This window comes from Apium graveolens, chromosome 6 (assembly GCF_009905375.1).
Source record: "Apium graveolens cultivar Ventura chromosome 6, ASM990537v1, whole genome shotgun sequence".
Classification (NCBI taxonomy): domain Eukaryota; kingdom Viridiplantae; phylum Streptophyta; class Magnoliopsida; order Apiales; family Apiaceae; genus Apium; species Apium graveolens.
Genome location: NC_133652.1, coordinates 12,070,958 through 12,215,136, shown reverse-complemented (window position 1 = coordinate 12,215,136; position 144,179 = coordinate 12,070,958). Strand labels below are relative to the sequence as shown.

General features: G+C 35.1%; 10 protein-coding genes, 1 long non-coding RNA gene and 2 pseudogenes across 19 annotated transcripts; 5 read left to right on the top strand and 8 right to left on the bottom strand.

Annotated features, from left to right (window-relative positions):
* Nucleotides 1-17,528: 17,528 nt before the first annotated feature.
* Nucleotides 17,529-21,368, bottom strand: LOC141668039 (transmembrane emp24 domain-containing protein p24delta9-like). Its single transcript, XM_074474722.1, has 4 exons — nt 20,906-21,368; nt 20,013-20,222; nt 18,874-18,950; nt 17,529-17,859 (listed from the first exon to the last, which is right to left on the bottom strand). The coding sequence occupies exons 1-4, from the start codon at nt 21,146-21,148 to the stop codon at nt 17,715-17,717; spliced, it is 675 nt and encodes a 224-aa protein (XP_074330823.1). The 5' UTR covers nt 21,149-21,368; the 3' UTR covers nt 17,529-17,714.
* Nucleotides 21,369-50,370: 29,002 nt separating this feature from the next.
* Nucleotides 50,371-51,543, top strand: LOC141664594 (uncharacterized). Its single transcript, XM_074470552.1, has one exon. The coding sequence runs from the start codon at nt 50,371-50,373 to the stop codon at nt 51,541-51,543; it is 1,173 nt and encodes a 390-aa protein (XP_074326653.1).
* Nucleotides 51,544-67,778: 16,235 nt separating this feature from the next.
* LOC141667319 (uncharacterized) lies at nt 67,779-71,225 on the top strand. Its single transcript, XR_012552568.1, has 4 exons — nt 67,779-67,936; nt 68,061-68,138; nt 68,917-69,076; nt 70,483-71,225. It is a non-coding gene; the product is annotated as an uncharacterized LOC141667319 (long non-coding RNA).
* Nucleotides 71,226-74,469: 3,244 nt separating this feature from the next.
* LOC141664593 (uncharacterized) lies at nt 74,470-75,474 on the bottom strand. Its single transcript, XM_074470551.1, has 3 exons — nt 75,179-75,474; nt 74,971-75,067; nt 74,470-74,826 (listed from the first exon to the last, which is right to left on the bottom strand). The coding sequence occupies exons 1-3, from the start codon at nt 75,472-75,474 to the stop codon at nt 74,470-74,472; spliced, it is 750 nt and encodes a 249-aa protein (XP_074326652.1).
* A 9,719-nt stretch (nt 75,475-85,193) lies between these two features.
* Nucleotides 85,194-88,102, bottom strand: LOC141666818 (uncharacterized). Its single transcript, XM_074473026.1, has 3 exons — nt 88,026-88,102; nt 86,362-86,885; nt 85,194-86,220 (listed from the first exon to the last, which is right to left on the bottom strand). The coding sequence occupies exons 2-3, from the start codon at nt 86,833-86,835 to the stop codon at nt 85,696-85,698; spliced, it is 999 nt and encodes a 332-aa protein (XP_074329127.1). The 5' UTR covers nt 86,836-86,885; nt 88,026-88,102; the 3' UTR covers nt 85,194-85,695.
* A 540-nt stretch (nt 88,103-88,642) lies between these two features.
* Nucleotides 88,643-93,294, top strand: LOC141666819 (transmembrane emp24 domain-containing protein p24delta9-like). 8 transcript variants are annotated; one of them, XR_012552367.1, is made up of 8 exons: nt 88,643-89,058; nt 89,760-89,959; nt 90,469-90,540; nt 90,852-91,016; nt 91,269-91,333; nt 91,512-91,668; nt 92,201-92,281; nt 92,806-93,291. XR_012552367.1 is itself a non-coding variant. In XM_074473027.1 (5 exons), the coding sequence occupies exons 1-4, from the start codon at nt 88,858-88,860 to the stop codon at nt 91,324-91,326; spliced, it is 531 nt and encodes a 176-aa protein (XP_074329128.1). In that variant the 5' UTR covers nt 88,644-88,857; the 3' UTR covers nt 91,327-91,333; nt 91,512-93,292. The 8 variants fall into 8 exon arrangements, 2 of the variants coding, with proteins under 2 accessions (XP_074329128.1, XP_074329129.1); XR_012552368.1 differs by having other exon boundaries at nt 91,946-93,294; XR_012552366.1 differs by having other exon boundaries at nt 91,512-92,281; nt 92,806-93,293.
* Nucleotides 91,440-92,916, top strand: LOC141664592 (uncharacterized). The gene is made up of 4 exons (XM_074470549.1): nt 91,440-91,459; nt 91,512-91,668; nt 92,201-92,281; nt 92,806-92,916. Exons 1-4 carry the CDS (start codon nt 91,440-91,442, stop codon nt 92,914-92,916), a joined length of 369 nt encoding a protein of 122 aa, XP_074326650.1.
* Nucleotides 93,295-94,120: 826 nt separating the features above from the next.
* On the bottom strand, nt 94,121-96,159 carry LOC141664591 (TATA box-binding protein-associated factor RNA polymerase I subunit B-like). Its single transcript, XM_074470548.1, has 4 exons — nt 95,968-96,159; nt 95,595-95,751; nt 95,327-95,460; nt 94,121-94,573 (listed from the first exon to the last, which is right to left on the bottom strand). Exons 1-4 carry the CDS (start codon nt 96,157-96,159, stop codon nt 94,121-94,123), a joined length of 936 nt encoding a protein of 311 aa, XP_074326649.1.
* A 215-nt stretch (nt 96,160-96,374) lies between these two features.
* LOC141667728 (F-box/LRR-repeat protein At1g67190-like) lies at nt 96,375-98,258 on the bottom strand. Its single transcript, XM_074474333.1, has 2 exons — nt 98,095-98,258; nt 96,375-97,833 (listed from the first exon to the last, which is right to left on the bottom strand). The coding sequence occupies exon 2, from the start codon at nt 97,816-97,818 to the stop codon at nt 96,496-96,498; it is 1,323 nt and encodes a 440-aa protein (XP_074330434.1). The 5' UTR covers nt 97,819-97,833; nt 98,095-98,258; the 3' UTR covers nt 96,375-96,495.
* A 2,639-nt stretch (nt 98,259-100,897) lies between these two features.
* Nucleotides 100,898-100,959, bottom strand: LOC141669826 (small nucleolar RNA snoR60; annotated as a pseudogene).
* A 26,375-nt stretch (nt 100,960-127,334) lies between these two features.
* Nucleotides 127,335-130,933, bottom strand: LOC141663807 (uncharacterized). 2 transcript variants are annotated; one of them, XM_074469632.1, is made up of 3 exons: nt 130,714-130,933; nt 129,430-130,436; nt 127,335-128,919 (listed from the first exon to the last, which is right to left on the bottom strand). In XM_074469632.1, the coding sequence occupies exons 2-3, from the start codon at nt 130,421-130,423 to the stop codon at nt 128,285-128,287; spliced, it is 1,629 nt and encodes a 542-aa protein (XP_074325733.1). In that variant the 5' UTR covers nt 130,424-130,436; nt 130,714-130,933; the 3' UTR covers nt 127,335-128,284. The 2 variants fall into 2 exon arrangements, with proteins under 2 accessions (XP_074325733.1, XP_074325734.1); XM_074469633.1 differs by lacking the exon at nt 130,714-130,933 and adding an exon at nt 130,594-130,662.
* LOC141664589 (F-box/LRR-repeat protein At1g67190-like) lies at nt 127,487-128,257 on the bottom strand. Its single transcript, XM_074470547.1, has 2 exons — nt 127,688-128,257; nt 127,487-127,636 (listed from the first exon to the last, which is right to left on the bottom strand). The coding sequence occupies exons 1-2, from the start codon at nt 128,255-128,257 to the stop codon at nt 127,487-127,489; spliced, it is 720 nt and encodes a 239-aa protein (XP_074326648.1).
* A 13,240-nt stretch (nt 130,934-144,173) lies between the features above and the next one.
* LOC141669825 (small nucleolar RNA snoR60) overlaps nt 144,174-144,179 on the top strand; it is a 62-nt pseudogene continuing 56 nt past the window's right edge.

The following is a 144,179-nucleotide window of genomic DNA, read 5'->3' as shown; positions in this document are numbered from 1 at the left end:
AACAATGAGGGGATTATATAATCTTTTAAAAAATTACTTGTAGGAGGAGATAAAACATGAGATGTGATAACTTAAAGATTATAATCCTTTGGATAACTCTTCACTAATTTTTTACAAAACAAACATGGCATTGAAAAATTTAAAGGATTATAATCATATCCCCTATTTAATACTATTAAACAAACATGGCCAAAGTAAAAAAAAATAAAAAATGCTGCTGCTTCTTGAAAAAAGACTTGAAATGCCACAACTGCAATCCCAAACTAATAAGCAAATTACAGCAAATTGAACCATCTCGGTTTGGTAGCCTTGTTAAGTTCTTGCATCTCTTCTTCCCTGCAACATTTGTAGAGAGCACATCAAAGAATGTCTCTAAGCCTAGCAAAGGTTTATATAAAATCGCGAAAAATAACTGTTTTAATCCCAAGTTGCAGACAATGCATGTTGATTTTTTTTGATTTTTTTTTTGCTAAGCAATGCATGTTGATTTTACCCAAACGAAGTTTTTAATCCTTTTTTTTGCTAAGTAACGATTACTTGAGATGAGATGAAGGGTGTTGACAGCAGTAGTATTTCACTACCTTTTTTAAACATTAATGTAGATAATAAAGTATAACAATGATAGAGAGCCCAGTTTGTTTGCAGAGGTTATTGAGGTGGATTTTCCATGAATTTTAGCCTCAAATACAAATAAATTATAGGCATTCCTATACAAGACTCCGAAATCCAACAATTTTCTAAAATGTAATTCTCTGATTGTAGATGTATATCTTGTGCGCTAAAAGCAGGGATCATTACAACAAGTTGTTCTTCATCTCTTAACCATGGTTGTCATGGTGCTTGACTAGTCGCGACTAGTTGAGCAGTCAAGATTGAGAAGTGATTGGACTTGTCGACGGGAGAAAATTGGATACCAGGTCATTGACTGGTTTATATTGTTGACCTAAACCTAGTCAAAACCCGGTTCAAATCCAGTTAAACAGATGATTCAGCCCTAATTTCTGCTCCAATGAGAGAAATGACACAAACCAACCCTAACACTGTGCTCCAGAATTTAAAAATGGAGAGAATGGAGAGAAAAGAAGAGAAAAAAATAATTTTAATTTTTTTTTCCTAAACGTGCTCCCGAGGTTTTTTGACGAGAGAAGAGAAGTGATCAGGAGAGAAAATTTTCTATAATTTTTTCCCAAAACTTTCTTCCCAAAAATGAGAAGATTTGAAAAGATACTCTCACATAAACTGGGATCATTACAACAAGGTGTTCTTCATCTCTTAACATAAACGTTTGGTTTATTTTTCATTTTGTACTGTTTGACTGTACACATCTATAGCATCAAAGCACCTCTCTAAAACTTAAACAAGCGCCATTCAAGTTTTTTCTGCCAAGGGTTAAGCGATGAGAACAAAGAAACCTGCATTCTTGCATACTAGCCTATATAACAAGCTAATTATAATATTTGTAATTTTATTATTTTATAAAATATAAATTATAATAATTATATATTATTAAGATTAATAAAATAAAAATATTTATATATTATTTTGTATGTATTATATTACTGAAAGATTCGAAATTTACATAGTTAAAATCTTAAAAAGTCCTCCTACAATTTTCTATGTAAATTATTTTATTTTGTTATATTATAATTTGAATTACTAAAACTAATTTTGGAACTGTTTGATGGAGCATAAAAGAGGTAAAAAAAGTTGAGTGCGATTAGAAATTATGTTAGAATAATAATCATAGAGTTTGTAGTTATATTGAATATATCTATAACCCGTGTGATACACGGGTTGATTATAATATTTGTAATTTTAATGGTTTATAAAAAATAAATTATAAATATAATAATTATATATTATTCATATTAATGAAGTTAAAATATTTACTTATTATTTTGTATGAATTATATTACTGGATGATTCAAAATTTAGATAATTAAAATCTTAAAAAATTATCCTATAATTTTGTATGTAAATTATATTATTTTGTTATATTATAATTTGAATTACTAAAATTAATTTTGGAAGTGTTTGATTTCCTACAAAAGAGGTGATAAAGAAGTTGAGTGCGAATAGAAATTATGTTGAAAAATAATTTATAGCATTTGTAGTTGTATTGGATACATGATTTGATTTCTTAAATTTAATTATACTACTTATTTAAAATTTATTTTGGAAGGTGTTAACATATTTTTTAAAAAGACGTTAACCAACCGATTAAATGAAACCATTTTTAACTTATAATAGTATAATATTGTGCTTATTGTGCCGAGGGTTAATAACAAGATCCAACCAAACTATGTCCCCGCCACTTATTGCGCTTTCTACCACAGCAATACGACAAAAAAATGTTAAAAATAACAATTTTTGTGTGTAAAATGCTAAAAATAATCATTTTGGTAGTGTAGTGCTGAAAATACCAGTCCGGATACGCATTCACCATTTGAGTATCCTATTTTGTACTAGATACCCATTTGTCCTGTTTTTTTAATTTAATGTGTATCTCAATGGTAATACCCAAACTAGAAATGCGTATTTTTAGTAATTTACCCAATTCTCAAATGTGTATTAAACTTATCCAATTAAGAAATACGTAATCAAAATGATATTTTCAACATATTTTTTGAAAAAAGGTATTTTGAGCAATTTCAACTCCAAAAATGGATATTTTTAACCATCGTCCAGCAATGACTTTGTAGTTATGTACAAATTAAATTCAGAAAATCATCCCATCCCCCCCCCACACCTGACTTCCAATCAAAATCAAGAGTCAACGTCACGTGCTGGTTCTGATCAATCCGCTAAAAGCAAACCATGTAGTCTCCAGCTTCAACGGGTTATATGTAGTGATAGCTATTTCAAGACATAGATATCACCTGCATCCATAACACATACCCACACATTCTGCACAATAATCATACATGAAGTTTACACAAGCCATATTTTAGCCATCACCCTGTATCTTTTACATTGTTGTCCGAGTGAATTGGTTCAATAATCAATACAGGTAGGCATGTTTATGAGGTTTAGGAAATGTGTTTATCAGCGCTCTCATTCATATTACGTATGTTAACACTTTTAACTCGACCACAAGAACAGGCTTCTCAATGAGGAAGGCGCAATTTAAGCGGAGCTCTCAAAAAACATCTCCACTCCCATTGAGACATCCCTACAAAAAATTTAAATCATTCACATCTGCAAGAGTACTAGACTGGAAATAAACTTTCATTAAAACCAATTAAACTATTGGTCCGAAACAATAAGACACTTGAGAAACACAGTAATTGATTAGTACCGCTAAATACAACTTGAACAACAAGAGCAGATATACTAATTAGTTTTGCAGTTGGTAACAATAAACAGAAGTCAGCAACCAAAAGTAAATCCCCATCAAGACAGCTTCTACAATCAACAAACTCAACGAGCACGAACACCTTATGCAGCTCCCCCAAATTCAGTAACCACAACCATGTAGCTAAGAAAGCAAAGGACGCCAGAAGCAAAGGCAGACCGAAAACTTGACTTCCACAAATGTATAACCAACATAACCAATGTCTGTATATGCAACTTAAGACATAAACTGCACGGAACCTCAGGAGTAGCATGCAAGACTATAAAGCACACGACAGCCAGCTAAAAACTACAAAAAACCCAAGTTGCAGTTCTCTCAGGATATTCCATCACAAGGTCCTCAGCCACTAGTTCTGCAACCATGATACAACAACCATGAAGACAGGTCAATAAATCAGTAATGAGCTCTTTTGGAGGCAAAACTTGTATAAAAGCCAAGACATGAGCAACAAGAAGCAATGTGATGAACGCATTTACAAGCTTCGAGGACTCAATGGGAATCAGATGGTTTTTATTGGAAATATTTTCCCTGCCTCTCTATTCCTTTTCCACTGGAATATATATACTCATCTTACAAGCTGTAGTTACCTAGAATAGGTCTAACAAACTACTAGCAGATTACTATTCTCCAGCTATACATATGAAGATACAGATGCTAATTTACATAATAATAGGAGAGAATCATGCTGATACATATTTACATATTCTAATACACCCCCTCAGTTGAAGCGGGAGGAGAACGAATGCTGAGACTGGAACGGAAGTCGTCAAATAAAGGTTTCGGCAGGCCTTTAGTAAAGATATCTGCATATTGATACTATGAAGGCACGTGAAGAACTCGAACCTGACCGAGAGCAACCTTTTCACGAACAAAGTGTATATCCATCTCAATGTGCTTGGTTCGTTGGTGATGGACAGGATTTCCCGAGAGGTATATAGCACTCACGTTGTCACAATATACAACTGTGGCTTTCTTGATGGGGCAGTGGAGCTCAAGTAGTAAGTTCCGAAGCCAACAAGACTCGGCCACGACGTTTGCTACACCGCGGTACTCGGCCTCCGCGCTTGAGCGTGATAAAGTAGCTTGTCGTTTAGCAGACCATGATATAAGATTGTCACCTAAATAGACACAGTATCCAGAAGTAGATCGTCTTGTGTCAGGGCAACCACCCCAATCAGCGTCACTATAAGCAATAAGGCTGGTGACAGACGACGAAGAGAGATGGAGGCCAAGATCTTTCGTACCTTGAATGTAACGGATGATCCTTTTCAGAGCAGCATAGTGGGAGGTGCGAGGGTCATGCATATAGAGACACACTTGCTGAACTGCGTAAGATATGTCTGGCCGAGTAAATGTGAGGTATTGTAATGCTCCGGCTAGAGAACGATACAGAGTGGGATCGTCAAATTGTTCACCGGAGTTAGCACTTAATTTAGATTTAGTATCAACTGGGGTTTGAGCCGGTTTGCAATTAGTCATTTTGGCTCGAGCAATGATGTCAGAGGCATACTTGGATTGATGGAGGAACAACCCATTTGAATGACGAATTGCAGAAACACCGAGGAAGTAGTTCAGGGGCCCGAGATCTGTCATGGGGAATTCAGACCGAAGAGAAGCTATGATGGTGTCCCGTAGGGCTGGAGATGACGCAGTGAGAATAATGTCATCGACGTAGAGTAAAATGTAAGCAGTGTCGGCACCATTTATGTATATGAAGAGAGAATTGTCGCATGTATTGTGGATAAACCCGATGGTGGAGATGAACTCATCAAACCTTTTATACCAATCTCGCGGGATTGTCTTAATCCATAAATAGATTTTCTGAGAAGACAGACATAGTCAGGGTGCTGTCGATCTCGGAACCCCGGAGGCTGCTGCATATTTACAGTTTCAGAGAGGTTCCCATGAAGAAAAGCATTTTTAACATCAAGTTGGTGAATGACCCAGTTCTTGGATACAGCAATGCTCAACACCGTACGAATTGTAGTTGGTTTGACTACACGACTGAAGGTTTCACCACAGTCGATGCCCACCTGTTGAGACCTGCCATCGACAACAAGACGAGCTTTGTGTCGCTCTAAATCACCATTAGATTTAAACTTATGTTTGAACAGCCAAATACAACGTGTTATATTAGTATTGGGGGGCGAGGAACCAGGACCCATGTCTTATTGTTAATAAGAGCATCAAATTCATCTGTCATGGCGTGTTTCCAGTTTTGATCTTGAAGAGCAGCGATTGGGTTTTTAGGTAGAGGAGAAATATGAGTGGTGACTGAGAGGTCGAAAATAGGTTTTGGTTTAAATATACCGTGTCTTGCACGAGTGGTCATTTGTGGTGAGGGGGGAGCAGGTGGTGTGGTTACGGTGGATGAAAGGGATGGTGGTGTATGGATTGGTGTTGTCGTGGTGGCTGGTGGTTGGGAGGGAGGAGTGTTTTGTGTTGGAGATGTCGAGGGGACAGTGGAAGGATAGTGGGGAGGTGGTGGTGGGATGTCAGTGGTGGTGGTTTGATTACGTATGACGTGGGTCATATAGGGGGATGGATCACTGTCGAGAAATGAGTATGAGGACACCGGTGACGGAGTGTTACTGGCAAAAGGAAAAATGATTTCATTAAAAATAACATGACGCGCCGTGATGATTTTACGCGAGGACATGTCGAGACATAGAAACCCCAGATGATTGGCTGGATAGCCCAGAAACACACAAGGAGTGGAGCGGGCGTCTAATTTGTGAATGGTGGAAGGGGCGAGATGAGGATAGCATAAGCATCCGAAAGTTTTGAGAGAAATGTAGTTGGGATAACGGAGATAAAGTGAAGATGCAGGGGAGACAAATTGATTTGATTTGCTCGGAAGGATGTTGTGTAAATATGTGGCCATAGATGCCACATGGAGGGGGTAGACGTGCATGAAGGAGCAAGGTGCGGACCATATTGTTTATAGTCCATATTTTACGCTCGGCTTTTCCGTTTTGGGGAGATGTGTGAGGACAGGAGAAGCGGAAACTCATGCCGCTGTGTTTGAAGTAATTGTGGAATTGGGAGTTATCATATTCACGACCATTATCACATTGAAGATTTTTAATGGGTTTGTGAAATTGTGTTTGAATAAAGGTGTGAAAAGTAGTGAATATATTAAAAACATCAGATTTGTGTTTAATTCGAAATGTCCACAAAAAATTTGAAAAATCATCAAGAAATAACACATAAAATCGGTGGCCCATAGAACTGACAACTGGTGATGTCCACAAATCACTGTGCATGATATCAAAAGGATAGAGGGTATTATTATTTGATAATGAGAAGGGCAACTTATTGTGTTTACCTAATTGACATGAATGACAGAATTGTTTAGAAACGGAATTACAAGAAATAAAATTATTATTGCGGAGAAGACTAATCACAGCCGGTCCAGGATGACCCAAGCGATTATGCCAGGTTGAAGCAGAAATAGTGCTGAGAGCTTTTGTCGTGGAAGAGTTGGTGTTGGTTGAGTGGAGTAAGGGGTAGAGGTCTCCCGAACTAGTACGTCTCAAAAGTGGCATTCTCGTCTGCATGTCCTTCACAGTAAAACCAAAACGGTCAAATTCAACAGAGACATTGTTATCAGTGGTGAGTTGACGAACAAATACAAGATTTTTAATTAAATGTGGGGCATGAAGGACGTTTTTAAGAAGAAGTGGTGGTAGGAGTGGGGTTAGACGCTTTGTTCCAAGACCAATAATTGGAATTTCAGAACCATTTCCAGCAAGAACTTTTCCATGATTACTCAAATTAGAATAAGATGATAGGTTACCTGAATTTGATGTTATATGAGAAGATGCTCCAGTATCCAAATACCAGTTCTCATCAGGTTGTTGCAACGTCATTGTTTGCATTGCAGCAACTATATCAGTGGGAGTTTGAGCCAGGAAGGCTTGAGGGCGAGGACCTAATATGCCTAGACCACGACCAGGGGTTTGAGATGCCCAACCAGTTGTCGGGTAGGGACAGGGGGGAGGCTGCCATGGTGGTTGCTGCTGCCAAGGAGATGCTGCAACCCACGGCCAAGACATGGGGGAAGAGACCTGTTTGTGCTGCGAAACGGAGGGAGATTTCGTGACATCAAAGGGACGATTATGATATGAATTTCTGTTACCATTACCTTTACCACGAAAATTCTTGCCTTTATTGTTATTACCACTGTTACCTCTGCCATTGGAGCGGTATGAAGCATGATTGTGGGGTCTAGTCTGAGATGGCTCATGAACATCGGTCGTCGCAGTAAACAGTGCAGAATCAGTTGTTGAAGATTTGTTGCGACGAGTTTCTTCAAGAGTGATCATAGATCTGGCCTTGTAGAATGATGGGAGAGGGTCGAGTTGCTGAATAATTGTGGCGGGCTGTCATAGCCACTGGAGAGGCCTGTTACGAGGCGAAGAACAAGACGGTCCTCGGAGACAGGTGCTACGACGTTGTCTAATTGGTCGGCCAGCATATTTAAAGATTGGCAATAGGACGACGCGTTGTGGAAGTTATCCATGTGAATCTGAGAAAATTGTTGCTCAAGGTAGACGACTCTAGAGCTTTTGTTGTCGTTAAAGATGTCTTTGAGTCGTTCCCATGTCAGTTAAGCGGTGGCACCGGGTTTGAGAATTGTGTGAAGGAGATCGAGAGAGATGGTGCTATAGATCCATTGTTTAACAATCGCATCAAGACGCGCCCAATTAGCATCTTTGGTGATAACGCTGTCTTTGGGGGGGATAATATGGTCTGCAACTTCAAAGGAGGTGGCGACATTAAGGAACAACTCGGCCCAAGATGCGTAGTGTACATTTTCCATTTCAAGAGTGATTGGTATGTGGTTTTTGATGTTGGAAACGGAGAAGGCTGGGTGGAATGTGGATGTGTCAGAAGTTTTGTCGCCAGTCATGGTGCAGAGGGAGATAGAACACGAGAGGAGGAAGAAGAAGAGAAGAAGAGAAGAGGTAGCAGAAGGGTGAAGAAAAAGAGAGGATCTTAATGCTCTGATACCATATTGGAAATATTTTCCCTGTGTTGAGTAACCAGCTCATCTAAAACCTTAAGGTGTTAGAGGAAGACCCCAATAGGATCATATATTTAACACTCCCTCTCACTCGAGAGCCCATTTATGGGTCGAAGAGTGGAACACCGGCGCCCATCTTTGGGGCATTAATTGCCTTTAGTGTCCACAATAAATTGTGAGAATGTTGGGGGTGGCTGGGAATCGAACCTTAGTCCTCCCGCCAGCTTAAGCTCTGATACCATGTTGAGTAATCAGTTCATCTAAAACCTTAAGGTGTTAGAGGAAGGCCCCAATAGGATCATATATTTAACAGTTTTGTCTAGCCCATTTAGACGCCAGAAAGAAACAGGCGGTGACTGATAAGTAAAACATGAAAGACATAAATGCTCTCATTTTAGACCTCTTGAAATTACAATCAGGGAAAGGTTTATAATTTATACAGTCAGGGAATGATTTGCTTACTAAGCTGGGCAAATAGAAAAGGAAGGGGAAGCAACATATAAGCAGTGTTCCAGAAATCGCTAGGCATGTCAGGGTGGTGAGGGTACCTTCGAGTGATTAATCGGAAAGTAGAGATTAATCGGACCAATTAATCGGAACATTAATCGGACCAATTAATCGGAACATTAATCGGAAGAATATAAATATTATTTTTAACTTTTATAATTATATAATGATCAACATATCAAATATTTGTTTGAAAAAAGAAATTAGAATGATATTAAACAATATCTACACATTTGACATGCGTTATGTACTAATTATTGAGTTCACAATATTAACTATATTTTAATTTACACTTTTAAATTAATTATAATATATTATTTTTATATTTTAAGTGAGAAAATAATTATATTAGATTACTTGTTACTTAATATCAATACTTTATATTATAAATTGACATGATCCTGTGTGAAATTGTGAAATTAATGATTTTAAATTATAAAAACGTAAAAAAATATCTATATGATATAAGTGTGCAGTGGATAGTAGACTGGGGGTCAGGGTCCTGCTGCAGCTGCTTACCTAGCCCGGTCTCAATAATTGCGCCTCGTGTTATCTTAAAAAAAATATAACTGATATTATAATTACGCCTCGGGCCTATTTTTTTTAAAAAAAATAACTTAATTTTTTTTAATGTGTACTAGTTAGTAACCTGTCAGTAACCCGTACCAAGTATAACCCGAAATTAAAAATAATAGTATCATATTATTATTTCCATAAAACTGAAATTCATATAATCTGTGTAAAATACAGATCTAAATATAATATATAAAATATTGTTAAATTATGTAGTTAAAAAAATCGAAGTTAAGTGTAATTCTAAAATTTCACCGTATAATTCTAATTATGCATACACCTAATTATTTACTTATATAAATCTAACATGTTAACTTACTAGTACAGTTATTTTAAAGTAAACCGACGCTACAAATAAAAATTGAAGGAAAACAAAATTTACAGAAAGTAGAAGTTAATTTTTGTCGGTTGAGATTTTACTACATAAAATTTTAAAAATAGTTGTACAATTTTTTAGTGAGTACCAAGATTTATAACCTAAACATGGTTTCCTTATTAGTATAGATAGTTGATAACCCGTGCTTAAATGCGGTTTATCTTGGTTCACGTAGTTTGCAGGCTATTACGTGAACCCGTAGGGTTTACCCAGTGCGCACCCGAAGGGTAGCGGCTGCGGGTTACCTACTAAAAAAAAAAAAAAAATGAATTAAAATTAATATATTAATATCAATATTAAATTGATACTTGCAAAAAATAGTTGTGTAGTTAAAAAGAATCGAATCCGTTATGAAATTTTCCACTGTAATTCTAGTTTTGCATTGTTTTACTTGATATAGAAATCTAACATATTAGTTTTATTTTGTAAAACGAATTGTATCTCTATCTTATGAACCAAATATCTGTTATTTAGATAATTTAATATTAATTAATATAATTTGATAATTATTTTATAATTAGCCTTTTCAATATAGTTTATTTAATATTACAATTATCGATAAAAATTAATTTACAAATTAAAATTAAATAGATGTTATTCAACTTAATTTAATATTACTTAATATAATCTAAATACAGACCATAAATTTTGTTACTGTCAAAATATATTTTTTAATTTAAAGTAAATAAACGTTGTGATGGACAGTAATAAATACAATCGTTAAATCAATAATTTTCAGTTTAAAAGTTAATAAATGATACTAAAGTTATTTGCTATTACTTAATTATTTTTAAAGTTGTACTATAGAAAATAAAACCGAGAATAGAAGTCAATTCATGTTAATAGTTTACTTTGTAGTTCGTAGTTTTTCAAACTAAAAGTAAATATATGTTATCTTACTTAATTTAACGTAACTTAATAAATTTTTAATATAATTTATAAATAAATAAAGTTTACAGAAAATATAAGTCAACTCGTGTTAGTTGTTTACTTAGTAGTTTGTAGTTTTTCTAAAATTAAAGATAAATTTAAGTTATTTTACTTAATTTAACCTAACTTAATAAATTTTTAATATAATTTACAAATCGTTTAAAAAATATTTTTATTTTATAAAGTAAATAGATAATTGGATGAATACTAACTAAAAATAAAATTAAATTTACAAAAAATAAAAGTCGATTTATGTTAAAAACAAAGTTTATTAATAATAGAAGTCAACTTATGTCATGTAAGTAAAAATTTGGTATTTTGGTAGTTAAATATTTTTAGCACCAAATTATAGATAATTGATATTTGTAGAGAATTAATCATAATCCGTTCAAAACATGAATTAAAATTAATATATTAATATCAATATTAAATTGGTACTTGCAAAAAATAATTATGTGGTTAAAAATAATCGAATCAGTTATGAAATTTTCCATTATAATTCTAGTTTTACATTGTTTTACTTAATATAGAAATCTAACATATTAGTTTTATTTTTGTGAAACAAATTGTATCTCTATTTTATAAGCCAAGTATATGTTTTTAGATAATTTAATATTAATTAATATAATTTGACAATTATCTTATAATTAGTTTTTTCAATATGTGAAAATAAAATTTATAAAGAATATAAGACGATTTGTGTTAAAAACAAAGTTTATTGAGAATAAAAGGTAACTTATATAAGGTAAGTACCAAATTTGGTACTTTGGTACTTTTAACACCAAATTATACATTGTTTCGTTTATTAATAAAGAGTATAGATTTAACGTAACTGAATAAATTTTAAATATATTTTATAAATACATAAATTTTACAGAGAATATAAGTCAATTCGTGTTAATAATTTATTTTGTAGTTTGCAAAGAAAATAAAATTTACAAAGAATGGAAGTCGATTTGTGTTAAAAACAAAGTTTATAAAAAATTGATTTCAACTTATATCTAGTAAGTATCAAAATTTGGTACTTTGGTATTTTTGTACCAAATTATATATAATTTCACTTATTAATAAAGAGTATAAATTTATGAGTAAGAGAAATTTTAATCGATTGTAATAAGTTGTATCAGACTAAGTGCCCGTTTGGAAAATCTTAAAATAAGTAACTTATGACTTAAAATGATTAAGTGCGAAATAAGTGATAAGTTGATAAATACTTATAAATTCTATAAGTATTTGGATAAATTTACTTATAAGTCAGAATTTTTTTTACTTAAATGAATTAAAACAAATAATCATTAAATATAATTATCTTAGTTCATGAATCTTAAATTATAAAATATTTAAAAAATTATATTTTAAAATCAAAACTTTAGAAAAAAGTGAAAAAATGAAAATAAGTTGGAAAAAAGTACGTCACTGCCAACTTTCAACTTATCAGCTTATAAGTTGTAAATTCAGCTTATAACTGTTAAGGGCTTCGGTAGCCAAACAGTATGGCTTATAAGCCGGTAGCCAAACAGGCCCTAAAATAGAGTTCATTGATGCCATATTCATGTTTAGCTAGCGTGTTTATTTATTAATCGGGCGTTCAAATATTCAAATTATTATATTTTTGCAAGAGCGAGATATGGACGACTGCTTACATACTCGTTGTCCTATCTTTTTGGCGTCCAAATTACTGTTATAAATTAGAAAGATTAGAAAAAATAAAAAAATAAAGTTTATATTTTGGTATTGTTGTTACATACATCAATAATAACTTTTTGCCGAAAAACAGTTAAAAAATTGTTTGGTAAAATTTAAAAACTGTTTTTCGAAATAGTGTTTTTGGCCCATGATTTTAGAAAAAACTGTTTTTCAGCTGCCGGAAGCAGATGCTGATTTTACCATCAAATCTTACCAAAAACATCATTATTTTATTTTTTTTGCATCAAAACATGTACGTATCAAAATTTATTACCAAACTGTAAACTGATTTTTACCGGAACACTTTTTTCAGTTACATTTTTTATAATGGGACAACAATTTTTAACACTAATCCTAAACAAAGCCTGAAACTGTTTGTTTCCACATCCTAAAGAATTAAGATTTGTATTATTAGAAAATTCTCAAAGCCTTCTACATTAACATAATTTATTACCAACAAAAGTAAAAATTCGTGTGGACTGAGAGATGTATATAACTCAAATCAAATAAGCTGCTGCTTCTTGAAAAAAGGGTTTTTTCCACCACCACTAAATAAATGGCTTATTCTTGTAAGTACTTATCGATAAATATTTGTCGACTCAATTTATAAGTCAAATTTACAACTTGCTGATAAGTTGAATGTTAGTAACGATGTATTTTTTCTCAACTTATTTTGATTTTTCACTTTTTTATTAATTTTAGTTTTGAAATTTATGTTTTTAAATATTAAGTTAATTTAAAAGTCATGAATTAAGATAATCATATTTAAAAATTATTTATTTAGTTCATTTAAGTTAAAAAAATTTTTTGACTTATAATTAAAATTAACCATAAGTATTATCTATTTATTACTTTTAAGTCACTTATTAATTTTAAGTTATAAGTTACTTATTTTAAAATTTCTCAAACTGACATAAAGACTTAAATGCCACAACTGCAATCCCAAACTAATTACAGGTGACAGCAAATTGAACCATCTCGGTTTGAAGTTGGTAGCCTTGTTAAGTTCTTGCATCTCTTCTTCCCTGCAACATTTGTAGAGAGCACGTCAAAGAATGTCACTTATCCTAGCAAAGGTTTAGATATAAATATGTCCCTTTTGGCGAAAAATAACTGTTTTAATCTCAAGTTGCAGACAATGCATGTTGATTTTACCCAAATGAAGTTTTTCCTCCAGTCTCTAGTTGTCTTGTTGATGACTTGCCCATACGGAATGTCTTGGAAAATTGGCATTGTGTCAACAGACCTCAAGATCTTCAAACACTTCAATCATGTATGCTGGATGAACCACAATCTTCAGTAACTGCAGGATTGCCTATATAACCAATAAACAGTGGAGTAGAACTGCTATTTTGTCTACTCAGGGAGCTATAATATTGTTAGCCTGACTTGTATTTATCTTAAGTAAGTTGTGAGAGCTCACTAATCAAATGGAGCGGAATAACCATATACTTTGGAGTATGACAGTGGCATTTGAATATTGCTTTTTAATAATAATAAAAAAGTGCACAAGACACAAGTACAGTGAGGATGAAGCGATGACAGTTCATAGTCGCAACATTATTAATGTGATATAAGTTCATCTTTACCTTTGCCAGAAATGAAAACATCTCCTGATCTCCTCGTGAATGGATGTAACAGTTTGCGCAATTTCTCCACCTCTGTTTACATGGCCTAATAACAAATAAGAGGAAAAGATGTTTAAGTAAAATCCTACTTGTGCATTCAAACTAATGCCAAGCTATTTTCTGAGTATATTAAGGCAATTTGACAAATTCAGTTGTCAATTAATCAAGATCAGTACATATAAAGATATTACAACAGAACCGTATAAACGAATAGAATCATGCACAGAACTGTTGGCCGGAGTATTGATCTGTTATTACTACTATATTCAGTCTAATGTTTGGTCGGAGTGCATTCTGAAAGTTAATTCCTAAGACACTAAATAAATACAACTAAGTATCGTTTACCTAGAAATTTAACGTACTAAAAGTTGTGTACTCTGATCAAACAATTGCTTGAGGCTAAGACCTTTTTTTTTGCTAACTAGAGATGACTTGAGAATGAAGGGTGCTGACTGCTGAGCAGTAGTACTTGCATAATTTCACTCTTTTAAATTTGAAACATAAGTGTAGAAAAAAAAGTATAACAGTGATAGAAAGGCCACTTTGTTTGCAGGGGTTATTGAGGTGGATTTCCCATGAATTTTAGCCCCAGCCACAAACTAAATTATAGGCATTCCTATACAAGTCTCCAAAATCCAACGATGAACCATTTTTTTAAAATGTAATTCTCTGATGGTAGATGTATTGCTTGTGCCTAAAGCGGGGATCATTAGAATAACAAGTTGTTCATCTCTTAACATGAAGTTACTTATCATTTTGTATTGTTTGACACTACATATCTACTAGTATCTACGCATAAACTCAACTCGCTAAAACTTGAACTAGTAGCATTCAAGTATTTATCTGCTACAGGTTACGCGATGAGAACAAAGAAACCTACATTTTTACATATACATATCTAACATGGGGGAGAAGTTCCATAGAGGGAAGGTGAATTAATAATAAGATCCAACTCTGTACCAATCACTTATTTTGCTTTCTACCATAGCAATAACTTTGTATCCATGTATAAATTAAGAATCAGAATATCATCCCATTCTTCACCTTTTATGAGTTACAAGCGATCACAATCTAATAAGAATTTTTTAGAAAGATAGCAAACAAATATTGAGAGATGGCTTACATCAAGAGACGGTGCCAACATTAGACAGTCACTGGTGGTTGCACCTGACTTCCAACCGAAATCAAGAGTCAATGTCTAGTGCTGGTTCTGATCAATCCCCTAAAAGCAAACCATGTAGTCTCCAGCTTCTACTGCCTGAAAACTGTACTGACTATTCTGCCATGAAACATGTAGCGATGGCTATTTCCAAACGGAGACATCACCTGCATCCAATAACACATACCCAGACATTCCACACAATAATCATACATTAAGTTTACATAAACCATACTTTAGCTGCCTTTGTTTGCATATAAATGAGTAACTACATAGAACGACGAAATGAAAGGCAAAGTAGCAACTAATTGCCCTGCTTATCCTTTTTGGCTGGTAAAACCAATCCTCTTCATAACCACATCCATTGACTCTGGAGCACCTATATTTACTACTAATCGATTTAATAGATACAATTATAAATGGAACTGAAATCACAGCCCGATAATATTTATCTTGATTCATTGTTAATAACTGATACAAACAAGAACCAATTATTTTGAAACAAGAAATCGTGTGATAACTGATAAGTCATCAAATACTACTATCACCCTGCATCTTTAAAATTATTGTCCAGAGTAAATTGGTTCAAATTCAACACAGTAAGGCAGATTCATGAGATCCTTTCTTAACATTTTAAATCAACCACATCTGCAAGAGTACTAGACTGAAAATAAGCATTCATTACAACCAATAAAACTATAGGTCTGAATCAATCAGACACTTGAAGAACACAGTAATTGATTAGTACCGCTAAATACAACTTGAACAACAAGAGCACAATTATTAATTAGTTTTGCAGTTGGTAATTATAAACAAAAGTCAGCAACCAAAAGAACATCCTCATCAAGACAGATTCTACAATCAACAAACTCAACGAACACGAACACCTTATGCAGCTCCCCCAAACTCAGTAACCATAACCATGTAGCTAACAAAGCAAGCCACACCAGCAATCAAGGCAGACAGAAAATCAAGCTTTGACAAATAAATAACCAGCATACCAAGTGTCTGCAAATACAACTTATGACAGAAACTGCGCGAAACCTCAGGAGTAGCATGTAAGACTACGAAGCACAAGAAAGCAAGGAAGAAGCTACAAAAAACCCAAGTTTCAATTCTCTTAGGATATTTCAACACAAAGTCCTCAGCCACTACTCCTGGAACAATGATACAAAAACCAATGACCCAAGTGTCCCCCATACCATGAAGATAGGTCAAGAAATTAGTAATGGCTTGTTTTCGCGGAAAAACGTGGATAAAAACCAGGACATGAGCACCAAGAAGCAATGTGATGAACACATCTACAGGCGTCCTGGAATCAATTACAGGGTTTTGAGTAGCCCATTTAGACAACAGAAAGAAACAGGTGGTTACTGATAAGTAAAACATGAAAAACATAAAAACTCTCATTTTAGACATCTTGAAATTACACAATCAGGGGAATGTTTATTAATATTGTTATTGTTATTACAATCAGGGGGTTTGTTTGTTTACTAAGCTGCACAAATAAAGAAATGAAGGGGAAGCTATAAATAAGTGTGCAGTGGATAGTAGGGTTCAGGGAATCAGGGTCCTGGCGTTAATCCTGTCCTAGCTAACCCGACAATATTGAGCCCGGTCTCAACTATCGGGCCTCTGGGCTTATCTTAAAATAAGTAATTTGTGTCCATTTTGAATGTCCTGACCGCTTTTTTTTGATATTTGAGTTGCCATTAGAAATATTTATGCATAGGATTGGAAAATAGAAAGACAGTATGGAATGTTTGAATTAGTATGAAATATTTTAGCCCAACTAAGACTGCGTTTGTTTGTAACTTTCAGTTTTGTAATTTACCCCTGAAAGATGTTTTCTTTAAGAAAATATTTTTAAGAAAAATATTATTTTATAGCCCAAAGAAGTTTATATTTGTACTCAATTTGGTATGACCATGGTTGCTTTAAAATAAATAGGAATACCATTATAACTGGAACTAAAACACAGCCCTCGGTTTCTATGTTGATTAGTAATAGTTATTATCTGATCAAGTGAAACCAATCTGCACCATACAAATTATTGATTCCATGACAATACAAGAACTAATCATTTTGAGACAAGAGCACTTGTAACTGTTTGTTAAATACGATCTCCACTGCATCTTTGGAATCATAGTCCGAGTAGATTGGTTAGGTTCAATCATCAATACAGTTGGTTCAAGAAGACTTCAGAGTGTAATTTTATGAGCTTAAAGCACATTCTTGCCATGGTGCTTATTTGTGCTTCGACACATTCTTAAAAGCATATGATGTGATAATTCAACACAGCAAGCCAAAAGTTCTCATTCAACGTCGAACAATAATTCAGACTAAAAACTCAATTTGTTTGTAAAGTCTCCAAGTCTTGTACTTTTACATAATGTACATAAACAAATGACGTGAACTACAGCGTGGTTTACTATTAAATAGTGTAGACGACTAGGAATATATGACCCAAGTTAAATAAGCTTCTTCTTCTCGAAAAATGACTTCAGATGCCATAACTGCATACCCGAAACTGATAAGCAAATCATGAGTGACAGCAAACTAAGCCATCCCATTTTAGAGTTTGTAGCCTTGTTGAGTTCTTGCATCTCTTCTTCCCTGAAACAATTAGAGAGCAATTGTCAAAGAGTGTCCTCAGGCACCATAAGGGTTAAATGTCAACATGCATTATGTCCTTTTCTCACTGACAATGCATTTTGATTTACCAAAATAAAATTTTGACTTCTAGTCTCTACATGTCAATTCATGTAGATTTGTAGATGACTGCCCATATACCATAGAATGTATTCACTTTATTGTTGGAAAATCAGCTATCATGTCAACAGAACTCAAGAACTCCAAACATTGTATTGTGAACGATTTATGCTGGTCGATACCCAGCAGTACCCTTTTGCTATCATATCAGTTTGTTAACAGATAAATTTCATGCGTAATTAGCTGGAAATCCAGGAAAACATCAACTTTCTTGAATAATGCTAGGATCAAGTACATATACCATATGTAATATGCAGGGGAAATATAACTATAATTTTAGCTACTCAGAGCAATAATCATATTAGCCTGACTTGTATATTAATTAGAAGACTGGCTTATGGGCCTAAGATAGAAGTTCCGCGTATATATATTTTAATTCTCTTTGGTGAGATGAAAAACTAAAATTCGTGGGAGTTTAGTTCGGGTTACCAAAAAATGACTTCTATCAGACATACCACAGAACTTAAGTTTCAGTGGGATTAGGAAGCTGCTATATTTGGACAATAACTTCAATTCTTTCAATGATCGGTCATCTTGATTGATAAAAATTTGGTTCATCAGGTAAAAGCTGCTCGTTCTCATTGAACAGAAGAGTTATTTGTGAGTTTTATTATATTCAAGCCCTTGGAGTGGTTAAATTTAAATATTTTTGGGGGTCCCAGGATGTTCAATAATCAAATGATTTGGAATATCATATTACTTTGAAGTGTACTGGTGGTCTTTGCATGTGCTACAAAAAGTGGAAGGATATTCTAAAACAACAAAGAAGTGAAGACAAGTACTATAAAGATGAGTTGATTAAACAAACGTTCATAGTTACGACATTCTTATTGGGATATACATGGTTGATCACATTACCTTTCGCGAAGATAAAACATCTCCTCGTGAATGGATGTAACAGTTTCGTACAATTTCTTCACCTCTATTCCCATGGCCTGGTAACAAATAAGAGAGCAAATTGTAACTAAATTATCCATACTTGTGTATGGTATAAAGACTATTTGAAAATCTAGTAATCTTAAATTGAAAGCAATATATTAGTAGTTAATCAAAAAAGAGATAGCAGTACTTTAAGATCTCAACATTGGACCGCATAAACCAATAGAATCATGCACATAACTGCTGGCTGATGTGTGGATCTATTACTTTTCTTAATCTTATGTCAGGAAGCGAATTTGTGTTCTACAAGTACAAATTATGTCCCAAGTTGCGAAACAGATACTACTACTGTATCACATACCATTTACATAGCACTTGGACATAATAGCAATGTGTTTCCTGGTCAAACAATTCCTAGAGGCAAGGGTTTTAAGCAGTAAAAATTGTATATTTACCTACCCTCGTTAAACATATATGTTAGGAATTAAGTATTAACAACAAAAAATGCCAGTTTGTACCCGGAACAATTAACGGCGGTTATGCTAAAATTCCCATCAAATTTTAACCCCGGATACATAACTAAACTATAGGTATTCCTATCTTAAGCTCCATGATCCAACTACTATCTAAAATATGACTCTACAATTGTAGATAGAAATAAGCTATTAAAAGTCAGGTAATGCACTGCAGGGTTTATTTGGACAAGTTCTAGTTTGTCCTTCAAAATATAACATTTAATTTATGTTTCATATTGCACTGCTTGACGGTATCTACGCATAATCTCAAACTCGCTAAAACTAAAAAAAGTGACATTAAACTGCTACAAGTTGAGAGAAAAGAACAAAAAACATATACATAGATAATATCTCTCCAAAAGGAAGCAAATTAATGATTTCAAGAAGATTCGGCTACAACTAGCAAGTGCCATAATTTACAAAACCAAAACTCTGTTCCAACCACTTCTACGCTTTTTATGGTGACAATAACTTTGATCCATTTATTAATTAACAATCAATCATTTTTTCTCCTTCAGTACCATACTTCCAAGTGATCACAAGTTCACAATCAAATAAAAGTTGTCCAAAATGAACTTAAACAAACAATAAGAGACGGCTTACATCAATAGACCCTTTCTTGGCAACATTAGACCAGTCCTTGGTGGCCACACCTGACTTCCAATCAAAATCAATAGTCAATGTTGCGGGAGGGGTCTGATCAACAACCCAAAAGCAAGCCATGTAGTCTCCAGCTTCTACTGCCTGAAAACTGAACTGACCATTCTGCACATGATCCGCATAGTGATAGCTATTACCAGACGTAGCTGTCACCTGCATTCAATAACACATACCTAAACATCCCACACAATAATCATACACAAACTCCAAATAAACCATCAATTAGCTGTCTTTCTTTGATTCCAACTAGATGAATAGCAAAACCAATAAAACAACTATTTTTGCTGCTGCTTGATCTAATAAACACAATAATAACCATAATTCATATCCCTATATAATCTTTGCTTATTTAATTAATATCTGATCAAACGAAACCAACACACACAGCTAAAGTTCTTGATTTTCTTAACTTAAGAACAAAAAAACACACAATCCACATAAAAATCCAATCTTAAATATAAATCCCAAACAATATTTTACAAACACAAAAACCCAAAAAAGGGAAGATAAAACCGTAATTCTTAAAACAACCCCTAAATAATCTTTGCTTATTCATTGCTAATATCTGATCAAATAAAACCAATTTACACAGCTGAAGTTCTTGATCTTCTTGCTATAATGACAAAAAAAACACAATTCACCTAAAAATCCAATCTTGAATATAAATCCCAAACAAAAATCCACAAACACCCAAAAAAGGGAAGATAAAAAGCTGGGTAAAAACACAAAATCCACATAAAAATCCAATCTTGAACACAAATCCCAAACAAAAATTCACAAAAACAAAAACCCAAAAAAGGGAAGATAAAAAGGAGGGTAAAAAGTTGAAAAATTACCCTGACAGTAAGTTTATGAGAGTCAGGCAAAGGCTGATGAGGCTGTTCAGTAGAAGAAGGATGAAAATGATGGGGTTCGTTAGGATTAACAATTCTGTAACTTCCAACAGTCATTGAATTTGATTTAATGTCTTCAGATATGCATTTAGTGTTGCCAGATTCAAGATCAAATCTAACTGATTCTGTAAGTGATGTAAAAAGCCCATGAATTGTAGCAACAAATATCAAGAATTTTAGCAACATGGTGTTTGAATTTGATGGAATTACAAAGGTGAAAGCTTTGTGTGTGCAAGTGGTGTGTGTATAATGTAATATGTATGATGAATTTGTGAAGACAGGGAGAGGGGATTTAGGGGGTAAAAGACTTGTGAAGTTTACGAGGAGGAAGAATAGGCTTTGGAGGATGGCTAAACCTAAGTTTGTCAAAGGGAGTGTTTAAGTTAGACAAACTGATCGACAAATTCGTTTTTTGAAATTCCATTAATTTTATAATTTTTTATAAATGTGTTAGTAGTATTATTATTTTGTTTTAAATCAATACAAAAACCCCAACTAACTACGTTTACTATTTTTTTAAATTTGTGTTTCAATATGGATCAATATTTTCATTTTGTTTAAACCCGGGTGAACCCTATATACTATTTTCTTTTATCACAAGTCATTTAACCTATTAACAAATTATATTTTAATTTTAATTTTATTTTAGAACAATTCTATAGTATAAGTTTTTTGGCACATGTGAATATTATATAATCCATTATACATATTTAATTTTGTTTATATTTACTTAATTATACTGTAAATATTAAACTATTAATAATTATATTATATATTAAATATAAATTTAGAGTATGATGAAAATACAGGTGTTCGGACCAAATTATCAACAAAATTTTTAATATTTTATATTTAATATAATTAAGCATAGTTAGTATACTTTTATTTTTTATTTTATCACGCATCAACATGTTTAATTTTGTTTAAGTCTAGATAAATGAATAAGCGTGATTGTCTCGATGTTTTAATTTGGTATACAATAATATAGATAAATAAAATATTTAAATGTTTTAACTAAATTAGGTTTATAAAATAATTATATAATAACGTCATTAAAAAGGACTTTTAATTAGATTACATTTATTAAATAGTTATATTATAACACTTTTAAAGATAATGTAAGGAGTCGTATATTATGTGCATTGCAGGTAGGGGTGTGCATTCGGTTAACCGAAACCAAATTTTTTTCGGTTAATCAAAACCGAAATATGTCAAATATACCTATCGAAAACCGAACCGATTTTAATTCGGTTAGAAACTGAACCGATATAATTTTTTCGGTTAATACCCGAAAACCGACTTCGAAAACCGAAATTTATTTGAACTATAGAAAAATGATAAAAATAGATATAATTTTTTAGCCAGTATTTTAGAATAAAAAAAAATTATATACCATACAACATGAATGATACATAAAACACATGCTATACAAAGAATAAATGGCGAGTACTTGTACATGACATGCAGAGAGTTAACGATCTCCGGTAAACTTACATAATAAGCATTCCGGAATAAAAATTACCTGTCAATAACTATTTACACCAATTAATTTTTATTTATTTTAATATTAACATGAGCTTAAAATACATGAAATACATAACCTGCATATACATTCGGTATTAAAAAGTTTCTACGATGTGATTATAAATATAACATATATTAAAGGTATAAATATATATATTAATATTTATTATAATAATATATTATTATTCATTATTATATTATTTCGGTTATTTATTCGATTATTTAGTTAACCGCGGTTAATAACCAAATAACCGAATTATAAAAAATGTGCTACCGAAAACCGAACCGAATTACATATTTTAGTTAACCGAACCGAAATTATTTCGGTTATTCGGTTCGGTTTTCGGTTAACCGAATCGAATGCACACCCCTAATTGCAGGTGAGGAAGGACTGCGCTTTTAGATGTGAGAGAATTGGGACAAATATTATATCAATTATAATATATTTATCTTAATTGATTTTAATATTTTAATGAAAAATAATAAAATAGGGGTAACTTCGTAATTTCAACGAGTACTGACCGACCAACTACCAAACTTTTAATGTTTCGTCTATTATAATATAGTATAGATAGATAGGGGGTTGTTCAAATAAAAATTGCCTTAAAATAAAAATTAAAAACTAAGGTCCAGCCCACCTCATTTTAGTACTATCCACCCACCTCATTCTCAATTCACTTTAAACAACCCCGACTCTTCCCCCAAAACTCCACAGTTCAACTTACCTCATTACCCCACCTTATCACGGTAATCACCTCTACCACCATCATCAGCCCCCGTTATCAGCCCCCTTTACCACTGTCATCCATATTCGTTCCTCTCCATTTACCGCATATATTCCTTCATTCATATTTTCTAAAATTTTCTTCTTTTTTATGAGTTTTTTCTTTTTCACACCTCTCTACACATGATAATCATTGTATTAATAGTTAAAATTAGTGATTTCTGTTTGATATTATGGTTATTACAGTCATGATGATGAAGGTGAGATATGTGGTGGTGTTATAATGATTGTATTTAACGATCAATATAAATACCATATGTGCTATATTCCGGCAATAAATCACTAATTATACTTACAAAAATCACTAAAATTTAGCTAATCTATTATATATCTAATACAGCAACATGGGGGTTCGCTGAGCAAATTTAATCATAAATACAGTACTTAATATCCATACATGATTTGTTTTAACCATTAATGCTCATTCATTATTATATAATTAATACCAATTCATTCATGTAATTTTTATTACCTCAATTAAAACATCATTAATATGCAACTCATTCATTATTATATATTTAATACGAATTTATTCATGTAATTTTTATTAACTCAATTAAAACATCATTAATATGCAAGTCATTAAAAATAATTTCTTCATAAAATTTACATACTCAATTAAAAAAAATTAGTATAAAAAAATTAAATGATAACCCTTGCATAAGAATTCATATAATACATAATTGACTTACTAATATTGATTAGTTGTTGCATACTTAGTATATAAATTTATTTATAACTAATTATTATAAAGATACATGCATGCATCATATAATACATAAGCTATCTCATAAGTGACTTACTAATATCGATTAATTATTGCATACTTAATATATATATATATATATATATATATATTTATAACTAATTATTATATAAATACATGCACGCATACATGTATCTATATATACATACATACATATATCCATACAAACATATGTACGTATGTAAGTACATGTGTATATATATAACAATTTAGTTAGAGATATTATATTTTCAGAGCAGGTTCTTAATTATCAGAGCAAAACAATAAAAATATTATATTACCCTGAGTTTGTTTTTCTATTTGGCATGTACGAGTCATGTCTTATCCTTTTTATTTGCTTCGAAAATTAAAAACCTAATATTCAAATGAAATTTCTCTTTTAGTTAATGATTCAATTTTTTTGTCTACAAAAAATAAAATTGTACTTATTTTTAACGTAAGTTAAATTCTAAAGACGAGAATACATAAATTATTAATTATCAAATTAATAATATAAATAAGTAAATTTTAAATATAAAGTAAAAATAATTATTAATAGTAATAGTAATAATTTTAAATTTTATTTAAAAAAAAAAAATATTTAATTTGAATAGCAGGTCTATAAAACATATATATTAAAAATTCTAATAATAATAATAGTAATAATAGTAATAATAATAATAATTATTATTATTATTAATATTATTATTATAAAAAAACAAACAATATTAATACATGAGAAACTTGAGTACAAAATCATGTTATTTATAAAAAAAAAGTGGTAGTACATTTAAATTATAATAAAATTTATTTTTACAAAATATTTTTGGTCGTCGTTAATCTTAATGACAAAAAATATATATATAGATAAAAAGATATGCGAAAATCGTACAAAATCTTACTATTAAAATAAAATTTATTTATTTATATTAATTGGTCAAACTTGAGTAAAGAATATTTCGTCTCTCTTCACCACAGCACAGCGCCCATTCGATTCGCACCCCAATTATACCCAATTATGACATCCCTCCTCTTCCACTTCACACCCACCTTTAATCACACAGTTGACTTGGCATATACCATATTTATCACATTATAGTCTACTATAAATATTTGCGAATTAAATATTAAAAACAAATCAACTAGAGAAACTTATATATTAAATATGATTATGTGCATCGCAACCATTTATACCTCTAACTGAATAAATATTTATATTTAATCATGTCATACTATAAGTGTTATATTCTTATATTTACACAAAAAAAGTAAATTCAGGACTTTCATATATATATATATATATATATATATATATATAGACACACACACATATATATGTATATAATATATAATATATATATATATATATATTCTTATATTTACACAAAAAAAATAAATTCAGGACTTTCATATATATATATAGACACACACACATATATATGTATATATAATATATACATATATATATATATTCTTATATTTACACAAAAAAATTAAATTCAGGACTTTCATATATATATAGACACATACACACATATATGTATATATAATATATATATATGTAGATCTATGTGTTAATTTATGCAAAAAAACATTTAACTTATGGTCTTCATAATTCATAAAATATATGATTATGTTGGTTTACATTGGTATTTTACGGCGTCATCATGGCGTGAACGAATAATATTAACTAAAATAAATAATCTTGGTAAAGTTTACATATGAAATACAACCAAGAAGCGCCTAGTAGGTCGAAAGATGTGAATTTATTAATATTTTTTGAAAGAGGGGAAAGAGTTACTAAGGTCGGAAATTAAAATTGAAGAATACTAAAATTCAAATAACAATTATAAAATAAAATTTTATGTGAACAAACAACTATATCGTGCAGTAGTTTAGGCAATTACTAAAATTTCTAAAAAACTTCCATAGATCGTCCTTAACGGTGGAAAACAAGAAATGCCACTGGTCTCTACGTCAATTGTAGATAAACACTATTGCACTAATGTCATTACAATAAAAATCTACTCATATACACAAATAAATCCATCAACATTCAGAGGGGGATAACATGAAATATTATCATAAAATATAACTAAAATAATATCGATTCGTCCAATCTAGAGCATGCCCGTGCATTGCACGGGCTATAGAGCTAGTTTAACTAATAATATAAAAGGAACAGAGAGAGATATTGAACACTTATGTGGGTTATGGTTTTATTAAGCCCAAATAAATAAATGAAAAAAAATACAGGAAAATGTTCGAGAGCAAATAAAAAAATCAAAAAGGGGGAGACAAAGTGTTGCTGTGAGTATGGTATTCATACTGATATACTCTTCAATCACTAAATCGTATGATGACAATCACTAAACTGTACATAATAATCACCAAATTACACATATTAATCACTATATTGTACATATAAATCATTATTTACATGGTCTGGTAAACCCTGGACTAAATTAGGGTTTAGGCTCTAGGCCCTAAACCCTACACCCTAAATAAATGGAATATTTATCAACTAACTTCTTATTATTAGAAATAACTAAAAAAATTTAAAACCTATTTAAGGAATTGGCGAACCCTAAAAACTTAACATTTACTAAATAAAGTTCCAATTTAAATTTTAGATAATAATTTCTAGATCTTGAATCACTAATTATGCTTACGAGAATCACTAAAATTAAAACAGTTCTGAAATTATAGTAATTCCGGTTTAGTGATTCTGTTAAGTATAAATAGTGATTATCGTCACTTCTCTTCTCTCTCTCTCTCTCTCTCTCTCTCTCTCTCTCTCTCTCGCATGAAAGTCAGCCGCCCTAACTTCATCTAACCCTAGCCGCCTACCTTCTTTTTCACCCTTTCGACCCATCTCTATCTCCATATTCATCTTCATCTTCTCCTTTTATTCACTTTTTCTTATCAAGATTTGTTTTACAAAACTCGAAAAATTCATTACAGTTCTTCACTTTAGTTTTTAGATCTACTAAGGTAGGAGCTTGGATTTTATAATAAAATTCATTTTTTGGATTCAAAATCTCTGATCTAACTACATATTACAATTTGGTGTTATTCCGAGATTTTAGAATTTTGGGTTTTTTTTCGTATTGTTATGTTTAAGTTATTATTTGTGTGTCTGATTGTCTCGTTTTATGCGATGTGTTGGTTGTGTTGAAAATGAATTGGATGGTGTATTGGGAGATCTGGATATCTCGCATCAACAACACTTTCGGCAGATTTATAACTGGTGTCCGGCAGGTAGATAACTGAGGTGCGTTTGGAACGGTGGTGAAAATCACATGTGCTCATCTCTCACAAAAAATATTTGTTCATAACATGAGTTCTCTAAACTCAGTTATTGCAACCGAGTCCTCTGAATATTGCAATATCAATCGAATTAATGTTAGGGTCAATTATGAAGCTACTGTTTTCGGGGGAGATGCGTGCTGGATTGACCGGGAAACCATTACCTTCATTTTTAATTTTCAGAATATTTGTATTCAGTTTTGTTAAGCAATCCGGGAATAAAACGGCTAATTATTTAGCTATATTTGTTTTTCAACTTGGTTACATGATCAGTTGGGGGTTTGTCCCGATTGAATCTCTTTCAACTCATTAATGAAATCTGCTTTAAATTTGGCAAAAAAAATAGAGATTATCGTCGGAATATAGAAAATATGGTATGCAAATTGATCGTTGGAAGATGGAGAAAAATATAGTGAAGTTAGATTTTAAAAAGGGTTTGTCGATTAATGAAAAAATTAAATTAAAAATAGGAATAAAATTATTTACGCAAGATGCAAAGTACACATAGGGTACAGATGGAGTCACTTGAAATTGGAGGGAGGACTGAGGAGAGAATGAGTGGATAAATTTGTGTGGTGGAGATTCAATCCAATCTATAAAATTAGTGGTTGTCATTGATTTCTAATATTTAGAATAAGGGTGGTTTCTATTTGACCATATCCCTATATATATATATAGGGTGACAATCCATGAAGGGGTCTTTTAGATAGAAGATCGTAGAGAACCATTATTTAAAAAAAATATAAATACATAATTTATTTCATTTTTCATCATCTATATTTACAAATTTTAATTACCAAATTAAAAAAGAAGTTGCATAATTTTTTTATTTAAAAATTCTTTGAAATTTGGTAAAATAGTTTAAAGTGGTTATGTAGTAGAATCACAGTAAATTCACACTTATCTAAATTATTCCACAATATAATCAAATTTAAAATCAATTATTTTTTTCAAATTTTAGATGTTAAACATTTTATTATATTAAAATATAATTATTATTTTACATTAGCAACGAATTTGATAAAATTCTATAATAAAATTAAGGGTTCTCTACGGTTTTTTATATAAGAGGGTTATATCTTGAAGAAAGACATATAGGGGGCTGTTCAAATGGAAACGGTCTTATAATAGAAACTAGAAACTGGTCTGATCCATTTAAATTACACGGCCCAACTCATTGCATCAGACCAATTACATATAAAAAATTACACATACGCTAATACACACAACAATATTGTAATATATAATAGATGATGTCAAAGATTACTGGAGCTAATAATATCATCAACATCTATGATCTGAGTATATCAGAAGATCAGAAGAGTTGAAGGCAGCAGGCAAGAGCAGAATATCAAAGGATGGAAGATTTCTGAATATAAAAGTTGGCTCTTTATCAAGATACAGGATAGGGATGTTAGCTAGTTATCCTAAGCCAGATTTGCTGAAAATAATAGAGGCTCTAACTGACACCCCTATCCTAGAAGAATCGGAAATACTTGTGCAAATTAAGAACATAATTGAGAAAGAATCAGACAGCTCAGTCTTTACTTGATTATTGTAAACGGTCAAATATTCATTGTACAAGTGTTGTATCAGCTTTTGTATTGTTTTATTTTCATTCTTTAACCTGGGGTTAGTCTTGTTAACAGACATGAATTTGTGATAAGCAATCTTCTCACAAATTGGGGGAGATTGTTGTGCAAGACATGCCTGTATCATAACAAGACTAAGTCATATTGACAATCCTAAGATTAGTTGTATTTTAACCTTAATCTGTAATTTATACTTGTAACACTTAATGTCTGTAAAATGTAAATGGAGCAGACTGGAGCATTTTTCTCTAAACAGTGTCAAGCCTAAGAATTCTATCTGTAAGAAGATCAAGAAGGTCATGCCTCAGAAGAATTATGAAGAAGCTTGGAGTTGAATAATTCTGTTTGGTGAAAACATTCTAAGTCAAGATCTCTACAAGTCACATAATTAGTGTTATAAAGAAGTCATTCGAGAACTCAGAAAGACCTATCGAGAACTCAGGAATTGTCTATCGAGAACTCAGGAAATGCTATTGGAGATATCGATAAGTCAGATACCTATTCGAGAACTCAGAGATATCGACAAGTGTACATTCATTAGAGAACTCTGAGTTATCGATAAGCCAAAGTCCATTAGAGAACTTTGAGTTACCGATAAACCAAAATTCACTAGAGAACTCAGAGTTGTCGATAAGTCAAGTCAACAATGAAGTTTCAGAGATATCGACAAGCCAACATGCCTATCGAGATGTCGAGTTCTCTACAACTTAATTGGAGATCTCGAAGTGAAGAAATTTCTCTAAGTACAGAATTGCAGAACAGTTTAATATCCAAGGTTGCAAATCAACAAATAATTCACAAAGCTGGATTGACAAGTCTACAAAAAGCAGCTTGAGAGATGTGCAAGATCAATGATAGATTAACTGATAGAGGAGATTAAATTAATCACGAGATGCTAAAGATATGCTAAGCCAGAAATGAAAGATTTGCTTTTCTGTAAATAGAAATGACAAGTGACAGTTTAGAAAAGCTAATAGCATGTTTATTATCCATTATGTAAACCAACAGTTAACTGAGTTATAAAGTTAACACCGGTCATCTAGTTAAGAAGGACAATCAAGATAGAAAATCTAGTAATTCTCTCTCAAGAAAGAAGTTAAGTTCTAAAACAAGAACTTAGAGATTTTGTAGCAAAACACTGCTTGATTTTTAATATAAAATTAAGTGAGTTTTGAAGATCTTTGTTCTACATATTTGCATTGTTATTTATGTTTAACATCTACTCCACAAAATCATTGATAACAATCAACTGCTAAACTCAGAGCAAAACCAAAAAGTAAACATTTAAGCTAAAACACATTCACCCCCCCCGTGTTGTATTCATATCTAACAAGTGGTATCAGAGCAAAATCTGAAAGTAAACAGATTAGATCTTGGAAAAATGAATACACAGAAAATCAGTAGTATCAAGGTTCCTCCCTTTGATAAGGCCAATTACACTTTATGGAAAAAGAAAATGTTGTTGTTTATAAGAATGGCCAATCATATTTACATTGGTATCCTCAAGAATGGGCCCTTCACTCCTGTAGTTAGAGTTGAGGAAACCACAGATGGAAATATGGTTATTCCAACTCATTATGCTCCCAAGGATCCTTCTGAGTATACTGAACCTGAAAGAGAGAAAGTTTCCCTAGACAGTGCTTCGCAACTTATACTAATTGAGTCACTTGACAATGTAATGTATAATAACATTGTCAACTGTGACACTACTAAACAGATCTGGGAAAAGATTGAAATACTTTCTGAAGGAACTGAGGAGGTTAGGTCAAATCAAAGAAGGATATTGATTTCTCAGTATGAGGGTTTTATGGCTAAACCAAATGAGGGTATTACTGATGTGTTTTAAAGGTTTAATAAGCTGATAAATGACTTGTAGCTTCATGATAAATTTTATGATGTCGAAGAAGTGAATTTGAAGTTCTTGCTTACTCTCCCTGATCACTTGGAACAGAAAATCTCTGCAATCAGAGAAGGAAGGGATCTGAGTAGAATCACACTGGAAGTGCTCTATGGGGTTCTGAAAACTTATAAACTTGAAATGATTCAAAAGAAGTCATTAAGGGTTGGTCAAGGATATGTAATGGATGGCTCAAGTGCACTGATTGTGAATGATGGCCAGACTTCTAATGATGAGCAAAGATCCCCAACTCCAGCAATTTCTACAAGTGAGAAAAGAGTCAATGACACTGAAGAGCAAGTCATACTGGAATTAAATGAAGAAGATGAGTTCTACACTCTTGATGAGCTTGATGAGCTAGACAAATCAATGGCTTACTTGGCTAGAAAATTCTCTAATATTAGAGTAAAGAAACCAAGATTTTTCAAGAGCAAAGGACAGTCCTTCAACAAAGACAGCAACTGGAAAGGAAAAGGGAAGTACACTCTTGATAGCAAAACTGGCTACAAAACTGGATCTGTTGATAGATAAAAAATAAGGTGCTTTAACAGTGATGAGTTGGGCCATTTTTCTACAGAATGTAGGAAACCCAAGAAGGCAAAGAAAGATAAAGCCTATCTTGAATTGGAATCAACGTATGATGCTCTTCTAAAGAAACAACAAGGGAAAGCTTATATTGCTGAGGGCAAGAGCTGGGATGATTCAGATAATGATGAAGATGAAGAAGTTGGAAACTATGCATTCATGGCCTTGGAGCAAGGAGATTCTTCATCATCTAAATCACAGCTACCAACTCTTACCACAACTGATTTAAATGTGAGTCAATATAAGGAAACTGTTGAAAAGATGAGCACAGAAATGTTCCACATTCATACAAGCATGATTGCTGCAAATGAGGAAGTTAACAGATTGAAGAAGATCAATGAAAAACATGAGAGTGAAAAACAAGAGGCTGAATTGCTGAGCTTGATGAGCTAGACAAATCAATGGCTTACTTGGATAGAAAATTCTCTAATATTAGAGTAAAGAAACCAAGATTTTTCAAGAGTAAATGACAGTCCTTCAACAAAGATAGCAGCTGGAAAGGAAAAGGGAAGTACACTCTTGATAGCAAAACTGGCTACAAAACTGGATCTGTTGATAGATAAAAAATAAGGTGCTTTAACAGTGATGAGTTGGGCCATTTTTCTACAGAATGTAGGAAACACAAGAAGGCAAAGAAAGATAAAGCCTATCTTGAATTGGAATCAATGTATGATGCTCTTCTAAAGAAGCAATAAGGGAAAGCTTATATTGCTGAGGGCAAGAGCTGGGATGATTCAGATAATGATGAAGATGAAGAAATTGGAAACTATGCATTCATGGCCTTGGAGCAAGGAGATTCTTCATCATCTAAATCACAGCTACCAACTCTTACCACAACTGATTTAAATGTGAGTCAATATAAGGAAACTGTTGAAAAGATGAGCACAGAAATGTTCCACATTCATACAAGCATGATTGCTGTAAATGAGGAAGTTAACAGATTGAAGCAGATCAATGAAAAACATGAGAGTGAAAAAAAAGAGGTTGAATTGTTGCTGGTTGAGCTTGATGCTGCTAAAGAAGAAATTGCATACTTAAAGAATAAATTAAAGTGTGCAAGTGAAATTGAAGCAGTGTTGAGAGAAAGGCTGGAGAAGAATGAAGTGAAGCTGAAATCCTTCAAAAATGCTTCTGAGTTGATTGGCCAATATCATGAAAAGAACAAGCCTTGTGCAAACATTGCCATTGGTCTTGACTATGAGGGTTTGAACAACAAAAAGAAGTCTGTCAGTGACAAAGGAAAATCAACTAAAGCTGAGAATGTTCCAATAATGTTGAAGAAAGTTGAATCACCTTTGTTCAAGGCATGTGAGGTGAACTTCAGTGAAGAAGAGTTGATCATCAAACAGGAGATAGCTAATGAGGACAAGCAAAAGAAAAATGATGAGACAATTCAGTCTTCCATCCCTGTTGAAACACCAAAAGCCAATCAAGAAACTAAGGAGCTTTTGAAGGAGATTAAAGCTGAAGAGGTCAAAAAGAAAAAGAAGAATAGAAATGGAAAGATTGGGATAAACAAAAGCAATAACTTTTCTTATGTTGCAGATGCTCCTAGAAAGAGGTGTGAGAAATGTGGATCAATGAATCACCTAACTCATCTTTGTAAAAAGGTTGTTAGAAATCCACCTGAAGTAGTTTGCAAGTACAAAGAAGCCAAGGCTAATGATCCCTATTCATTCTGTGACAAGTTTGACTACATTCCCTGCAACATAAAAGTGATGAAGAGTTGCCACAAATTGAGAAATGATCTCATAAAATCAAAAATTGGTTCTATATCTGAAAGGGAAAAAGCTCAACAGTCTATGAATTCCATTTTATCTGAAAATTCTCATTCTACTTCTGCAAAATCAGTTAACAAGAAGAAAGTACCCAACACAGCTTGGATAGCTAAACACAGTTAATCCTCATTGTGTGCAGGGCAAAGGAAAGAAGGTCATATGGATCATTGATAGTGGATGTTCCAGGCATATGACAGGTGATAAGGCCCTGCTATCACAATTTGAGGAGATGGTTGACCCTTTGGTGACCTTTGGAGACAACAGCAAAGGATTCACAATGGGATATGGCAAGATTGTTTCTGGAAATGTTGTCATTGAAATGTAGCACTAGTTGCTGGATTAGAAGTAAATATTCTAAGTGTTAGTCAATTTGCAGACAGAGGTTTTCAAGTTGTTTTCAACAAAGAAGATTGTGTTTTTATTAGCAAAAAGACTGGTGAAATTGCTCTTAAAGGAGTAAGAAAGGGAAGCTTGTTTGTTACAGACTTAGACTCAATAAATAAGGAAGGAGTGTGTTATTTCTACACCAAGGCATCAGAAGAGCAAAGCAAACTGTGGCATAAAAAGCTATCTCACTTGAATTTCAAAGCAATCAACACCCTAGTCAAGAAGGAGCTTGTGAGAGACATGCCCATCTGGAATTTGCTCAACTGGAAGTTTGTGAAGCTTGTCAGAAAGGAAAAATGAAAAGATCAAGTCACAAGTCAAAATCTGTGAATTCTATAAGTGCACATCTGCAACTTATTCACATGGACTTGTTTGGGCCAGTAAATGTCTTGTCCATTTGAAGGAACGAATATGCCCTTGTCATGGTTGATGATTTTTCAAGATACATTTGGGTTGAGTTCATGTACTCTAAAGATGAAACTCCAAACATTATAATTGAGCACATCAAGAAAATTGAGAAGCAAGCTGAAGGAAAAGTTAGTGTGAAAAGGTTGAGGAGTGATAATGGAACAAAATTCAGAAACTCAACATTAAGTGAATTCTGCAAAAGCAAAGGCATTGTTCAAGAATTTTCAGCAGCTAAAACACTTCAACAGAATGGAGTAGTTGAGAGGAAAAATAGAACATTAATTGAAGCTGCTAGAACTTTGCTACAAGATGCTCAGTTTCCAACTAGTTTTTGGGAAGGGGCTGTTAATACTGCATGCTACACTCAAAACAGATATCTCATCAACAAAGCTCATGGAAAATCACCTTACTCGATCATGTCTAACAGAAAGCCTACAGTGAAACATCTACATGTGTTTGGAAGCAAGTGTTATATTCTAAAAGATAACTCTGAATATGTGGGAAAATTTGACTCTAAAGCTTTTGAAGCAATTTTTCTGGGATATTCATTGGAAAGAACAACCTACAAAGTTTATGTGATTGATCAAAAGAAAATTATGGAAAGCACAGATGTGACTTTTGATGATGACAAGTGTCCAGGCTTAAAATGCCTTGATGTAAATGATGCTGAAGCCCTTGTATTTGAGAATCTAACCATTGATAGTGATTCTGATGAGGAAGATAAAGTTGTGGCACAGCAAATGACAAATGAAGAGACCTCTGAACAAAATTCATAGGAATAAAAGCTCTCTTCAGCACCTGAATTTGATGGCACAAACTCAAGGGGAGAAGGAGAGAATGGCAATGACAGTCATGGTAATACTGAAGAAAATGATGAAGGCACTAGTTAACAGACACACACCAGAAAGTGGGACAGGAGTCATACAGTAGAAGCTATTATTGGTGATCCCTCAGCTGGTGTGAGAACTAGAAGTGCAACTGCTAATGAATGCCTACATGCATGTTTTCTATCTCAATAAGAGCCCAAGAAAACTGAAGAAGCCCTATTGGATCCTGACTGGATATGTGCCATGCAGGAGGAGCTGGATCAGTTTGAGAGAAACAATGTCTGGAAATTAGTCCCTCCACCAAAGAACAGAAGCATAATTGGAACTAAGTGGGTGTACAGGAACAAAATGGATGAAAATGGAATTGTTACTAGAAACAAAGCAAGGCTGGTTGCTAAAGGCTACTCACAAGAAGAGGGAATTGACTATGATGAGACTTTTGCTCCTGTTGCAAGACTAGAAGCAATAAGAATTTTTCTGGCATTTGCTGCACACTCAAATTTTAAGGTGTATCAAATGGATGTCAAGAGTGCTTTTCTCAATGGTGAACTAGAAGAAGAAGTTTATGTGCAACAGCCACCTGGCTTTGAAGATCCAGAATTTCCTAACTTTGTTTACAAATTACTTAAGGCTCTATATGGATTGAAACAGGCACCCAGAGCCTGGTATGACACACTGTCAGAATTTCTACTCAAACATGGTTTTACCAGAGGTACTATTAATAAGACTCTCTTCTACAAGAAGCATGGTGCAGATATGATCCTAGTTCAAATCTATGTGGATGATATAATCTTTGGATCTACAAATAAAAAGCTTTGTCAAAGATTCTCTAGGCTAATGCAGAGTGAGTATGAAATGAGCATGATGGGAGAATTGAGTTACTTCCTTGGCCTTCAAGTTAGTCAAAGAAGTGATGGTATTTTCATCAGCCAAACCAAATATATGAATGACTTATTGAAGAAATTTGGTATGGTGGATAGCTCACCAGCATCTACACCAATGTCTACTGCAACCAAGTTGGGTGAAGAGAAGAAAGGCAAGAGTGTGGATATTTCAAGCTATAGAGGGATGATTGGATCATTGCTGTATTTGACTGCTAGTAGACCAGACATCATGTTTGCTACTTGTCTATGTGCCAGATTTCAATCCAATCCAAAGGAATCACATTTGATGGTTGTCAAAAGGATTTTCAGATACTTAAAGGAAACTCCAAACTTGGGACTATGGTATCCTAAGGGAACTGGTTTTGAAGCTGTTGGATACACAGATGCAGATTTTGCTGGATGCAGGGTTGATAGGAAAAGTACTAGTGGAAGCTGTCAATTTCTTGGTCAAAGACTTGTGTCCTGGTATAGTAAGAAACAGCAATTTGTGTCAACCTCCATAACTGAGGCTGAATATATAGTTGCTGGAAGTTGTTGTGCTCAGGTGCTTTGGATTAGAAATCAGCTAATGGACTATGGTCTAGTGTTACACAAAATTCCTATTATGTGTGACAATACTAGTGCCATATCTATAGTAGCTATTCCAGTTAATCATTCTAGAACAAAGCACATTGATGTTAGGTACCATTTTATCAGGGAACATGCTGCAAATGGTACCATTGAGCTCATTTTTGTTCCAACAGAGAAATAATTAGCTGACATTTTTACTAAACCTTTGGATGAAGCAACCTTCACTAGACTTGTGAGTGAAATTGGAATGCTCAATTCTTCATCCTAAGGCAAGAACTCAGCTAATGTCTTGCAGCAGATTAATTTCTAATAAATCAACCTAGTTTGATTTAATTGGAAATTAACTGAAATATGAATTATAAATATTTCAGAATCTCTGTATATTTATTTTTCTTAAAAATTCAAAAATTAACTTAGAATATTTCAAAATTCTAAGTAAACTGCTCAGTTGTTAATTTACATCTTAAATGTGTAAAATTAACACAAGGCAGAATTACAGTACTCAAAGGTATAGAGAACTGAGTTCTCGATAAGTCAAAATGACTTATCGACAAGTCATTTTAGAGTTCTCGAGTGAGTCCTCGACAAGTCTATTTATAGACTTCTCGAATGACTTCTCGATAAGCTCTATTATGACTTATCGATAAGATCATGTAGAGTTCTCTAATAGTGTTAATTCACAGAATTCTCGACAAGGATATTTTGAGACTTATCAATAACTCAGAACTAAAATAATTTAATTCAATGAATTATTTTAGACAAATACTTTTGGAAAATTTATTCTGATTTTAATTTGATTTAATTCAAATAAATAAGAATTATTTCAGTCCTTTTTGGACAAACTGAGCATTTATCAGAGTTCTCGATTAGTCATTTGACTTCTCGAATGTACCTTTTTCATATTCAAAATTACTTCTCGATAAGTTTAATATCAAACGTTTATTTGACTTCTCGATAAGTATTTGACTTCTTCTATAAATACCCAGACTTCTCGATACATACACTGTACTTACACTTTCTCGAGATCTCAAGTGACCTAGCTTTCAGACAAAAGGCGATTTCTCTCTTGTTTTTGCTCCTTTCTCAAAACTTTTTCTTACCCACTACTTCTAAACACTAAAATGGCACAAAACATTGTTAGAGCTATCATTCCAGAGAAGGGAACTAACTTTATTGCTTTTCTTGATGCTAACCAAGCCCCTGATAGTTTCAAGGGGTTTGTGAAGTTTCTTTCTGAATCTTATATTACAGGTACTTTAACTGCAAGTCCTGTGCTGTATTTGGACGTTCTTCATGAATTTTGGACAATCAGCTATAACTAGGACAGTTGTTCTAGAGAATGTCACTTCTATGGTGGTCACATGCACAATTGGAGGCCAGGAAATTGAATTTTCAGCTGCTGATGTGAATACAGCCCTGGGATTGCCAACTGAGAATTATGGAGAGATGTCAACTGCAGATGAGCTGAGTGAATTCACGGACTTCATCAACTATAGTGGCTCAATCAACTTGGCAAGCCTGAATAGGACAAACCTTAGGAAGGAATGGTCCTTTGTGTTTGATTCTGTAGTGAGGGCTTTCACTTGCAGAAAAACTGGCTTTGACAACATCTCAAGTATGGTGTAGAAGCTGGTGTTCTCAATAGCTCACAACAGGCATCTGAATGTTGGGGATCTAATTATGGAGGAGCTGGCCACCAGACTTACTATGCCTTTGAAGAATAGAGGTAAAGAAATCTTTTTGCCAAGGTTTATTATGTCTACTTTAGATCATAAAGTAAATGACATACATTTGTTAGCTGGTATTGATAGTAGTAGAATTGGAAATTGTAAGCAAGTGTCCAAAATAATATTTGGCTTACTTACTTCAAAGAATAAGGTGAGTGTAAGTCTTAGAATCACTTCATTTATGTTGAAAAGATTCAGGACTTATCCTTACCCTATGCCAGACATGAGGGCTCCTAAATTTGCTAGTTCAGCTATGGTTCCTGAGCCTGTGAAAGCACAAACACAGACACACCAACAGGGACCTTCCAAAGCTGCAGTTTCTTCTTCTAAACCACTAGATGTTAGCAAACCAACCACTTTAGTCTCTCAAAAGACTGAAGTGAGTAAAAAGAAGAGAAAGGAACCCACCCTTGCTGTTGTTAATGAGAGTGAAACAATTCAAACTGAACCAGAGTCACCCTTGGTCAAGAAACTAAAAAAGAGTAAGTTACCTGAGTTGACCACTCAAAACACCTCCGTGTCCTCCCAAAAGGGCACAGTTGAACAAATGGGGAGTAAACAGTTACTAGATGTATCCTCTCAACAGGGTGTATCTATTGAAAAGAGCATTCACCTCAGTGCATCCTGTACTGAGTCAACACAACCTGCACATAGAGTGTGTGGTAGAAGAAATAAGGATGGCACACACAGTGAGGGTACATCACTTGAAGCTCCCGCATCCATTCAGGGGGAGCTGCCAACACTCACAACTGAGCAAACTTCTCTAATCTCTCAAATTTCTTCATCATATAGAGCACTTGAATCTGATTCTCAAGTGCATCAACACTCAAGTGACATGGTTCATGAAACTGTGCTCACCATCCAGAACCAACATCTAGATGGTGAGAGGCTACTAGCTGAGGTAGACCTTGATGACACCATCACAAATATGGGGGTTTCATCAGTTTTTACTGAAGACCCCATGGTCATTCTTGCACCTTCATGTGCACAATCATCTTCACAGATGAATAGGTTTGAGGGTAGTACTCTTGAGGGAGAGCTATCTAAATCCTCTCCAATTCAATTGGAGGTTCCTCTAGAAGGAACAACTCCCCTCAAAACCCTAGCTGAAATTGCCTTGACAGTTGAAGCTAGGAGTACAATTGCCAATGACCCTAATATGGAAGAGGCAAGTCCATCACATTTATGTGACAGTGCTCTGCAAGGTGCATAAAGGTTTGAGGCCGGTGTACATGACAATAACCCAGTCAAATCCTCTCCAATTCCAATGGAGGTTCCTACTATATGTGGTGAACAACACACTGTCTCAACCATAGAGCAATCTGTGAGTCAAACTGTGACCCCAGTCATAGATGCTAATGTACTCATTTTTTCTGGTGAAATGAGTATGATTAGCCCTATATGGTCTTCCTCTAATCATATGATCACAGATTACCTCTTCTCAACCACCTCTTATTTCTGTAGGTCAAACAACATCTGAGCCTTTCATGTGAGGATAAGAGAAAAGATTGAGTGAAAAACACAGAATAAGAGAGGCAGGATCCTTCCTGGCAAAAGAAGAGGTATATGAATGTATGGATTAATAATCCTTGTGAAGGAACTCTGACTCTCAAAAGTCATGAGACTAGTGTAGTGAGATTTTCTGAGACTACTTATTCAAAAGAACAGAGAGCTTAGGACTTTTATCACTAAAAGACCTTTTCTGCAGATCTAAGTGATACTTTTATTTTTTAAAAAACTTATCACCATGAATCTCAATGAAGCTTGAAGCTGCAGACATTGCTCCAAATGGACAATGACAGCAGCTTGAACAATATGCATTTAGCTGGATCTTTCTCCCTGGAGATAATGTCAAAAAGGGGGAGAATATATCTAAATGCCAAAACAGCTAATGGATGTTGAATAAATCTAAATGCAACTCAACAAAAGAAGACCTGATGGGAAGATTAGTTTTGGTTTCTGCATTTGGATAAAGTTTTGACATCATCAATCAGAACTTGTGCATAATTTCATAATGAACAAGTTGGGGGAGATTGTAATATATAATAGATGATGTCAAAGATTACTGGAGCTAATAATATCATCAACATCTATGATCTGAGTATATCAGAAGATCAGAAGAGTTGAAGGCAGCAGGCAAGAGCAGAATATCAAAGGATGGAAGATTTCTGAATATAAAAGTTGGCTCTTTATCAAGATACAGGATAGGGATGTTAGCTAGTTATCCTAAGCCAGATTTGCTGAAAATATTAGAGGCTCTAACTGACACCCCCATCCTAGAAGAATTGGAAATACTTGTGCAAATTATGAACATAATTGAGAAAGAATCAGACAGCTCAGTCTTTACTTGATTATTTTAAACTGTCAAATATTCATTGTACAAGGGTTGTATCAGCTTTTGTATTGTTTTATTTTCATTCTTTAACTTGGGGTTAGTCTTGTTAACAGGCATGAATTTGTGATAAGCAATCTTCTCACAAATTGGGGGAGATTGTTGTGCAAGACATGCCTGTATCATAACAAGACTAAGTCATATTGACAACCCTAAGATTAGTTGTATTGTAACCTTAATCTGTAATTTATACTTGTAACATTTACTATCTGTAAAATGTAAATGGAGCAGACTGGAGCATTTTTCTCTAAACAGTGTCAAGCCTAAGATTTCTATCCGGAAGAAGATCAAGAAAGTCATGCCTCATAAGAATTATGAAGAAGCTTGGAGTTGAATAATTCTATTTGTTGAAAAATATTCTAAGTCAAGATCTCTACAAGTCACAGAATTAGTGTTATAAAGAAGTCATTCGAGAACTCAGAAAGACCTATCGAGAACTCAGGAATTGTTTATCGAGAACTCAGGAAATGCTATTGGAGATATCGATAAGTCAGATACCTATTCGAGAACTCAAAGATATCGACAAGTGTACATTCATTAGAGAACTCTGAGTTATCGATAAGCCAAAGTCCATTAGAGAACTATGAGTTATCGATAAACCAAAATTCACTAGAGAACTCAGAGTTGTCGATAAGTCAAGTCAACAATGAAGTTTCAGAGATATCGACAAGCCAACATGCCTATCGAGATGTCGAGTTCTCTACAGCTTAATTGGAGATCTCGAAGTGAAGAGATTTCTCTAAGTAGAGAATTACAGAACAGTTTAATATCCAAGATTGCAAATCAACAAACAATTCACATAGCTGGATTGACAAGTCTACAAAAAGCAGCTTGAGAGATGTGCAAGATCAATGACAAAGATTAACTGATAGAGGAGATTAAAGTAATCACGGGATGCTAAAGATATGCTAAGCCAGAAATGGAAGATTTGTTTTTCTTTAAATAGAAATGACAAGTGACAGTTTAGAAAATCTAATAGCATGTTTATTATCCACTGTGTAAACCAACAGTTAACTGAGTTATAAAGTTAACACTGGTCCTCTAGTTAAGAAGGACAATCAAGATAGAAAATCTAGTAATTCTCTCTCAAGAAAGAAGCTAAGTTCTAAAACAAGAACTTAGAGATTTTGTAGCAAAACACTGCTTGATTTTTAATATAAAATTAAGTGAGTTTTAAAGATCTTTATTCTACATATTTGCATTGTTATTTATGTTTAACATCTACTCCACAAAATCATTGATAACAATCAACTGCTAAACTCAAAGCAAAACCAAAAAGTAAATATTTAAGCTAAAACACATTCACCCCCCCTCTGTGTTGTATTCATATCTAACAATTACACCTCACACTACAGACTCATACTCCATTTTTAATCGCCATCTTCATCTTCCATTACACTAAACCCCAATCAACCTCACCATTTCAAATCTATCTCCGCCATCATCTCCGATCTACCTTCGTCCGCCACCATGATTTAACACCAAAATTTTCGATCCATCTTTAATCACTGTTTGTATTACAGAAATCACTAACTTGTATAATATGAAATGATAAAGAAGATCGGAGTTGTATGCACAAGCCACAAAGGTGTTGGTGAGTGAAGTTTTGAACGATTACTGTAAAAAAGGAGGGGGATATATGAAATATAAAACCATTGACAATTACCAACAACAACCACCAATTTTCAACAAACTCACCAGATCTGAAATTTGAACATGAAATATGAATACAAATATCAAATTTTATGAAATAAATCACCAGATCTACATTTTAATCACTAAATCGGATGATGACAATCACTGATTTGTATAAAATAAATCACTAACTTGTATTATAAAGATTACCATATAGTATATATAAGGTACACGAGTCAACAACCATAATCTTAAACAAATATCACTAACTATGATTATTAATACAATAATTACTATGTGTGAGGAGAGATGATGAAAAAAAGGAGAGGTGGGAAAGAGAGAGGTAATCAAAAAAGAAAGTTCAGATAAAATAAAGAGAAAAGATGGGGATATTAGAGGGAATCGTTAGGGGTGGCGATGAACAAAAAGGGTGATGGCGGTGGCGATGATGGCGGTAGTAGTGTGAAAGTGGCGGTAGCGGGTAGGTAGGTTTAACGGTGAGAGTTTGAGATTTGGGGCTGAGTCGGGGTTATAGTAAAGTGAAAGTGAGGTGGGTGTATAGTATTAATAGGGAGGTTTTTATTTTAAGGGCAGTTTCTATTTGACTAAAATCCTATATATATATATAAATGAGCTTTGTTTATTTTAATTTCCAATACAAAATTGATTTATGGAACACTAAGATATATTGTTAGGAACAGTAGTACTAGATTCAAACCAATAGTCACAACAAGTTTACTTCACATATATTCATAACAAGCCAAATCTAAATATATAAGATTTATATTCACCGAAAAATTACTCAAACACTCTACCAATATTCATAACAAGTCTATCTAATATTTTTTCATTATAAACCAAAGCTGAATATACAAAACTTATAATCATAAAAAATTATGTGAACATAACTACCTCCAACTCCAAGTCAAGACAATGCTCAATTTATCGAATGAGAAAAACACGACCATTTACAATTGGTATCAGATTAGTTTGGTTTTTCAGATCTTCCTCAGTCAGAACTTCATCTTCTTTTTGCGGTGTCCACATAACTCTGACAGATTTTATATCTTCTTTCGGAACACGTTCAAGTGTCTGCAACACAGCAAAGGAATTGACGTACTCTCCTTCCATTTCCCTTCTCACCGGAATCTGGTGTTTACCACTAGCAAGCACACATATTGTAGCAAATGTATATTCATTGTCAATGCCTCTCTTAGCATTAACCATACCAGCCTTTTTATATTTTACGCCGTCTACATTCTCAAATGTCTTGTCATCTTTGACAAATTTGTCGAATTTGTCTAGAACTTGTCGAAAATCCTTGCCTAAGCGCTCCATGGTGTCATACTTTTCGAATAGATAGGAGTAATAATTGGAAGAAGAATTATCGTGTTGAGTAAGAGCTCTCACCGTCTCTTTTAATACGTAGTTGAGACCTTCTAAGGTGGATGTATCTGCAACTTCAGCTATTTTGTTAAGCTTCCTTTGCAACATTCTTTGCTTGTCCAAAACTCCGATCTTTGATCAAGCAAGGCAAAGAAAGAAAAATGGACATATAAAATGAGTTAATACATTCGAAATCCTAGCTATATGTCATTTTTTTATCATATGACATTTGACTTTTTTGTACAGTATTTTGACCGAATAGTTATATAGTATATTGCCTTTTAGGATAGTAATCCCTAACAATTGCCTTTTAGGATAGTAATCCCTAACAATCGTGTGCTAGATAAGACATATCTAGCATACTGTTCCAGAACCCTTGGATCAATATTTTAAGGATCCAAGGAATTTTTTTTAGCCTTCCGCGGATATTTCCCCGATATTTTCTGTCAAAAGGGGAAAAGGTCTTCCACGGAAAATATTCGCGGAAGGCTAAAAAAAATTTCTTTAAATTTGGACCCTTAGACATATAAATCCAACACTCCTGGAATAGTATGTTAGATAAAGTTTAACTAACACACGATTGCCTAGAACAGTACCCTATTTTTTAAGAAAAATCTATGACTAATAGGGAGTAGTTTTAATCGAACCTGAAAAATGAGCATAGTTCCATTAGGATCGGCCAAATCCTCTGTTGCCACATAACTAATACACAAAATTATTGGAAAAATGCACAAATTACTTTTATAAGTACGTTAATTTCTTTGTGAAAAAAGCAATGACTGTGACAATAGCAAGGACATGAATTGTCGTGATTTCTCCCTTGTTTGTAGCCTTCTTTCTGAATGTCACAATAAATGCACTATGTACAATTGGTATCACAGGTACAAGTCTTGTTAGCGCTCGACTCATAGAAATAAGAATGACCATCATCATCATCCGTAGATGAAGTAGATGAATATGATGAGCCGCCCATACTCCCGTATGAAGAAGCCAGTGCAGAATTTGAGGTGTATAATAAGGCGGCCATAGTTATAAAACTAAAGGCTATCCCATATGATAATAAGGATACCAAGATTCTATGAACAACATTACGACGATGACCAGGTACAAAAACCAACACTATCAATAACATTACGACGATGACACGGGGTACTGTTTGTACAAGAACCAACACTATCAATAACATTATGACGATGACACGGGGTTGTACAAGAACCAACATTAGGATTCGTCTCAGCCGAAAAAAGATCATCTACATGAGAATAATAATTAAATTTAAGAAAATCTTTTTCGTGTTGTCGTAAACTACAATGGGTAGTGAGGATTGCATGGGAATGGGACGTACTTAGCAGCCTCGAAGAAAAATGATAAAAATGATTATACTTAAGGGATGAGGAGGGGATAATTAAAGATACTAATTATTGTTTAGGAGAAGAGGGTAAGGCCAAAACCTTGGAATGATACTTCCACCCCATAATGGTACCTGCTGCTGAGTTGATAATTGTGGCCATCATGACTATTGCGATCACAACGATTAACGATGATAATCCTCTTAATTAGTCTGTAATTATTCACTTGTGTGTGCCCTCAGATTTGCGTATTAAGGCCTAGGGTTGGCTTTGAGAATCCATAAACCATACTCAAAATTGAATTATAGTAAATTGTTAATCCTTTTAAAATATTTTTTAATGATTTAAAATTTAATTATTCTCTATTTAAAAGACTATAACTTTATTAAATTATTTTTATATAATATATTCATGAAGCAAATTTGATCATGTTGGATAGCAAATTTATATCGGTATTTTTTTTTGAAAGATTGTAATTTTAATAAAGTAACATTATTCATAACAATTATAAAATTCATTTAATTGATTATATCTATTGTTTAGAAATAATAAAAAAACAAATTCTAAACTTAAATTCTATATTGTTGTTGTGAGAATTCGAAATTTGAACTTTTGATATATAACCTAGAAAAACTAATTTTAATATTTTTATCAAGATGATTCGAACCATGAATTGTTAATAAAACAAATTAAATGTCAAATATTTCTTATTATGAATTTAACGGCTCTTATTTATGTAACAAAATTTTAATAGCTGGTATTGTTTTAATGGTTGAACCAAATGACAAATAATTATATCATATTTTATTTATTATGGTAGAGCTCTAGTATAGATGACTAATACTATTATGAAATAAAAAAACTACAACTATAAATTTCAAAAGAACTATTGGTTTTCTATTTGAAATAGATTTTGGGTCTATATATCTTTCATTGGACCGGTTTAGGCGCGGGAGAGGCTAGCATCCATGTCACGAATGTCCCCTTGAAATCGAATATCGAATATATCTTAAATTTAGTGTTCACCGCAAATCCAACATGAGAATTTGGGACAGAAAGCAGCGGCAAATTCCGAGCTCAATTTTTCAAGAGTACCCCGTGTTTAATTTGCAAATGTTACGTGTCCATATTCAAAAAAAAATTTGGTCATTTTTACTAATTTTCCAATTTTTTTTATATTTAAGTTCTAAAAATTAGTATTTTAACAATTTATTTTCTAATTTATAATCATATAAGTATAAATGTAACCAAATATAAGATAAATTATGAAAGATTTATTAGTATTACAGGACACTTAAATTTTTTAACAGAAAGATTTTATAAAATATACATATTTATATCATAAAATTTTAATAAAAAGTCGATAATTTTTTATTCCGTGGGACACGTGTCTCCGCTGATTCCAACATAAATCACACGTGTCTCCGCTGATTCCAACATAAATCCGCCCTTAATAGTAAGCCGTGAGCCACTCCGCGTGAAAAAGTGTGATTATAGTTGAGTAGTATTAAAATAAGCTGTGATTTACGAAGAGTATCTCCAACGGATTTCTAACTCACTCTTTATAAATAATATATATTATTGATAATTTGTAGTGACTTAACATGTCCTCATCTTCGACAATATTTTTTAAATTGTCTTCTTAATCAATTTTTTATTATTAAAAATATCTTGAATTCAAAAAAAAGAAAAGCAAGTAGATTGATAAAAATAGTATAGTTTTCTCCCCAAAAATTAAAGCGGATTTCATTAATAATTTGAAATAGATTCAATTGAGATAAACCTCCAACCGATCATGTAATCAGTTTAAAAAATAAGTAGAGCTAAATAATTAGCCGTTTTATTTCCGAATTACTTAACAAACTGAATACAAATATTCTAAAAATTATAAATGAAGGTAATGATTTCTTGGGCAATCCAGCATGCATCCCTCCTGAAAAAAGTAGTTCACAATTGACAATCACATTACTTCCATTGATAGTGCAATATTCAGAGAGGTCATTTGCAATAACTAAGTTTAGAGGTATCATATTATGAACAAATATTTTTTGTAAGAGGTGAGCAGATGTGATTTTCACCACTGTTCCAAGCACGCCTCAGTTATTTACCGGCCGGATACCGGCTATAAACATGCTGAAAGTGTTGCTGATGCGAGATATTTAGATCTCCCGATACACCATCCAATTCATTTTTTTCACAACAATCACATCGCACAAAATGAGACACATCGCACAAAATGAGACACGTCGCATAAAACGAGACAATCACACATACAAATAATAATTTAAACATAACAAAACGAAAACACCCAAAATTCAAGTATCTCAGAATAATACCAAATTATAATATGATGTTAAATCAAAGATTTTGAATCCAAAAACTAACCTTTATTATAAAATTGGAGCTATTACCTGAGTAGATCTGAAAACTAAAGTGAAAACTTCTAATGAATTTTTCGAGTTTTGTAGAATAAATCTCAATTTTATTGAAGAAAAGTAAATGAAAGGAAGAGATGGAGATGAAGATGGAGATGAAGATGGAAATGGGTGAAAAGGGTAAAATAATGATAGGACGGTTAGGGTTAGAGGGAGGTGAAGCTGCCGAATCTCATACGAGAAAGAATAGAAAGCAATCAAATCTATCGTATCGAAAAAAAAATGGTTAAAAATATATAATAAAATAATAATTAAAAGTGAAATTTAACTCATAAAAATTGAGGAGAGATGAGAGTAGTTAAAAGGGGATTTAAAAAGTCTATAAAGAAATATTTTAATTTTCCTTTCACAATTTTTTGAGTTAAAAATTTGAATATAAAGAATATAAAGAGTGTGTCGTAGATGCTTTATAATAATTCTTGGCGGCTTCTTCGTTGGTTTTTTAGTTTTTGCACATTTATTCAATGTCTTGTTCATTTTGACACCCCGCGACTAATTTTGATCACGCAGGATTAACACAATCAAGGGTTTTCCATTCTGCAAATGTACGACTTATTTTTAGTATAAAATTTTCTTTCTAGCAACAGGACTAACCGTTGTCAAATGAAACCTCACTCAACTCTGCTCGCACATTTGTGAAGACATAAAGTACGGTAACATAATTCTTGTTGGTATTGCATCTAAACTAACAAAGTTTTGAGGTTGCAATTAGAGGAGAATTAACAAGTTATGTAATATACTTTCTCTAGAGCATTAACTTTTGCACGTATTCTAATGGAGTATATATTAAAATTTATATTTGTGAACACTATTTTTTTTGAATAATTTTGTGTACAAAAATTTAAGATTTTTGTAAAAAGATTAGTTTTAGAAACATTATGTAGGAGTATGTTAATTTTTATACGGTGTAAGAAGTTAATTGTGAGAATAGGACGGTGGAGTATTTGGTTCAATGTGCAAATGGAAGTTGAATTTTTTTAGTAGTACTTGTTCCAACCAAGACTCGTCACTTGTGAAATTCTACTAGCTATTTAAGCACATAAGAACTTATTTCAAGTTCAAACCGATAATGATCTATCTCTGATATCTTGAGATTGAGATTTTAGAACTAATAATTGCTTAAAAGGATATAGAGCTAAGTCAATACTACAAAAATAAGAGCTTGGAAATGGGCTTTAATTTATTATAAACATAAAAGACAAATCAATACATTATATATGAACACTCTTGATCCACTCAACGACCTCTAAATAAGTTTTCAAGTGAGCGTTTAATATATTGAAGTATGCAGAAAGTCGGTGATAAAATGTTCAATCCTCTCATGAGTTTGGTACATTTTTATTGGTGGAGTTGTTGTAAATGAAGGAGGTCCATCAATATTTATGATTATAAGACCAATCAAAATGCACCAAACTCGTGGGATTTAGTGTTTATTGTGTGCCGTTGGACACACATTAGAAAACCCGATTACAATATAACATAAATTAAAGAACTTATAATATAAGTTTAAGTAAGAGGATGCATAGATTGAAATTTCGATTACTGTCAAAAGTTTCCGAAACATGGTAAATTGAATCCTATGAAAAGAAGTTAAGCAAATTAGTCAATGAAACCAAAGTGAGACTAAAATAACGGTAGACTAAACACAGATGAGGACTTTTACTAGCACAAAGCTTATGCATGGGGAGTAATGTCAATGCAAATGACACATAAAAAGAGAAGGCATCGGCTTGGTAGTTTGGGGGTTTGAAACGAACAAGGCAAGTCATAACTTTGCACGAATGGGTTGTTAAACCCCATGAAACTAAGGAACATATCATGGATAAGAGCCCAGTTTTCACACACTCACTCATGCACTGGTGTTAGTGCCAAACGTTCCAGTTTTGACCAATGCGGTATTAGTGCTGCCTGCCATAGTTCTCAGTCTCACTTCTCAACTATCTATAAATAGATACCAAGTACCAACAACTCTGCTCAAATTTAGTAGTCGAGTCACTGTTTTTATGTATACTCGAAATTAAATGAGAAACTGAGGATACATATGTTCTTGTTTTCTAAAAGGATCATGTTGGGCCACAACCCAAGTAGTAAAGAACCCACCTAAAAAGACCCATTTAAGAAGTATATAAGGATTTATAAACACACATGTAAACGAATCTAGATATTAATACTTCATCAACAATAGCGTTAGAAGGAGGTTTAACCCCCTCCTAGAAACAATAAAAACAATGATAAATAATCAACAAAGCACAAGCAAAAATCAAAACACTAAAGAGATAGTTACAGTCAAGCAAATGCAGAAGAACAAAACTCCATTAACTCCAAAAAATTTATTCCTAGAAGTAGAAGGAACAAACAATGACAATCCTCTGCAACCCGAAATACACAAATCTGAAGATAAGCGAACTCGAGTCCTTACTCCACAAGGTAAACAGGTCCTCGCCAGTGATGCACGTCTCCATCTGGAAAAAATAAAATGCCAAAAAGACAAGGACGCTGTTAAACTCAAACTGGATGTTGTGGAGATAGAGACCGACGATGAGTTATGCCGTTTAGATGCTGAAAGTAGAGTTTTACTCGAGAAGCTAAGGCAAAAACGAGAGATAGCTCGTCTCCAAAGGGAGCTCCTGGAGGTCTCCGAAGGACATGTTTCCTCCGAGTACCAAACAGAAGATTATGAACCATCATGGAGATCTTCTATGGTAAGTGAATACACGAGGACGGAGGCCTCTACAGGGTCATTAACATCACGGAGGCGTAGATGAAGATACGAAGAAGATGACGTTGTAGATGATGATGACAATATAGAAGGTAGAGGTGTAACAAACCTAATCGAGGATGATGTGATTTTAGTTCGAGATTTCATAAGAACACACTCAAACGAGATGGAAACTTCCTCAGAAAGTCCTCTATCTCGAAGAATTGAGAGGGCTAGAATAAATAGGGATCTTAAAGTCCCCCCAATAGAGCAGTTCGAGGGATCCACGGACCCCGCGGACTTCATCCACCTCTTTGATGGACGAATGGCCTTCCATTGACATTATGATACAGCTAAATGTCAATATTTTTTAACATGTTTGAAAGGACCAGCTCTTATGTGGTACAATAATCTACCACCAAGGTCAATAGAATCATGGACCACTTTGAAAACTAAGTTCAAATCCAGGTTTTCTACAAACAAGAAGGGGCGAAAAATGACAGCATCACTTGTAAATATCCGCCAAAGATTAAATGAAAGTCTCAGAGAATATATCAATCGGTTTCGAGCTGAAACTATTCAAATTCCTGATTTGATAGAATATTTGACCCTAACATATCTCGTAGCAGGAGTTGACAGGAGTAGACACAATCTACTTCTCGAAGAATTCTTCGAAAAAAGCCCTGTCACTCTCCAAACAACTATTAACTTATTTGAGCATAGGTTAACACTCCAAGAAGTGGTAGGAAACATAGAAGCAACAAGGTCCCCAGGTCGAAGGAACAGTAGGTCGACCGAACGGTCATCACAATGGGATTATCGCAAAGGAGGTCGTAGGAGTGAGAAAGAACCATATAGGGCGGCACATGCCACGGATAAGCTGGAAGAAAAACCTGTAAAAAGCTCAGAGGACTTTTCAAAAACACGGATATCACCAGTAAAGCAGAGGTCATGGCCTCCCAGGCCTCGCGAAGAGCGAGACTTCACAAAGCTCAGCATCGATAAAACTCATATATTAGCCATTCTCAAAGCTTCCCCAGGGTACATACCACCGCGACCAATGAACCCAAACAGACCTCCGAGCAACAAATTCTGTGACTATCATGAAGACACAGGGCATACAACAAAAAGATGCTACCAATTAAAATATTTGATAGAAGACGAGGTTCAAAACGGAGAGCTCGCACACTTCGTAGCTAAAGAAGACTCATCACTTCACCAACAGTATGACCAAGACAGAGTTATTGACTTCATATCAGGAGGTCAATCAGCAGGAGGAAATTCTAACAGGTCAAGAAAGTCATATGCACGAGAGATATTCAGAGTTGAATCCAAAAAACCAAAGCGAAATCCTTCCCCCATCATCTTCTTTTCAGATGAAGATTACGGGGATAGAGTAATAGAGGATCACCAGGATGCGTTGGTAATTACCACCAAAATAGGAACAAATACAGTGCAAAAGATCATTGTCGATAATGGCAGTTCTGTAGACATTCTCTATCATAGTGCCTTCAAAAGAATGGATATTGGGGATAGGAAGTTAAAGGATGCCCTGGATGCACCCTTATATGGATTTACAGGAAATGAAGTAAAGGTGGTTGGAATGATTGACCTACCTGTACTCTTCGGATCTCCCCCTTGCCAAACATGGTTAAATTCCACGTCATAAATGCAATCTCCAGCTATAATGCGATCATTGGCAGAACTACTATGGGGCCATTGAAAACAATAATTTTAGTCCCCCATCTAAGGATGAAATTTATCATAGACTCCGGGGTCAGCGAGATGAGTGGAGATCAAAAAACATCAAGACAATGCTGCATAAGCTCGACAATTCCAAAGAAAACTCCTCAAGAAGAGACTTCGGTCAATCAAGTCATCGAAGTAGATCCCAAATACATCACTGAGTCCCCAAAGCCCCCCACTTATGAAGCCGTTGAACCAGTAGAGGAAATACCACTTGATGATGCATAGCAAGACAGAACAATAAAGATAGGCACAAAAATTTCACCCGAACTTCGGACAACTCTCATACACCTCTTCAAGCAGTTCAAAGACAACTTCGCACGGGCCCCAAAAGAGATGCCTGAGATCCCAACAAGTATAGCTCTACATCGTCTAAACTTAAAAACGGGAGGTAAAGCGATAAAACAAAAAAGAAGAATCTTCTCAAAAGAAAAGCAAGAAGCAGTTGAAAAAGAAGTAGATAAGTTGCTCGAAGCAGGGTTCATCAAGCCCGTACAGTTCCCCAGGTGGATAGCGAACACTGTTTTAGTGAAAAAAGTAATGGCAAGTGGCGCATGTGCATTGACTACTCCGACCTTAACAAAGCTTGCCCAAAAGACTTCTATCCGCTAACAAATATTGACCAACTTATTGATGCAACAGCAGGCAATGAAATGTTATCATTTATGGACGCCTTCTCCGGATACAATCAAATAAAATTAGCAGAAGAAGATCAGGATGATACTGCGTTTATCACCCACAAGGGCGCCTTCGCTTACAAAGTAGTCCCTTTCGGCCTTCTAAACGCAGGGGCCACCTTTCAGAGTACAATGGACATAATTTTCAAAACACAGATCGGAAGAAACGTCCAGGTTTATGTGGATGACATTGTGACCATGTCACCCACAGCATCAGAACATGTGAATGATTTAAGAGAAATATTTGAAAGGGTAAGAAGTCACAGCATGAGGTTGAATCCAGCAAAATGCTCATTCGCTCTCAGTGGAGGTCGATCCCTAGGCTATCTTCTAACCCAAAAAGGTATTGAAGCTGATCCCAACCAAATATCAGCCATTCAAAGCATGGCGTCTCCAAAATGCATCAAGGAACTCCAAGTCCTCGTAGGCTCCATCGCAGCTCTAAGACGTTTCATACCTCAGTCATCAAAGAAATGCCTCCCAATGTATGAAGCAATTAAGCAAGCATCAAAAAGCATCCTCTTCAAATGGACGAAAGAATGCGAGGAAAGCCTACAACAAATAAAACAATTCCTCACCTCACCACCCATAATGGCAAAACCAAAACCATGTGAACCATTGATACTATATCTATCTGCGGCCGATTCAACGGTAGCAGCAGTACTCATCAAGGAAGAAAGTTCCGACCAAAAACATGTATATTACGCAAGCCACATACTAAAAGATACAGAAACTCGCTATTCAAACATCGAGAAGCTCGCATACGCACTTATAATGGCAAGCAGGAAATTAAGACAGTGCTTCCAAGGACGGCTGATAATAGTCATAAAAAATCAACCATTACGAAGAATTTTGCATCAGACAGATATTTCAGGAAGATTAGCATCGTGGACGGTTGAGCTAAGTCATTTCAATCTCGAGTTTCAGCCAAGAACATCTATGAGGTCTCAAGCCTTAGCTGACTTCATCACAGAGTGCACTTTCTCAAATCTTAAACCAGGAGAAGTAATCCCCACAACTGAAAGCAAATCATGGATACTCTTCACAGATGGGTCATCCACCTCACAAGCAGGGGGTGTAGGAATGGTCCTCACTAGCCCCGAAGGCTTCGTGGTCAAGTAAGTTGTGAAGTTCAAATTCCCTGCCACCAACAATGAAGCTGAATACGAAGGTTTAATAGATGGTCTAAAACTAGCCCTCAAACTAGAAGCAAGCGTCATCGACATATTTAGTGATTCACAACTGGTAGTCAAACAAGTCCGTGGGGAGTTCAAATCAATTAATGACATAATGTCCACATACATGCAAATCACCATTAGATTCCTACAAAGGTTCACCTCATGGACCATTAATAATATTGATAGGTCAGCAAACCAATGGGCAGACACCCATTCTAAGATGGCTACTTCAAACATCCACCAGGTCACGGACCCCACATACTTCACAGAGTTGATACACCCGTCAATCGAAGTCCACGAAGTCAACTGCATATCAATTAAAGAAGACTGGAGAATTCCAATAATCAAGTACATTCAAGGCAGTATCACAGAAAGTGACAGTCAACAGCTGAGGAAAATAGAAATGAAAGCCAAACAGTACTGTCTCATTGACAACAAGCTATTCAGACGAGCTTTAGTCGAACCATTGCTTAGATGTATTAACAAGAAGGAGTCACAAATTGTAATGGAAGAAGTACATTCGGGCATATATGGAGTCCACCTTGCAGGAAAGAACATGGCCTTAAAGATTATAAGACATGGCATTTTTTGGCCCACCATGCGCCAGGATTGCGAAAAGTACACAATAGAATGTAAACCCTGCCAATTATATTGCTCGAAGAACCACAAGCCTTCTGTGACCTTTAATCCTACCACTACGCCTTGCCCATTCTACATGTGGGGCATAGACCTAGTGGGACCACTTCCAAAGAGTTTCAAACAGTGCCAATACATCATTGTAGCAGTAGACTACTTCACCAAATTGATGGAAGCAAAGCCCCTCGCCTGAATCAGAGAGCTGAATGCAATACATTTCTTAATGGAAAACATAGTATTTCGATTCGGAGTACCAAGAATCATGATCACAGATAACGACACCCAGTTCACGTCGCAAGGTGGAAGAACGCTCTCGAAGAGCTCGAGGTCCAGCATCTCAAAGCATCAGTGGCATATCCACAGGCCAATGGACAGGTTGAAATCACTAACAAAGCAGTTCTACAAGGCCTCAAGAAGAGACTGATGGATGCCAATAGAAACTGGGTAGATGAACTTCCAAACGTACTGTGGAGTCTACGAACCACCCCAAAAGCTGCAACAGGTCAAACACCCTTCAGGATGGTATACGGGACAGAAGCCGTATTACCTACGGAAATTGGGTCTAAGACTTTGCACATCAAAAAATTCGACTCCAAAACTTCAGAAGAGGGACTACGACTAAACAATGATCTTTTGGAAGAGGTCTAAGAGTCCGCACAGCTCAAAATCTCCAAATACCAGGAAAAGGTCGCAGAACTATACAACACAAAAATTAAACCAAGAGGTTTCAAGGTCAATGATTTGGTGTTAAGAGAAGTGGCAGCCTCAATGCCCTCAAAAATGAATAAAATGTCTCCACCGTGGGAAGGCCCGTACAGGGTAATCAAGGTCACCAACTCGGGTTCATATCACCTCGCACAACTCAATGGAACTCCAATACCAAATGCATGGAATGTCGTACACCTCAAGAAGTTCTATCCCTAAGGAAAGAAGAATCCGAAGAAAAATCTCCTAAGTCTAAATTATTAAGTTATTTAAGGTAAAACTCCAAGAACAGAGTCAAGTTGTGATCGAAAATCATGATGTAAGACAGTCTGTGATCAGTGATGTTTATTTGGAAAAATGTTTTATAAAACCCTTGCGTTTTAACCTAATTTTGTCTTCATATATCTACTTTAACACACTCACACACTCGTTTATCTGCACCCAAGTTTTCTTTTATTTCTCATTCCTTTTCGCTCAAACACTAATCTCCGCTCAACGAGAAACGAATGACTTAAAGTAAGTACTTGCTAAGGCAATACAAAAGACAAAAATAAAGACAACTCCAAAGGAAAAAAGAGAACGAAAAACAAGATGCATAACAAAATTTTCCATAAGTTAGCAGCAAGCAATGTCCAAAATACGAGTTCAAAACGCCAACACAAAAAAAGGTTCAAAGAGCCCCGAAGGGTCCAGCAAGGTTCTATACCAAAACAAGACACAAAATAACATAAATCAAGTTACATAAACCTCTCGGGGCATACCTCAGGTCCAAAAACATAAAGTTAAGATCCACCAGGAAGGGTAGATGAGCCAGCTTTCCCATCTTCAGCTTTCCCTGTGAGTCCAGCAATATAACACTCAAAGTTATGTCCATTAACGTCAAGCCCAGCCTCAGCAAGACGCTTCACGCACTCACCATAGCCCTCTTCGAAGGAACCAAGAGCCTCGGCTTCACAACGCGCTAGCTGAGCCGCTATACCATCTAACTTAGTGATCAAATCAGATTTATCAGAAATCCACTGACTCTCCTTCTCAGCAAATCCATTTTAGAAGCGTTAAGAGCAGCCTCAAGACCACGAACCTCATTCTCCAAATTAGACACCTTCGCATTCAACGAACCACACTCAGTAATCAGCTCAGATTTTTCAGTCAAGAGAGAAAACACCCTATCAGCAGAAGCATTGTTATCTTTAGTCAAAGCATCAGATTTCTTCTCAAGGTCCAAGTTCTCAGACCTCAAAGACCGAATCTCCTCACGAAGTTTAACAACTTCCGCAGCATCAGCAATCTCTCCCAAGGCCAACAACTTACCAAGGTCAGTCGCCACCTAACAAAAGGAAACAGGACAGATATAAAAAAAACAAAAGAAAAGAAAAACTAGAAGTACCTTTTTGGCATACGCTTTGCATCGATGCAAACCAGTCCTCAGGGAATCCACAGAACCACCAGCCGAAGAGGCATCACGAGCCACGGAACTCGGACCATCTTGACCAACAGGGGCAGCAACAGGTACCCTACAAGTCACGGAGTCTTTCAACTTCTTCAAATGATGGCTTCGGGAAGAGTGACCTTCACGATGACTTTCTTATCCTTGTCTTTCAAAAGAACAGCTATTGGCGTAGGGTCAGACACATCATCAGGATCAACCACAGGAGCAGCCTTTGAGTCAACTTCAGGCCCCTTCTCCTCAAGAATCACAACAGCAACAGAAGCTCCGAATGCCTTACTTTTTACAAGCCGAGCAAGAAACTCTTCAGTAGGTATCTTAACAAACCAGTCAAACAACCGACGAAGGCTTGTTCCAACAACTGAAAAAAAAGAGGAGCAAAGTCAGAGAAAGGAATTTATAAAAATATACAAATCAGATATGATCAAGCAAAGGCAAATAAATCTTACAATAATGACCAGTCAAAAAGTCGAGGTCTATGAACTCCTCAGGCTGATACCTCACAGAAGAACCAAGAAAATGAGACAAGTCCTTACGCGTCTTCAACCCCAAACGGTTCAAAGACTTCACACGGGCCGGACATAAGGACTGTCAGGGCCCTACACGACTCAACCCGGGACCCTCATACCAAGCCCACTTATCATGCCAACCAGAATTAGACCCAGGAGCCTCGACAAGCTTCCTACAACCCTCTTTTTTATCAAAGTAAAGCTGAATACCAGTACTTCTCACACGAAAGATAGAAAACAACAAATCGAGAGTGGGGAAATACCCAACCTCATGACAACGAGCTATAACCCCATTAATCTGAAGAACAGTATTAGGTACTAACTGACCTAGACCACAACCAAGAGCCTCAAAAACAAAAAAGTAAAAGGGATGCGGGGGAAGCTTAAATCCAAACTCAAAATACACGTCAGGAATAACATAACGCCCAAGGACTGAAGAAGTCCACATACGCTCACAAGGCAGGGGCGAAAAAGCGATGTGACCCTCAGAAAAATAACAATGCCTAGACAACCTATCAAAGTCTAAAGGAGACTTCGAGTACAAACTAGGACTATTAAAAGACTTATTGGACTCAAATTTAGCACCACGACGAGGCTCTGATACCTCATACACAGAAGGAGTCCGCGAAGAAGAACCAACATTCAAGGTATCTTTCCCAACAGATAAACCAACCCCCCAACAGGTGAAGAAGAGACACTACGATGAGAATTACGGTTCAAAGTAGGAGTCTTATAAGAAACAGTATCTCCAAACTCATCCACACTGCCCCGGATACTATCACTCACAGTACCGGAAGAAGTCCGACGAGAAGAAACCATGATCCACGAATAACAAAAATGAGAAAAGTAGAAAACGCAAAGAAGAAAACAAAAAAAGGAAAAGATGTACCTAAACTAGAAGAAGAAGCAAGACAACCAAGGAAAAGACAAAAAGAAAAAAAAGAGAAGAGAAGAGGAGATTATAAATATCGGAAGATAAAAGATGTACCTTTTGAAGTCCCAACTGCTCAAGTTCCAAGAAAGAATCCCAAGCACCCAACCAATGAATGAAGAAAGGACTCTTCACCTCTCTGCCACGACCGAAAATAGGGAAATAATTTACATGCAAAATTTTTTCTTTTCTTTTCTTTTATTCTGGTTACCCCAATATAAAGCCCATAATTAAAAGATCTAAAAGAACTTTTTGGACTAAAGGGGGACTGAATGTTGGGCCACAACCCAAGTAGTAAATTGCCCACCTAAAAAGGCCCATTTAAGAAGTATATAAGGACTTGTAAACACACATGTAAAATGTTCTAGATATTAATACTTCAACGAGTCAAATCTTTTCCTTTTCTACTGGTCTGTAAATCAGTATACAAGTCTTTTTTATCAGTGGAAGGATCATCACCCATTAAGTACCGAAGTTATCACTGGAAGGATCATTGCACATTAAGTACCAATAGAATCACAAGTCTTCCTTCATTGGGAGGATCATTACAAATTAAGCACCGATAAAATATAAAATTCACTATTCGAGGGAATGCTATTTATTTTTGGAGTCCATTTTGTTGTTTCATTATATTAACAAACTAGTCACTATAGAATCGCAAGGCGTTAGAGGAAGGTCTTTCTGAATCTCCTGTCAGCCTGAGCAATTATACCATGTCAAGCAATTAGTTAGAGCTTAGAGGAAGGCCTTTTAGGATCTTATATTATTATTCTGAGTAACCAGCCTCTTGGTTTCAGATGATAGTTTGAGCATTCTTTAGCTGAATTTTTTTAGCAGTTCTGTTCACCATTGATACATACATACAGAGTGACAAACCTTTAAGGGTAAACAAAGGCTAGGCAAATGTCATGAAAATATCTTTCCTGTGATCTGTGACACTACTGAATGTAATTTTTTTCTGGATGTTGTGAATACTATTACTTCGTATTGGTTTGTCCCTGAAAATAAGTCAACTTAAATCTGGGATCATTTAAACTCTTAAATTTTACTTGTTCTTAATTTTATATAAGTGGAAATAAAATAGGTTAAAGGTGTATGAGATAAACGGACAATAAAGTGCGTCGACAGATTACGTTGAATTGCAAATCCTATATATCTTCCACGTGCGGAGTCAAAAGAGTCAGCTGGTACATTAGCTTCCTGGGATATTTACATTTCAGAATATATCTAGGTGGTCCTTAATTTGGACACACTCATGCATAACTATTTTGCAAAATTACAAAATTCATGAAGTAGGGCATCTTAATACTACTACTATCAGACTTTGCCTGACTGGTCAGGGGAATAGAAGCTACCTGGAATAGAATATGAATGAGATTTCTGGATCCTAGTCAGAAGCTAAATTTAATAAAGATTTTTCTAGTATGTACCCATGGGCATATGCTAAGTACTAAAATTTATAAAGTTTGGAGTGTTTTGATTATTGTATCTGTTGTAAATGCAGAGGGGTTCATCATCATTAAGAAGCATTAGCCAATCAAAACAAGTTAAATTTATAAAAGTTTGTGCTTAGTGCAAAAAATCGATTTAATAATTCTTTATTTCAAATGAACTTGAAAGGTCAGTTCTCAGTTTATTATTCTATACCATTGGAATTTGACAGTTGAATATAATTTTGAGCTTTTAACCTTGGAAGTTGGTTTAACTTCAAGTTTCCAAGTAATAATTCAAACCAATGTCAATTAACAAATGTAGTAATTCTGGAAATGTGCATCGTCTTGACATGCAAATGCATGAATATAAAACTACCATGACATTAATCAAATCATAATCCCCATAAAAAAGTAGTACTTGTGGAGATTCCTCAATTTGGAGTACTTAAGTTACATATGAAAGTCATATGACCGAAAGATTAGAGTCTTTGTTAGGAGTTCATTTCTTTGACTTATAAATTAAGGTATCTTGGCATCTGCAGTTATTTAAGAGGCCTAATTAAGTTTTTTTTTCAATAACTGAAACTACGCGATTTTCGCAGAAACAAGCTCCATTAAAGTCACCAGAAAAGACGGCTGATCCTTAGGAGGCAGACCTTTTTTTATGAAGCATAGAATCACACATTCATATTGAGTGAACTCTTTACCATATGCTTGTGTTCTTAAGCTCATTTGTGTTGTGTGTGCATTTTTCTAGGTTGCTTTAGGTACACTTAAAAATCTTCTCCTTTCGTTTTCCTTTGCTTTTCTTTGTAAAATTTTCAAGAAGTGATTTGAGTTTTGATCTCAATATTTCTATCTGAAAAAGTAGCATGGGTAATAATATTAGTGATGCAGTAGATAAAGTTGATGAGTTCATGCTACCGGGATTCCGGTTTCACCCTACAGATGAGGAGTTGGTTGGTTTTTATCCAAAGAATTGATTTAACGGTTTGTGTGTTATGAGCGTTTTAGTAAAACTAGCGCGAATAATAGAACTCCATAGTCGACCGAACTTTGGAAATGATTTCACCAATTTAAATTCATATTTTGAAATCGAAACTTTTGTGATAATTATCAAAAACACTCAAGAAGTCCTTGAGGTGGTTTCGCATTTAAATCTTAATTTTTCGATTTATTAAAAATGCTAGAGTGCAAGTCGCGTAATAGTAATTCAATTAAAAGTCAACTATGGAAGGACTACTTTGACCGCCCGTTTTGGCCAAGTTAATAATATAATTTGGAGATGATCAAAACACGAGAGTTGTTAAGGATTGTAAGAAGAACACATAGGTATGTCAAACGAGATTTTAAAATGGACAGTAACGAGGTGTGAGATGTCGTAAGTTAAATGAACCCAAGAGAGTGAAGATCGGGTAGAGTGATTCTACTTAGAATAAGTCGATCATTGGTTAACCCGACTAACCGAGGTTATATTATGTCTTGGTAGAGGTTCCAGGACCGAGAGGGATACATCAAGGTAGAGCTTGGACATCGGGCAAGTTTATGAAACCCTATCACAAATTATCCATGCTATATACACTGTTGTGATATTGATGCCATAATTTACAGTTTGAAAATATATGCTTGTCTGTGATATCAATACATTCAAATTATGCGATTGTTTACGAAAAGAAACTTCGTTTTATACGAGTATGAGAAATTGAAACGTAATTTTATTATAATACAAGATAGTGAGAGTTGGAGATTTTAAATTGATTTAATTCCGGAACGAGCCGGACGCGGAAGATTTCTATTCAATAAACAAAGTACTTTCACGTAACATACATATTAAGCGAACGATTGAGATTTGATTTATAACTATAAGAGATAATCGAATATTCACTCAAGGGATATCCTATTTGATTATTTATTTATAAGTAATACCTAAAGAGTTACTAAAATATCCGAAAAATACTTAAAGAGATTTTGAAAAGTTTTTAAATCAATTCACTCTGTCTAAAACGCATGTAACCATTCGAAGGAAAATTATAAGATGTCAAATCATGTCTTAAGTATTTAATTAAGATTTTTATCAATTCATTGAACCCTTCTTAAAAATATTATGAGACCGTAAATATTTAATATTACGTACCTCTAAAAATCATTTAAAAATAGACATAGTTCCCAAGGATACTTTCTAAATTATTTAAAATTTCTCGGAAGAGATCAATCATCCGAAACTTATCAAAACCTTAGGGAACTTAGTCTAGGAGCATAAGGGTTTTGCTTCCTCGCTCAATGAAAAACAAATGAACAATATATGTAAAACTTTACTATAGTTAAGGGTTTGAAAATGATTTTAAATTCAAAACTCCGACAACTCCCAAGGATCAATTGAATTAAAAGTGATGAATAAATCATCTTATTTAAAGGTCAACTCAGAACGATCTATTCCTTCGATAAAGGATTTTATGTAAATGATATAATTGTTTTGGGACTGGAATGTGGCCTGCCCGGCACGGAGAGGTATTGGGTAGTGACCAGGTGCGGAGTGGCGCAATGTACAGTTATATGGTCTCTGTGACCATTGACTTTCGGACTTGCACGGAAATGGGCTACCATCGTGTAATGTCTTGATAAGCCCAAAGGCGGCTAGGTTTGTATTCCTTCTACTAGTAGAGAAAATTTCGTACTCGGCTGATCACCGGTACGTGGTTTATTCCAGTATAGTCCCTTTCTTCCATTTTGGAAAATTATTGTGCAATCTACAACAGAAGGCCGATAAGGCTGAGTTTTAAATCATGAGATACATGATGTGAATATCAAATCCAGTTTATAATTCAGGTTCGAGTAAAATCTTGAAGTTTGAAAAAGAGACGGATACAAGTATAAAGTAGATATAATGTTACAGTTGATTTTGAGAATATTACAAGTTTGACAAGCATATATGTTTTCAGAAATCTTTAAAAAATATGAAGTACATTTATTGTTATATATATATATATGTATACATATAAATATATATGTACCTTGCTGAGCCATAGTGCTCACTCTTGCTTTTATATATTATATCACAACAGATAGCCAGTATGCTGGAGAGAAGGCAATTGCGTGGAAAATACGTAGATTGCCCACAAACTCTTTGCAGCTTTGCTCAGGTGGACCAGAGTATGCAGATAGGATGTTGTTCGAGTTAGAAATATTCATAACTTCATGTAGAGGTTATGAGTAATAGTGTGAGATCCTGGAAAGTGTATTTGATGTGTAATAACAGATGTTATTGGTTATGTATTGTTTCTAAGGTTATAACTTGTGTGTGTGAAGGATTGGGGTCTTTAATGTGATTTTGTTGGATTATTGAGAATAATACCGATTTCAAAGGATTTGATGGATGTGTGATGACCCAGAATCCTGACCCCGGATTTGGGGGCGTTACAGAAGTGGTATCAGAGCAATAAGTTATAGTACTTAGAGATGAGAGTGTTAGGAGTTATGTATAAGTGAGAGGTTAACGTAAGAGCTCATAGATACTTCATTATTGGACTACCGGATGTAGTACCAATGAGTGAGTTCGATTGAGATGTGTATTTGAGGTATTATACTAAGACAATTAGAATTAGTAATGATGATCGTTATGTGGTAAGGAGAGTTGAAAATTATTCATGATTTGGAAGAGGTATGGATATAAAATGCGGAGCTGAGTCTCCAGAGCCTTTGAGGTAAAGATGGTATTACCAGAATTGTAGGATGATTGAGTATAATAAGAACCTTGTTATTCATAGTGCTTATAAGTTGCCTTGAGGAGGCATTATATGTGAGGACCAAGGAGTCAAAAATCTTTTACGTAATGGATGTCATATAGTTAACTAGACTAATTGGAGGTATGGCTTCGTCTATTAGGGTTCAGTACCCGACGAACAGTGATTTCACTAGAAATAGTGTTTGTTATACCGTTGAGAATTCTATTACCGTACGAAAGGTTTTAACGCATCACGAGAGGGTTGTTATTGGAAGAACCTGCCATGCGTAGTACGAGTTTGTTACATCTGTTGTGCGATGATGGTTCAAGTAGAATTCAAGAATTGTGGAAATCGATAGCAGGACTTCAGCAAAGCGTCATATTACGATGATGATGCAGGAATCTTCAAACTTATCGAAGGAGAAGGTCAGCGAGTCCGGCATTGGATTCATAGTAGTAGGCTGTAACTAGAGACTACGCTTATATTTTCGGCACGCTGTTGTCTCCTATTAACATATCGAATCGACCGCGTAGGCACGAAGTCTATAATGCCCAAAAGAAGAATGGCGAGTATAATTTCGAAACCCAACTAAATGCGTAATCATAAGATGATGTTGAGAGGCACATTAGTTGGTATATAGAATACGAAGACAAGTAGACGCGATCATCCTCGGGCGAGTAATGATGAGACGTAAGAATAATCAGTGACCTATTTTAGCACCTACTTGTTGTCACATTACTCCCTCCAAGCTATTCATTATTCGTGTTACCTTCATAAGTTATATCAGGTAATACTTCTATTTTCTACTTCAAACGAGTGGAACAATAAACCAATGATCTATCTTTTCTAAACCAAGACTTATTCTTAATCTACTATTTGATCCAGGAACTCCTATTCAAAGTTTATTACCATCTTATTCGTCTCAGATGTAGTTATACTTCTTTCAATCACCCAAGGAGTGTTTGATGAACAATTTCTTCGTTAATAGACTAATACTCCTTGATGAGTATTGGTTTTTATTCTTGCTATCATACTTGAAATCTCCACTTGATCTCGTATATATTTAATTATTTTTCAAAAACCTGGTTACTCAAAAATTCAGAGATTCTTCTCGAATTCTCTTCTACTATACAAAGTGTGATTGTTTATGAAATCATAGTAAGGGTATCAATTTGATGTTGATATTTTGAATTAAATTCTATTAAAGACATCGATAAATTATGTATACGGAGGCACCTTTGGGTGGACCGTTTATAGATAATAAATGTTTGATATGAGGCTATCGATTGATCTGATGCCAAGAGCATTATATTCAAGAGTTTATATTTGCTATTATCCATAAACTCAATAATTAATTATTTAAATTCAATTATCCAGGTAGCCATAAATTCTTCAATGGCTACTGTGTTGAGATTTTGTACTAACAAATTGAACTGCTTATCTACCTATGACTTAATGATAAACTAGTTAATTGTTCTGACTAGTTGAAATTCCAAATATGATAAAAAGCCTAGCTAATTGTTCTAGATAGTTATATTTGCCAAATTATTTAAGCTGGCCATTTTGTGTAGCCAGCTGTTAATATATCTTGAGGTGGAATAGATCTTGTTTCACTAGTTCAACTTTCAGTCAAATTGTCTAAGCAAATTCATCAGCACTCTATATGTAAGAATGTAAGATAAAGTCTTTCGAGCATAATTCGATTGAGACCTAACTAGGTCGTTCTCTCAAACTAGAAATTCATGTCGAGTTTTATGAAATATTTGTCGCTAAATAATTTATTCCTTCGTTCATAAAATGAATATTCATTCGAAATCATAAAGTAGTGGAACAATGCACTACTTCATTCTTTAATTGCCATGAAGTATACACATTTCATATTATCATCATTTGTGAAGTCTAACTGATTTACTTGATTTCAATTCGATTATTCAAGACTTTTCCTCGTATCACTTGAGAGGAAAGGTGTTCGTTGATAGGGAAATCTTATACAGACCATCCTCATGAAATTTGAAGCCAACAATTAGTGCTTTCAAAGAATGTTCCTTCTAGAACCAGAATATAAATACCAAAGACAAAGAAGAATAACCCTTATTGTATTCTTTCTAACAATCCATATATCTTTGAGTGTTGCAGCTCCTTGTAGTCGACATTTGATTATTGACACATCTGATGTTGAAATCGTATTATGTTGTCTAAATGACATTGTTATCTTGAAAATCATTCTTTCCAGACTGATAAACTTATCGACAGCAGGAGGCATGATTGTGAACCATCGTTCTAATGAGAGAGTAGAAACTCATTGCTATGATTGTGCAATCGGAGTATCGTGATAAGTAATTGTTTTAAGCGGGAATAACAAACTTAGAACATGCAATATAATGACAAAAGGACATTAGGTGAAAGAAAATTTTCATGATTTAAGTTACTCTTATTAGACTGTGACGGTGTTAGTAATTAACGGATCTGAGAGCTGTCAAACCGGTGTGAATTTAAGGTATAGAATTTTCGCGAACTATGGAAAAGATGAGGACCAGCTCGACGTTAGCAGCCAGACGACAAGAGTCGGCCTTGTTTTAGGAAGATGTACTTAAACAAATTGAAGATTGTGGCATAAGGTGTCCCAAATATGACTTAAAGGAACCGCGATGAAGTTGCGCCGCAGGAAGGCCAGAATTTATGAGGAAATGGTGCATGATTTTTTTATATATATATATAAGTCTGAAGGGTATGCTTACATAAAACATGAGATAGAGGTTATATCCGAATTGATCAAGGAGTAGGATAAATATGTTTGCGTATAATTTTGCCATATAAACGAGATATTTTCCCCTCGATAAATGCGTTAGAAAGATGAAGAAGATAGTTGGCGACTGAAAGTACCACAAGAAAATATACCATATAAGAACCCAAGAGTAAATATCATAACAATATGATTCATCCAATGTATTATGAAAACGAGATCGAGCAGGGCCACTATATAAGGCTCGCAGATTGACAAGGAGAACATGAAGAATTATCCAGACAATTAAAGATACATCGAACGCCACCTCTTTGATTGAGGGCAGTTAGAGGAATGATATACCACCGATTGAAATTTGTGTAGTTACGTTTATCATACGAGAATGCGAAAAAGAGACAACAATATTCCTTATGACGAGACGAAGCGGAAAGACGAAAGATGTTAATACTCGAGCAGAACGGAAGACGACAGAAATCGTTCTAGGTCAAAGGCAACCGGTAACAACTCCCGATACGCGTGAATACGATCAAGGGCTACGAAAAAAAATAAGAAACGAGGCAATAAAGGTACCGCGTTACATAAAACACTAAATATGATTGACGCAGGTCGACCAAGAGTGGAATATAATCCAAGGTGCGTAGAACTTCAAGAATCTGAAGCGTATCGATCAGTGCATACGAAATAGTGATTCCTTCGGAGCGATAACGAGACCACGAGGTGTAGTACGTATCTATAGAAAGAGGTGTTGAACTTGATGCTAAGCGCATGATGAAGGACAAATGCATAAAGATATGGCCAGATATGCGTATATAGAGGAAAAGTTAGGGATAGTATATCGAAATGAGTAAATACTAAGGGACAAAACATTAACCGCTAGCAATAGTGGTGCAGGAGAATGGAAGGGTGAAAGGACCATTCGAACACCAAAAGGATGTGATAATAGTTGTGCTAATGATTTTAAAGAAGGTATCATTTTTCATTGTGATAAAAATAAGTTAGTAAGCAAAGAGTACTCGGACCAAGTTGAATCAACAAGATCAAAGGAATCATAGACCTTATCAAGGACTACTAGTGGCAGCCCAGGACAGACAAGAGAAATATGCAGAAGATGTGGAGTAAGAGGCGTAATATTATGTAAAGTGTTTCCCAAATAGGGAGTGATGAAGGTTGGGAGGAATGGAAAGCTGAGCCTAAAAAATTTTAGATCGTTTGAGATCTTAAGAAGGATAGAAAAGCATGATTACAAGTTAATGCTACCCCGAACCTTCGACAAATTGTAACGTATTCCACATGTCTATGTTAAGGGATTACGACATTGATGCCAGATGTACGATCGAATCTGAACAGATAAATATCAGTCACGCTTAACACATGAGGAATAATCAACATGGATCATAGATCGCAAGAAACAGATGCTCCGAGACCAAGTGATCGAGTGAATGAGAGTTTTATGTAAGGTCGATATACTAAAAAGTCAACACGAGAACTCGAGGAAGTCATGCAAGAAACTGTCCCGTCTATTCGTCAAGTGATTCCGGGACGGAATCCTTTTAAGTAGGGGAGACTGTAAGAACCCAAATTATTGGACATCGATAAAAGACTTAGATGAATAGTGATTTTTCGTACAAACAAAAAACTTTTGCGACCACACCAACAAGTATGAATTTTACGATTCCGAGTTCACAGCGCATCTTAAAATGGAAAATAAGTGTATGTAAACGTCGTTAGTTTTCGCAAACGACCAATATTTAAAACGACCGCTTTTACGGGTTAGCGAATAATACGAGGCGTACATTTGGAGTGAGAGAGGATATAAGGATCCAAGTCCATGGAAAAATAATCAACTACAAGTATTGAATTACTAAAGAATTACGATATGAGAGTTTCGTCGCGTAACGTCTCGAGGGATTACCGAAATAAATTGGTAATCGTTAAATGATAAATAACCAACTTGCACCCATACAAACCTCATGCAAGAGCCATGCAAACCAATTAGTTTCAAGCCAACTAGAATAGTAGAACCAAGGGAATATGGTTAGAAACATGATTCCATGATTTAGGGATTCATGGAAGATTTTTGAGCAAGCTTGGACATTTGGCTATACAAGTGAATAAAGTGGCTTTATTGAGAGAAAAGGACCAGCCATATACATTGCATATACACCACACATTTCAATTATAGTCATTCTTCTCCAAGAAGCCAAGCAAAACCCTCTCATTTCTCTCTTTTTCTCCACTTCTCCAAAACTGCCCAAAAGAGAAAGAAAAATTCATATCTCAAGTTCTAGAGCTCCTAAAATCATGAAATTTTTATCAAAGCTTCTTTATATCATGAGTAAGACTCGTCCAAAATTTTAAGTCCATTGGTAGATTTTTAAATTTTATAAAAATATTTATAAGGAGGTGCTGAATAGTAACTCCGAAAATCTCTAACTTGTTTTCTTGATTTCTCTTGTTAGTTTAAGGTTTGTTATGGATAGATAAAGTATCTCCAAGGTTACTACACTCTTCCTAGATGTTCTAAGGATCCAATAAAGGTATAAACATCATCCACCCTTTTGATTTAGTTGATTTGTAAACTTGAGTTTGTGTCATAGTTAAGTATATGTTGATTTATGGAGTTTGGATTATAAAAGATTGATTTTGATGGTTGGATTGTAAAATATGGATATTATGAGTTTTTCTTGATGTTCTTGAGATTATGAGATATTGAAATGGTAGATCCTTGGATGTTGATAAAGTGATGATGGTTTGGTTGTGTTTGAGAATGGTAAAGTACTTAAAAACAAGCCGTCGTAATGCCCGATTTCCGACTGCCTAGGTTAAGCAGAAAACTGGAAATAAAACTTATGGAACCTTGGATATAATCTACCTGTAATAGATAGATCATGCTATAATCTTCGCGTGGACGCTTGAATCGCTTGATTACAATTTACGGTTTAGGAGCTATGGCCGTTTTAGTAAAACCGGTTTTCGTGGCGTACACTTGCAAATTTGCTGAGTCGGTTACAATAAAAAGCTCAATTAAACATTTTATAAAATCATGAAAATTTTAAAGGAGCTATATATAGATGTAATAAAGGTCTCTGCAAAATTTGAGCTTAAAATAATGACGTCAAAAAATAACAAAATAGAATGAGAGCTGGATAGAGTAGTGGGAGTTAGTTAGAAGTTCTAGTATAAATATAGGGTCTGGTATTCAGAATGAGGGTGCTTGTAACACAATTCAAAAACACCTGCTTCTTCTATATAATGCATATTTCAGCTTTTATGCTCAATTCATAGTTATGATAAATAGAGATTACAATCTAACAGATTCAGTTGCAATGTACGACTTTGGTTGAGGAATTTGGTGTTAATGAAAGAGTTGTCGATGTCACTGCACAAATTTGGTGGCATTTTCTTGCGTTGAGTGGGGTTTTCGCGGAGGATTGGGCTGATGAAGCTATTACGCAATCCGAATCTCAGTCTCAAGGTATTGAGTTTTTGCCTCTTTTTTGGGATTTTTTTTGTGATAATGTATGTGGATTCTTGATTTAAATGTTTAGTGTTTTATGTGTTAGTGTTATGTATTGATGTATTGGTTCTTACTTAAACAAGTCACTTAGGCTACTTGGGAATATAACATTGTAAAAAGTTTTTGTTTTGAGTCCAGTTATCCTTCAAGTAATGATAATGTATGCAGATTCTTCACTTACATGTTCAATGTTATATATGTTCAATGTAATGTATTATGTATAAGGTCTTGCACGTGAAAACATAGAAAATTGTTTTTTGTTTTGAGTCTAGTTATCCTTTGATTAGATGCTACTAATGTGTGTAAATGTTTGCACTCTTGTAAATTATTAGAAGACTCTACCACATTGTAAAAGTTTATGTGTTCAACTGTCAACAATTTTAGTCTGATTTACTGTAAGTAAGTTGTTCAAGTTATTTTTTCATTGTTTTTACAATGCACCGAATGTTTTGAAATAGTTTTATAGGGTAGATGAAGTGTCTTTGTTAGCACTTAAAATGTAATATTCCTCACATCTTTTGGGAACCTGGGAAACTTCAGCATTTTCGTGACTAACAGATTTTGTAGGGTAAGAGGGAAAATTGTTGTGAGTAGAAATTACATAATAAAAGCTCAAAGTTGAAGATGAAAAAGCGGTTTAAGTTTCTTTTCAAATTAAGCTGAATGTCATACTTATTAGTCCAAGGACATTTGATACAATTTTCCTTATTACTTGTAGAATGCTTTGTGTTAAAGTTACAATTTTTTTTTTCCATTTATGCTTCTACCAGTTTCCTGAACATATACGGCTTATAGGTAGTTTATCTGTCTAAAATTTTGGGAAAGGGCTTCTACTGGTCCTCTTTATCCTTGTAATTTTTAAATTATGCTTTTAATTTTCAGTTTATTTATTATATCGAACTAGCTAAAGTAATTAGTTTTAACCACACAATTATATTGGTATCACTGTGCTTCTACAGTTCAACTTATGTATACATTCTTTAGATAGTCTATTTACAGTTATAAACCTTCCATGTGATAGTAGCAGTTGAAACAACCTATACAGTTTCAAGTGGGTTTCTTACTTGATTTCATATAAGAATTATTATCTTCATTTCGTTACCATTATAGAGGTTTTTATATGGATGCACTTTGAGATTAATATTGACATTTGACATCCTTTTAAGAGTTTGGGGTAGTAAAATATCTAAATATGGTACTCTTTTTCTTTTAATTTTTGCATAAGATCTGTAAATCTTATTTTCTTAACAGGCAAAAATTAATTAAAAGCGTGCTTAGTCTAGTGACAATACATGAATCATTTAATTTAGGCTTTATCTGTTGTTCTTGTTTGCGTGTTCAACTTTGTTGTTTTGACATTTCAGGACCAGTGGATGGTTTCGTATCCAGTGGTAATCACAGAGATGAACCTCACAATTTACTTGGTCAGCGAGCTCTAATGATTTGGTATAGATCTTTAAGTAAGACTATACCATTATATCATTCAATAGTGATTTCATTTTTGGCTTGCCATTTCTTGCGGGAAGCTGTTCTGCCTACAGACATCTTGAAGTGGATTTTTGAAGGGAAGCTCCTTTATTTTTCTGCCTTTGCTGATATTGAAAAAGAAATTGATCCTCCCCCTAAAGGATGCCCTATCAGTTCATGTCTCTTCCTGCGGATAAGATTCTTCCTCATGCGTGTTGCATATACGAATGGTCTATGCCTCCCGAGTGTCGTTTATCAGCTAATGCACGGAGGCTTCCTGCCCGTGCATGCGTAATGTATATACTAATAGTTTCAATAAGAATTTTGTACAATATACATGGTTTTGGAAACTGGGAAGCAGATTTTTCTGGTTCTAGTTCTTTATCAACTGCCTGTGGAGAAAATGAGCTGGATACTGAGTCTGATGCTAACTTGAATGATGTTGCCAAGACTTCAACTGATTTTGATGCTAAGGAGCTGCTACTGACTCTTGATACCAAATATAGGGATCTTCTTGACACATTTGGTAATTATTTAGATTATGACGCACTGGGCTTTTAAGATTTTTTTCTCCTTTGCTGTACAATTTCCCTTTTGTTCTTAGTTCCATAGTTTTCTCAATAATATATTTGCTAGTTAATGTTACTTTTGTATAAATAGAGTATTCGAAAGGCATGCCCACTTATCTTCAATACTGTAAGGATGTTGTTTTTGCTGGAGTTGAACCGTCATTTGAGGACATTGAAGAAACTAAGATAATAGAGCTATGAAGCACGGGTGCGTGAGTGCGCGGTGCGGGGATACGGGAATTTGGTAAATTTCAAAATATGGGGATTCGGGTGCGAGGGATAATTTTAAATATTTTAAAAAAATAATATATATTTATTTATTTAACATTTTTTTATAAACATAATTACAAAAAATGAGAGGAAAGTAAAAATAAGGCTATAAGTGTAGTAGGTGATACAAATTAAGTTGGTGCCTTAGTGGGCTGAACCAGTCAACAAATAGTTGACATACACAGGCCCAAATAACAGGCCCAACTAATATATTATTATTAACATATACATATATGTACATACACAGTCACGCATATATACACATGTACAAGTACATCAACGACTTCGATTGAACGTGTTAACTAAAGACGAACAGATCTCTCTCCCTTCCCCTCTCTCTCTCCCTCCCTCCCTCCCTCTCCCGGGTTTTCGTTGTTTTACAGTAGCTGAAAATGATCATAAATACCCCTCCCGCACCCCCTCTCTCGCACTCCCCCGAATCCCAGCCAGGTAATACGGTGATACGCCGGGTGGCGCACCCCGTACGTATGACGCCGCACCCCGCGCACCGCCGCACCAGTCCGCACCCGGTGCGCAGTGCCGCACCCCTGCTTTCCAGATTTTTTCCGATAATTTTGTTTATTAGTTATGTGGCAACAGGGGATTTGGCCGATCCCACGGGAACTATGCTCATTTTCCAGGTTTGATAAAAATTACGCCCTCTGTTTTTATTATTTTCAGTATACTTTATTTTGTGTTTTGACCAAATATTTATAAATTTTATTTTTTTAAGATTTAAAAATAATATATATATATATATATAATTATCCGGTCAAATAGATTAAAGTGTGTGCAAAAAGTTAAGCATCATATATAGCCCTCGTTTGTTTCTATATAACCCGATTACGTAATTTAAAGTTCATTGGAATTAAAATGGGTTACCGCTTGGTTTGCTGTATTTTAAGCTATATTTTAAACTAGACAAGGGAACTTCAAGTTATATGATTTTTGTAATTACCATAAAACAGGGGAAAGATAGTTAACAAGCTCCACCGTAATCACCGTAGTTATTTAATATAAAAACATTAATTAGTTAACAAAATTGACTATGTAACCTCTTGTTACATATTAATAAACCAAACGCGTATATTTTAATTACTTTGAAACTTGTAGTTGCAATTTAGTTACGGGGAAGTTCAAGTTCATGTGTAATTATAAAAGTTGACGAAACAAACGAGGTTATAGTTACAATTTCGAATGTAATGCAGCTTATATGTCCATTTTTCTTTCTTGCCTTGCTTAATCAAAGGCTGGAGTTTTGGACAAGCAAAGAGTGTTACAAAGGAAGCTCAACAAAATAGCTGAAGTTGCAGATACATCCACCTTAGAAGGTCTCAACTACGTATAAAAAGAGACGGTGAGAGCTCTTACCCAACACGATAATTTTTCTTCCAATTATTACTCCTATATTTCGAAAAGTATGACACTATGGAGAGCTTAAGCAAGGATTTTCAAGAAGTTCTACACAAATTCGACAAATTTGTCAAAGACGAGAAGACATTTGAGAATGTTGACGGTGTAAAATATAAAAAGGCTGGTATGGTTAATGCCAAGAGAGGCATTGACAATGAATATACATTTGCTACAATTTGTGTGCTTGCTAGTGGCAAACACCAGATTCCAGTAAAAAGGGAAATGGAAGGAGAGTAAGTCGATTCCTTCGCTGTGTTGCAAACACTTCTACGTGTGCCGAAAGAAGATATAAAATATGTGCGAGTTATGTGGACACCGCAAGAAGAAGATGAAATTCTGACTAAGGAAGATCTAAGAAGCCAAACTAATCTAATACCAATTGTAAATGGGCATGTCTTTCTCATTCGATAAGTTGAGCACTGTCTTGCCTCAGAGTTGGAGGTAGTTATGTTCACAAAAATTTTTAATGATTGTACGTTTTGTATATTCAGCTTTTATTTATGTTGAAAATTGTGAAGTAGACTTGCTGCAAGTATTGGTAGTTGTCTTGAATAATTTTTTGGTGAATATAAATCTTGGGCCTGTTTGGCAAATCTTATAAGTTAATTTATTGACTGATAAGCCCGCAACAGTTTATTGACGGGTGTTTGTCGACCCAACTTATAAGTTGAATTTACAACTTATAAGCTGATAAGTTGAATGTTGGCAACGACATACTTTTTCTCAACTTATTTTTTATTTTTCATTTTTTTTATCAATTTTGGTTTTTAAAAATATTTTTTATATGTTAATCTAACTTAAAGTATAAGAATTAAGATAGTTATATTTAAAAATTATTTATTTTAGTTCATTTAAATAAAAAAATCTGACTTATAAGTTAAATTATCCAAACACTTGTATAACTTATAAGCAGTTATCAACTTATCACTTATCAGGCACTTATTCGATTTAAGTCATAAGTTACTTATTTTAAGATTTCCCAAACAGACACTAAATATTAGAATTTGGCTTGTTATGAAAACATGTGAAGTAAACTTGTTGTGAGTATTGATTTGGATCAATTTGTTCAGCTCTAATCTTAGATCATTCGGTGTTGATTGTCTCGCTATATTATTGTTGCTAACAACTTGTTCGACGGGTTCTGAAGCACCCGCGACAAACTAGATTTAAAAATCTCTAGTATTTAAAGTTTTAACTTTCATTTTTTTTTGAAAATAACGAACTTGCTTTTATTAAAATAGAATCAATACACAATACATCAAAAATAAAATCTGGAGCGGTATCAACTCACTCGTGGACATTTGACTTAAAATAAGTAGCCCTTGCCAATCTATGAACTGCCTCATTCGCAGACCGATGAACATATTCAACTAACACTTAATCATAGTGCTTAAATAACTCGACACAACTTGACACAATTGCATGAAAATATACACGCCCTTGTACCTGTTTACAGGCTTCTGCAAGCTCCTTAGCATCGGTTTCAAACACGCACCTTTTGTACCCCATTTCTATAGCCCACATGATTGCTTCTTTAAATCTCAGTGCTTCTGACTCCCTTGGTTGATACAGTGCTGCAAGTCTTCGATTTTTGGCACGAACAAATTCTCCATTCGCATTACGAAGAACACATCAAATCCCAGTGTATCCAGCCTCTACAAAGACAGCAACATCGGTATTTATTTTAACCCAACCCTGTTGTGGAGGTTTCCATTTTGTTATAGATGTTGTGCTCGGTCCTTTATGAATTTTAAACTCCAAACAACGTTGCTTCCAATCAAACAGCATGTTCATCGCCTTTTCATACACCCCAAATTCAGAAATACTGATTTTGTCCCAAACCCACCTATTCCTACGATGCCAAAGATTCCAACAAATCATGAGTATCAACATGAACTTCTCCCTCGAGCATACTGTACTTAGCTGATGGAAAAACTCCATGATGTCGCCCATGTAAGTAGCAGATGTAATCTTAGAAATATTAGCCTGCTGCCAAACCAAACGAGCAAAAGAACAATCAAATAAAATGTGATGTGCATCTTCATTACGCACTAAACACCACAAACACTTTTGATAAATCTGGACCCTCTTTGTGGAAAGAGCAACAACTGTTGGCAATACATATCTACATACCCGCCATACAAAATTTATAACTTTCCCCGGCAGTTCCAATGACCACAAATTCTTCCAGAAAGAAGCCAATTCCCAATATTGTTCACCCTGTATTATCCTGTAACAGCTTTTGACAGAAAACAAACCTGAGGCTTCCAAAATCCAATACCAGGAATCCTCTTCTTCTGGCAACGGGTTATGAATTGACCTAATTAACTGAGCATCTCACCCATTACAAATATCATTCACCACTTCATCATCCCAGCAGTAAGTACCCGTCTTCAAAAAGTTTACGACTCTTATATCCTCCAATTGATGAGGCATCTCAGTCATTAAGTACCCATTATCCTTACATGGTAACCATGGTATTCCCCAAACTGCTGTATCTTCACCATTTCCAATACATTTTCTGCTCCCCTGACAGACCAGTTCTTGTGCTGCAAGTATACTTCTCCGCATATAATTAGGGTTGGCACCAATTTTAGCTTGTAAAAAATCACAACTAGGAAAATTCCTAGCTTTCATGATTTATGTGACCAACGGGTTACAATTATTCAACATTCGCCATCCATGCTTCGCTAGCATAGCGATATTGAACTTACTTAACTCCCTAAAACCCAAGCCCCCTCCTGCTTTATTAACACAAAGTTTATCCCAGGCCATCCACCTCACACCTTTAGTACTTCTTCCATTACTCCACCAAAAGGAATTCATTTGTCATTGAATAATGACATTACATATATCTACTGGTATTAAGAGTAACTGCATCTAGAAGTTCGGGATTGTTTGTGCTGCAGTTTTGAGAAGTACTAACTTACCTACTTTTGATATCGCTTTATTACCCCAGCTCTATAGTTTCTGACTTACACGCTCACTCGGAAATTTAAATGCATTATTTTTCCGTCGTCCTATATGCATTGGCAACCCCAAGTAATTACCAGGTTTAGATACTTCATTCACTTGTAGAACATCACATACATCATTCCTATTCTGCTGTGTAGTATTAGGACTGAATACTACGCTTGACTTTCCAAAGTTAATAGCTTGTCCAGACACTGCTTCATACCTTAACAACACATTCTTAACAGTGGATGCTTCAGTTAATGTAGCTTTAAAAAACAGATAATAATCATCTACTAAAAGCAGATATGAGACAGCAGGTGCACCACGAGCTACACTACATCCATGAATTAACCCCACTTCTTCCCCACTTCTTCGTGTCGTCTAAGCATGGATTTTTTCATGTATTTGACGGTTCCTAGCGGATTCTCTCTTTCTTGTCGCCTAATATGTTCCATATTATTCTATTAGTCATTTTTTTATATTTCACGTGATCAAAGAACTGAGATCAGGCATAAAAAGAACACGTAAATGCAATTAATGAGTAAGAAAAGAGATGACACACATGGAACACATGATTGCCCTCCTAACAATATATCTTAGTTTCACTTACATGAAGTCAAATTTGTGTTGGAAATAAAATAAATTAAACTCGTATATAAATTTAAAAATGACAAATAAACTTCTCCTAATACGCATGGTAAAGTTGAAAAAATGTGAACTCTCACTAATTTCTCTCCACTCAAATCAGAATTAATCAAGCCAATGTATATTCCTTACCAAAAAAGGTGTTTCAATTTTACAGAAGTCGTGTTTGTCCAACGACACATTTGTCTAACAAAATCTATAGTTTTGGAATAATTTGGCTATTATGCGTATTTAAAAAAATCATGTACCCCATATATCTTATTAAATTTTTTTATCAAATGACGTGATTAATACATGGCTGATTTTGATTTGTGGCGCATATGAATGCATAGATTTTATGTTATTATTAGGAAGGTTACCAACTATTTATGTGATACATCATATTTGAGAAAAAATTTAACGTAAAAATTTGAGATCCCTAACATTTTTCTTCTGATAAATATTAAAACGAACACAAACAAACTCTATATTTGGAACAAAATAAGGGATAGTTTGGTTTGCCATATTCTAGAATCGGGTATGAGTTTGAGCAATTTCAACCCCGTATCTGGAGTTTGGTTCAGAAAAATAGAATTTCATAGTCATTCCTCAAACTTCCAAGTTATGTTTTTCGTATCCAAGTAGACAGGTGGGTATGAGAGAGGGGTATGAGATAATTTTTTATTTCACTATTTTAATTTTTATTTAAGTAATTAAAAATAAATGTTTAGTACTAAAAGAAATTTATGAACAAAAAATATATTAAAATTATATTTAATTAAATTAAAATTATTAACTTAACATATTTTAAATTAAAAATATTTATTACAACACTCAACCAAACACAATATATATATATCAAATAACCAAACGACCCCCAAATTCTTTGGCCGAGACTATCCAATCACGCTCAAGAGCCTTTAAACTTATGAAATAGGGGAGGCCACAGGGGCCAAATATATTTAATTTCCCGAGGCTTATTGAATCTTTATAAAATAATAACATATATGAAATAATTATTTTCTTCCATTCCGACATCTATCTATCTATACTATCTATCTATACTATACTATTACAAGCGAAACATGATTTCGTTTGATCGGTTTGTTAACAGCTTCCTAAATTTTTTTTTAACACATTTCAAAATAAAGTTTAAGCAAATATAATTAATATTAAAAAAAGTTAAATCATGTATCTAATATAATTACAAACTCTATGAATTATTATCCAACTTAATTTTTAATTATACTCAACTTTTTTTATACCTCTATTAGAAGGAACAAAACACTTTACCCAGTGCGCACCCGAAGGGTAGCGACTGCGTGTTAGCTACGATAAAAATATAACAAAATAATTAATATACCGAGAAAAAATTAAAAAAAAAACAATATTAAAAAACAATACCAAATCATTCAGATACACCACTTTAATTCAAGACTCCCATTTTTTATAGGTTGTGTACCCAAAAAGCGAATCGACTGATATACTGTAGTAGGATTTTGAATCCTTCAATAATAATATATATATATATATATGATACTATAATAACCGGAATAAATTATAATTTGGTTCAACGATTATTCCTATTTTATATTTAAAAAAATAATTAAAAAATAATGGCAAAATACACGGTACTCGATGAAAAAAATGAGAAAAACAGATAAAAAAAAAAAGAAAGCAGCGTCCTACTCAAATTCAATTATATGACCCGACAGACCCGACCAAACTTCTTCTTGCGACAATATCATTTGCTCAAATAACTCCTCCTCTGTTACATTCACCATCCCTGGAATTCCAATTTAACGGGTTAGTTTTCTGACGTATGTAATTGACTTCCTTGAATAATTGATTTGATGCTGAATTCATACGCATTTAAATAGAGACAATTATGTTGTTCATTTTAATCTTTGCTTACCACCTCTTTACATAAATATTTTAATTTCATTAATCTCGATAATATATAATTATTATATTTTAAAATTTACTTTTATATAATAATAAAATTTTAAATATTATAATTAGTCCATGCATCGCACGGGATATAAGTTAGTAATGAAAATATGTATTTTTAATTTTAATAAAATAATAAATTTGATAAAATAATATTTTGATTCCGATTATAAGTTAAATTTTGACTTTTAGGACAACTCCTAGAGTGGCCAGAGTTTTTGGCCTAAATTTGGACCATGACAACTCTCTATTTCAACAGTTCGGTCTAAATTTTGGTCCAAATTCATATATCAATATTTTATTCTTTGAACTATTAATATATTGTTATTTTAATGTGTTGATATTAATTCACATACCTATTAATTCAATTGGACGCGGAATGAATAATATCATCTTAATTTCAAACTTAATAAATTTTATTAAATTATAAAAACATTATACTTAAACAAGAAAAGTGAAGAAAAATTAATATTATATATAATTAACTAAAAGAAAAATAACAAATATTAAACTACTCCAAATTAGTATATTGTTCCAACAAATACTCGATTAATGCATTTCAAAAAGTAATATGAGTTTTTTTATTTTTAATATCTTATTAATTTAAATTAAAACAATTCATGGTGTTTAATATATTTTTTGTTAAATAACTATTATTTATATAAGTGAAAATTAAAAAATATAATTAATAACTACTTAATATATATATATAATAACATTCAATTAACAAATTAACGAATACATAAAACATAATAATATAATATTTTATTATTAAAAAGATTTAGGTGGGTGAGCCGATACTATTCCCTATCTTAAATTAAATTGGAACGAGGACTAGCTTAAATTGGAACGGGCAATATAGCACTGTTGATCAGATTTGGACAAAAATGGGTACAAATTTAGGTTACTCCTGGGGCCTTACCGTGTTTTCTTTGTGTTGGACCAGGACAAGTCGGCCCAAAGGGATTATAGTTAGAATAATCACAATACATCATGTAAAGCCCAAGAAGGCCCAGATTGTAAGGATTGAGCCCATTTGGGACTTATTATAAATAAAGAACAACAACCCCATTTGAAGGGGTTGGCTAATTAAGCAAAGAAGATCATCTCCTAAAAATATAGACTAATAATAATATTATTGGTACATCATTTGGCGCTAGAAGGAGCTTTGCTTTAACAAGATCCAACCAGAAGATGATTGTAGAGGAGCTTGATCCGGGAACCGCCGGACCAACTGAGGTAAAGAAGTTGACGGCAGAAGTTGCCGCCGACCCCTCGACCCTCGACGATCGTGAGCTTCCAAAACAACCAGCATTGAAACCGAAGTGTTTGTTCCCTCCACCTGAGGCTCCTTCAGAAGATCAATTTCTAGGATTGAAGGATTCACTCCAAAGGGACAGAAAAAGAAAAGCTGTGCCAGACCAGCGTTTTAGAATTCAAACATCTAAAGGAAAAAAAGTTCTCTCGAGCGACGTTCGGCTACATTTGGAAAAGAAAGAAAGGCTAAAAGCCCAAAACCAAGGAAATCCGAAAGATTCCCTTGATTCAGATGAAGAACTCGAGTTTCTAGAACGCGAAGCTCAGAGATTGCAGGCTAAACTTGAGCGAAAACGTGAGATTCACCGTCTCCGTCGAGAGCTCCAACAAACTACAATTCAAAATGAAGGACAAGATGATGAATTCTATGATGAGGATGATGCGGAGTACGAATATGAGCCCTCGGCGGAGTCAACATATTCGCAACCTCGCGAACGTCGACAGAGGACAGTGTCATCTGCCGATGTCTCACATCAGACAGAATCCACAGAATCTATATCTCACGAGGAGTTCGCTAAAATGCAGGAAGAAATCGCCCAGATGCGTACCTTGATGAGAAATCAGGCAGGGTTTGAAACCGTTTCTGAGAGCCCCCTATCATTAGTGCTTGAGAAGGCGCGCATCGACAGGACGTTGAAAACGCCTGCTCTCGATCATTTCGACGGATCCTCGGACCCGTTAGCATTTCTAAATACATTTGACGGTCGCATGGCTTTCTTCGGCCACTCGGAGATCGCTAGGTGTCAGTTCTTCTCCACTTGCCTTCAAGGCACGGCTCTCCGATGGTACAGTAACTTGCCACCTCGCTCAATCGACTCGTGGACAACTCTGAAAAGCAAGTTTCAAGCCCGATTTTCCAGCAACTACAAAGGAATCAAAGTTACTGCATCCTTGATGACGATGCATCAACGCTCCGGCGAAAGTCTCAGGAGTTTTCTAACCCGGTTCAGGGAAGAGATAGCAGAAATTCCAGACTTAATAGAACAGATGGCTGTCAATTTCCTGACAGCGGGCATCGATAAGTCTAGGCATGGCCTCCTTTTAGAAGAGATCTTTGAAAAAAGGCCGAAAACACTACAGGCTGCGTTCCAGATTATAGAACACCGCATGATGCTTCAAGAAGCGGTAAGCTGTATACAATCTCCACGGAGGTCGTCAAAGTACGAACGACGACGAAGCTACAGTCCACGATCCCCTGCGAGGGAAAGACGCCGAGAGCGACGTAGGTCGCCCCCGCCTCGCACATCGGACCTCCCCCCGAGGGATAGAAGAGAAAGGGATTGGCAACTCCACAATCGATCTGAAAAAGAGTTCACGAAACTCAACACTGAGAAAACGACAATTTTGGCGGTATTGAAAACGGAGCCGGACTATCGCCCTCCAAGACCCATGAAACCAGGGAGACCCCCAAGCTCCAGATATTGTGAATATCATGAAGACACCGGCCATACAACAGAGCAATGTTTTCAACTTAGCAATCTCATCGAAGGAAAAATTCGTCGAGGGCAACTAGTCCACTATGTGCAACACGATGATGAACCCAGACGTCAGCATCGAGGCGAAAACGACCGTGTAATCGACGTTATTTTCGGGGGCGTAGCCGCCGGGGGTCTCTCCCACAACTCTCGCAAAATTTATGCTCGAGAAGTCTTTAATGTCAATCCCTCGACAGCTAAACGCCCTCGAGTGAATCCCTCCCCCGTCATCTCTTTCTCTGATGACGATTATCGTCCCGGTCTCATCGAAGGTCATCAAGATGCTCTCGTCATCACAACACGGGTGGGAAACAATACGGTTAAGAAAATGTTGGTCGATAATGGTAGCTCCGTCGATGTGTTATATCACCATGCTTTTTCCCGAATGGACATAGGAGATCGAAGACTCGAAAACTCCCGAACCCCGCTATACGGGTTCACAGGGAATGAGGTTCACGTTGTAGGAACCATCGATATGCCAGTGCTCTTCGGTTCCCCTCCCTGTCAGATTTGGAAAATGGTCAAATTCCATGTGATTAGCGCTTCCTCAAGCTTCAACGCTATTTTGGGACGAACAACGATCACCGCGCTCCGAGCTATAACATCTATATCCCACTTGAAAATGAAGTTTCCCACAGATTTCGGCGTGGGAGAAATGATTGGTGATCAAGTAACAGCAAGACAATGCTATCTAACCACCGTTTCTCCAAGAAAAAAGACAGAGGAAGAGCTAGAAGTCAATCAAGTACTAGATATCGACCCAAGAGAATTGGTTGAGTCATCCACAAGCAATTCATGCTCCCCTCTCGAAGAAACAGAGGATATAGAAGTATTTGAAGGAAACCCAGATAAAGCAACAAGAATTGGTAAAAACCTCTCATCAGATCTCAAAAGAGATATCACAAACCTCATTCGGGAATTCTCCGACATTTTCGCGTGGGTCCCGAAAGACATGCCCGGCATCCCGGAGACCATTGCTCGACATTCGCTGCACATCAGTAAAGACACCAGGCCTGTGCGCCAGAAACAACGTATATTTTCGGCCGAGAAAAGAGCAGCCATCGACCAAGAGGTCGACAGACTCCTCGATGCCGGTTTCATCGAGCCCGTGCAATTCCCCACGTGGATATCAAACGTAGTTCTGGTTAAGAAAAGCAATGGGAAGTGGAGAATGTGCATTGATTATTCAGATGTGAATAGGGCGTGCCCTAAAGATTTTTACCCTTTGCCCAACATCGACCAACTCATCGACGCCACAGCAGGAAACGAGCTCCTGTCCTTTATGGACGCCTTTTCGGGGTATAATCAAATTAAGATGGATTCCAATGACTGGCAACAAACTGCTTTCATCACTCATAGAGGGGTCTTTGGATACAAAGTAATGTCCTTCGGATTAATCAACGCGGGTGCTACTTTTCAGCAGACAATGGATAAAATATTCTCTTCGCAGATAGGAAGAAACATGCTAATATACGTCGACGACATGATCACAAAGTCAAAAGCTACCTCCGACCACGTGACAGACCTTCGAGAAACGTTCACCAATGCAAGGGCAAATAACATGCGACTGAACCCGGCAAAGTGTTCATTCGGCCTTACTGCAGGTAAATTTTTGGGATTCCTTGTTACCCAGAAAGGCATTGAGGCCGATCCAGCTCAGACAAAAGCCATCCTAGAAATGAGCAAACCAAGATCCATTAAAGACTTACAAAAACTCACAGGGTGTATAGCCGCACTTCGAAGGTTCATTCCTCAATCTTCAAAGAGATGCCTCCCGTTTTTCTCTGCAATGAAAAAAGCTTCCAGATCATCGCACTTTGAATGGAACGAAGACTGTGAAAAGAATTTCACGGAGCTAAAGATGTTTTTGACAAGTCCTCCAGTTCTAACACGACCCTTAGCAGGTGAACCGCTACGGATTTATCTCTCAGCTTCCGACGAAACGGTCGCGGCAGTATTGGTCCGTGTCGATGAGGAAAAAGATATTCCTGTGTACTACATCAGCCACTCACTACGAGACGCGGAAACAAGGTACCCTCAAGTCGAGAAACTCGTATACGCTCTCGTTGTCGCGAGTCGTAAGCTACGCCATTATTTTCAAGCGAGAGAAATCCATGTCCTGACCAATCTTCCTCTGAAAAGAATCCTGCACAAGCCTGACATAACAGGCAGGCTCGCAGCTTGGACCATCGAGTTAAGCCAGTTCTACATCGAGTATAAACCTCGAACGGCGATCAAGGCCCAAGTTCTCTCAGATTTCGTCGCCGAATGCCAGTTCCAGTCCAAGACGCACAAACCTGATGAGGACCAGTCTCATCCGTGGCTTTTGTTCGTCGATGGATCCTCGACGTCCGGCTCGGGAGGAGCAGGGGTCATATTAATCAGCCCAGGAGGATTCAAAATTCAGCAGGCTCTCAAGTTCGGGTTCTCCGCCACAAACAACGTGGCCGAATACGAGGCACTCATTGCCGGTCTAAAGCTCGCATCCGATCTCGAAGCAGAGGTCATTGACATATTTGGGGATTCTCAGTTGGTTTGCAAGCAGATAAGTGGCGAATTTAAGACGCATAATGAAAGGATGGCCCGATATTTAACAAGAACACAAGAGCTTCTTAGCAAATTCCCTTCATGGAAAATGTCAAACGTCGACAGGGAGGAAAACCAGTGGGCAGACTCTCTAGCCAAACTAGCCTCTTCCAGTCCCCCCACTAATCTCAGCCCAACATACGTCGACATTTTGGAAACCCCCTCTATCGATGAGATATCAGTCAATCAAATCCAGGCTAGGTTCGATTGGCGCCAACCCTTCCTTGAATACATTATCGACAACAAGTTGCCTGAGAATAAGTCCGAAGCCCGCACTCTCATGTTCAAAGCCAGGAACTACTGTGTTGTGGGTTCGGAGTTATACCGACGTGCCCTCTCTGAGCCTCTGCTCCGTTGCTTGTCTCCAGAAGAGGCTCTCCAAGCGATCGTGGAAATACATACGGGAATCTGTGGAGAACACCTAGGAGGAAAAACATTAGCCCTCAAAGTTATCCGACAAGGCCTGTTCTGGCCTACAGTCCGGAAAGATTGTGAAGATTACGTCAAGAAATGTCAAGCATGTCAGTTACACGGAAATGTAAACCGTCGACCCACGACTGAGCTGAACTCCATTCTCAGCCCATGCCCTTTTTTCCAATGGGGAATAGACATTGTGGGTCCCTTTCCAAAATCCAAAAATCAGTGCCAATACATCGTAGTCGCGGTGGATTACGCAACCAAATGGGTCGAAGCAAAGCCACTTGCTAAAATACGAGAAAAAGAGATGATAGAATTCTTTATGGAATACATCGTCTTTCGCTTTGGGATCCCCAGAATCTTAGTTTCTGATAACGGCACTCAGTTTGTAGGAAAGCGATTTGAGGAGGCTCTGCTCGAATTAAAAGTCCAGCACATCAAAGCATCTGTAGCATACCCCCAAGCAAATGGACTAGCAGAGGTAACAAACAGAACCATCCTACAAGGCCTGAAGAAAAGAATTGAAGAAATACCCCGATGTTGGGTCGACGAACTTCCGAATGTATTGTGGTCGTATAGGACAACTCCCCGAAGTGCGACGGGCGAAACTCCCTTTCGACTTGCATATGGAGTCGACGCTGTCATACCTGTCGAGATAAGTCTCAGCTCACCACGGATCGACGTATTCGATCCCGCTTTATCTCTCGTCGGACTTCGCCTTCACAATGATCTGTTAGAAGAAACAAGGGAAGAAGCCCGAATGCGGATGGTAGCCCAACAAGAAAAAACTGCAAGGTACTTCAACAAAAAAGTCAAACCCAGAGACTTCAAGGTTAACGACCTTGTCTTAAGAGATTCCGCAGCGTCACAACCCACTGTCTCAGGAAAATTCAAACCAGCTTGGGAAGGCCCTTATCAGATCTCGAGACTTGTAAGCTCGGGGACCTATGAGCTTGCTCACCTCGACGGGAAACCCATCAAAAATACTTGGAATGGAATCCACCTCAAAAGGTTCTATCAGTAATTTAATCTCAGTTGTAACTTGTTATCTTGAGGCAGTAAAATGCCATTTCAAAAACAAACCCTCGATGTAATAGGGGTCGCCACGATGTTATGATGAACAAATTTATTTAACTTGGAAAAAGCACAGACTTTTTAATTCCTTCGCTCCTTACTTAATTAAAAATAATCATTCATTTCTAAACAAGTGTTTATACAACCACTTCACGTCGACGGTCTGGTCAATAAAATCTCTCTCATAATGTAAACACTCGACTACGAAGCTAACAAACGACTTAATGTTTCAAACTCGAGACAAATAGATAGCAAAACCAGCCAATACGTAACTGCTTACATCATAGAAATAAGCTTAAACAATAGATCGCATACCTTATACTTCTTACAAATCCAGGACCACAATGTTTAATACACTTCTCAAGTTCTGGGACCTCCATGATGTTGGTATCAATAAAGCTCTTAAACACTTAAAAAATGTTCAAATACGATTACAAAAATCGCAGGGCATACCCTGCCTTCACGCGTTACCACCCTTCGATGCCAGGTCACGAAGATAATCATCAAAGGCATGACCCTCGATGGCAAAACCAGCCTCTTCCACCCGTTGAAGGCATCGTCCATAACCGTCGCCCAGAGCGCCAGCGATATCTTCAACGGCTTTCTCTACCTCTGTCTTCAGATCCGCATTTTCTTGCACGATCAACTTGTAGGAAACTTCCATTCCTTCGACCTGTCGAAGCAAGCCTTGGCGCTTCCCTTTTTCCTCTTCAAGCTCCCTTTCCACCTCGAGCAGTCGACCCTCCAGCTCCTGTATCCTCCCACTCGACACCTGCTCCGTAGCCCCCATCTCAGCAACCTTTTTAGACAGTGCGGAATTCGCCTTAGTCAAATCAGCCACCCTGTGCTCGAGTTCCGCAAAACCCACCGCAATCTTCTTCTTTTCCCCCTTCAAGGCAGCAACTTCAGCCTCGAGCTTGGAACAAGCCTCACCATCAACATCAGCCTTGTAATCCTCCAGTATATGCATAAAATCGGAAAGAAACTGCAACAAAAAAAAAAAAAAAAAAAAAGGAAGAAGGGGGGGACATTAAAACAGGGTCGGCAACTACGACTACAAACGACCATGACCGAACATGAAAACAAAGAAACGTGCACATTAAAAAAGAGAAGGGAATGAACGTACCCTCCCAGCCCGGCTCTTACATCGATCAACAAGGTCCTCACGCTTCCTCCCATCATAAGCAACCAAGTCCTGAGGTAAGTTAAAGAGGTTAAGTGCCCTCAAGGGCACAGTTGACCCCCCCGTCCATCGCTCCGTGGGCTGGATCTCGACCCTCACCACCTCTTTCTTCGACCGAGGGTCGACGGTCTTCCCATAAACCCTTTCCCCGGCAGTAGCCACATCTTTGTTCACACCCTCGAACCCCCGGCCTCCAACAGCCACTTCATCGTCCTCCCTCCGAAACCGCTTTCGAGGGTTGCCCTCCACGCGGACAAGATCTGAAACAACCCTCTCATTATCTTCAATTACCTTGTTTCCCTGGTCATCAAGCAATTCAATTGAAACTGAATGAGGAACCCCCGACGGTCCAGCCCTGGCCGCATCAACAGGCTTCCTCGCAGCACGCTGCAATAACAACATCATTGCCTTGTCCATTCCTCCTCGAATCCCTCCGTCTAAAACTTTTTTAAGTGAGGCGCCTTCCACTACAAAGAAACAAACAAAACAATAAGTCAGCCTTCCTATATATAAACACTTACGAAATTTAAAATAAGCAAGAGCCGAAAATGACAAGTACAAAAACTAAATACGTAAGCAAAATAAGGGCAATAACAATTAATATATCCCCCTTACAGTCGTGCATCCCTAAAAATCCAGAGTCCTTCAAATCTAAGTGCGTATACCATGTCCTCGACCCATGAAACTCATCGAGGTAGGCAGTATCATGCTTCTCCATGTTATTTAAATAATCAATCGTGCCCCGACTAATTTTCCCGCAAGGCTTTACAAATTCCAAGTCAGGACCCCCGACGTACAACCATTGCGAGTGATAACCAGAATTCGATGACCTAACACTAACAATCTTCATCCGTCGATGTCGGGAGTCGAAATATACTTGACCACCATAGTACCGCACACCATAAATAGAGAAAAACAATTTCAAAGTCGGTGATCGACCCTTATCACAACACAGCGCCACGAAACCACTTAACTGAGCAACAGAATTTGGAGTCAGCTGCCCTAGACCACATCCGATAGCCTCATACATCGTCAGGAAGAACGGATGCATGGGCAAACGAAGACCAAACTGAAACATTATCATCGCAACCCCATGCATCCCGAACTCGGGCATCATCCAAACCCTCTCATCTGCTGTCGGCACTCGATACCGGTAGCCGTTAGACAAGTCGATGTACTTCTCCAACTTACTCACAGGGGGGTCGACAGTGATGTAATAACTAAGATAGTTTAAACTAGGTTTGCTCTCAAATTCGATCCTACCCAATCGAAGACTTTCCTCGACCGTTCTATTCCTAAGTTCCAGGGTACGAGGACTTAAAGGTGGGGAAGGCATAGGACCTGGAGGCACCTCCCTCAAAAACTCATCGCTTCCTAAGAAATCGAAAGATCCACACTGACCTAGGTCCGGGATCTCTAAATTATCCAAGTTCAAAACAGACTCCTCGTCACCCTCTTCTAACGGTCGCTTCCCGGGATCCCGGTTGGCGGCACTATGCGACGACGACGACGAAGGAAAGTCGGCCATTATAAACCGGTAAACTATAAACACGACCGACCCGCAGATAAAAAGGAAAAGCAATAAAGAGAGAGAGTAGACGACTTACAGTGCGAGCCCAGCACGCGCTGCAATCCTCTTTTAGATACCTGGAGAGGAAGCCGAAGAGGTTAGCCTGGAAACCTGCAAAAACAAAAAAAAATCTGGAAAAATAAATTCAAAAACACACATGAGCGGATATATACCTTCAAAAAAAAAAAAAAAAAAAAAAAAAAAAAAGCATTACGTTTAATTCCTTTCTTTTTTCGGACACACACATTTGACTCCTATCTCGAATTAACAGTTATTTCCTATTTTTCTTTTGCTTCGTTCATTCGTTTTTTCACTAATTTTTCCCTTCATTTCATTATCCCGTCCTGCCACTAACTTTATTCAGGTATCAAGACAAAAACCTCGGAATTCAAAGCGCAAAGGTGGAGAGCACGAAAACGCAAATCTAAAGATATCGCGCAAAGCAAGGGGGGGACTAATGTTGGACCAGGACAAGTCGGCCCAAAGGGATTATAGTTAGAATAATCACAATACATCATGTAAAGCCCAAGAAGGCCCAGATTGTAAGGATTGAGCCCATTTGGGACTTATTATAAATAAAGAACAACAACCCCATTTGAAGGGGTTGGCTAATTAAGCAAAGAAGATCATCTCCTAAAAATATAGACTAATAATAATATTATTGGTACATCACTTTGACTCTAACCTCCATCTTCCTCCCTCTTTGTAAACTTCACAAGTCTTTGACCCCCTACATCTCCTCTTCCTGTCTTCACAAATTCACACATATACTTACATATATACATACACACACAAAGCTTTCACCTTTGTAATTCCATCAAATTCAAACACCCTGTTGCTAAAATTCTTGATATTTGTTGCTACAATTCATGGGCTTATCACTTACAGAATCAGTTAGATTTGATCTTGAATCTGGCAACACTAAATGCATATCTGAAGACATTAAATCAAATTCAATGACTGTTGGAAGTTACAGAATTGTTAATCCTAATGAACCCCATCATTTTCATCCTTCTTCTACTGAACAGCCTCATCAGCCTTTGCCTGACTCTCATAAACTTACTGTCAGGGTACTTTTTCATCCTTTTTCACCCTCCTTTTTATCTTCCCTTTTTTGGGTTTTTGTTTTTGTGAATTTTTGTTTGGGATTTGTGTTCAAGATTGGATTTTTATGTGGATTGGGTGTTTTTTACCCAGCTTTTTAATCTTCCCTTTTTGGGTGTTTGTGTTTGTGGATTTTTATTTGGGATTTATATTCAAGATTGGATTTTTATGTGGACTGTGTGTTTTTTGTTATTAAATCAATAATTTTGTTTTTTTTTTTAAAAAAAAATCAAGAACTATAGCTGTGTAAATAGGTAATAGGTTTCATTTGATAAGATATTAATAAGCAAAGATTATTTAGGGTTATTTATGAGTTATGATTTTATCTTCCCTTTATTGGGTTTTTGTGTTTGTGAACTTTTGTTTGGGATTTATATTCAAGATTGGGGTTTTATGCAGATTGTGTGTTTTTTGTTATTAAATCACGAAAAATCAAGAATTTTAGCTGTGTAAATTGGTTTCATTTGATCAGATATTAACAATGAAGAAGCAAAGATTGTATAGGGGTATTCATGAATTATGGTTTTTTGATTGTATTTATTAAATCAAATAGCAGCAAAAATAGTTGTTTTTATTGGTTTTGCTATTCATCTAGGCAGCTAACGGATGGTTATGCGGAGTTTATGTTTGATTATTGTGTGGTTTAGGCAAGTGTTATTGAATGCAGGTGACGGCTACGTCTGGAAATAGCTATCACTACGCGGATCATGTGCAGAATGGTCAGTTTAGTTTTCAGGTAGTAGAAGCTGGAGACTACATGGCTTGCTTTTGGGCTGTTGATCAGACCCCTCCCGCATCATTGACTATTGATTTTGATTGGAAGTCAGGTGTGGCCACCAAGGACTGGTCTAATGTTGCCAAGAAAGGGTCTGTTGATGTAAGCCGTCTCTTATTGTTTGTTTAATTTCATTTTGGACGACTCTTATTTGGTTGTGAACTTGTGATCACTTGGAAGTATGGTACTGAAGGAGAAAAAATGATTGATTGTTAATTAATAAATGGATCAAAGTTATTGTTACCGTAAAAAGCTTAGAAGTGATTGGAACAGAGTTTTCATTTTGTAAATTATGGCACTTGCTAGTTGTAGCCGAATCTTCTGGAAATCATTAATTTGCTTCCTTTTGGAGAGATATTATCTATGTCATGTATATGTTTTTTGTTCTTTTCTCTCAACTTGTAGCAGTTTAATGTCACTTGTTTTAGTTTTAGCGAGTTTGAGATTATGCGTAGATACTGTCAAGCAGTGCACTATGAAACATTAATTAAATGTTATATTTTGAAGGACAAACTAGAACTTGTCCAAATAAACCCTGCATTGTGAACAATATAGCAGTACCTGATTTGAGATTTGTCCATGTTTGCTCATTTTTATGCAGTATGCTTACAGAAAGTGTGTTCAACACTGGTGCAATGAAAAAGGAGACATCAACTGTGAAATCTGCCATCAGGTACGTCTACTACTTATTATATGTATGGTTTATTTGCTATTTTTCTTTCTGATTTAGTAGAAGAACAGGACATGATGTATCACCCTGCATGTGCAGTATAATTTCCGAAATTGAATTTGACAGACAAACTGCTAATTTTTTGTTGTGATTGCATATTGTATAGTACTGTGGATGATCTATTTAAATACCCTGTACATTTTTTTTAAAACTTAGATCATTGGCATGTCCTTGGACAAAGTTTATGTACTGTGATCCTTACTTCCTCTGTTTTATGTTACTGAAGTTAAAACCACTGTTTTCAATTTGGACAGAAAACATAAAAGTTACTCAGTTATTACTCTTGTCTGCCAAATTGCCATGTTAATATGCCACAATATTCACCACCAATCTCTTGTGTGGCCCAATGTGTTTCTCCTCGTGTGTCCTTGCTTTGATAATTGATGCTACTATAATCCCTTCAGCAGACGAATTGAAAGGTGAAAGGTCAATTCGGATGGTTTGTATTTTGTTTGTATCTTATGTTTATCTACAAGGAATTTGTACCCAACAAAACTTGCTTTCTGTTTTTGATATAAAAATTAGATGTGAAAATTTGTGATTCCTTTCTGTCTATACGACTATAATGGCTGTTGCTGCCGCTTATTATTATATATGTACATTCTCCATGTGATTTCACTTTTGTGTCTTGTAATGATTTTTATTTTTTATGTTTTGGCATTGATATGCAGACTTACCAGCCTGATTAGACTGCTCCTTCTCGACCACGGCTTGAGGAAGCTACTATAGATATTGGGTAAGCTTAATGGTTGATTGTTTTGCTATATTACTATCCTTAAATTTGTGTTCATAAGGATTGCTGTCAGTTCAGAATATATATGTGGGTAATCGACCCCCTGGTAATGAGAAATAAGAGATTCGGGTTTACATGAATAATGGTAATAGACATTCTGTTTCCTTTGTATACATATCAGGGGAGGATGGCATATTTCTGGCACACCCTTGGATCTGCATGATCCTCGCATTTTGGCAATCACAGAAGCAGAGCGTCAAATGTTGGAGGCAGAGTATGATGAATATACATCAACAAATGCTAGCGGAGCTTCGTTTCTCCGTTCAGCTGCTCTAATTGTAAGCCCTTAAAGATTGAAAATCACAGAAGCTAGTGTAATGAGCATTTGGTACTAGTATACTAGTAGGTTTAGGTTGATTAGTTCTGCTTTTCACTACACAATTAGCTTTTTTAGAAAAAGTTAGTCGCCAAATAAGTCACTCCCTCGAATATAGGTTCACATAATAACTTTTCCCCAAATTTGTCCATTTCTCTCTCTAAGTGTTTGTTGTGATTTTTCAAGTGGGTTGCACTCCTATGGTTCTTTATTGTAGGTTTAACTGTTAAAATTTTCAGGGCATAGATGAGAAAATGTCAATTAGGTTGCACGGCAAAATAGTTTCTTAAAAAAAAGGTATTATTAAAAAATTTGGTGCAATTATACATTATTACATTGGACTTCAGTTTTGTCTTGTTAAAGCATTACTATCTGCAATCTCGCAAGAACGTCCATATTAAAAAAGCTTACCTGGGAGTATGGCCTTCGGCACGCCATGTCTTACCTTGATTTAATGGTCTTAAAATTTCACCTGGCATTGCTTTGATTGGCAGTTAATGGCTCTCTTGCTATTAAGGCATGCAGTTACTGTGACTGATGTAGATGAAGATGGTGATGCATCTAACTTCTTTACTGTAAGCAGCAGCTTACACTTTTTAGATTTAAGTTCCAGGATCTTGTATATCTACAATATTTAGTGCTTTTCGTTTTGACCCCATAAACTGTCTAGCTCCTATAATTAGAGCCCATATCATGACCCTGTACAATATATTTTCAACTTTTCCTGAATACACATGTTTTTAAATTCAAAATAGCAGAATGAACTCGATGGAAGTAAGTGTAATACAACATTATTATTCTACACAGTCAGTCTACCTATTTCAGCTGTTACAAGTTCACTGCAAATTAGTGCAGTGAGAAGAAACCGTTAAACACGTGCGGGTTTAGACATAAATGTAGGATGATTCAAATATTCAATTAGACAGCATTCTATTGCAACCTAAAAATTATGGTCAGACACAAATTACCTTTGAAATCTCTCCTAATCACACTCTTGATCCAAATGCCACGTCTCCATGTTATTTTCCCCCTTCTCATAAATTACGCACTATGTTTTAAAAATATGAGATTCATACAATAATGTTTTGGGTGAAAACAGGAGGCTGCAGCACTGGCAGCAACACACTTTGCCTTTATACTACAATCAAGAACCCCCAGGGGTCTACATATTACGCTAGCTTCAGCACCCACTGCCACCACACAGCAGTGAGAGCAGGGTACTTAATGTGCAATTAACTTCAGCAGTAGCTCTGGGCAGATGGTTGCGGAGCCTTTAGGTAGAAATGCACCTGTCGAATACAAAATATAATTATTTCCCGAGTTTCTGTCTATAGAAAAGGATAACACTTTTGGAGCATTTGTTGCATGGTGGAAGATGTTGATTCAAGATCTCTCTTTTTTCTCCATTAAGTGATTTTGTAAATTTTGAAAACTAATCACATGTATCTGTATTTTGTATGTTATGCTTGGTTCATAACTGAATTTTTTTTTCTTTTTTTTTTATGATCATGATTTTTACTGTATATCTTTTCCGTGGTTGATTTCTTTCTGTAAACTAGATAATGCCCTGCCTTGGAAAAATCTGTCTTTCAATTTTCAACCATAAGTTACTTGTCAAATCGAAAAATTTCCAATCACAATTTTTCCTTTGTTATTGGAACACAAGATTCCATTTGTTATATAAATGGACCCTGCAAGGCATATATTTAAATTTTTAACCCTCGATCTTTGTATAATATCATGCTTATACAATTTTCTTTTTGAAATTTTCTTAAATTCTTTAATATTTTAAAATAATTTTTTTTAATGTGTTTCCAAGAACACATATAAAGTACCAACTTCACCAATTAAAACAGTTTCTGAAAATCCATCTAAACAGTTTCGAAAGAAAAGAAAAGAAAATTAAATAATAAATTTACACCCCTTGTTCTAGAATGAAGTTTTTGGAAAGAAGATTAAAGAAAGCTAACAATCTGGGAAGAAATTCTCTTTATATTTGTGTCCAATTCTTTTTTTTTTTCCATTTTTGCGAAAATTGAGAAAAAATGAGAAAATTAATCATTTTCTATTATTTTCTTTTCTTTCCAAAGTTCGAGAACACAGTGATGCAAAGAGCCGAAGAGGGAAACTAGGGTGATTTAAATATTCAATTAGATAAATAATAAACCTAAAACATATATAATCATCAAAACATACATTTATATTTTTAAAATTCTCCATATAACACTATCCACAGAAAGAGACATGAGCCGAAGATATAGTGAAGCTATTGCAAAAAAGTTTACTGGAGATAATTCCAAACCCGGCATTTCAGACCCCCAACAAAAAATTTCTGCTAGAAACTAGAAGGTAGTACTGATTTCAAATGGGCTAAAATTCAAATCTGAGAACCCCACCAGAATTCTCAAATTGGCTCACAAATTTAAATCTGAGAATCCCATAACAGGATCATCAGTAGCATTTACTTCCACCCTGTCCGTAGCATTGACTTCCACCTCGTCGTCACAACAAAACTCACAAGTGTCTGTGGGAAGTTTTACATTCAGGCAACGATCAATATTCTTTTCTAACAAAGCCAATCTTCTTTCAAAACCCAGCATGCAAGCACCTAAATCTATTTGGGCAACTCTAGCACAAGCGCGAAGCAGAATATAATAATCAGCATGGGCGGCATAAGTATAAGCACCTTCATCTTTCTTCCTAGCATAGTGAAGGTATTTTGTATTATTGCATTTATCTCTTGGAGGAATGTAACAGAATCTGTTTTCCATGTTCGATTTCAAGCGATTCACTGCTTCCTCTCTGTCTGATTCATTACAAGAGTGTTTACTGGAGGAAGAATTTGGTCTTTCAGAGGAGGAACTGTCCTGGTTTAGGTATCCTTAGGATTTGTTACTATGAGACTCGCTACTTTGCTCTAGTGCATTGGAATTAACCTCAGTCATTCTTGATTTCTTGCTCGACATTGATGTGCCACTGCTATCTTCTCGTGCTCCTTTGTTATAACCACCATTATGTCAGGAGGACCTCTCTTCATGTTCAGGAGATGAACTCAAACCCTGCAAATAATAAACGAAAATGGAAAACGTCAAATTGGATAATAGGTTTGCATCTGATCTCATATATCATCTTTATACAAAACAAACTGGCCACTGCACATTAGTCCTCTATACTAATCTGTTAGGATTCTTCACATTATTAAGCTGTTTCAAGAAAAGGGAATTTTTTTAGGACAAAGACGATAAGTGACAAGAAGTTCTAGAAGTCCTATGTGAAAAATTTAAATAATTAACTGCACTAGTCCGTGCTCTTCCAAACCGGATAAAAAAGGTATGAACATTTCACACCGTGTCAGATGTTAATACTAATAAATTTTGACAATTACCTCGAAATACATTTTGTAAGCATATATTTGATATGAAATATATTGTAGAAATGTCATATATAAACACCGAGAAACATAGTTTGCAAGAAACTGAATAACACATCCACTGTACAACGGATTAAAAACTAAGTAAAAAGTGGCATGCCTTTCAATAGTTTGGCAGCACAAGTGGTGATAGCCAATAACTGTATGTTTATCTTGTTCATACCTATAACTTCATTAGATAGAAACTCACCCTTCGTCTCTGATATAAGCTCCAGAATTCCTCTATTATCTTAGTTTCTTCAATGTCCTCAAATGATGGTCCAACTCCCGCAAAAAATAACATCTTTATATTATTGAAATAAGTGGGCATGCCTTTCAAATACTCTACTCACACAAAAGTTACATTCGCTAGCAAATATATCAACGAGAAAACTATGGAACTGTGAAGAAAACAGAAATTGCACAGATAAGGAGAAAAAAATCTTAAAAGCCAAGTGCGCCATAATCTAAATAATTACCAAATGTGTCAAGAAGATCCTTATATTTGGTATCAAGAGTCAGTAGCAGCTCCTTAGCACCAAAATCAGGCGAAGTCATGACAACATCATTCAAGTTAGCATCAGAGTCCGAATCCAGCTCATTTTCTCCACAGGCAGTTGATAAAGAACTAGAAGTCTAGAACCAGAAAAATTTGCTTCACAGTTTCCAAAACCATGTAAATGTACAAAATTCTTATTGAAACAATTAGTATAGACATTACGCTTGCACGGCGGGAAGCCTCCCGTGCATTAGCTGATAACCGACACTCCGGAGGCACGCAGGAGGAAGAATCTTTTAGGCAGAAAGAGTCATGAGTTTGAGATATCATGAAGCTATTGCAAAAAAAATTACTGGAGGTAATTCCAAACCCAACATTTCAGCAATAATAGCGGCCGTTGACTCCAACTTCTGTGATGAAAGACCTTGGGTAGGTCTAAACATAAGACTCGAACTGATAGGGCATCCTTCAGGTGGAGGATCAATTTCTTTTTCAGTAACAGAAAACGCAGATGTCTGCAGGCAGAACAGCCTCCCGCAAGACATGGCAAGCCAAAAATATGCATATTATCATCTCTATAAGTTGCTTCACGAAAAATGTCTGCTTGAAGTGAAATGTCAGAAAGCAACATAATTTTAAAAATTCCTTCTTTCGCAGATATGAATAGCTAATTAGACAAAATAGAAATAGTAATGGATTAATGACAACCTTCCTCAACTTGCTTTGAGTAACCAAGGGTAGGTATATTTATCAGCAAAAATATCAAAACACCACTTTATTCTAATCATCATAAAATTAATAATCAAACTTCTGTATAACTATGTACCTCATTACAATAATAATTATCATAATTTATACCATACAGGCATCTTGAAAGAACTCTATATGTATCTAAACTGAACAGTCACATGCTCGTACTTAGTCATAAGCTTAGAAATACATGACATTCCGAAATCCAGCTGTTGGGCCTTTAAATTGGCCCTTTCTATGACGCTGCTGCTGCACTTTACGTGAGCCTCTAAAAACTCAAGCCCGCATATTACTAACTTTCTGAGCTTAGGACATCTTTTTAGCAGCTCCTCAAGCCACAAGGGGAAACAAGAGTTAATAAATAAACATTGTAGCTCCAGAACAACCACATTGCCAAAATGATATGAACCTCCCAAATTAGAATCGGTTGCATTCCAATGAAGAGATGACTCATCAGTTAAATCATACTTCAAGGCAAGATGGCTTAACAAAGGAAAGCAGGCTGAAATAGATTCCATGTTTAAAATCTTGCCAAAGCCAGGAAACCATAGCTTAAGTCTTGTCAGTCCTGCTGATCTTGCTATCATATGATGAAAATTTTCCCATATTATTTGATGATTGTTAACATTCACAACTTCAAGATTTTGGAAATTCTCGCCAATATCAAAATGACTCATAATTACGTATTCAATCTCGAGGAACCTCAATGTACCTTTGCCCAAAAGGTCAAAAGCTGTGAAACTACATTTTCTTACCTGCAACTTTTCCAGGTTATCAGCCTTCAATATAAAATTATCAAAACACACATATTGGAGAGAAGCTTCTTTTAAGGTAGACGTAGTAAATTCTATTGTCGTCGTTTCATGAGACATCACAAACTCCAAACTGTCAAGGTTAAATACCTCCATGTTTGGGCAGGCAGAGAGAAGAAGACTCAAATCCAGTGGTGACACAACAACATGACTCAAAGAAAGACATCTCAGACAAAGAAATATCCCGTACCCGCTAGTAATCGTGATAGTATTTCCAGCCAAGTCCAGCAACTCCATTTTAGAGACATCAAACTTGTCAAGAATATTGAAGTTGGGAGTGGTCCTTAGATTAAAATGAAGTTTGCGCAGGGTTTTACCGGTATAAATGAGCCAATCAATGACAAAAGCAGCAGAGATAGAAGAAACACCATCCATAGATATCGAAAGGCACTGTAATCCAGTGGTTTGAAAAATGGTATTAGAAATTAGAGTTTCGATTTCACTCCCTGAAAAACGGCCATAAACAGTGTGCTTGTTGTGATCATCGAAATTAAGTGTATGAAGGTAATTATAGAAAGCCTGTCGCCACTTGCGACACGTCACTGATGCAATGACTACATGGCGGGCATCCCCAATTAAAGAAAGAACATGTCCGATCACTTCAACAGGAATATGGTCCATGATAATCAAAACCACTAGCATACAATCTTCATACACCTAGTAAATTTCAAGCCAATCAGTAACGCCACATCATCAGTCAAAATTATATAAACCCTCTATGAATTATCAAACAACTAACCAAAGTAAAACTCAGACTTGCAAAACTATATTTTTTGTACAAGTCAGTATTATATTGTAACAATCAAGGCTAACTCAGTAATATATTGAGCTCCACAATAAAAACTAAAGGGCAAAGAAAAGGGCTGAGATCCACAATTGATGTACGAAAAAAAACATAATCAGGGGATAGAATATTACTAAATCTGCGCGGTGGATCACTTTCGCCCTCTCTCTGATTGCTTTGTGGGGATGTATATAAAAAAAGAGCAGAAGAGGATGGAGATTTATATGTCCTAGTATTCTTCTTTCACTTGTTTCAGGAATCTCTGTTCTAATTGTTCTAGGAACGATTACTACGATATCCGACCCGAGTTTGTAGTAGAGTGGCATTATTTCTCTTTATCGAGTTTTATTCATAATCCGATTCGCGAATAACCAATCAGAAATTCAAAATTTTAGATTTATTGAATCCGATATTTTGGATTTGAATTTGGATATGGATTTAATTTTTAAACCCGAAAATTATTGGATTTGGATATTAAGTATATCGATCCGAAATCCGTAACTCGATCCGAACCCGAAATTCGAAAAAAACCCGAATTAATATATATATATATATATATTAATTATATCTATAATATTTGAATTTTATATATTATACATTATAATATAATATATATATTATAATATACATTACACGTATTATTATATAATTTTTAAAACATATATTTTATATTTATGTTAAAAATTAACTAATTATAAAGTTTAATGAAATATAATTATTCAATTATTTAAACGGGTGATAAGGTTTATAAGGTTAACAAAACATCTTTTAGTAACAAATCTCAAAAAACGGGTATTAGTTGAGTTGATTTTTTAAAAATTAGTTATACATATAATAGCACAATTAATGATGTGGTTGAGTGATTGAATATGAAACGTTAAAACTCTTTTTCTACGAGTCGCGTGTTCAATCCCAAACACCTGCAATATCAATAATTATACAAATTTTCAGATTTCGGGTTCGGGTCCGGGTTCGGGTTTCGGATTTTGGGTTCTGGTATCAATATTCAATTCAAAAAAAATTCGGGTTTCGGGTATACGCGAATCCGATCCGAAATCTAATGGATCGGGTTTGAGTATTCATTTTCGAGTATTATTCGGGTTAGGGTCAGATTCAGGTATGGATAAAATTTTCGGGTTTTGATATGGATTTTGCAATATCCGACCCGATTGTTATCCCTATGTGACGGAATGAATTCATTTCATTTGAAATATAGTTTATAAGTTAAATTTTTATTCTAAAATTATGTAAATATACATTATATGGGTCTCGATCAATTCATAACTAATCCGTAAAATGTAGCATTAAAACCAGCAATATAAGACAAATTTTATTGAACTCGTAAATTTTATATAGACTCTCGGAAACTAGAAATTAGAGTTTCGATTTCAGTCCCTGAAAAACGGCCATAAACAGTGTGCTCATTACGATCATCGAATTTAAGTGTCTGGAGGTAACTATAGAAAGCCTGTCGCCACTTGCGACAAGTCATCAACGCAATGACTACATGGTCGACATCCCCGATAAAGGAAAGAACAAGTCTGATCACTTCAACAAGAATATGGTCCATGATAATCAAAAACACTAGCATACAATCTTTATGCACCTAGTGAATTTCAACCAAATTAAAATTTTATATATCATGCCAAAAATTATACATGTGTACTAGTATTCTTCTTTCACTTATTTTAAAAATCCTTGTTCAAATTATTTTTAGGAACAATAGTTACAATACCCGACCAATTTATTCATGATTAACCCCCACTTCAAAATACAAATCTAGTTTGGTTGGGAAGAGTTTGGAATAGAGGGTTGAAGCATTATTCCTCTTATCGAGTTGTATTCTCTGACGGAATAATTTCGTTTAATTTGAAATATAGTTTATAAGTTAAATTTTTATTCTCAAATTATGTAACTATAAATTATATGGGTCTCGATCAAATCATAACTAATCCTTAAAATGTAGCATTAGAACCAGCAATATAAGACGAATTTTATTGCACTCGTAAATTTTAAATAGACTCTCGGAAACTAGAAATTAGACATTATGCCATAAGTGGGCTATTGTAATGCCTAAATGGTGTTACAATATGCCCCAAAAGCGTTACAATAGGTCTATTGTAACACCATGGGGGTCACGTATACGAGCATTACAATAGACACCCTAATGTAACACTTCACTGATTTATTGTAACAGAGAGGAAAATGTTACAATAGGCACCTACTGTAACACTAAAAGGCCCAAATGTAACACAAAATGAGTGATACAATAGCTTGATCAATATTGCATAAGTGGGACCCACAAGATTGGATCCCACAACCTATTGTAATAGTCTGTTTTATCTATTGTAACACCAATTTTTTATAATTAAGCAACACTACCATATGTAATATAACACTATATGTAAACATTTATTACACTAGAATAGTCAAATGTAACAATCCCATATACAATTAATAAAATATCAAATTTGCATACACGAGTCTCAATTTTTCGAACTAAACTATTAAGTAACAGTCTCAATCTCCAAACCATACCACTACATAAGAGTCTCATCTCCAACTCCAACAACTACAACATAAAATCAAAGCTATCCTTGGATAGGAAAAAACTACTCGTCGACTATCCTTTGATATGAAATTATACAAAATAACCAGGCAGGGAAGCACTTTTTACCCTTCTACACTTTCCTGATTTGAATACAAAATAACTAACAGAGAGCTACTTGTTCTCCCTCATTCACCATTCGTTGCTCCTGTACACAAGTCACACCAAATTGCATAAAAATTAATACAAAATGCATTTTGTACTTAGACAGGGGAAATGAGGATTTTGCAATAGATGATAGCTACGTGAATTATATTAAAATATACTAAAAGAAAAACAAGTAAGAATCACTCACAAAACTTATTTAATTTGGAAGAGGCTACCTACTTGGCAAGTACTTCCTCCAACAGTATATCATGAATGGGAATCCGAGTAAGCTCATCATCTGCTATTTCAAACAACCATACAAGCTTAAACAAATAAACAAAAATATTATTTAAATATCTGATTGTTGAGCCGGATTTAAGCTCAAAATCAAAACTACAACTAACCATCTACTCAAAATCTTGTAGTTTTTAATTCACAAAAAATATCTGAAATACCTAAGAAAGTTTAACAAAGCAGTATAGGATATAATCTAATAAATTGGTAAAGCTGGTGATTGACACGCTATACCAAAATGATTTAGTTAAAACACTAAACTGAGTCATCGAACTAAACAAAGGAACAAGAATCTAATCACAGCCAGAAGAAGTATACCTGATCAGGCTGAGCAACATCTGAAAATATAACATCTACCATTCCAACAAGCATACGATACTTGGTTGGATGTCTAGCATCCTCAATAATAGGTATAACATTAGTACGTTTCTTTTCCATATTAACAAAATCTCTACCACTCATATGAGAAAACTCGACAGCATACACTACTCCAGACTACAAAAGAGTAGGACTAAAAATTTAAGTACTAATCTGTAAATTCTATTCTATAAAGAGAACAAAACAATAACTATTATTGAAAGGACTGCTTACAGGGCCAACGAGATCATACATTATATTCCAGAGTATATGAATAAGTACGCTGCAACGATGATACATTCTATGCCTTAGACTTATTTGTGAATGTAGCAAAAGATCAGAATACATAATTTACTTGTTTTATCTCCTTCCCAGTTAAGTAACAAGCATATTCTTAAAATGGTCCAGCTTTTCTTTCCTAGGACTTTATTTTGTATATGAGGATATGGTGAAATTCACATTTAGTTGCCATGTGCAAATCAGATGAAAAAATGACAAGAACAAAAGACAGAGAAGAAACCAGGAAAGGTTTCTTCATCCCAGCAACTTCTATGCACTTTCAAGACTTTGCATAACTAATATATCAAATCCAAGAAGAAGTAATAGATTCAGCTACCATCGTCCTCACCAAAGAATGATTTACAGAAGAGTGTTTAAATAGATGAATAATTAGAGAACAGGTGCATCAAATTATCGAGATTTTCAGGTAAAACTTCCTCCCAAACAAGAAGCAAGGCCGCTTCATTCCGTTCCATATGCAAGGTCTAGGCAATACCTTCATCTACATACAGAAACAGAAGTACCATAATATTTACATGAACTACAATAGGTTAATAATTAATAACTAATAATGTTATTAGATCAAAAAGGAAGTTTGGTGCACCTTTGCATCACTTGTAATATGTACACTGATTTCAATTGACTACAACATTGAACAAGTCATTGCACAAAATGTGTTATAGCAGCAACAATGTAAATACGCATAATTATTATCAGTAAAGGCTAAATGTACAGAGACATACTGTCAAGGTCTTTAGAAGCTCAAATATAACATCTTGAGGCCTAAATGATCTTGGGTGCCACTTCATTTCAGACCAATCGACAAATGTTACCGACCAACCCGTAAATCCATTAGGATCAAACATCTGAAAGTAAAATAAGATTTTTTGGTAGCTAATAACATCTTCATTTGAAGAAAGCACATGTAGTTTCAGAACAAACCTTAAAAAAGGTTGGCAAATAATGTTCATCTGAATAACAATTACGCCCTCCATACCTGGCTGGTGATCCAATATCTCAATTCTTTTACTTCTTCAGTAATTAACTCGGCAACTCTGTTCTTCTGTAACTTTCTCATCAGAAAACCCCTCTTCATAGAAGTATAGGGTTACCACCTTATCCTCAAGAGTGTGAATAGGTACCTGTCACAGTAGATGGACTAGACAATTATTCACATTCACAAGGATGTGCATATTATTCAACAGTAGAATTAAAATTTAAAACCTTAATCAGTAAAAATGATTTTATTATTGCAACATTATTCCATTTCCAGCAGATGTATAAATCATACCCGATCTCCGTTATTTGAGATGAGGTAATCACGTTTTGAGGAGGCCAAGAGCGTATGCAAGTAGGGTTGTCTAAATCACAGAAAAAAATAAGTCATCTCCCACTAGGTAGTTACTACAATACTGAGCAGTACTAATTTATAGTTATAGGATTCTTAGCACTCTGAGATGTGATGTTGAATTAACTGGCTGGAAGTACTGTATCGTTGTAAGATGCAACCTGCTTCCCCGGGACGTTAGCCATTATTTATTCATTCACCAAGCACTTAAAGATGTAATAAAAAGTGGGTTAAAAATTAAGAAAAAAGGGAGTGCAAACTATTTAATCTTTGTGAGAGGACCAGTTGGTGGAATACTTCAGTAGATGTTTTGGAGGAAAAGGGTAAATGTTTCATAAGAAGGCTAAGTTTTTGTTTGCAGGACGAGAACACTCCCATGGCCAATTAAGAAACTAAAATCTAAAGGAGAAACTCAAAATAGAATTGTAATAAAGCACTGTAATATAATTGACCGCAGCTCTTGGGAAGCCAACCCTGGCATACTCGTGAAGATGCCTCTTTAGAGATCCCAGCGGAACAGAATGGGGAATGAACACATTTTTGGTTTATGACATATTTTCATTACAATGCCTATGTTATGAGAAGTACAAATCAGTCTAAATACCTAATTAGTACCCTAATTACTCAAACATTCAACTCAAATATCGTAATTAGTCAAAGACAAATTAATTATTAATCTAAGCAGAGAGAAGAAGATGCTAAGAAGTTCAAAAACCTAAATATTATCTCCAAATCAAACAAAAAACTAAAATTGAGAAATCTAACTAGAATGAAAAAAGAAGAGCTTATAATCGTTGTTGTAGTCAGTACAAGAGAGAGATGAAGAGAGAGAGAGAGTACCTTCCGGGAATAAGTGAAGCCGGGAGAGGAGGCTGAGAGTCTGAGATTGTGAATGTTGAGATTGTGAGAGATTTGTCCAAGAAGTCTGAGAATGTGTTTTCATTTGGGGGGGGGGGAAATACCGCCCAAATATTTCACCTAGTAAATAGTGCATATTTTTTATTATTATTTTTTTATTTTTAATTATTTAATAATTACTGATTAAATAGGAAAATAAAAAAAATCTTTGAATTTATGTATAAGAAATTCTAAATTTAAATCATATTATATGTTATATTGATCATTCACTAGTAAATAAGAATATAATTTAATATTAATTTATGAAAATATTTCTATTTTAATATTTTAAAATTTTAAAAAATATCTAATGTAACACCAGTTGTTGGTGTTACATGTTGTGCAACACCGGAAATTCTCGGCAACACTAGCTTTATAGCTATTATAACACTGCAAGAGAGGTGTTACAATAGGCCACAAATCTCTTACCTAATGTAACGCTCCTTATAACACCTGCATTACAGTAACCCACTTATGGCGTAGTGAGAGTTTCGATTTCACTCCCTGAAAAACGGCCATAAACAGTTTGCTCATTGTAATCATCAAATTTAAGTGTATGGAGGTAACTATAGAAAGCTTGTCGCCACTTGCGACAAGTCATCGAAGCAATGACTACATGGTGGGCATCCCTGATAAAAGAAAGAACATGTCTGATCAATTCAACAGGAATATGGTCCATGATAATCAAAAACACTAGCATACAATCTTCACGCACCTAGTGAATTTTAACCAAATTAAAACTTTAAATATCAAGCCAAAAGTTATACATGTGTACTAATATTATTCTTTCAATTATTTTAGGAATCTTTGTTCTAATAGTTTTAGGAACAATAGTTACAATACCCGACCCAAACTATTCATGAATAACCCCCATCTCAAAATACAAAACTAGTTTGGTTGTGAAGAGTTTGGAATATAGGGTTGACTGGTTGAGGCAATATTCCTCTTATAAATTTGAAATATAATTTATAAATATAATTTTTATTCTAAAATTATGTAACTATAAATTATATGGGTCTCGATCAATTCATAACTAATTCTTAAAATGTAGCATTAGAACTAGCAATATAAGACGAATTTTATTGAACTTGTAAAATTTAAATTGACTTTCGGAAACTAGAAATTAGAGTTTCGATTTCACTCCCTGAAAAACGGCTATTGTAATAACCCCAATTTTTGAGAAAATTTGAAACCCTTATGAATAGTGTTTTTGCTGAACGAGAAAACTTTTCATGCCACACTATGTAGGGGTTCTGTTATGGATATTCTGGGATATTATTAGTACTCTATGAAGTATATAAGTGTATGTAAAGATCGTCAGAATCCAATTCCGAACACTTTGGTTTTTCCCGGAAATCCACAAGATACGGAGAGAATTGAGTATGAGGTAACAGGATAAAAAGGATTTAAATTAAAGGATTATAATAGAGGATCATAAAAAGGAATATAATGTATTGAGAAAGGTTAAGGGAACCTAAGTAATAAGATCCCGGGTATGATCCTTCAAACGATAAACGAGAACGAAAGTTAAGCGAACCGTATAGCAGATCAGCGGTCATTAGGCAAACGATTAGGAAGTTAATCAAAGGGATTAATGGGAATGATGTCATCCAACCAATAGAAAGAAGACAAGGAAGGAAGGATGGCATCATGTGGATGAGATAAGCATGGCATGGGAAGGAGGAGGTGTGGTGGCTTTGTAACCACACAAATCCAAGGGCAAGAAGGTAAATTACTAAATCAAAAACAAAAACCAAATCAACCAACCAAAAAAATCAAAACAAGGAAAAACACAAAATTCTCTCTTCTTCTTTCTCCATGGAAGCTCACGGGTCCTTTTCTTAATTTTTGAAGATCCAAGCTCCTCCACTTACTATTTAGCAAGGTAATTATCCTAGCTTCTCCTAGTTAAGTTACATACTTCCTATAAGTTTAAGCTTCTAAATCCAAGCCAATCTTTTTCTATAAATCATCAAAGAAGATGGTGAATAGTGTTTTCAAGAGCTAAAATTTGTGTTCTTGAAGTTTTGTTTAGATTAAGCTTGGATAAGGGCTTTAAAGATGATTCCAAGCCATCCCCTTGATTCTCCACTCTCCAAGGAAGGTATAATCTCTTAACCAAGCTTTGTTATTGAAAGTTAAGAGCATAAAATGAGTATTAGAGTTCATGAGAGGCTTGATGATTGTGTATGTAGAGATTAATGGGTTTTGGGTTGTTTTTGAAGTTGTAAATCTTGGTTGTTGATTAATGAACTTAAGTGTAGTTTAAATTCATGATAAAGAATAGTATAAATGGTTAATGTGGATTTGTTGGGATTGTTATGATGTGATAAGGATGGATGTTTGTTGTATGATGGATTTGAGGTTGGATTTGGGGTTGATTTGGAATGGGTTTGAATGGTTTAAAAATATTGGAAATCGCGTAAACATAGCCGTCGTAACGTCCGATTTTCTTTGGACTGTTTTTGTGCATAGCATTAGGACCCGAGAACCCCCTGCTAGATTGTGACCACTGCCATGTTTAGATAGCTCATGTTACGAGCTTCGTTTTGATATGTAGTTCGTTCGATTCCGATTTACGGTTTAGGAGAAACGACCGTTTCAAGTAACGGCGTTTCGCGAACGAAATTTTTTCCCTCGCCTTACTTTGAAATGTAGGTTAAAGACCAAAAAGGGTTATTTAATGCATGAAGCATTTATGGTAAGTGTTTTAGGCAGTTGGTAAGTCACTCGCGAAGGAATCACTTTAAAACTCGTAAAGGTTAAATTATTAAAAATGGTGGAGCCGAGGGTACCCGAGTGACTTAAGCGAATCAGTGAGCGCAAAACAAGCGTTAGAGTCTAAGTTAGTTAAAGTATAGAATTACAAGTGATTTTGGTTTAATTCCAACTTACTTGTTGTTTATAGGTTACCAGACTCGTCCCGAGCCATTCGTAACCCCCAGTCGCTCAGGCAAGTATTCTACCCGTTATACTGTTGTTGTGATGTAAACATTTGTATATGCATGATCTTGCGATAAATGCATATTGGTTATTTAGCAAATTCTTGCGATATATTGTAGCATGTGATATGGTATATATGCATGCCTATTTCATATTCTTGAAATATATATCTGTTGGTTCAGTTGATAATACCTATGCTAGAGGATAGCGGTATCTTGCATATACCCTTAGTATAGGGACCCAAAGGTGAAAATATTTTCTAAAACCGGGAGTCGAGGATCCCGAGTAGATTTTGTATATATATGGATATGGATATATATATATATATTTATATATATATGGTTATAGTTTTCCAAACTATTAATCGAATAAGGTTTATTCGATAACTTTAAACTTTATTATTTATTGAATATTATTTGAATATTCATTCGAGGACTTATGACTCTTTTATATTATTTATTGAATATTATTTGAATATTCATTTGAGGGCTTATGACTCTTTTATATTATTTATTGAATATTATTTGAATATTCATTCGAAGGCTTATGACTCAGTTTATATTATTTAATGAATATTATTTGAATATTCATTTGAGGATCTATGACTCCGATTATTTGCTGAAATATATTCTTTATTTCATTAGAGAATAAACTGTTAATAATCAAACTTATTTTCGATTATTCAATTAAAGATAATACTTTCATATAAGTATATCTTTGGTTATTTAATACTCGTTTCAAGTATAAGTTTTAATACTTCTACTTCTATTATTGTTATAAAGATTATTCTTTATGGGAATATTATTTAATTAATAATATTCAGATATTTTCTAATATTCTGGGGACTGATTTACTTCATTAAATCAGCCTTACTCCAAACACTCTTTAAAGTGTTTTCGAGTCTTCAAAATGATTTTTAAAAGTCAGAGTGGATCCCAAAACTCATTTTTTTATATTTAAGATCTTCCTTTTTAAGGGGATTTAAATACTCGCTCAAAACCTGGGGAATCCGGCTCTGTGGTGTATTTTATATTCGCAACAAGGTTGCAGATTTGGTAAATGAATTGATTACTTGCCCAACGTTCGGGAAGTAAGCCCCTCTCATTGAGTCGGCATAAGCGACAGGCCGAGGTACGGTCTATTTTTGTGTAAGTGGCTCAGTGGGAGTCCATCAAATACATAAGTGGCTGAGTGGCAGTCCAGCATAGGTCTTAATTATGACCAGGGTGATGACCAGTGGGGAATTCGTCCATCTACTAGTAGAAAAGGTTACTTATTGGTATCTTTGCCTGATCAGCGAGATATCGGGTTTATGCCAAAATTCTTTTCCTTTCCAAAATTCATTGGATGTTTCAAACTCTGTTCATACTTTACATAACAGAGGTTCCAGGAAATGTTTAAGAGATATATATATGTGGATATATATATATCGGGACTAAATAAAGTATCTCGTAACTTTATTTCATTCAATAATATTTCAAAGATTGAATCTATTCAAATCTTGTCTTGTAGTCTCATCTATGTGATGAACTTTTGAAACTGATTATAACTTGAATGGTGGTAGTTCAAGTAGTATTGGGAAAGATATAAGTATATTGGGGTATTTGGTAACCTCATCTTTTAAACTTATATCTAATTAATGATTATCTTATGCATGACAAAGATTTTCAGAAAAACGTTGAGACAAGGTTAGATATATGAGATCACCTTGCAACGATATTTTTTATATACAGTTATACACTGGGACTTTGTGTATATTATGCATGGAAGAGGACTTCCAATATTTTGAAAAGTATATATGTATATATACTGAATATTTTGCGACTTCATCGCATTAAGATATCAAACTTGGTTCATTTCTTTTGACCAAGACTTTCATGAGTACTATGAGAAGGCTCATATACTAGTAAGTATATACTAGTAATTATCTTACACACGATAAAAGATTCTAGTAAGTATCCATTTAGATACTTATATTATTGTTATCACTATATATTATCTTGCGAGCTGTAAGGCTCACTCTTGCTTTATTTCTTCATCACACAACAACAGTTAGGAAAGATGGCCAGACTCCAGCAGACCCAGCGCAAGCGCGTGGGAAGCGTCCCACGTCTTCCCGATGATGTTGTGGCTGCTATAGCTGCAGAGGTAGATCTATTGGTAGATCAGGCATTCTATTTTTGAGAATCAATTATGTATAATTATAACTTGTGGCAGATAATGGCAATTAACTGTAAATTTATCAAGTAATCATTTTGGGTTGTAATAATTTTAAATTGAGGATTCAAAGACTTGTACTTATTTCAATTTCATCTCTGAGACTATAACGGGTTGTGGTGTGTGTTAGTGTGGGGTCACAGCATAAGGTTATTATTATTAATTAAGTGAAGTGATATTGTGGAAAGAAAGACCGTGACGACCCGGATCCCCGACCCCGGATCTGGGGGTGTTACAGAAATGGTATCAGAGCTAAGCGTTATAAACCTCAGAGATGATGGGACGTTAAGATAATAAGTTAACTAAGATAATAAGAACTCTTGCCAAGTTCATAGTCGGGCTACCTAACGTAGCACTGATAGTTAAAACCCTTATGGGAACCCTTATAAATATCGTGATAGAAGCGTAGTTCGTTATCGTAGATGGTAGCGGGACTCCGAACCCTGAGGTTGAGGAGCAACAGCGCGATGATGTTTATTACTAATTGGAGATCGGATTGGGGATCCGATAGAGTGTCCTAATGCAGGACCGGATGATGTTGATATTGAGAATGTAGCGGTTGAGGATGTTGTCCTAGAAGGGATAGTTGCTGAGGAGGATCCCATGGAGGATCCTGACAAGAATGAATAAAGGACCACTGATGAATTAATGACCATGGTTAGGTCGACTACCAGAGGTAGGATTGGTCGATCACTACCGGAGGTTCGTTCAAGTTTGTAAAGATAGTAGCCCCCTTTAACGTGGCTTACTCGTAAGACTGAGAAGTTCGAATGGACAGAGAAATGCGAGAACAGCTTTCAAGAACTGAAGCAAAGGTTGGTGACGGCCCCTATGCTGGCGTTGCCGGATGGAAAAGGAGATTTTGTGAAGTATAGTGACGCTTCGCACAAGGGCTTAGGGTGCGTGCTTATGCAGCACGGTAAGGTAATCGCGTACATGTCAAGACAATTAAGGTAATATGAAATTCGATATCCCCACCCATGAGCTTGGGCTCGTGGCAATAGTTTTGCCCTAAATATTGGAGGCACTACTTGTATGGAGAGAAGTGCGAGATTTACCTAAGCCATAAGTGCTCTAGTACATTTTCCCGTAGAGAGAGCTCAACATACGCCAGAGGAGGCGGTTAGAGCTAATCAAGAATTATGATTGAGAGATTCATTATCATTCGGGGAAAGCCGATGTGGTGGCTGATGCCCTTAGTAGAAAGGAGAGACTCAAGATGATAATGTCCTTGGGAGAGTTATAAGAGATTTTGAGAAAATGGAAATAGAAGTGAAGGTAACCGGAGCCGGTACCGAAAAGGTGTTTGAGATTGCAATACAGCCCGAATTATTGGAAAGGAACATATTGTGCCAGAAAAAGTGATGAATGAAGGCAGAGAGCCAACAAATAGATATGAGATTAATACCGAGAGAGATGATAAGGGAATAATGAGGTATTCCTATAGAATTTGGGTTCCAAATGTTTAAGAGCTTAAAGATGAAATCTTAGATGAAAAGCTAGTTTGAGGAATAAGAGTTAGAGCAAACCCTGAATGTGATAGTCAGGGAGGACGCCATCAAGATAGAAGGAACCCATAACATAATGAAGTGGAAAATGAGGATTTTAACGTACAAGATGACCCCAAGTATGGGAGAAGGATGAAACATTCCATACTAAGGAAACGGAAAGTCGAGTAAGGAAAGGAGACCCGAGACGGTACTCCAATACGGCAATTCATGGACCTGTCTAAAGAGAACTTAGACTATTATCCCCAACCACCACCCTGAGGGGACAATGCGGCAGGAAATTCTTTCATGACCTTTAAAGCGTTAAGCTCTCAGAGTTCCAAGGAACAAGTTGACCTAGTCGAGGCAAGAGCCTGGCTAAAGGAAATATAGGAATCATTTGAGATTCTAAATGATTGACGAACCACAAAGGACTGTTTTTGTCACTTACCCTCCTAAGAGAGAGGCCACCCGCTGGTGAAAGACCAAGGAAGGCACGGAGCCAGAGGTTATGATAAACTGATTAAAGTTCAGCCAATTGTTTTTGGGAAAGTAATTCCCAAGGTTATAGAGAGAGTGTAAAAGCTTTAGAGCCAGAACAAAGGCATACGAGTATGATGAATGGTGAATTTAAGTTGTAAAAGTTGTCAAGATTCGTTCTGAGGACACGAATCCAGAATGACGGGATGTTTGAAATCAATGCTTATGTTGTGTTGGTTCATGAAATAACGATAAGAGAAAGGAATATAAAGGCAAGAGAGTTTGAGGAATGATAAGGGAGTTGGGCATGAGGAAACCCTAAAAACTCGTAGGAATAGAAATAGAAGAGTATGTAATCGTCAGGATGAGGGTGATTCACCATGAGTTAAAATTGATGGTTGAAGGCATAAGAGTTATGTATATTTTATCCCCTTTAAGTTGGGAGGATTCGAGGAAACCTTGAGATAGTTCGAAGGATAAATATCGAGACACGGATAGACTGAGGAGACAAGAAAGTAAGAAATCAGGAAAAATTGGATGAAGGAAGTGACCTTCAATAATGTGAAATGTAAGACCGGTGGCCCGATACCCAGAAAGGGAGACGCCAGGTATGAGAGATATCCCAACATTGAGATGACTGTTGAGATAAAAAAAAAAAACAAAAGTAAATAAGGAATTATTAAGAAGAAGTTCACGTTGAACACGACCAATATCTTCCAGAACATCCATGTTATCGTTACCAGATTAGGCAAGAAAAGCGGATAACCGTTGTTATCTTTTGGAGGCCATTTTGATTAACCTCATTTTGTATACAGATGTTATTGTGAAATTAGGCATTTACTATCGAGGTGGGAATGATTGAATAAGATACCCATATCAGGGATATATGACTTTATTTATCCATGGAAGGATGCAGGTACCTTTTAAAGGTGGAATTAAGGATAGAACATCGGTAACTTAAAATGAATCCTAAGGGGAATGCATAAAGGTTGGCATTTCACCCTTAGTAGGGATAGTATGAGTTTGACAGTATGAATTGGGAAGGATTAAGGTATTAACAACCTTTAAGGATCAATGGAGAAATTTTTTTCAGAAGTATATAGACTATGGTTCTAGTATTAGTAAATGGTATTTTGATATACCCTGTACCTAGGGAGTACCGAATGAAGAATTTAAGAATAACCTTAGAGGTTTTACAAGGAGAAAGGTAATATTCGAAATTCTCAAGAATAGAAATGTTGATAAAGGAAATATGACGTAATTATGATGTTGCCAAGTGGGGCACGTGTTAAACCACGAGAAAGTATGGATCGAACCAGTAATGGTCGAAATTGTTCAGGGCAATTAGGACTTAAGATAAAAGATGTTCTAAGTATGATTGAGAGTCCGTCGTGACAGTGATTAGCCTCTAAAGACTGAGGCAATAACTTATGGAAAAATGGTGATATTTTTTTTCCCCATCTGATTTTAAGGAAAACATCTTCACTCAAGCAGTGATCGGAAATAAGGTAGAAAATTTATTTGGAGGTGGTTAAAAAGACATTGACTGTAAGGAAATTTTACTATCAGGAAAGGCCAAAGAGGTGGCCGACACTTTAAAGGTAAGTGGATAATTATAGGCGCGTGTGCCAAAAGAATACAGTGATGATGGTTAGAAATGTGAAGGTTGAATTATGGTTTGGAAGATTGACATTCCTTCTGATGACGGTGCAATACCCAACCGTAATAGTAGTAGGTAAAGGTTTCATTCGTGTAATCGCCATGAACGGGCTATCTATCTTAGGAGGTCCTATCTGGGGATAAGCCAGGACCATGTTTCCAAAAGGACTAAACGAACCTTTGAGTTAAGTCTTCTATCGAAGGCATATGATTAAAAATGGTATTAGCCTGCTATCGTTGCTTTGAGCGAAACTCTTCTGCAATTTTATCTGCTTCATGTCATGTATGTATGTTAGGATCAGGAGTGTTCTTCATGAATCAGGAATGGTGATTATGTTACCTCCTTAGAATGATTTGATACGACATGTATGGACTCCGTATGGTTAGATATTAAGACCTCATGGAAAATGAATGACTACAGTAGGTCAGTGGTGGACCATAGTAAGGTAGCAATGATTCTGCGAGTGGTGAGCTGATTACAACCGTGAGAGTTGTATTTGAATGGTTGTTGAGACTGAGTACCACAAATCGGGTCGTGGTAATGTATAAGTTATCATTGATAGACTAATTAAGTAGAGTGTCTACCTAGTGAATTATTATTCTTTCTTATCAATAGGGAGTCGTATTATTATACGAGGAAGGTTGCGGTGCAAGCATAGAATTCTAGTAACGATGATGTCTAGAATGAGATCCCAGATTCGATTTTCGATGTCGAGGGAGTTTCAAAGGTAATTGTGTATGAGCTCGAGGAAGAGTATGGGTCCATAGAATGATGAACGGGATAGCGAAAATATTTAGGCACGTGAAATTTGATGCTATAATACTTGATGTTGATATAAATACATAAATGTTTTGTTCTTCTATGACAAACCTCTATAGTTCAGAGGTAAGTTCCAAGCCAGATATTTTGTGGCAGTATATTTTTTTCATATATACAATTCTCTTCAGTTCGTTCTTTTCTCTTCTTTTCATTTCATGTAATCTGAGAAGAACAACCCTTCCAGAAAGGGGAGGTATTGCCGAATGACTATCTATCTGTGTGATAGAAGCCTAGTAGGATACCATCTATTGTTTAATTGCTTGTCAAGTACTAAAGGCTGGCCACCTTCTGTACTAACTATGCGATATAACAAGTGTTCATGATCATAGTGATCTCTCAACAAATTCCCTTACTTCTATTTGATTGATCAAATTTTGGAAAATAGAAACAAATGAAAAAGGAGTAATAAAGTGGTGGTAGTATGCGGAATGGGAACACATTCGTGATACTGAGGTTGACGTGGTTATTAAAAAGTTATAGAACGCTAGCGAGCAAAAGTATAACTAGTATAATATTAGGAGCGGAAGGTAGTAGCGACTACGAACTGGAAAAGAATGGGTATTGAGAAGCAAAAGTTCTAATGATAAAAGCTATAATGAGAGTCTGTGCAATAGACTTGAAAGAATTTGGAATGATCACTTAATTCGGATTGAGTTATCTTACGACAATAGATCATATGTCATTATCGAGATGTCGCCTTATGAGATCCTTGAGGGAAGATAATGTCGATCTCCCTTATGTTAGGATGAAGTTGTAGAGCGCAAGATGCTCGGACCCGCAGTAGTCCAAAGGACCAAGGATATGATAGATCTAATCAGAGGACGGCTGGTAGTAGCCCAAGATGGACATGATGAGTATGTTGATTTGACACGAAAGGATAAAGAGTATGAAATAGGGGACCTAGTAATGTTATAGGTACCCCTTGGAAAGGATTGATGAGGTTCGGAAAGAAAGGAAAGCTAAGTCTACAATTTGTTGGACCCTTGGATATATTAGGACGTTTGGGAAGTTAGCATAGGAGCTAGCCCTACCCCCGAACCTGTAGCAAGTTCATAACGTGTTCCACGTATCAATGTTATGGAAGTGTAATTCGGATGCCAGACAAATAGGGGCGTATGAGCGCATAGATATGCAACCCGACGTAACCTATACGGAGCAACCAGGAAGGGTTATAGAGTGAAAAGGAACAAGTGCTTAGGAGAAGGAGAAGGATTATCAAACTAGGCAGAGTTTGGTGGTAGAACCACAATGTGGGAAAATTGACTCGAGAGTTAGAAAGTGTAATGCTAAGAAAGTATCCCTATTCATTTCTATCTGATTCCGGGACGGAATCCTTTTAAGGAGGGGAGACTGTAATAACCCCAATTTTTGAGAAAATTTGAAACCCTTATGAATAGTGTTTTTGCTGAACGAGAAAACTTTTCATGCCACACTATGTAGGGGTTCTGTTATGGATATTCTGGGATATTATTAGTACTCTATGAAGTATATAAGTGTATGTAAAGATCGTCAGAATCCAATTCCGAACACTTTGGTTTTTCCCGGAAATCCACAAGATACGGAGAGAATTGAGTATGAGGTAACAGGATAAAAAGGATTTAAATTAAAGGATTATAATAGAGGATCATAAAAAGGAATATAATGTATTGAGAAAGGTTAAGGGAACCTAAGTAATAAGATCCCGGGTATGATCCTTCAAACGATAAACGAGAACGAAAGTTAAGCGAACCGTATAGCAGATCAGCGGTCATTAGGCAAACGATTAGGAAGTTAATCAAAGGGATTAATGGGAATGATGTCATCCAACCAATAGAAAGAAGACAAGGAAGGAAGGATGGCATCATGTGGATGAGATAAGCATGACATGGGAAGGAGGAGGTGTGGTGGCTTTGTAACCACACAAATCCAAGGGCAAGAAGGTAAATTACTAAATCAAAAACAAAAACCAAATCAACCAACCAAAAAAATCAAAACAAGGCAAAACACAAAATTCTCTCTTCTTCTTTCTCCATGGAAGCTCACGGGTCCTTTTCTTAATTTTTGAAGATCCAAGCTCCTCCACTTACTATTTAGCAAGGTAATTATCCTAGCTTCTCCTAGTTAAGTTACATACTTCCTATAAGTTTAAGCTTCTAAATCCAAGCCAATCTTTTTCTATAAATCATCAAAGAAGATGGTGAATAGTGTTTTCAAGAACTAAAATTTGTGTTCTTGAAGTTTTGTTTAGATTAAGCTTGGATAAGGGCTTTAAAGATGATTCCAAGCCATCCCCTTGATTCTCCACTCTCCAAGGAAGGTATAATCTCTTAACCAAGCTTTGTTATTGAAAGTTAAGAGCATAAAATGAGTATTAGAGTTCATGAGAGGCTTGATGATTGTGTATGTAGAGATTAATGGGTTTTGGGTTGTTTTTGAAGTTGTAAATCTTGGTTGTTGATTAATGAACTTAAGTGTAGTTTAAATTCATGATAAAGAATAGTATAAATGGTTAATGTGGATTTGTTGGGATTGTTATGATGTGATAAGGATGGATGTTTGTTGTATGATGGATTTGAGGTTGGATTTGGGGTTGATTTGGAATGGGTTTGAATGGTTTAAAAATATTGGAAATCGCGTAAACATAGCCGTCGTAACGTCCGATTTTCTTTGGACTGTTTTTGTGCATAGCATTAGGACCCGAGAACCCCCTGCTAGATTGTGACCACTGCCATGTTTAGATAGCTCATGTTACGAGCTTCGTTTTGATATGTAGTTCGTTCGATTCCGATTTACGGTTTAGGAGAAACGACCGTTTCAAGTAACGGCGTTTCGCGAACGAAACTTTTTCCCTCGCCTTACTTTGAAATGTAGGTTAAAGACCAAAAAGGGTTATTTAATGCATGAAGCATTTATGGTAATTGTTTTAGGCAGTTGGTAAGTCACTCGCGAAGGAATCACTTTAAAACTCGTAAAGGTTAAATTATTAAAAATGGTGGAGCCGAGGGTACCCGAGTGACTTAAGCGAATCAGTGAGCGCAAAACAAGCGTTAGAGTCTAAGTTAGTTAAAGTATAGAATTACAAGTGATTTTGGTTTAATTCCAACTTACTTGTTGTTTATAGGTTACCAGACTCGTCCCGAGCCATTCGTAACCCCCAGTCGCTCAGGCAAGTATTCTACCCGTTATACTGTTGTTGTGATGTAAACATTTGTATATGCATGATCTTGCGATAAATGCATATTGGTTATTTAGCAAATTCTTGCGATATATTGTAGCATGTGATATGGTATATATGCATGCCTGTTTCATATTCTTGAAATATATATCTGTTGGTTCAGTTGATAATACCTATGCTAGAGGATAGCGGTATCTTGCATATACCCTTAGTATAGGGACCCAAAGGTGAAAATATTTTCTAAAACCGGGAGTCGAGGATCCCGAGTAGATTTTATATATATATGGATATGGATATATATATATATATTTATATATATATGGTTATAGTTTTCCAAACTATTAATCGAATAAGGTTTATTCGATAACTTTAAACTTTATTATTTATTGAATATTATTTGAATATTCATTCGAGGACTTATGACTCTTTTATATTATTTATTGAATATTATTTGAATATTCATTTGAGGGCTTATGACTCTTTTATATTATTTATTGAATATTATTTGAATATTCATTCGAAGGCTTATGACTCAGTTTATATTATTTAATGAATATTATTTGAATATTCATTTGAGGATCTATGACTCCGATTATTTGCTGAAATATATTCTTTATTTCATTAGAGAATAAACTGTTAATAATCAAACTTATTTTCGATTATTCAATTAAAGATAATACTTTCATATAAGTATATCTTTGGTTATTTAATACTCGTTTCAAGTATAAGTTTTAATACTTCTACTTCTATTATTGTTATAAAGATTATTCTTTATGGGAATATTATTTAATTAATAATATTCAGATATTTTCTAATATTCTGGGGACTGATTTACTTCATTAAATCAGCCTTACTCCAAACACTCTTTAAAGTGTTTTCGAGTCTTCAAAATGATTTTTAAAAGTCAGAGTGGATCCCAAAACTCATTTTTTTATATTTAAGATCTTCCTTTTTAAGGGGATTTAAATACTCGCTCAAAACCTGGGGAATCCGGCTCTGTGGTGTATTTTATATTCGCAACAAGGTTGCAGATTTGGTAAATGAATTGATTACTTGCCCAACGTTCGGGAAGTAAGCCCCTCTCATTGAGTCGGCATAAGCGACAGGCCGAGGTACGGTCTATTTTTGTGTAAGTGGCTCAGTGGGAGTCCATCAAATACATAAGTGGCTGAGTGGCAGTCCAGCATAGGTCTTAATTATGACCAGGGTGATGACCAGTGGGGAATTCGTCCATCTACTAGTAGAAAAGGTTACTTATTGGTATCTTTGCCTGATCAGCGAGATATCGGGTTTATGCCAAAATTCTTTTCCTTTCCAAAATTCATTGGATGTTTCAAACTCTGTTCATACTTTACATAACAGAGGTTCCAGGAAATGTTTAAGAGATATATATATGTGGATATATATATATCGGGACTAAATAAAGTATCTCGTAACTTTATTTCATTCAATAATATTTCAAAGATTGAATCTATTCAAATCTTGTCTTGTAGTCTCATCTATGTGATGAACTTTTGAAACTGATTATAACTTGAATGGTGGTAGTTCAAGTAGTATTGGGAAAGATATAAGTATATTGGGGTATTTGGTAACCTCATCTTTTAAACTTATATCTAATTAATGATTATCTTATGCATGACAAAGATTTTCAGAAAAACGTTGAGACAAGGTTAGATATATGAGATCACCTTGCAACGATATTTTTTATATACAGTTATACACTGGGACTTTGTGTATATTATGCATGGAAGAGGACTTCCAATATTTTGAAAAGTATATATGTATATATACTGAATATTTTGCGACTTCATCGCATTAAGATATCAAACTTGGTTCATTTCTTTTGACCAAGACTTTCATGAGTACTATGAGAAGGCTCATATACTAGTAAGTATATACTAGTAATTATCTTACACACGATAAAAGATTCTAGTAAGTATCCATTTAGATACTTATATTATTGTTATCACTATATATTATCTTGCGAGCTGTAAGGCTCACTCTTGCTTTATTTCTTCATCACACAACAACAGTTAGGAAAGATGGCCAGACTCCAGCAGACCCAGCGCAAGCGCGTGGGAAGCGTCCCACGTCTTCCCGATGATGTTGTGGCTGCTATAGCTGCAGAGGTAGATCTATTGGTAGATCAGGCATTCTATTTTTGAGAATCAATTATGTATAATTATAACTTGTGGCAGATAATGGCAATTAACTGTAAATTTATCAAGTAATCATTTTGGGTTGTAATAATTTTAAATTGAGGATTCAAAGACTTGTACTTATTTCAATTTCATCTCTAAGACTATAACGGGTTGTGGTGTGTGTTAGTGTGGGGTCACAGCATAAGGTTATTATTATTAATTAAGTGAAGTGATATTGTGGAAAGAAAGACCGTGACGACCCGGATCCCCGACCCCGGATCTGGGGGTGTTACAGAAATGGTATCAGAGCTAAGCGTTATAAACCTCAGAGATGATGGGACGTTAAGATAATAAGTTAACTAAGATAATAAGAACTCTTGCCAAGTTCATAGTCGGGCTACCTAACGTAGCACTGATAGTTAAAACCCTTATGGGAACCCTTATAAATATCGTGATAGAAGCGTAGTTCGTTATCGTAGATGGTAGCGGGACTCCGAACCCTGAGGTTGAGGAGCAACAGCGCGATGATGTTTATTACTAATTGGAGATCGGATTGGGGATCCGATAGAGTGTCCTAATGCAGGACCGGATGATGTTGATATTGAGAATGTAGCGGTTGAGGATGTTGTCCTAGAAGGGATAGTTGCTGAGGAGGATCCCATGGAGGATCCTGACAAGAATGAATAAAGGACCACTGATGAATTAATGACCATGGTTAGGTCGACTACCAGAGGTAGGATTGGTCGATCACTACCGGAGGTTCGTTCAAGTTTGTAAAGATAGTAGCCCCCTTTAACGTGGCTTACTCGTAAGACTGAGAAGTTCGAATGGACAGAGAAATGCGAGAACAGCTTTCAAGAACTGAAGCAAAGGTTGGTGACGGCCCCTATGCTGGCGTTGCCGGATGGAAAAGGAGATTTTGTGAAGTATAGTGACGCTTCGCACAAGGGCTTAGGGTGCGTGCTTATGCAGCACGGTAAGGTAATCGCGTACATGTCAAGACAATTAAGGTAATATGAAATTCGATATCCCCACCCATGAGCTTGGGCTCGTGGCAATAGTTTTGCCCTAAATATTGGAGGCACTACTTGTATGGAGAGAAGTGCGAGATTTACCTAAGCCATAAGTGCTCTAGTACATTTTCCCGTAGAGAGAGCTCAACATACGCCAGAGGAGGCGGTTAGAGCTAATCAAGAATTATGATTGAGAGATTCATTATCATTCGGGGAAAGCCGATGTGGTGGCTGATGCCCTTAGTAGAAAGGAGAGACTCAAGATGATAATGTCCTTGGGAGAGTTATAAGAGATTTTGAGAAAATGGAAATAGAAGTGAAGGTAACCGGAGCCGGTACCGAAAAGGTGTTTGAGATTGCAATACAGCCCGAATTATTGGAAAGGAACATATTGTGCCAGAAAAAGTGATGAATGAAGGCAGAGAGCCAACAAATAGATATGAGATTAATACCGAGAGAGATGATAAGGGAATAATGAGGTATTCCTATAGAATTTGGGTTCCAAATGTTTAAGAGCTTAAAGATGAAATCTTAGATGAAAAGCTAGTTTGAGGAATAAGAGTTAGAGCAAACCCTGAATGTGATAGTCAGGGAGGACGCCATCAAGATAGAAGGAACCCATAACATAATGAAGTGGAAAATGAGGATTTTAACGTACAAGATGACCCCAAGTATGGGAGAAGGATGAAACATTCCATACTAAGGAAACGGAAAGTCGAGTAAGGAAAGGAGACCCGAGACGGTACTCCAATACGGCAATTCATGGACCTGTCTAAAGAGAACTTAGACTATTATCCCCAACCACCACCCTGAGGGGACAATGCGGCAGGAAATTCTTTCATGACCTTTAAAGCGTTAAGCTCTCAGAGTTCCAAGGAACAAGTTGACCTAGTCGAGGCAAGAGCCTGGCTAAAGGAAATATAGGAATCATTTGAGATTCTAAATGATTGACGAACCACAAAGGACTGTTTTTGTCTCATATCTTGGGTTGCCTCCCAAGAAGCGCTTCTTTTACGTCATTAGCTTGACGTGGAGTTATGCGATCAAGTTGACAATAAAACGGCACTAAACACTTCACGGTTTGTCGTATCCCCATAATAGTGCTTCATCTCTGTCCATTTACTTTGAATGCTTGGCCTGGATCCTTCTCAAAAATTTCCATCGCTCCATGTGGAAACACGGTTTTGAAGATAAATGGTCTAGACCACCTTGATTTCAACTTTCCAGGAAAAAGTCGGAGACGAGAGTTGAATAGAAGAACTTGTTGCCCCGGCACGAATGACTTAAGCGATAGCTTCTTGTCATGCCACCTTTTTATACATGTGTACGAGTATTCTTCTTTCACTTATTTCAGGAATCTTTGTTTTAATTGTTTTAGGAACAATAGTTAAGATACCCGACCCAAACTATTCATGAATAACCCTCACCTCAAATTACAAATCTAGTTTGGTTGGGAATAGTTTGGAATAGAGGGTTGACCGGTTGATGCATTATTCTTCTTATCGAGTTTTATTCTGTGACGGAATGAATTCGTTTAATTTGAAATATAGTTTGTAAGTTAAAATTTTATTCTAAAATTATGTAGCTATAAATTATATAGGTCTCGATCAATTCATAACTAATCCTTAAAATGTACCATTAGAACCAGCAATATAATACGAATTTTATTAAACTCGTAAATTTTAAATAGACTCTCAGAAACTATAAATTAGAGTTTCGATTTCACTCCCTAAAAAGTCCATAAGCAGTGTGCTCATTGTTATCATCAAATTTACGTGTATGGAGATAACTATAGAAAGCCTGTCGCCACTTGTGACATGTCATCGATGCAATGACTACATGGTGGGCATCCCCGATAAAACAAAAAAAATATGTCTGATAACTTCAACAGGAATATGGTCCAGGATAAGCAAAAACACTAGCATACAATCTTCATGCAACTAGTGAATTTCAACCAAATTAAAACTTTATATATCAAGCCAAAAATTATACATGTGTACGAGTATTCTTCTTTCACTTGTTTTAAGAATCTTTGTTCTAATTGTTTTAGGAACAATAGTTACAATACCCGACCCAAACTATTCATTAATAACCCCCACCTCAAAATACAAAGTTAGTTTGGTTGGGAATAGTTTGGAATAGAGGGTTGACCGGTTGAGGCACTATTCCTCTTATCGAGTTATATTCTGTGACTGAATGAATTTGTTTAATTTGAAATATAGTTTATAAGTTAAAATTTTATTCTAAAATTATGTAACTATAAATTATATGGGTCTCGATCAATTCATAACTAATCCTTAAAATGTAGCATTAGAACCAGCAATATAAGACAAGATTTATTGAACTCGTAAATTTTAAATAACTCTCGGAAACTAGAAATTAGAGTTTCGATTTCACTCCCTGAAAAACGACCATAAAGTGTGCTCATTGTGATCATCGAATTTAAGTCTATGGAGGTAACTATAGAAATCTTGTTGCCACTTGTGACAAGTCATCGATGTAATGACTACATGGTGGGCATCCCCGATAAAAGAAAGAACATGTCCGATCACTTCAATAGGATTATGGTCCATGATAATCAAAAACTGTAGCATACAATCTTCATGCACCTAGTAAATTTCAACCAAATTAAAACTTTATATATCAAGTCAAAAATTATACAGGTGTATTAGTATTCTTCTTTCACTTGTTTTAGAATCTTTGTTTAAATTATTTTAGAAACAATAGTTACAATACCCGACCCAAACTATTCATGAATAACCCCCACCTCAAAATACAAAGCTAGTTTGGTTGGGAAGAGTTTTGAATAGAGGGTTGACCGGTTGAGGCATTATTCCTCTTATCGAGTTTTATTCTTTGACAGAATGAATTTGTTTAATTTGAAATATAATTTACAAGTTAAATTTTTATTCTAAAATTATATAACTATAAATTATATGGGTCTCGATCAATTCATAACTTATCCTTAGAATGTAGCATTAGAACCATCGATATAAGATGAATTTTATTGAACTCGTAAATTTTAAATTGACGAATGTGGTCTTGCAACATGTCCTATAGACTCATGTGATGGAACTCTCGGTATCCCTGCAACATCTGGCAGTGGTAATCCTAGTTGTAATCCCATGTCATGCTCATCCATACCCTCATCCGGGGCCATCTAAAACACCTCTGGCTCTGGGGGCATGCACCCGTATAGGAGGTAACACTACTGGTGTAAACTCCGGCTTAACCTCTGGAATAAACTGATACTCTACCGGAAGTTGAGGTGGAAGCATCAGCTCAAAGAACTCTAGGGGATCAAACATCTCCACCGGATCAGGAATCGCTCTAGCACTGGTGGAACTGGCTCCTGGGGTAATGGTGGTGGTGGTAGAAGAGGAGAAAATACATGTACATCTACTGGTGGAACAACTGGTGCAACCGGTCCTGTAACTGTCCTCTCGGAAGAATATGATGACGCCATCTGATAATATTACAAGAAAAAAAATGTCACTTAATAATCCTAGAACTTATATCTTCCTAATCTAGACTCCTCTAAATCCTAGCATTACTCTTCTTATTTAACTATTCCTATCATATTTGATCTCCCTGTCTTATCTTAACCCTAATGTTCTTATTTTCAGGGACCTAACTTACAGCTCTGATACCAACTGTAACGCCCTCCAAACCCGGGGTATAAGTCTGGGGGTTACTAGCTAATTACCAAATATGTAGACAATTATACAGCAATATATTTAAACCCCTTATTCTTACTAACCAGGATCCTTTTTAGTTGAAGTATGAAAACAAGAATTACTAACTAACGTCATTACAAACCAAATTGAAAATCTTACAACTCTCTTTATTACAAACCATTATCTATCAAATATTAAAACTAAATTCGTCTTTATTCAAACACACACTTTTATTGGGATCAACACCTTAATTATGAGAAGGTCCCGCAGCTTGATTTCTTTACCACTCGAGTTCTGATAGGTTTCATTTTCCTTTTTAACTGAAGATAATAAAAGGAACAATAACAAGAAAGGGGTGAGCCAAAAGTTGCTCAACAAGTCCACAATATATAAATTCTGATAGCGTAAGTTAAATGAACCAGAAACCTGGTTACATCCACAAGGATATAACCTTGCGAGCAAAGAACGAAGGCCATTACTGGCGAATACAAACGAACTAAACTGGACACAAGTTCGCACCCATATCCTGCTGATCAGCCAGAATACAATGCAGATCTATATCTCACTATATAAATCCAGTCGGGTACCCAGGCTCTTTGGCCCATCTCAAGGATCCGGCTAAATCCCGGTCCTTAGGATTAAGTGTATACTCAATCCCAGATATCCTGCTGATCAGCCAGAATACAATGCAGATCTATATCTCACTATATAAATCCAGTCGGGTGCCCAGGCTCTTTGGCCCATCTCAAGGATCCGGCTAAATCCCGGTCCTTAGGATTAAGTGTATACTCAATCCCAGACATCACTATCCAGTCCATAGCGGAGCAACCGGAATAATCAGTATGCTTTGATATATCCCAACACCAGAATATATCAATATGTATATGTAACTATCGAAATATGAAAAGAATTCAATAATCGAAAGGAAATATGAACAAAAGAATAACAATTGCGTATCGGTGTTTGGGAATAGAAATCAAAAGAGTGCAAGTGTGATAAGAATCTGGAGAACTATCACTATTCTGAAATTAGAATAGGGGAAAACTTGCCTTTCACGTAATTTACTCCAAGTACTTTACCTTCGTCTATCACCAACTCGACTTGCCTTATTGGTTCTGCTTCTATCAAAGAAATAGATTTATTTAGTCATCTCGTACCTTCATCACATCTCAAACCGACTTCACATAGCTTCTATTGTCTACCCATTCGTGTTTTATTGACCCGTTTATTATTTAATAGCACATATGACTCGATTAATCACATAATACATATAAACACATAAGTCACATAATCACTTTAGGTTTAAAATAATTTTTAGAATCGAAATCGACTCGATGTTTGCTTCACTGATCATTAACTGACTCGTTCCTATTTCTTTCGGAATTTATTGGACTCGCCTCTATACGCAACAAGGCTTATAATCAAATAAATAACCAAGGACAGCTAGTTTCTAAAAGAAATTGGGTTTTAATATTGTTTTTAATGGAAATAGGTCATTTTTCAGAGAAAAAGGACTTTCGTTTCGCTGAATCGGATAAACGGTTTAATTAATATCAATTAAACACTGATAAATCAATTTATCCTTTAATATAAATAATTATTACTAATTTTTAAATCCTAAAAGTATTTTTAAATAATTACTTGAGAAAAATCAAACTCAAAAATGATTTTTCTATAATTTTTGGAATTAAAATAAATTTATTATAATTTATTGAAAATTATTTGACTAATTATTAGATTAATTAATCATTTTTAAATAATTAATAATTAATAAATAAATAATAAATAATTAAAGAACTAATTAATTATGAGTGATCATAATTTAAAATAATTATTTCCTAATTTTTGAAATTAAATACAACTTATTACAATTTATCTGATTAGACTGATTACACTTAAATAATTATTCGCTATAAACAATTATTACATAATCTAGACATAATTAAATAAATCAATCGATACTCATATCCCGAATCCCTAAAATTCGAAACGAATTTCGAATAATTACGAGTCACTCGCTTGAATCGATAAAGTATCGAATCAATAAACGAATTAGGCGATCCAATTATTTAATCTTATTTATTAACTAATTAATTAAATAATAAATAATAAATAGTTCATAAATAAATAGATTAATAAATAAATAAATAAATAATACTTACATTTTCGAATTTCCAAATAAATAAAATAATATAGAAATTATTTACAAAATAAATCAGATTTTTAATCTGATTTTTATTTGATTTTATAATTTAGAAAAAAAACTAATTTCTAGATTACAAAATAAAAATAATTGATTAAATTCTAAAAACATAATTCAGGAAATGATTTGGGGGTTTTTGATCGAACACCGGGTTGGAACCAGGTCGCACCGGGTCGTCCCAGAACAGCCCCACACCGGGTCACCGGTGGTTTTCCGGTAAACGAAACCGGCGAACACAGTCAGCTAAAACACAGGTTTTAGTCCGGGTTTCTCCCACGAGTTCAGTCCGCAACATCTCCGGGTTTTGTCCATGTTTGCTCATTTTTATGCAGTATGACACCTTTTCATGCTTGGTGCCCAGGTTGGTTGAATAACAAACTTCTGATATCTCTCAGTTGAGCGTCTATACTATAATATCATGTAATTAAAATACAGACATCACTTGCAATTCAGACAACATCTAAAGTCTAAACCACATACTTGCAATTGATCTAGTCTCCATTATGTCAATGTTCCTACTGTGGCAAGAGACCGTATCACTTGCGACATTACTAGATATGTTTTCCTTGAGAAAAAGATCAATATAATTAAGGTATTGCAGCAACAAAATTTAAGTTTCAAACCAATGGTACAATTGGTGCTACTTTGTGGATTCAAAATCTCAAATTTTAGAGACCTTTAATTTTTTTTACGTCCAATTTCATGACAAACAACAAAAATTCACAACTTCAAAATTCTCGCCCCCTAATTCCTCACGTTCCTTTCTCTCACGTTTTCAGGACAAGCACCACATTCCAACCTGACCACAACAATCAAAATAAATTTTAAAAGAAAAAACAGAAACTTGTAAATTATCTTAAGACTGCCGCTGCAAACACAAGGTAAATCCATATTGCTAATATCATCCTCATCCTGGCAAATACGGCACTCGGCCGTGGTTAAAAGGGGCGCTTCTTCATCCATTCCCTCATCTGATGCTCCCACCGCAGATGATGAGGCAGAGGAGGATTTACCCACCGCCAACATCTCAGGCGGCATAGATCGCCTTTCATCTAACCCATAATATATCCCAGGCTTCACAAGCCAGTCCACATCAAGAACTAAATGATCACCCATTTTTCATATTTTTACAAGTCAGGGAGCCTGTGGCTATCAATCACAAATACAACAAAAATGTAATTTTTTTTCTCAAAAGCCAAGTACCCAAAACAGATAAAAAGCCTGAGACAGCCCTAGTAATCCCAAACACAACAAAGATACAATTTTTTTCTCAAAATCCAAGTACCCGAAACAAAGAAAGCTCGAGCTAGCTTGATTAATCACAATTTACAAACAAAACCAAGATTCAATCTTTTTCTCAAATTTCCTGTACACACAACAAAGATAACCCTAAGACAAGCCTATAAATCACAAATAGAACAAAATATGACCTTTTTCTCAAGATGCAAGTGCCCAAAACAAAGAAAATCCTGAAACAGCCTTGCTAATCACAATCAGAACAAAGTTTTGAACTTTTTCTCAAAATGCAAGAACCCAAAACAAAGAAAATCCTGAGACATCCCTTTTATATTACAACTTCCTTTCTCTCACTTTTTAAGGACAAGCATCAGATTCCCATCTGACCACAACAATCATAATAAATTTTAAAAGAAAAAACAAAAACGTATACAAAAGAAATCAACCTCAGAAAAGATATACTGTAAAAATTATGATCATAAAAAAAAAGAAAAAAAGAAAAAGAAATTTCAGTTATGAATCAATCATTACAATATACGAAATACAGATCATGTGATTAATTTTCACAATTTACAAATCACAAAAGGAATGGGGAAAAAAAATCTTTGTATCAACATCTTCCACCGTCAAAGGTGATGGAGAGCAACTTTTTTAGCCAAAATGATTACATTTGCAACATACTGCCCACATGCTCCATTGTTCTTCGAAATTGTTCCCTTGAAACCTCTGGCACTTTCCACATGACCTCCAATTACTCCTAAGCATTGCATTGTAACCTAACACAGAAATATTATGCTAATCTTAGTGATCTCCTAAGCATAGTTTACTGTAAATCGCACTTTCTCAAACTTAACATCTCTAAACCGTTCATAGAGCATTGAAGCCGACTGCATGTTGCTACAAAGTTTGTCAGAACTGATCTTTGATATGAATCCTGTGACGACACACTCGAAAAGTTCTGGACACTTGAGAATGAGTTTTTCAACCCATTTTGCGAAGTGCTGGTCAGCTTCATCCCACTCTATCTCTAAAATCCCCAAGGTAGCAAACTGAAGTCTGTCTGAAAGGTTCACAGTGGCCTTTGGATAGCTAATTGAAAGTTTCTTCAACAGCGGAAAACTTGTAGAAATAGTTTCAAAGTCCACGCCGTCAATGTGTAGAAGACTAAGATTCTGTATCAGGCTTGCCGATCCAATTACCTCATGGATCACCTCCCATGAAATCTCAATATTTCCTAGACTAACAACCTCCAAAGAGTCTGGCTTTTCTTCAAAGTAAAAATTCTCCAAAGAATTAATACCATTTAGTTGAAGCAAGCGCAAATAATGTTTTCCCTCAACCTTGAAGGTTGAGATCCTACAATGGTTCACCTTAAGGCTCTCGAGGTGTTCTGACATCAGCGCTACAACTTTCACTTTAAGCCTTTAAAACGAAACCTTTTTGAGAGATCTCATCTGCACTTTAAGATATGTGTCTAATCCATCTTCATCTATAACAACTGAATTAAGTTGCAGATCTTTAAGGTTTATACAAGCAGCAAACACCCGTGTGATACCTTCTGAGGAAATTATAAGATGGGTAACAGAGAATGAATTCACGGTGTGAAGCCGAAGATGGTCAGGAACTTCTTCTACATGCCCATGGCCCAATGACAACACTCTCAACCTTGACATGGCTTGCAGGTTCACCAGAACATTGTTCAAATTTGGTGCTGTCCACACGCTATAATTAAATTCCTCAAGCGATTCCCTTGTGTGCATCAAACACTCGGTCACACAAGCTGCAGACACCATTATAGCACCTTCCATCTTTATAACCAAGGATCTCAGTCCATTCATTTGCAGGACAATTTCCATAATCAAGTATTCGAGCCGTTCCGAAGTGAAATTCAGGTATCCGCTCCAATCTTTGAGCTCAAATCTGAGCGAGTGCAGATGATTATAAACAGCCAATCTAAATCTACTTGACGTCAGTGATGCCTTTATTAATTCCCTGGCATCTCCAAGAAGTGAGAGTACATGTCCAACAACATGGTCAGGTAGCGTATCCAAGCCTTTATCTGCAAAGAAGGGCATGATTCAATACACAATATACATATCAAAACATAATAATGAAACCGAACATAACAGCAAAATTCAAGGAGTAACAATGGACAATTAATAAGTAGCTTTAATGGGAAGCTTTAATACTACAGATTTTCAAAAAAAAGTACTCCCCTCTGGTCTGTTAAGTGTTATTTGAACCACAATACAGTATACATCTATAAATCAGCTTCACTTCCAAATAAATACACCAAAAATCAATCAAACAGATTAGATATAACGATTATGAATCGAACCGAAGAGATGATATATATTCAGTGTATTGTAATAAGTCGACTTCACTCATACATAGATATATAGAAACATCTTCACATAACCACAAACGTAAGCAATGTCAATGAATTTAGTATACTAGCAATTTAAAATTCAGTGTATAATTATATGCTATGGACTAAATTAAGCTAAGAGCACGAGCATAACTAAATTCAGAGTATAATTAAATGTGATTGTAAGACTCTCTCACTGACCTTGTTCCAATGTATCTGAATGTGAATTTGTGTGGGACTGAGAAACTGAACTCTGCATAGGAGTAGCACTGCCCATACTCTCACTTGTGCTGGTACCACAACCATTTCCTTCTGCCTCCTCAACATCTACTTGTTCGTGCCTTGTGCTATCAATAGCGTCGGTCCTACTCAAATCCAAATTTCGCAACAAAGCAACACTATCCATACTCTCCCTTCTTGTGATACCGCCACCATTTCCATCTAGAATCCCTTCTACCACCTGAAAATCTACTTCTTCAAGTCTTGTGCTAATAATAGCCTCGGTCCTAGTCAAATCCAAATTCTGCATAGAAGCAGCACTAGCCATACTCTCCCTTGTGATCCCACCCCCAATTTTATCTACAATCCCTTCCTCCTCCAATTCTACTTGCTCATGCCTTACTTCTACAAGGTCTACTTGCTCATGCCTGGTGATACCGATGGCCGCAGCCCCACTCAAATCAGAATTCTGCAGAGAAATTTCACTAACCATACTCTCCTCTCTTGTGATACCTCCACAATTTCCACTTACAATTCCTTTTACCTCCTCAACTTTCTCATGCCCAGCGCTGTCAAAAGCCTCAGTCCCACTCAAATCTGAATCCTGCATACTCTCTGTTCTTTTGATATTGGCACCATTTCTATTAACAACTTCTTCTACCTCCTCCTTTCTCGTAATACCTCCAGAAGTTCCATCCACAATCCCTTTTACCTCCTCAACTTCCTCAGGCCCAGTGCTATCAAAAGCCTCAATTCCACTCAAATCTGGATCCTGCATACTCTCCGTTCTTGTTACAGTGGCACCTTTTCTATCAACAATTTCTTCTACCTCCTCCTTTCTCATGATATCTCCACCATTTCCATCTATATCTCTTTCGACCTCCTCAGCTTTCTCATGCCCAGTGCTACTACTACATAACAGACCCACTTTATCCCTATAATCTGAATCATCTCCACCCCCTTGATCAGAATTCATTATAATAGCATATCTACATAAAAAAAAACAAGAATCAATTTCAAGAAAATGGGTAACGGTAAATAAGCATATTACACAAACTAAGCCAGAGACTAAACTAAACATGTATGTACGTAAATTTATAACATGGAACTAATCAACTAGTAACATGCGCAAGTAACAGGCCTTACACAAAACAAGAATCATTTCAAGAAATTGGGTAAAGACAAATAGGCCTGTACACGAGAGAGAGAGAGAGAGAGAGAGAGAGAGAGATGCATGAAAGGATAAAAAAGGCAGGGGGAAATTACCAAGAATTGGGGGCAAGTGATGATTACGTGTATGTATCTATCTTTAACTCTACTTCCTCTTGTTCTTGATCAACTAAGATTGAACTCTACCAGCTTATTTCTTGAAAAATGGGTGCTTGCGGCTGTAATCAAGGTTTTTATTAAAAAACAGAAGAAAGAGATGTATGTGTAATAGAGAGTCGGGAAATGTAAATGGCGGTGGTGTACTAGTTGTACAATTTTTAAATTGCGCGTCTGGACGCCTAAAATTAAGTTGGGTTGTTTTATTGCGGTTTGGACTTGTATTTAAAAAGAATAAGGGTTAGATACATGATTACTTAATAAATACTTATACACCGTGTGTGGATAAATAGTCTGATTTTTTTTAAAAAAAAATTAAATAAATTAATCAATTTATCTATATTATAATATTAAAATTTTAAAATGTAAAATTTTGTTGATAGCCGTTAGGTCGTCTGATTACCTCTACTTTTTATCTTTAAATTGATAGTAACATAAAAACACTCTTATTGATAAATTAATATTCAAAATATAATTATGTAAATACAAAACATGTTTCCCAATTTCTTTTGATGAATGAGATATCGTATATTAAGATAAATTAGCTAACAGAATATTATTGAGCTCCCTCATATCAATAACTCGATACGGAAAAAATATGACTCCTTAATTAAAAAATGAACAATCATATTATCACAACGTTAAATATGGTTGTTCATTTAATTATTCAACCTCCTTTCTACACTCTTCTATCACCAAATCAAAAGGTGAACACACTAATACCTTGTTTCTTATAGCTTAAATTACAGTCAGGCAGTCTGATTCGATCACCATCTTTTTTCATTCTGTCCCCTTCAATTCTTCCATTCAATTCTCAACTGGAGTAAAGCTCCTATTGAACGATCCCGAGCATTCTTTATTGAACAAGTTCATGCTTTGCCCATGCTAAAATATTATTTATCGAACATTATTTTTTGTTCCAATACTTCTCATTTTTTACTCTCCGTATACTCCGACAAATGATTACCACTAGTGCACGTCTTTCTTTATTACAACTGTCTACCGCCCTTTTTAACCAATCATGAAACTCGCCATTTAAAACTAGCATGACATCTGGGATCATTATCTGCCAACATTAAATTGCAAGAGGACATAAAATCAAAGTGTGAAAAATTGATTTTTTCCTCACCACTACATACTGGGTATTATCGAACGATTAGGGCTTGTTGAAGTGTTAACCATCATGATAGCCAAACAGTTCGTCAATGTTCTTCATACAATATTTAAAACTTTTGTTGAGGTCTTTATTTTCCACAGTTTGCTTCGTAGTTTGTCCTCCCTTCTCCGCCGACTTTTTTATTCTTGAAGAAAATTATATGCACTTTTAACTGGGTTATTCCCTGAATTTTCCTTTCCCTGATAGATTATATCATCCACTCGACGATGACTTAACATAGTCCGTAAAGTACATTGTTGATACCTTTTATGAAACAAGTCTCGAATTACATCCTCATCCCACTATCTTATATTACTGCACATAAAAGATGTCAACTTATTATTTTCAAATACTTCTAAGTGTGATGTAATATATAAATTCTCCTCATCATCCAACAATGGTTGGTTTGTGATACTTATCTTCTCGTCTATACTTATTTCACATCTAACACCCGCTTTTAACAAATTTGTTGCTTCGTATACACTTTGCCAAACCATAATAAGATACTATAAATTTGCATAAATGGGAGAATGAGATCCGGTTGGAAAAAATGTTGTAAAGATGATAGGTATACGTACCTTGATATTTTGGATTTTAAGATTGGTCCATAGACTCATCTTGATTTGATCAAGCAATCTTTGAACAACTTCTATTTTCAGTTTGTTATGAACAAAATGAATGAGATAGACAAAACACCCATTGAGTTGTAAGGCATATTTAGAACTGCTAAAAATAACAGGATGAAGGTATGAACTACGTCCATATTGATGATGTACACATGGAATGCAAATGGAAAGTGGACAGGCAATGTTAAGCTTTGATTTATTTTAGTGTCAAACCAGAGTCCAATCCCAGTGGGGCTTTTAATGCCTATTAGTGATGTTGCTAAAGAAGACAGTTGTCACTTCTGTGGTAATAACCAGATGATTGGAAGTTAAACTGTCGAGCTTATTTAAAAGATCTAAATAAGAAGGCCATCAATGATAAATCTTCATGTATCGGGTTAGAATTGGAGCAAAAGTTACTGCTCTAGTTGAAAAAACTCGGTACCTAATTTTGCCCATAAGGTGAAGTTGAGAAATTGGTAAATTGTTAATATGTGCTTGCCTTTAGCAGAGACATTATATCAATTTCTTGTCATATCAAGAACGATTTTCATTTTAATTAAATAAACAACAGTTGTTTATTCTATTTCAATGATAGAGCTTATAATATTGCACAATTAGTTAACAATTTATATGTTCTAAAATGATTCAAATCAAACATTACCTCTAGCATTACCGTTTAATCCATATAATGAGAAACACATTTCTGGGTTACGCTTTGATGCATACTTGGATAAGTTTGATTTTGAATCATACGAAAGATGTGAACTTTGTCTCATTGGAAAATGACTAAAGCTTCTTTTACTCGATAAGGTGAAAGGGCCACCAAATAATTTGGACTTATACATTGTAATATATGTGGTCGAATGCGTATGATGGTAAGGCGTGGCTTATACTATTTCATAAAGTTACTAATGATTTCAGTAAATATGGATATATATACCTTATGAAGAACAAATCCGATTTTTTTGAAGTGTTCAAAGAATATAAGTTCGAAGTAGAAAAGCAAACAGGGGAAAATATTGAAAGTTTTACAATCAGATCGTGAAGGAAAATACTTAAGCCTCAAATTCAAGAGTTTCTTGAAGGAGTGTGGTATTGTATCACAACTTACTCCTTCTAGAGCACCTCAATGGAATAGAGATTCTGAGTGGAGAAGTCGTACCGTGTTGGACATGGTGTGATCGATGATAAGTCAAGCGAATCTTCCAATCAGTTTCTGAGGTTATGCTCTAGAAACGACTACATATACACTTAACCGAGTTCCAAAAAAAAGCAGTTCAAAAGACTCCATATGAGATATGGACTGAGAAACGTTATAGCATGTCATTTATGAAAATTTGGAGACGTGAAGCGTTTGTGAAATGTTTAGCCTTTGACAAACTTGGACCAAAGCTAGATAGATGTTATTTTGTGGGATACCCAAGTGAGACTAAAGGGTATAATTTCATAATCCTTACGAGAATAAAGTGTTTGTTGCTCGGATCGCTGTATTTCTTAAGGGAGAACTACTATCTAAGAAAATCAGTGGGAGGATAATACATTTCGATGAAGATCGAGAACCACATGATAACATTGAACCAGAGTCTGTGTAACGCCTAAGAAATTACGCTTGTATTATATCATATTTATAATAAATTATGTGTTCTAATTAGTCCTTTATGTGCAACTAGCTATAAAACCCTAACTGTTACGTGTTATGAGTATTCTGTATCGTCGGGATATTTTCCAGGTATTTTCGGATATTTTATTTTGTATTTATAGCCTTTGTATTAAAGGTTATAAGACCCAAACTATGATTTTATAGCTGATATTCCATATAAAATAATGGGCCTTATTTTTCAACAAACGACTTGTACCATCGTGTTATTCTGAACACCTAGGTATCTTATAAATTTTGTAGTTTCACGAAAAATAACATTTCCGGGCCCCATTGGGTGTTAAAACCCCCACAAAAATCACATTTTTATTTTTACAAATGATAGGACTTTCATTTATACCATTTCTTTTTATTTTTGAATTATTCACAATTTTTGGGAAATTTTGGCATATTATATATATATAATATTTAAAAATGAAATTTCAATACTAAAAAATTATAAAAATTGGGGCCAAGTAATTTTATTAAATATATAATTAGACCCTTGATTTTAATTAGGGGTATTATTTGTATTGCTATAAATAGCCTAATTTTTATTAATTAATTATTAATTAATCATAAAAATTCAGAAAATCAGTCAAAAATCCCTATCCCATAATTAGGGTTCTTGAGTTCTTGATTTCAATCAGAGATTTCAACGTGATTCTGACATCCAAATCAAGCATGTAAGTACTCGTTGCAAAGCTTATTGAATTCTCTATAGCTTTATGTAATCAATTTTATCCTTTGATTAGTTGAAATTAAAGTTGTAATTTTCGGGTTGTTCTTAAATTCGGGTTTTTACGAATCGTTGATTGCTAGATGTAATCGTTGTTACGAAGGAATAGATCATCGTTTTTACAACCGATTGGTACCAGATTTGTTGTGTTTGGCTTCCGTTTGCGTGCCCGCCGGGAAACGCCGCCGCCGCGTTCTTCAGTTTCCGGCCCAGTTGGCGGCAAAGCAGCGACGGGGGAAGGCGGGGGAAGGAGGGGAAGGCACCAAGAGATGTTGCGGACTGAACTCGTGGGAGAAACCCAGACTAAAACCTGTGTTTTAGCTGACTGTGTTCGCCGGTTTCGTTTACCGGAAACCACCGGTGACGACGCCGGTGTGGGGGGCAGTTCTTGGACGACCCGGGTGCGACCCGGTTCCAACCCGGTGTTCGACCTGGGTTCGATCCAAAAACCCCCAAATCCTTTCCTGAATTATGTTTTTAGAATTCTATCAATTATTTTTATTTTGTAATTTAGAAATTAGTTTTTTTTCTAAATTATAAAATCAAATAAAAATCAGATTAAAAATCTGATTTATTTTGTAAATAATTTCTATATTATTTTATTTATTTAGAAATTCGAAAATGTAATTATTATTTATTTATTTAATTATTTATCTATTTATTTATGTAACTATTTATTATTTATTATTTAATTAGTTAGTTAATAAATAAGATTAAATAATTGGATCACCTAATTCAATTATTGATTCGATAATTTATCGATTCAAGCGAGTGACTCGTAATTATTCGAAATTCGTTTCGAATTTTAGGGATTCGAGATGAGATATGAGTATCGATTGATTTATTTAATTATGTCTAGATTATGTAATAATTGTTTATAGCGAATAATTATTTAAGTGTAATCAGTCTAATCAAATAAATTGTGATAAGTTGTATTTAATTTCAAAAATTAGGAAATAATTATTTTAAATTATGATAACTCATAATAATTAGTTCTTTAATTAATAATTATTTATTTATTAATTATTAATTATTTAAAAATGATTAATTAATCTAATAATTAGTCAAATAATTTTCAATAAATCATAATAAATTTATATTAATTCCAAAAATTATAGAAAATTCATTTTTGAGTCTGATTTTTCTCAAATAATTATTTAAAAATACTTTTAGGATTTAAAAATTAGTAATAATTATTTATATTAAAGGATAAATTGATTTATCAGTGTTTAACTGATATTAATTGAACCGTTTATCTGATTCGAGCGAAACGAAAGTCCTTTTTCTCTGAAAAATGACCTATTTTCATTAAAAACAATATTAAAACCCAATTTCTTTTAGAAACTAGTTGTCCTTGGTTATTTATTTGATTATAAGCCTTGTTGCGTATAGAGACGAGTCCAATAAATTCCGAAAGAAATAGGAACGAGTCAGTTAGTGATCAGTGAAGCAAAGGAACGAGTCAGTTAGTGATCAGTGAAGCAAACATCGAGTCGATTTCGATTCTAAAAATTATTTTAAACCTAAAGTGATTATGTGACTTATGTGTTTATATGTATTATGTGATTAATCGAGCCATATGTGCTATTAAATAATAAACGATTCAATAAAATGCGAATGGGTAAATAATGGAAGCTATGTGAAGTCGGTTTGAGATGTGATGAAGGTGCGAGATGACTAAATAAATCTATTTCTTTGATAGAAGCAGAACCAATAAGGCAAGTCGAGTCGGTGATAGACGAAGGTAAAGTACTTGGAGTAAATCACGTGAAAGGCAAGTTTTCCCCTATTCTAATTTCGGAATAGTGATAGTTCTCTAGATTCTTATCACACTTGCACTCTTTTGATTTCTATTCCCAAACACTGATACGCAATTGTTATTCTTTTGTTCATATTTCCTTTCGATTATTGAATTCTTTTTATATTTCGATAGTTACATATACATATTGATATATTCTGGTATTGGGATATATCAAAGCATACCGATTATTCCGGTTGCTCCGCTATGGACTGGATAGTGATGTCTGGGATTGAGTATACACTTAATCCTAAGGACCGGGATTTAGCCAGATCCTTGAGATGGGCCAAAGAGCCTGGGTACCTGACTGGATCTATATAGTGAGATATAGATCTAAAACAATTTTTCTAAAGAGCTTGGGTACCCGACTGGATTTAGCCGGATCCTTGGGTCGGGTATTGTAACTATTGTTTCTAAAATAATTTAAACAAAGATTCTAAAACATGTGAAAAAAGAATACTAATACACCTGTATAATTTTTGGCTTGACATATAAAATTTTAATTTGGTTGAAATTTACTAGGTGCATGAAGATTGTATACTACTATTTTTGATTATCATGGACCATAATCCTATTGAAGTGATCGGACATATTTTTTCTTTTATCGGGGATGCCCACCATGTAGTCATTACATTGATGACTTGTCGCAAGTGCCAACAGGATTTCTATAGTTACCTCCATAGACTTAAATTCGATGATCACAATGAGCACACTTTATGGCCGTTTTTCAGGGAGTGAAATCGAAACTCTAATTTCTAGTTTCCGAGAGTTATTTAAAATTTACGAGTTCAATAAATCTTGTCTTATATTGCTGGTTCTAATGCTACATTTTAAGGATTAGTTATGAATTGATCGAGACCCATATAATTTATAGTTACATAATTTTAGAATAAAATTTTAACTTATAAACTATATTTCAAATTAAACAAATTCATTCAGTCACAGAATATAACTCGATAAGAGGAATAATGCCTCAACCGGTCAACCCTCTATTCCAAATTCTTCCCAACCAAACTAGCTTGGTATTTTGAGGTGGGGGTTATTCATGAATAATTTTGGTCGGGTATTATAACTATTGTTCCTAAAATAATTAGAACAAAGATTCCTAAAACAAGTGAAAGAAGAAAACTAATACACATGTATAAAAAGGTGGCATGACAAGAAGCTATCGCTTAAGTCATTCGTGTCGGGGCAACAAGTTCTTCTATTCAACTCTCGTCTCCGACTTTTTCCTGGAAAGTTGAAATCAAGGTGGTCTGGACCATTTATTGTCAAAACTGTGTTTCCACATGGAGCGGTGGAGATTTTTGAGAACGATCCAGGCCAAGCATTCAAAGTAAATGGACAGAGATGAAGCACTATTATGGGAAACGGCAAACCGTGAAGTGTTTAGTGCCATTTTATTGTCAACTTAATCGCATAACTCCACGTCAAGCTAATGACGTAAAAGAAGCGCTTCCTGGTGAAAGGAATATGTCCTAAGTCCAATCATGTATTAGGATTTAGGAATAACTTTTTATGTAATCTGTTTTGATTTCATTGATATTAATAAAAGACTTGTTTTGTTTTTATTACGGGCTCTATCTATTTAAGTGTTTAAATAAGATATACCATAGTTTAGAGTAAAGCTTTTTATGGATTATGATGAGATCATAATAGTGAGACCTAAAAGATGATAACTCTAAACTTAAATAGTTCCTGATCATAGGATTACTAACTGGTAATTAATAATCCGCAAAGATCGGTACATACTATGTTTGCTTCATTATGAGGGATGTCTGTTCTCATAGACATTTGTGTGGTAACACTATAGCTAGTATGTAGGTGCTTATTATAGAATAAGTTCACTGAACATGACTCGCACAGCTGAACAACTGATGGAGTTCACTCACATGTCAGCAGTTGTTCACATAGTGATAGTTGTACAAGTATCCTTAGACTTGAGGTCATCATAGTCATCTTGTGTACTCTGAACTATGCTTTGGTTTAGTTCTTAGTCTCCAAGGACAATTATTAGGGCTCTACTGGGTATAGAAATTTGTACACGAAGATAGTGTATGATCAATAAAGGATCTACCCCTTCCAGTGAAGGAAGCGAATGTTCAAGGCTGATCCATTTATGCTAGTTCAGGAATCTCTGGCCAGAGTGAATAAAATTAGAAAGGAGTTTCTAATTTGCATAGAACTAAGCATAGTAAATGGTAAGCAAGTGATTAAATTAGATAGGCTTGACACAAGATCCATGCCTTGTATTTAATCAGGACATTGTAGGGTATAAGGAGTTTATTGTACGATAACTATTCACTGAATAGGTTCTTGGTATTCTAAGCAGTGAATTCGTATTATCCGGATAGTCGCGATATGCTGAGAAGTATCCCTCACGATGTAGAATAAATATGATTAATTAATTAATCATATTTAATAAATTAGAGAATTTATATAAATAATGATAAAATAGTTTTATTATTATTTATTTCTACTACCGGCTTAATATTGAACCTACAGGGTCACACCATAAAAAGAGAATGATTTAATGGTGGAGGAATTAATTAATAATGGCTGATAATTATTTATTTATGAAATAAATAATTAATTGGCAAATTTAATAATTGATTAAATGAGATTTAATTGAATATAAATTAATTAAGAAAAGTTCTTTATATTATTAATTAAGAATTTAATTTTTGGAAATTAAATAAAGAGAGAGAATTATTTCTAAACTGTTTAGAAAAAGGATTAATAATTAAAAGGTGTTTTAATTATTAATGAGAATAATAAATGGGTTAATAATAATAATATTTTATGGGAAAATTTCAGCTGAAAATTTTGCCTATAAATATACTATTATAAACCCTACTTTTATTCCAACCCAAAAATTTTAGAGAAACCTAATTCTCTCCACCTCCTCCTCCTCCTTAACGTCGTTTTCTTGGTGGATACCGGTGGAGTGCTTCACGTTTGAGGGGCAGCTACTAAGGATCTCCGATCGTTGCTTTTGGATCGCTATTAAAGGTTACTAATCGATTCATATGTTTTAATCACGATTTATATGCTTTTATTTGGATTTTATATGTGTAAAAGTGTTTTACCATGCCTCCGCTTCGATATAATTCCATCACTTGGGAGGCAACCCAAGATATGAGACTATAGTTTACCTTAGAATATAGTACTTTATCCAAAAAACCCAAAAAAATCCAAAAAAAGTTGCAGAATTTTTTTTTGGCTTGATATATAAAGTTTTAATTTGGTTGAAATTCACTAGGTGCATGATGATTGTATGCTAGTGTTTTTGCTTATCATGAACCATATTCCCGTTGAAGTGATCGGACATGTTTTTTCTTTTATCGGAGATGCCCACCATGTAGTCATTACATCAGTGACTTATAGCAAGTGGTGACAGGCTTTTGATAGTTATCTTTATACACTTAAATTCGATGATAACAATGAGCACAATGTTTATAGCCGTTTTTCAGGGAGTGAAATCGAAACTCTAATTTCTAGTTTCCGAAAGTCAATTTAAAATTTACAAGTTCAATAAAATTCGTCTTATATTGCTAGTTCTAATGCTACATTTTAAGAATTAGTTATGAATTGATCGAGACCCATATAATTTATAGTTACATAATTTTAGAATAAAAATTATATTTATAAATTATATTTCAAATTTATAAGAGGAATATTGCCTCAACCGGTCAACCCTATATTCCAAGCTCTTCACAACCAAACTAGTTTTGTATTTTGAGGTGGGGGTTATTCATGAATAGTTTGGGTCGGGTATTGTAACTATTGTTCCTAAAACTATTAGAACAAAGATTCCTAAAATAATTGAAAGAATAATATTAGTACACATGTATAACTTTTGGCTTGATATTTAAAGTTTTAATTTGGTTGAAATTCACTAGGTGCATGAAGATTGTATGCTAGTGTTTTTTATTATCATGGACCATATTCCTGTTGAAGTGATCAGACATGTTCTTTCTTTTATCAGGGATGCCCACCATGTAGTCATTGCTTCGATGACTTGTCGCAAGTGGCGACAAGCTTTCTATAGTTACCTCCATACACTTAAATTCGATGATTACAATGAGCACACTGTTTATGGCCGTTTTTCAGGGAGTGAAATTGAAACTCTCACTACGCCATAAGTGGGCTACTGTAATGCAGGTGTCACAAGGAGCGTTACATTAGATAAGAGATTTGTGGCCTATTGTAACACCTCTCTTGCAATGTTATAATAGCTATAAAGCTAGTGTTGCTGAGAATTTCCGGTGTTGCACAACATGTGACACCAACAACTGGTGTTACATTAGATATTTTTTAAAATTTTAAAATATTAAAATAGAAATATTTTCATAAATTAATATTAAATTATATTCTGATTTACTAGTGAATGATCAATATAACATATAATATGATTTAAATCTAGAATTTCTTATACTTAAATTCAAAGATTTTTTTTATTTTCCTATTTAAGCAGTAATTATTAAATAATTAAAAAGAAAAAATAAAAATAAAATAAAAAATATGCACTATTTACTAGGTGAAATATTTGGGCGGTATCCCCCCCAAATGAAAACACATTCTCAGACTTCTTGGACAAATCTCTCACAATCTCAACATTCACAATCTCAGACTCTCAGCCTCCTCTCTCGGCTTCACTTGTTCCCAGAAGGTACTCTCTCTCTCTCTCTTCATCTCTCTCTTGTACTGACTACAACAACGATTATAAACTCTTCTTTTTCATTCTAGTTAGATTTCTCAATTTTAGTTTTTTGTTTGATTTCGAGATAATATTTAGGGTTTTGAACTTCTTAGCATCTTCTTCTCTCTGCTTAGATTAATAATTAATTTGTGTTTCACTAATTAAGATATTTGAGTTGAATGTTTGAGTAATTAGAGTACTAATTAGGTATTTAGAGTGATTTGTACTTCTCATAACATAGGCATTGTAATGAAAATATGCCATAAACCAAAAATATGTTCATTCCCCATTCTGTTCTGCTGGGATCTCTAAAGAGGCATCTTCACGAGTATGCCAGGGTTGGCTTCCCAAGAGCTGCGGTCAATTATATTACAATGCTTTATTACAACTCTATTTTGAGTTTCTCCTTTAGATTTTAGTTCCTTAATTGGCTATGGGAGTGTTCTCGTCCTGCAAACAAAAACTTAGCCTTCTTATGAAACATTTGCCTTTTTCCTCCAAAACATCTACTGAAGTATTCCACCAACTGGTCCTCTCACAAAGATTAAATAGTTTGCACTCCCTTTTTTCTTAATTTTTAACCCACTTTTTATTACATCTTTAAGTGCTTGGTGAATGAATAAATAATGGCTAACGTCCCGGGGAAGCAGGTTGCATCTTACAACGATACAGTACTTCCAGCCAATTAATTCAACATCACATCTCAGAGTGCTAAGAATTCTATAACTATAAATTAGTATTGCTCAGTATTGTAGTAACTACCTAGTGGGAGATGACTTGTTTTTTCTGTAATTTAGACAACCCTACTTGCATATGCTCATGGCCTCCTCAAAACTTGATTACCTCATCTCAAATAACGGAGATCGGGTATGAATTATACCTCTGCTGGAAATGGCATAATGTTGCAATAATAAAATCATTTTTACTAATTAAGGTTTTAAATTTTAATTCTACTGTTGAATAATATGCACATCCTTGTGAATGTGAATAATTGTCTAGTTCATCTACTGTGACAGGTACCTATTCACACTCTTGAGGATAATGTGGTAGCCCTATACTTCTATGAAGAGGGGTTTTCTGATGAGAAATTTACAGAAGAACAGAGTTGCCGAGTTAATTACTGAAAAAGCAAAAGAATTGAGGTATTGGATCACCAGCCAGGTATGGAGGGCGTAATTGCTATTCAGATGAACATTATTTGCCAACCTTTTTTAAGGTTTGTTCTGAAACTACATGTGCTTTCTTCAAATGAAGATGTTATTAGCTACCAAACAATCTTATTTTACTTTCAGATGTTTGATCCTAATGGATTTACGGGTTGGTCGGTAACATTTGTCGATTGGTCTGAAATGAAGTGGCACCCAAGATCATTTAGGCCTCAAGATGTTACATTTGAGCTTCTAAAGACCTTGATAGTATGCCTCTGTACATTTAGCCTATACTGATAATAATTATACGTGTTTACATTGTTGTTGCTTTAACACATTTTGTGCAATTACTTGTTCAATGTTGTAGTCAATTGAAACCGGTGTACATATTGCAAGTGATGCAAAGGTGCACCAAACTTCCTTTTTGATCTAATAACATTATTAGTTATTAATTATTAACCTATTGTAGTTCATATAAATATTATGGTACTTCTGTTTCTGTATGCAGAGGAAGGTATTGACTAGACCTTGTATATGGAACGGAATGAAGCGGCCTTGCTTCTTGTTTGAGAGGAAGTTTTACCCTGAAACTCTCGATAATTTGATGCACTTGTTCTCTAATTATTCTTCTATTTAAACACTCTTCTGTAAATCATTCTTTGGTGAGGACGATGGTAACTGAATCTATTACTTCTTCTTGGATTTGATATATTAGTTATGCAAAGTCTTGAAAGTGCATTTTACTGGTTTCTTCTTTGTCTTTTGTTCTTGTCATTTTTTCATCTGATTTGCACAAGGCAACTAAATGTGAATTTCACCATATCCTCATATACAAAATAAAGTCCCAGGAAAGAAAAGTTGGACCATTTTAAGAATATGCCTGTTACTTAACTGGGAAGGAGATAAAACAAGTAAATTGTGTATTCTGATCTTTTGCTACATTCATAAATAAGTCTAAGGCATAGAATGTATCATCGCTGCAGCATACTTATTCATATACTGTGGAATAGAATGTATGATCTCGTTGGCCCTGTAAGTAGTCCTTTCAATAATAGTTATTGTTTCGTTCTCTTTATAGAATAGAATTTACAGATTAGTACTTAAATTTTCTGTCCTACTCTTTTGTAGTCTGGAGTAGTGTATGCTGTTGAGTTTTCTCATAGGACTGGTAGGGATTTTGTTAATATGGAAAAGAAACGTACTAATGTTATACCTATTATTGAGGATGCTAGACATCCAGCCAAGTATCGTATGCTTGTTGGAATGGTAGATGTTATATTTTCAGATATTGCTCAGCCTGATCAGGTATACATCTTCTGGCTATGATTAGATTCTTGTTCCTTTGTCTAGTTCGATGACTCAGTTTAGTGTTTTAACTAAATCATTTTGGTATAGCGTGTCAATCACCAGCTTTACCAATTTATTAGATTATATCTTATACTGTTTTGTTAAACTTTCTTAGGTGTTTCAGATATTTTTTGTGAATTAAAAACTACAAGATTTTGAGTAGATGGTTAGTTGTAGTTTTGATTTTGAGCTTAAATCTGGCTCAACAATCTGATATTTAAATAGTATTTTTGTTTATTTGTTTAAGCTTGTATGGTTGTTTGAAATAGCAG

Coding starts and splice junctions, on each gene's coding strand:
- LOC141668039 (XM_074474722.1), bottom strand. CDS start 21,148: ATGTTGCTAAAATTCTTGATATTTGTTGCTACAATTCATGGGCTTTTT. Junction 20,223..20,905: donor CTCATAAACTTACTGTCAGG/GTAATTTTTCAA, acceptor TATTGAATGCAG/GTGACAGCTACGTCTGGTAA. Junction 17,860..18,873: donor ATGTTTTATCTTCGCGAAAG/GTAATGTGATCA, acceptor TAATTGTTTCAG/GGAAGAAGAGATGCAAGAAC.
- LOC141664594 (XM_074470552.1), top strand. CDS start 50,371: ATGACAGCATCACTTGTAAATATCCGCCAAAGATTAAATGAAAGTCTC.
- LOC141664593 (XM_074470551.1), bottom strand. CDS start 75,474: ATGAAAGCTAGGAATTTTCCTAGTTGTGATTTTTTACAAGCTAAAATT. Junction 75,068..75,178: donor GTGAATGATATTTGTAATGG/GTGAGATGCTCA, acceptor AAGCTGTTACAG/GATAATACAGGGTGAACAAT. Junction 74,827..74,970: donor TTATAAATTTTGTATGGCGG/GTATGTAGATAT, acceptor TTGGTTTGGCAG/CAGGCTAATATTTCTAAGAT.
- LOC141666818 (XM_074473026.1), bottom strand. CDS start 86,835: ATGGACAAGGCAATGATGTTGTTATTGCAGCGTGCTGCGAGGAAGCCT. Junction 86,221..86,361: donor GTAAGAGCCGGGCTGGGAGG/GTACGTTCATTC, acceptor TTTTTGTTGCAG/TTTCTTTCCGATTTTATGCA.
- LOC141666819 (XM_074473027.1), top strand. CDS start 88,858: ATGGGCTTATCACTTACAGAATCAGTTAGATTTGATCTTGAATCTGGC. Junction 89,960..90,468: donor TCTAATGTTGCCAAGAAAGG/GTCTGTTGATGT, acceptor ATTTTTATGCAG/TATGCTTACAGAAAGTGTGT. Junction 90,541..91,268: donor ACTGTGAAATCTGCCATCAG/GTACGTCTACTA, acceptor ATTGATATGCAG/ACTTACCAGCCTGATTAGAC.
- LOC141664592 (XM_074470549.1), top strand. CDS start 91,440: ATGAGAAATAAGAGATTCGG. Junction 91,460..91,511: donor ATGAGAAATAAGAGATTCGG/GTTTACATGAAT, acceptor TATACATATCAG/GGGAGGATGGCATATTTCTG. Junction 91,669..92,200: donor TCCGTTCAGCTGCTCTAATT/GTAAGCCCTTAA, acceptor TTTGATTGGCAG/TTAATGGCTCTCTTGCTATT.
- LOC141664591 (XM_074470548.1), bottom strand. CDS start 96,159: ATGTCTTGCGGGAGGCTGTTCTGCCTGCAGACATCTGCGTTTTCTGTT. Junction 95,461..95,594: donor GGATCTTCTTGACACATTTG/GTAATTATTTAG, acceptor TTGTGTGAGTAG/AGTATTTGAAAGGCATGCCC. Junction 94,574..95,326: donor GCTTATATCAGAGACGAAGG/GTGAGTTTCTAT, acceptor TACCTAAACCAG/GACAGTTCCTCCTCTGAAAG.
- LOC141667728 (XM_074474333.1), bottom strand. CDS start 97,818: ATGCTAGTGGTTTTGATTATCATGGACCATATTCCTGTTGAAGTGATC.
- LOC141664589 (XM_074470547.1), bottom strand. CDS start 128,257: ATGTCAGAACACCTCGAGAGCCTTAAGGTGAACCATTGTAGGATCTCA. Junction 127,637..127,687: donor TTGAGAAAGTGCGATTTACA/GTAAACTATGCT, acceptor TTTCTGTGTTAG/GTTACAATGCAATGCTTAGG.
- LOC141663807 (XM_074469632.1), bottom strand. CDS start 130,423: ATGAATTCTGATCAAGGGGGTGGAGATGATTCAGATTATAGGGATAAA. Junction 128,920..129,429: donor TTCAGATACATTGGAACAAG/GTCAGTGAGAGA, acceptor CCTTCTTTGCAG/ATAAAGGCTTGGATACGCTA.